General features: G+C 38.1%; 19 protein-coding genes across 19 annotated transcripts in view; 7 read left to right on the plus strand and 12 right to left on the minus strand.

Moving 5' to 3' along the window:
- Positions 1-7,954: 7,954 nt before the first annotated feature.
- Positions 7,955-12,159, minus strand: GCK72_020862 (uncharacterized protein; the record flags this gene model as incomplete). Its single annotated transcript, XM_003106420.2, has 8 exons — positions 7,955-8,133; positions 9,175-9,406; positions 9,560-9,641; positions 10,363-10,580; positions 10,625-10,751; positions 10,887-11,032; positions 11,634-11,833; positions 12,003-12,159. 8 exons carry the CDS (start codon positions 12,157-12,159, stop codon positions 7,955-7,957), a joined length of 1,341 nt encoding a protein of 446 aa, XP_003106468.2.
- A 2,803-nt stretch (positions 12,160-14,962) lies between these two features.
- Positions 14,963-18,529, minus strand: GCK72_020863 (uncharacterized protein; the record flags this gene model as incomplete). The annotated part of the gene is made up of 7 exons (XM_053733848.1): positions 14,963-15,042; positions 15,096-15,341; positions 15,389-15,624; positions 17,354-17,554; positions 17,795-17,930; positions 17,975-18,047; positions 18,449-18,529. The coding sequence occupies 7 exons, from the start codon at positions 18,527-18,529 to the stop codon at positions 14,963-14,965; spliced, it is 1,053 nt and encodes a 350-aa protein (XP_053582761.1).
- A 1,506-nt stretch (positions 18,530-20,035) lies between these two features.
- GCK72_020864 (uncharacterized protein) lies at positions 20,036-21,592 on the plus strand (the record flags this gene model as incomplete). Its single annotated transcript, XM_053733849.1, has 3 exons — positions 20,036-20,493; positions 20,969-21,210; positions 21,255-21,592. 3 exons carry the CDS (start codon positions 20,036-20,038, stop codon positions 21,590-21,592), a joined length of 1,038 nt encoding a protein of 345 aa, XP_053582762.1.
- Positions 21,593-22,094: 502 nt separating this feature from the next.
- Positions 22,095-24,069, plus strand: GCK72_020865 (uncharacterized protein; the record flags this gene model as incomplete). Its single annotated transcript, XM_053733850.1, has 6 exons — positions 22,095-22,152; positions 22,205-22,326; positions 22,832-22,935; positions 22,988-23,100; positions 23,150-23,702; positions 23,757-24,069. The coding sequence occupies 6 exons, from the start codon at positions 22,095-22,097 to the stop codon at positions 24,067-24,069; spliced, it is 1,263 nt and encodes a 420-aa protein (XP_053582763.1).
- An 803-nt stretch (positions 24,070-24,872) lies between these two features.
- Positions 24,873-26,877, plus strand: GCK72_020866 (uncharacterized protein; the record flags this gene model as incomplete). The annotated part of the gene is made up of 3 exons (XM_003106310.2): positions 24,873-25,327; positions 26,247-26,488; positions 26,543-26,877. 3 exons carry the CDS (start codon positions 24,873-24,875, stop codon positions 26,875-26,877), a joined length of 1,032 nt encoding a protein of 343 aa, XP_003106358.2.
- A 6,985-nt stretch (positions 26,878-33,862) lies between these two features.
- GCK72_020867 (uncharacterized protein) lies at positions 33,863-47,172 on the plus strand (the record flags this gene model as incomplete). The annotated part of the gene is made up of 7 exons (XM_053733851.1): positions 33,863-33,910; positions 34,388-34,479; positions 41,929-42,034; positions 42,971-43,210; positions 45,425-45,634; positions 46,623-46,717; positions 47,043-47,172. 7 exons carry the CDS (start codon positions 33,863-33,865, stop codon positions 47,170-47,172), a joined length of 921 nt encoding a protein of 306 aa, XP_053582764.1.
- Positions 47,173-47,415: 243 nt separating this feature from the next.
- On the minus strand, positions 47,416-48,587 carry GCK72_020868 (uncharacterized protein; the record flags this gene model as incomplete). The annotated part of the gene is made up of 5 exons (XM_053733852.1): positions 47,416-47,528; positions 47,576-47,753; positions 47,800-48,196; positions 48,353-48,431; positions 48,476-48,587. The coding sequence occupies 5 exons, from the start codon at positions 48,585-48,587 to the stop codon at positions 47,416-47,418; spliced, it is 879 nt and encodes a 292-aa protein (XP_053582765.1).
- A 1,083-nt stretch (positions 48,588-49,670) lies between these two features.
- GCK72_020869 (uncharacterized protein) lies at positions 49,671-51,842 on the plus strand (the record flags this gene model as incomplete). Its single annotated transcript, XM_053733853.1, has 8 exons — positions 49,671-49,960; positions 50,005-50,117; positions 50,294-50,473; positions 50,870-50,924; positions 50,970-51,079; positions 51,130-51,346; positions 51,392-51,519; positions 51,580-51,842. 8 exons carry the CDS (start codon positions 49,671-49,673, stop codon positions 51,840-51,842), a joined length of 1,356 nt encoding a protein of 451 aa, XP_053582766.1.
- An 8,300-nt stretch (positions 51,843-60,142) lies between these two features.
- Positions 60,143-63,965, minus strand: GCK72_020870 (uncharacterized protein; the record flags this gene model as incomplete). Its single annotated transcript, XM_053733854.1, has 9 exons — positions 60,143-60,381; positions 60,427-60,554; positions 60,600-60,816; positions 60,866-60,972; positions 61,019-61,080; positions 61,124-61,263; positions 61,948-62,262; positions 63,518-63,630; positions 63,676-63,965. The coding sequence occupies 9 exons, from the start codon at positions 63,963-63,965 to the stop codon at positions 60,143-60,145; spliced, it is 1,611 nt and encodes a 536-aa protein (XP_053582767.1).
- Positions 63,966-64,832: 867 nt separating this feature from the next.
- Positions 64,833-66,612, minus strand: GCK72_020871 (uncharacterized protein; the record flags this gene model as incomplete). Its single annotated transcript, XM_053733855.1, has 7 exons — positions 64,833-64,909; positions 64,956-65,015; positions 65,058-65,328; positions 66,003-66,099; positions 66,164-66,270; positions 66,314-66,437; positions 66,488-66,612. The coding sequence occupies 7 exons, from the start codon at positions 66,610-66,612 to the stop codon at positions 64,833-64,835; spliced, it is 861 nt and encodes a 286-aa protein (XP_053582768.1).
- A 328-nt stretch (positions 66,613-66,940) lies between these two features.
- On the minus strand, positions 66,941-67,544 carry GCK72_020872 (uncharacterized protein; the record flags this gene model as incomplete). Its single annotated transcript, XM_053733856.1, has 3 exons — positions 66,941-67,198; positions 67,316-67,399; positions 67,449-67,544. The coding sequence occupies 3 exons, from the start codon at positions 67,542-67,544 to the stop codon at positions 66,941-66,943; spliced, it is 438 nt and encodes a 145-aa protein (XP_053582769.1).
- A 3,280-nt stretch (positions 67,545-70,824) lies between these two features.
- Positions 70,825-79,113, plus strand: GCK72_020873 (uncharacterized protein; the record flags this gene model as incomplete). Its single annotated transcript, XM_003106364.2, has 15 exons — positions 70,825-71,114; positions 71,162-71,274; positions 71,326-71,637; positions 73,758-73,906; positions 73,952-74,120; positions 74,168-74,384; positions 74,430-74,557; positions 74,604-74,842; positions 75,758-76,059; positions 76,576-76,688; positions 76,739-77,059; positions 77,558-77,721; positions 77,766-77,934; positions 77,983-78,208; positions 78,786-79,113. The coding sequence occupies 15 exons, from the start codon at positions 70,825-70,827 to the stop codon at positions 79,111-79,113; spliced, it is 3,240 nt and encodes a 1,079-aa protein (XP_003106412.2).
- Positions 79,114-79,401: 288 nt separating this feature from the next.
- On the plus strand, positions 79,402-81,841 carry GCK72_020874 (uncharacterized protein; the record flags this gene model as incomplete). Its single annotated transcript, XM_003106479.2, has 7 exons — positions 79,402-79,515; positions 79,720-79,805; positions 79,994-80,127; positions 80,308-80,468; positions 80,518-80,728; positions 81,328-81,642; positions 81,693-81,841. The coding sequence occupies 7 exons, from the start codon at positions 79,402-79,404 to the stop codon at positions 81,839-81,841; spliced, it is 1,170 nt and encodes a 389-aa protein (XP_003106527.2).
- A 5,278-nt stretch (positions 81,842-87,119) lies between these two features.
- Positions 87,120-87,404, minus strand: GCK72_020875 (uncharacterized protein; the record flags this gene model as incomplete). The annotated part of the gene is made up of 1 exon (XM_053733857.1): positions 87,120-87,404. The coding sequence occupies one exon, from the start codon at positions 87,402-87,404 to the stop codon at positions 87,120-87,122; it is 285 nt and encodes a 94-aa protein (XP_053582770.1).
- Positions 87,405-124,117: 36,713 nt separating this feature from the next.
- GCK72_020876 (uncharacterized protein) lies at positions 124,118-129,440 on the minus strand (the record flags this gene model as incomplete). The annotated part of the gene is made up of 3 exons (XM_053733858.1): positions 124,118-124,357; positions 129,032-129,388; positions 129,432-129,440. 3 exons carry the CDS (start codon positions 129,438-129,440, stop codon positions 124,118-124,120), a joined length of 606 nt encoding a protein of 201 aa, XP_053582771.1.
- Positions 129,441-134,290: 4,850 nt separating this feature from the next.
- On the minus strand, positions 134,291-136,956 carry GCK72_020877 (uncharacterized protein; the record flags this gene model as incomplete). Its single annotated transcript, XM_003106395.2, has 2 exons — positions 134,291-136,843; positions 136,900-136,956. The coding sequence occupies 2 exons, from the start codon at positions 136,954-136,956 to the stop codon at positions 134,291-134,293; spliced, it is 2,610 nt and encodes an 869-aa protein (XP_003106443.2).
- A 1,532-nt stretch (positions 136,957-138,488) lies between these two features.
- On the minus strand, positions 138,489-141,023 carry GCK72_020878 (uncharacterized protein; the record flags this gene model as incomplete). The annotated part of the gene is made up of 2 exons (XM_003106502.2): positions 138,489-140,912; positions 140,967-141,023. The coding sequence occupies 2 exons, from the start codon at positions 141,021-141,023 to the stop codon at positions 138,489-138,491; spliced, it is 2,481 nt and encodes an 826-aa protein (XP_003106550.2).
- A 1,718-nt stretch (positions 141,024-142,741) lies between these two features.
- Positions 142,742-143,659, minus strand: GCK72_020879 (uncharacterized protein; the record flags this gene model as incomplete). The annotated part of the gene is made up of 1 exon (XM_053733859.1): positions 142,742-143,659. One exon carries the CDS (start codon positions 143,657-143,659, stop codon positions 142,742-142,744), a length of 918 nt encoding a protein of 305 aa, XP_053582772.1.
- A 43-nt stretch (positions 143,660-143,702) lies between these two features.
- Positions 143,703-144,179, minus strand: part of GCK72_020880 (uncharacterized protein) — a gene marked incomplete at both ends in the record, with an annotated part of 1,606 nt that continues 1,129 nt past the window's right edge. The window contains one exon of the mRNA XM_053733860.1: positions 143,703-144,179. This exon is cut by the window's right edge and continues 1,020 nt beyond it. Within this exon, the coding sequence (XP_053582773.1) occupies positions 143,703-144,179 (477 nt within the window).

Here is a 144,179-nt window from a genome sequence, read left to right on the forward strand (position 1 = left end):
AACGAAAACATAATCCAGCGGCCTGTGTGCCCCTCTCGTCAATACGACGAATCGAAGGGTTCACCGAAAAGTGTGGAAGGACATATTCCCATTGAAAAACAAAAGGCTTAGTGGTGAAGATTAGCGACCTAATAGAAGCTAATTTTGAATTTCAACCAGGGGATTCTAGGCCACGGTCATAACATACTTACAAGCCGGGCCCGCGCGTAACCAGCTTAAAACTGAGTTTTGTGAGCTGAAAAACATATCAAAATGTAAATCTCGGCGAGTTCTATGTCCGTGACCTACAACAGGCCGAATGGCTTATGGGGTTATTCACCTCTGGAAAAAACGTTTTTTCCCTCGATTCATTTACCGGAAAAAACAGTTTTTTCCGTTTTTCGCCGTTTTTTCCGGCAAATGAATCGAGGGAAAAAACGTTTTTTTCCATAGTTGTCAAGGCCCGGGCCGGCCCGAGCCGGGCCGGTAGAAAATTTTCAAGGCCCGGCCCGGCCCGGCTTCAAAAAATGACCCTTTTTTTCCAATTTTTTTTCGAAATTTTTTCAATTTTTCATCGGAAATGTGACCATTTTTGACTGTTTTTCAGAATTTCTTCTAATTCTGGCTGATAGTCGAAAATTTGACTTTTTCGCGAAAAAATTCAAAAAATTTGAAAAAATTTGAAAATTTGACTTTCGCGCCAATTTGCCCGGGCCTTCGGGCCGGGCCTTAAGCCCGGCCCGGCCCGGGCCGGGTCTTGATTTTGCCGACAAGGCCCGGCCCGGGCCTTGACAACTATGTTTTTTTCAGGAGGTGAATAACCCCATTAGTAGGAAAACTCAGTTTTAAGCGAGTTACGCGCCGGACCGTTTCGGCCCCGGTTAGCAAGTATGGGCCATAAGGTCCGAGATCAAATCCTATTAATAGAATTCCCGAGCATACTGACCACGATTACTTTCGGATCACGAGAGTGAAAAAGTTGTGGAAAAACCGCGAATCGGCAAAAATCAATGTGAAAACGAATCACATGAGATTTGACAAACACACACAGTGTTTTTTTTCTCTATTCTATTGCTCACCAAACGAACGCTGAGTAAATATTTGGTTCCGATTCGGGGGGACTCTGGGGGTTCGAAGGGAAGCTCAATGGAGGAAGGACAAAAAACAGAATGAGAATGTTTCTGTTTCAGTTTCAAAGCGAGAAATGTCTCATTTCGAAAAATGCGTCTAGTGCGCATGCAATGATGCCCGATTAATCGGGAAGAGGAGAAAGAGTGCGATTGCCTTCTCTCTCTCGCTCTCCGCGTGTGTGCAATTTTCGCCACTTTCTCTATTCCTCTCGAATTTATATTCACATCACCATTCCCCTTCTTCTGAATACTGCCAGCAGCAGCACAGCCGAGTCAGTGGTGGTGGTGGTAGACGACTGCTGGTGTGTATGTGTGCGCAATGCGTCGGTGCGGCATTAGAAATAGAGAATGCATTGAAGGACGACGACGAGGTGGTGGTGGAGTGGTGACTAGGCTTAGATTATAGACTGAAATTGTGACAGCTGGAAATGTGGAAATAAAGCTAGAATTCTCCTATATTATTTTCGTTTCGTGTTTTTGACGAAAGACTTTTCGACGAAAAGTACGAAAAACTTGTTATTGGGAGCCAAGAAAACCGGAACTAGAACTTTGAGTTCAGAGGCACAAAAACAGTTTTGGCGCCAAAGGCCGGCGCGTAATTCGGTTCAAACTCAATACTACGAGCTGAAAATAAACCAAAATGTAGATCTCGGCGAGTTTTATGTCTGTTACTTACTACGGGCTATTCGTTAATGTGCCGCGGACATAGAACTCGGCGAGATCTACAATTTTGTATATTTTTCAGCTCATAACAGTTGAGTTTGAAGCGAGTTATGTTTGCTGCTATATAGAGAGAAATCTAAAAAGAGACAAAACTAGATGAAAACCACAAACTCAAAGACAATAGCTATAAAACTGACTCACCGCGCTGCCGCAAAAAAAAAATATATATATATACACACCTTTATATACAACAAGACCTTTTGTGAGTCAGCGAAAAATGCAAAAAGCCATATAAGGCCCCCCACGGAACACCCGAAAGTGGGCGTGGCGCCGCGAAAGCGGTTCCAAACCTTGGCCACGCCCCTTTGGTGGGAAATTTGAAAAATTGTTGGCTTTTTGCTGGCGAAAGGAGAGAAAATAGGAGAAAACAAAGATCAGTTGGAGCGGAAGGATGTGTGAGAAAATGAGGTCGCTTGGCCTTTTCCGGTTGGAAAAAAAAGTAGAAAACAAGAAATTTAATTTAGCAGAGAGGCTAGAATTTCCAGATATATAAAAAAAAAAAGCAAAAATTACGAAATTCTGATCGGATAACTCACTTTGCACGGTGTGTCGAAAGAATGAATTCTGATTTTTCAGAGATCAGAAAGTGAGATGGGCGGCACGTTTTGCCACGTCAGTACGTGAAAAATCTAGAAAAACAACAAAAAAAGTTGCGGTCACGCGAAAACTTGTTTTTTTATTATTTTTTGGTGAAAAATCAGCGATTTTCAGCGGAAATTGATGATTTTCAACGAGAAAATGCTGAAAATTTGAGTTTTTCACAAAATTTTAAGCGAAAAAATCGAGAAAATTGCGAAAAATGGGCAAAAATTAGCTGTTTTCGTGAAAAAAACAGCGATCCGAAAGCCGCCCGTATTTTCAGCGCCCACTACGGTATTAAAGGCGCATAGTGAATTTTTGTCGACGGGTCTCGAAGCGAAAATTGAGAATTTTGAATTTTAACGGGATTTTTGGAGGAAAATTTATTTTTTTTTCCGTTTTTCCGATGAAAAAAGTGCAGAAAAAGATAAATAGAAAATTTTAATTATAAAAATCGCTTCGAAAAAATTAAAAAAATGTGCGGAAATCTAAAATTATTCTGAAATCAGCCAGAGCCTTGAAATAAAAGAGAGAGAGACTACGGTATTAAAGGCACATAGTGCATTTTTATAATTTCAGTCTCGCCACGAAATTGTGTTTTTCTTCAAAATTGCGATTTTTCGCTGAAAAACATAAAAAAAAGCGGAAATCTTCAATATTTTCAACCAAAAAATAATAACCACCACTACCACCACCAACATCCTGGTTTAAAATATCGCTGGTGTCGAAAGGGGGGAAGAGAAAAAAAAGATAGAAAAGTAGTGAGAGAGATATATTTTGTGTTTACATGTTGTCCACTGGGGTCCCATGAACTCGAGACAGTGGCAGCTGACTCCAGAGAGTCGTATCTGTCTGATCTTTTTCTGCGCGGGGCGCCACGGCGCCCCATGGGAACTGTGGAAGCAGGAAGAATTTTAAAAGGAGGGAGGCGAGTGGGGGAATTCGTCATTTTTAGTGACTGATAACAGTAATTATGATGTGATGACAAAGCCTAGGCATAATGTAGATCAAAAGTTATTTTGCAAACAAAATTTAAATCGAAATTCGAATTGAAATCTTCTCGATCAAATCCGCTCTCTGCGGCACCATCTCACCCATGAGAGACGCTAGACATCGCGCACAACAACGAGAGAGCATCACCATCAGAGAGACGCAGAGCTTCCGCGCCCCGAGAGAGAACACCGCGACGGGCGGCCCCCGGGAGGCGTGGCGTTGCGCAATGCGCACTCACCGCACATCTCTAACCGCTCTCTCATCAGCACGTGCTATCTCATCGCGGCGGGAAAGCGCATTGCGTCCTGGACGCATTGCTGATTGCTGTGCTGTCTGCGGCTGCGGCCGGGCTGATGATTGAGGGGAGGGGTATGGGAGGGGAGAGAAAGAAAATGCGCATCTTGGTGGGTGCAAGTGCGCTCTACCAGACATTTTGTAGGAAGGTGGCGATATAAGTTGAGTCACTGCTCAGTGGGAATGAGGTGAAAGTCGGAAAAGATTGTATTGCTAAAATGCTTACGTTGATCCTGAATATATTCCTTAATTTTTTTAACATTGAAATCCGTCGGAGATACACCAATTCTACTCCCCAGCCGATGCACCATATTGAGCACCTTGCATGTTGAGCCCTATCTCGGTCAGATTTTAACCTACCGAAAAATTGGATGTAGATTTGAAAAGCTCAGAATTTCAGCTTTCGAATGATATATACAAATCCTAGGTCAGGTCTGGGAAAATTTCAAAAAATTGAGCGAAAAAAATTTTCCAACAAATAAAATCTGAAAACTCACCGATTGTTGTTTTCACCAGGTTCTCTCTGCCACAAAAGCTTCCGCCCTCCCCGTCCCATTGACAAATTGCATTATGTCACGGAAGAAGATTGGGAAAAGGGGGAACAAGCCCAAAAAAAAGGGGTAAAAACAAAAAAAAAATGGGGAGAGTTTTCATGTTTTTATGCCGTTTTTAAAGACTTTTCATCTGAGGCTCCGCCCCTTTTGAGCTCATGCTCTTTTGCTCGGGGAGGAGAGACCGACGACGACTAAATGTGATTAGTCAGAGTGAGACACGAAATTTGATCAAATCAAGAAAGATGGAGAGAAGGGAGAAAAAATATTTGGGGAACTTGATATAGCGAGTGAAAAACGAAAATGGAGGAATTCAGAAAAATGAAAACGCGCTCTACTGGACTATCACGCTGCGAGTTTAGGCTTAGGCTTATATTTTTGACGCTGCGAGTTTAGGCTTAGGCTTACAATTTTAACACTGTGAGTTTAGGCTTAGACTAGCAAACTTAGCCCCAAGCCTATAACCTTAGGCTTAGGCGTCGGGCTCACCATCATTCGGTGAGCTCACTGTGACGCTACGAGATAGCGCAAGCTGCGAGCTTAGGCTTACAATCTCACTATGACGCTGTGAGCTCACTAGCAGTGAATTTAGTAGAATAGTACCTTTTTTGCCGACAATTTTCCATTTTTATAACCAAAAACTATTCTCCGAACCCCTTTGACGTCAATCCCCCATTCGATGCACCTGACACAGTCCGTATGCAAATTCGCCCCATTCCGAATTTCCCCATACATATCACAAACAGGTGTCAGAAGAGGACTATGCGCAGTGCGTCGAGTGCGCATTGTCGACGACGTCAGATGACGGATTATTATCGAGAAGAGAGGGGAGAGAGGCATTGCACACTTTTTTGTGTTAGCTCGTGCATATAAATATATGTAATTTCTTTTTTTTTTGTTTAGAGCGGAAATAAAGGGGGAGACAGGTGAACAAACCAAGAGAAGTGGTGGCCGGGACAATACAAGACTCGTGGCCTAGAATCCGACTATACGGGATTCCAGGACATCACACCCTAGACCCTAGACCCTAGACCCTAGACCCTAGACCCTAGATCCAGATTTTGCAATTCTCATGAATTTTAAAATAACTTCCCCCTTCCCCCCCCCCTTTTGAAGCCTTTCCCATTTTTTAAAGTTGAAAACTACTAACTAAGCCATCTCCAATTTTTTCACGAAACTAAATTAGTTTTCTACTCGCAACAAGCACACACACACACCCAACAAAAGGAGCCAATAGAAAAAAAATTGTATGTTGCTTTTCTGTTTTAGGTATCCATAAACAGAAGGAAAAAGAGCAAAAAAGCAATTACCGCCTTGCTCCCCAGAAGAAGTGTTTTCGAGTTTTTTTTTGAAAAAAAAATGTTGGAGTGGAAAAATAGAAAAGGTACCGGGTCTAGGGTCTAGGGTCTCGGCCGCAAGTCTTGTCTCACCGATTCGTACAGCCCGAGGGAAGGCTCGTACAAAAAAGTGGTTAACTACAAAAATGAAGCTCTAGGTTTGATCTACACATCCTACTAAAAAATTTCAGTTTATTCTAGGGCACCAGCTGAAAATGTGTGTTAACAACTTGGCAGAGGTCAAACTGGATTCGTACTTTGAAGTTAGGAATATTTGTCTAAAGTTACCGGAAATAGTATTAAATTTCAGAATAACCTGAGTGACCTCAGTAGGTCAAAATTTGGAAAAGTGGCTAGCGCGCTTCAGCGTTAACCTGTCTAAATGTCATTATGGTGCATCGACTTATGTGACCTACAAAAATTCTGAAAACAGATTCAGAATCCTCGCAATTTTTATTCATCCAACAACTCATATTTGTGGAAAAATCAAAAAAAAATTGGAATTGGAATTTTTTCCATTTTTTTCGTTCAATAAAAAAAATTTCCATAGCTAACCAAGGATTTGTTATATATCAATCGAAAGCTAAAATTCTGAGCTTTCAGAAGATTTTTTCTAGATCTCAGCTAGGAGTTGCTATATATCCTTAGAAAGCTGAAATTTTGAGCTTTCAGAATTTGTATTCAAATTTTTTGTAGGTCAAAATCTGACCGAGATAATAATATAGATGCATCGTTTGGGGACTAGAATTGATGTATCTCTCTCTCGGAATTTAATGGATAAAAATTTTGAAAACAGATTCAAAATTACCGTAATCTGAGCTTCCAGATGGCACAAAAAAGTAGTGAATGTGCCACGGTAATGACTTTTTTGGTAATTTTTGCGTTTTTGGCACTTGCAGAATTTTAACGACTATCCATCCGGCCCGTAGTAAGTAACAGACATAAAACTCGCCGAGATCTACATTTTGGTATATTTTTCAGCTCACAATATTGAAATTTGAGTGAGTTACGCACCGGCCAGATTGGCTATCAAAACTTTTTTTTGACATTTTTTCAATTTTTCATGAAAAATGTGAACGTTTTTGATGATTCAAATCTGTATCCACTTTTTTGTAGGTCAAAATCTGACCGAGATGCAAGGGGCTCTATATGGTGCATCGGTTGGGGACTAGAATTGGTGTATCTCCGTCGAATTTTAACGTAGAAAAAATTTGAAATCTGATTCAGAATCATCACATTTTTAGTTTCCTAACCACGAGAAATATATTTTCTTGTGACTCAAAACAAAAAAATTTCAGATTCAAACTTGAAAGTACACTCGAAACCCAAATTTGACCCTCTTCACCACCATGTCAACCCTCAAAACGTCATCAATATTTACTCTTTCATTTCCCATTTCCCCTTTTTCAAAAAATGTGTTCTTTCCGGCCATTTTTATTGTTGGGGCGGGCTGGGGGAGGGTGGTTTCGTTGAAATGTTGTTGTACAATTGTTTGACAGGGGGCGACAAACAGAAATGAGTCAAAAAAGGGGAGAACATATATAATATTTAATACATGTCATTTCATACAGGTGGGAGAAAAATTGGAAATGTGAGAAGTGGGGGGGGGGGGGGGGGGGGGGGGGGGAGTGGCCTAGAAAACTAAAAAGGGTCATGGCCTAGAAATCCAAAACTATCGGAAATAACCTAGAATTCTTTTGGAGCTCCATGGCCTAGAATCTCATAAGGTCGGATTCTAGGCCATCCGACACTATCACATCTTAGGCCATGGCATCTCGGTCATGACCTAGAAAACCCAAATAGCGGTTTCTAGGCCATAAAATTCAGATTATGAGATAGTTCGTCGATGACCTAGAATCCCGTTGGAAGTGAGAAATTTTTTTTGAAACTGGAAATTTTCAAATTACTATATCTCGGTCGGATTTTGACTTACAAACATTTTAAAAGCAGATTTAAAATTATCACATTTTCAGTTTTCTAGCCATATCAATTAGTCTTTAAAAATCGAAGATTTCGGATTCTAGGCCACGGCTCAAAACTCCAAAACTAGTGATTGTTATCCATTTAACCCAAAAACGTATGCATGGCCTAGTTTCCCAAGTTAGTCCGTGATCCAAAAATCTTTCGGGTGAGTACTTGGCCTAGAAACACAAAATTATCTGTGGTGGTGGCCAAGAAATATTTCAGAAATATTTCTAGGCCACCACAGGAATGGAATAAAATTCACTGGCACTTTATTGAGTCAAAATTCCTTATTTTCAAAAAAATAAATATTCACAATTTTTCAGAAAAAGTTCTATCCAACTACACATAAATAAATTAAATATATATATCTCCTTCAAAACCAACCAAAAACAAAATAAATAATTCAAAACGGAACGCGTCGGAAAACAGTGTTCGTCTTGTCCTTTATATCCATGATGTACTTATTCTTAAGCAATCGAAATGTCACCAGAAGACACAACACAACGAGGAAGACGTTCAAAGTGCACATGATCCACGTCCACATTTTGTAAGAGTGCAGGATGTGATGGAGTTTTTCAACTTCTGGAAATAAATTATTTGAATGCTGAAGACGTGGGGATTCTGAATCTGTTTTTAGATTTTTAGTAGGTCAAAAGTTGACAGAGATATGACACGTTGAAAATGAATCAAAAAAAATTTCAAAAAACTTTTTTTTCAAGTTTTTTCAAAGTTTTTCAAAACCAAACTTTGTAATATTATACACCATTAAAAAACTGAAAACATAAGTATTCTGAATATTTTTTCAAATTTCTTGTAGATCAAATTTCAACCGCAATACAGCGGTTTTAGTGTTATGGTGCATCTGCGCAAAATTGAAACCCTTGTATCTCAGCCAGTTTTTGACATTCAAGAAATTTGAAAATAGATTCGGAATCCTTATAATTTCAGCTTTTATATCATGCCACGTTTATTTACAAACTTCATTTTTGAATTTTTGAAAATGCTTCTATAGAAAAGCACTCTCGATTATTAGTTTTAAAAAAGTCCTGTGTGTATGTCTGTGTGTTTGTCAGTCCAGATGTCCTGACTAAATTTGTTTTCAAAAAGTTTTAAATTCTAATATTCAAGTTATAGTTTTTTTTTTCAAAATTTAAAAATTCTGAAAAAAAAACTAAAATTTACTAATTTTCTCAAAAAAAATTATAATCTTTTCATATTTATATTTTTGTTGTCCTGTTGGTCTGTATGTTTGGATGTCCATTATTTATTTATTTTTTATCACCGCAAATTATTTGTCATTGGGCAGTGACAGTATACCTGGCTCTCCAAAAAAATGTTTTTTTTTCCAATTTTTCAGTTTCAGCGTTATGCTACGGCATCCATAACACTTCAGACTTTCTTAACTTTATAATGATTTTGTAGATCAAACCCAGATTTACATTTTTCTAGTTGACAACTTTTTTGTAAGAGCACTCCCTGAAAAGTTGTAGCCCGGCGAAACTTTTCAGCATTTTTTTGTGTGTCCTCACTTCGACGCGCTGTATCTCCCTAAGGAGTGTCCGTACAAAAAAGTAGTCAACTACAAAAATGAAGCTCGAGGTTTGATCTTCAACTTTAACATACCGTAATCCCTATTCACCACCACAGGCTCCGCCTCCACTTCGACTCGACTCGAGTTCTCACTCCAACTATTATTCATCGTCATTCCATTTCTCCGTCTCGTTCCCGGCACCTCCACTGTCAAATTCTCGCGTTTCACTTTCATTAACTCATGAATTCGAAGCAATCTCTGCTCGATCGTCATCTCCTCGGGCAGCTGTCTCCTGTGTTGTTTCCTCTTTTTGCATTTCGGCGGCTGAAAAAGAAAAATGAGGCGAGTAGAAGGTGTCACACCACCTCATTTCGTATTCAGAGGAGATGGCGTGAAATGAAAAATGGGTGAGAAAAGACGAAGAATGGGGGTTTTTTCGTTTGTTGAAAAGAAAACCCAAAACGAAACGACACTCACCACACTATTTCGACATGAGGGATCGACGGCCGAGCACACGGAAATCATGCATTTGAAATGCACGTGGTTTGAGTTGGCAAATCTGGAAAATTTGGAAGGGGATTGAGGGATCAGGAAAGCGGAAGTTGATAGTGAGCTCGCAGCGTAAAACTCGCAACGGCAAAATCGGATTCCGCTAGTGAACTCGCTCCGCTAATCCCGCAGCGTTTAATTTGTCAAGTGAACTCAGAAGCCTGAAATCGCAAGTAAATGTGATAGAATACCCGCTAGTGAGCTCGCTACAAGACAATTGTCAGACGATAATAAGCTCGCAGCGCTAACCTCGCAACGTAACAGAGAGCTCGTAACATTGTAGTGATGTGGCTAAGTAAAACTAGCAGCGCTGACTACGCAGGTTGCCAGTGAGTCCCGCTCGCAGCGTTAAAATTGTCAAGTGAACTCAGAAGTCAGAACTCGTGAGCTAGTGAGAAAACTAGTGAGCTCGCACCGTGATAATGAGCTCACAACGCAAAACTCGCAAGCATCTAGCAAGCTCGCAGCGCTGAAATTGTATCACGCTCGTGAACTCGTAGTGCTGATTACGCAGCTTGTCCCGCTCGCAGCGATAAACTCACAACGTAAAACTCGAAAACATCTAATAAGTGTGCAGTGTGCCTAGTGAGCTTAAAATTTGGTAATGAGCTCGTATATCTCGATCAAAACATCAAAATTTTGAACATCTACATTCTCAAGCAGCCCGTGAGCTCGCAGCGCAAAGCACGGAGATCGGTAGTGAGCTCGCAGCGTAATCTTGCAAAACTCACCTAAACGCCTTGCTCGGCGTATATATCACTCCATTCTCAATATCATATTCGGGTGTGGGAATAATCTCCTCATCCAACGAGCACCCATCATCATCAATTATCGAATAAGTCCTGTTCTTTTCATCGTGAACCACACACGAGTACACTTTGAAGATATACCCCGGCGCGTCCTCCCTATTCTGATAGTGAGGCGCCGCGCATTTCCACCTATGGTAGATCTGAAAATGGGTTACTGTAGGTGAGGTGACAAGGGTTACTGTACCACTTCTCCAACATGAGCGGAGGCTGTCCGTGGACCGCCTACTCTGTCATGATGCAGAGAGTATTTGCATTTCGGTCCGACTTTGGTTTGAACGGTGGATGATGTCAGTGTAGTGGTTTTTGGGCTGCTGGAATAATATATATATATTTTTTTGCAGAAAACTGAATAATTGTCACGCAAACATATATCCCATTGCGTGTCTATTGATACATTTCGAAAAAAACCAAAAAAAAAGAAAAATAAATAATTGCAGACTACTCACATTATATCATATGCCGCCTTCACCTCCATCGTTTTCAAGTTCAACGAGCAAGTGACGTCATAGATTTTGTCGAATTCGGTGGGTTCTGAGGGGTTGTGCGAGACGATGAGTCGGATGGAGTAGGTGACCGAGGAGGACGGCACGCCCTGGAATCAGAAGTTTTGAAAAGAAAAAGCCTTCAAAAGGTCGTAACTCTCTAGGGACGGCTTGTACAAAAAAGTGGTCAACTACAAAAATGGAGATCTAGGATTGATCTACAAAATCATTATGAATTTGAGAAACTTAAAATGATAGGGATGCCGTAGTCCAGCGTCGAAACTGAAAATTGGAAAAAAATTGTTAATAAATTTTTATTTGGAGGAGCCAAAAACAACGGACATCCGGACATACAGACAGACAGACAGACAAACTGAACAATCATTTTCGTCGTTCTGAAGCAGGGCTTCCTGTTATTCAAAATTTCTGAGTTGCGAATTTTTTTTTGGAAAAATTTTTCAAAGTTTTCCAGAAATGAGTTAGAATTTGTTATATATCATTAGAAAGCTGAAATTCTGAGCTTTCAAAATCTGTATTCAAATTTTTGTAGGTCAAATTTTGACCGAGATGCAAAGGGGGGCTCAATATGGTGCATTGGTTATGGACTAGAATTGATGTATCTCGGTCGGATTTTGACTTACAAAAATTCTAAAAACAGATTTAAAACTACCGTAATCTGAGCTTCCAGATGATACAAAAAAGTCAACCAACCTTATAAACCCTCCTGACGCCACACGGTCCATCAATTCTCGTCACGAATTGTGGCTCCAATTCCAGTGAGAACCTCCGTAAGCAAGCGGGATGATTCGAGTGATCCGCTGCGAACATCCGAATGTCCGCGAAATTTTCATTCAGCGATAACCCGATTTGATCGGAGTCGCAGATTACGGTAGGTGTGAAGTTACCGGATGCTGAAACAGAAATAATATATTAGCACGGTACACTTCTTATAACCTCGCTCTACCGAAACTGAAGAAAATTGTGTACGAAATTGAGAGAAGGGCATTTCGGTGGAGCGAAGTTGTAAGAACTGTGGCGAGCAAATAAAGAAATTTTTAAGGAAATTTCCGGCTACCCTACCTCTGATCTCAAAACTCTCCTTAATCCTCTGCGGGGACCTTCTCAACTCATAAAATTTTGCTCCGTTCAAAGAGTTTTGTGTCATGTGAACAATTCCAGCAGAAGTGGCGAGTTTATTGAAAATGAATAGGCAGAAAGCGATGGTTTCGATATACATTATGACGGTGTCTGGAAGCTGAGTGTTGCAAAATATGAAAATTGTGAAAAAAGTGTGAAGTGACGACTACGGCATTTTCAAGTGGGCGGAAGAAAATGAAACGGTCACTTGAAAAAGTGATTGTGGATAGATTAAGAGACTGACGGAATGGAAAAGAATAATAATTGGATGGGATCAATAAAAAAGGACAAAAAGATGAGGATTGGTCACTGATCAGAGGGGATGCAGGCGGAAGTGTCTGGCAGAAACTTTTTTTTTTGCAATTTTGTGACGAATCAAAAGGGAAAATGTGTGAATCTAATTAGAAGAGGACTGAAAAAACTTAGAAAAAGGACGGGGAAGAATTTCCCGTGGCCTAGAAACACAACAACAAAAAGTTAGGCCACATCAGTGACCATTTTAAAATTTTGACCATTTTCCGGTGGGATATTTGCGGAATTTTTAAGGAACTATTATAGATTATCATCAACGGCTCGAAATCAGCTGAAATCGGTTTTTCTGAAATTGTTGGAATTCGGTCAAAGATGTGACTGAAATTGCTCAAAATTGACTAGAAATTACCTTATTTTGCAGAACATCTTTAAACACCTGAAAACAATCCGAAATTAAGTTTTTAATTCGCTGAAATCGGTCGAGATTAGGCTAAAATCGGTTAAAAATAGTCTAGCATGGCTGAAAATTGGTTGAAATAGCCCTACCCTAATTGGCTGAAAATTTGCGGGATTTGACTAGAATTGGTCAGAATTGACCCAGAAATAATAAAGAAAATGGCCAACTTTGAGAGTGTGCCATAGTAATTCTGAATGTCACACCATGAACATTTTTAATGAATCTTATAGATTGAACGTAGAGCTCTTTTTTTGTAGTTGACAACTTTTTTGTATGAGCACTCCCTAGAGAGTTATGGTCATTTTAAGACGACAGCTCAAAAATCGCACTAATTTGCACTGAAATTGGTCGATTTGAGGAAAAAATTACTTTGTCGATATGTAACTTGCTAGGGAGTGTCCGTACGAACAAGTTGTCAACTATAAAAATGAAGTTCTACCCTTGATCTGTATGATCCATTAAAAGTTGTCTTGGTGTGACAATCAGAATTACTATGACACACTCTCAAAGTTGGTCATTTTCCACTGAAAACAGCCAAAGTTGATACCTTTTTGTCCGGTACTGTAGTTCAACAAACTAATAACCGTAAACCAAAAAGTGTCAACGTCCGAAAATCCAAGGAATGAAAGCAAAACGTCTCCTCAACAAACACTGTGTGTGTTGTAGTACAAAGTAATAGAATTCCTCAATTTCATCCCGAAAGAAGACCAGTAATAGTGCTAACCCAGTTCACACACAAACATAGATTTGTAACGGAATGAAGAAAAAGGAACATAGAGGGGAAAAAAGGAAAAAAGTAGAAGAAAATGAATGAAAGTAGCGGAACAGAGGGCGGGGGGGATGGAAATGAACTATGTAATTAGTTGAGGGAAGGTGACCTCTTTGCATAAAATGTCTGAGTGGAATTTAGGATATTACGAGATGACAGAGAGAAGTAACATGAAGGGGGAAATTGGAATTGAGGAGAGTCTGTCGGCGTGTCTTGGAGTCCAGATGTCTATGCGAAGGGCCGCCCCAAAATTCCGTCTTCGAAAAGTATCAACTTTTTTTCCAATTGTTTCAATTCTAATCATAGTCGAGAATTTTGAATTTTCGCAAAAATGGTTCCGCGACATTTCTCAACTCACGTATGTTTCGCAACTACGACACTTCGCGATTGCGACATTTCGCCACTAGCCATTTCGCAACTGCGACGTTTCGCACCTACAACATTTCGCAACCACGACGTTTCGCAACTACACCGCATTTAGCCGAAAACATCTACACAATTTTTCAAAAAATTCAAAAAAATTTGAAAATTTGAAGTTTTGGCGCGAACTTTTGAATTTCGAATTGTCGATTTTAGTCTGTCTGAATAAAGTCCTTCTGTTCAAATGTCTATTTATCAGAATTTTTTGATATCTGTTTGTGATGTCTTATAATTAGCTTTAGAGTGGCTCAATTTTTGAAATTTCATGTGTAAATGTCTGGATGCATGTCTGTTGGAATGCATATATTTCCAGTTTCCAGATTAAATTCTCTATTTTTTGAGCCAAAAACGTTTGGACAGAAAAAAAAGAAGTTTGAACAGAAAATGACTTTTTGATACAGATAAACCAATATCGGAAAAGCAATAAACAATATTTCGGTCGAAGTATTGCACGAAATAGCTGAAAATAAAAATTTTCTGAAAATCGGTTTATCTGTATCAAAAAGTTATTTTCTGACCAATATTCTTGTTTTTTGACTCATGAGATAGAGAATTTAATTTTCTACAATTCTGATGGATCTGAAAACCTGAAAATACTGCATTTTTTGTGCAAAAAGTAAACAAATTGAATTAAACATTAAAAACATCGGCTTCACATTTCTTGTAGTTCTTTTTCGCAGTGTGAGGGACCGTGGAATAGAAAATTGAACAAAAATATAATACAATTAGATTTAAAAAAACAACTTCAAAGTTCACAAACGTTTCCACAAGTATCCCAGACACAACGTCTTCTCATATATATTTTTTTCATCTCCAGAATTTCGGGAAGAGAACAAACAATTCTCACACGACGAACACATAGCAATTATGTATGTAGAATAGACATTCACTGGTTTAGTTTTCACATTTATAAATAAGAAAAAAAAGTGTCAAATGTAGTTCAAGTGGTTTTTTTTACTGTTGGGGAGGGAAATTGGAATAGTTTTATTTTAGTTAGTAATGGATTCATGACAATTTGGGCATTCCCGAGATGCAATTCGCTTCGAGACCACACTCGTTGACTCCACGGAGGACACGGAAGGTGCCTGGAACTTATGGAAACAGAAGTATGGTACCGGTATGGTATTATGGTATTCACCATTCTCTCCCCACTCCTTGCCCCATGAGTTAGCCAGCAACCAATACGGAACACCTTCAAACATTCCCCATCCAAGTATCCTCACTGATAAGTGTCCCTGCTTATTTCCAGCCAAATGAACATAAATTCCAGTGGTGTACTGTAAAAAGTCGTCGTAAATTTCCATAGTAGCCTCGACGGGTCCGTTCAACATCACATCACTCTGAATCTCGATTTGACGATTGGGAAGTTGATCTACCGACACGCCTGCAATTTAAACTAGGTTACAGTATCCCAAATGTAATTACCCTCACCGTAATGCCGATCCTTATCCAGATCTACCGGGTACCCCGGTTTACACTTTTTCTCACAAGTTGGGGTAGGCAGGGTTGTGTTGGTGCATGGTGGGTAGGTCACGTTTCCGATAGTCTTCCCGCATGGAGCAATGGAATACGGTTTGCATCCGAATTGAGATTCATAGGATCCACCGGTTGGCAGGCCGTGTTTCTGCCAGTATTGCCAAGCTTTGAACGGGTTTCCACCGGCGCATCTGGAATGTCGGCTCTGTTTTAGAATCGGGTGCCGGCCATCAAAAATCGGGTGCCCAAAAAAATCGGGGGCCGGTCAAAAAAATCGGGTGCCCAAAAAATCGGGTGCCCAAAAATCGGGTGCCCAAAATATCGGGTGCCTAAAAATCGGGTGCCCAAAACATCGGGTGCCTAAAAATCGGGTGCCCAACGTTTTTATCAAAGGTACTCTACTTTTTTGTTTTTTTTTTGGTATTTTTTGTGTGTTTTTCATCGTTAATGTTTTTATATTGGAAATTATCATTGTAATTATTCATCTTTGCATTTATTGTCCTGTAGTGAAATGCGTTGATAAGATTGCATTCTCGAGAAAACCTTTGTTATGCCCAGAAGCTTTGGTTTTCTCCAACATGTTGTAGATGAAGCGTCGTCTTATCACTAAAACTGAAAGACAGAAGGAGAAAATTGCAGGCAAATAGGGAGAGTCAGACATTTTATGGCGAACGGTGTATCGTCATCGCACTGTGAACCACAAGTATAATTTTGTAGACCCGAACGATCCCACAGTGCACTCACAATCGATCGAAGCTACATGGAACGCGCTTAAATCGGAACTGAAAAAAGATAAGGAACACCTGAGCAGCGTCTTGAAGGGCACATGTACAACTACATGTGAAGAAGATTTTTTGGAAAAAGAAAACTTCTAGTAGTGGTCAAACTGGCCGTAGTGGTCGAGGCGGACGTGGTAGAGATGTCGCGGATGTCGGGCAAGCCAGACGAGGCTGACGAGGAGGGCGTAAGAAATCCGCTGAAACTTCAGATCGCCCAAACAGCCATTTGGAGGACAACGGAGTTTCGGGACAACTTGGAGAACAAGCAAAGCAGGACATCGATGTTCGCGGTCGTGGTGCTCGAGGGGGTGGACGCGGACGAGGTGCACAAAACAAGGCTCGTCTGGGCAGTCACACTAGAGTACACGCCACTGGCCAGGGATTGCAAGGAGAGGCTAACCGTGAGAGCAAGAAGAGACGTGGTGGTCGATCAAGAAGCGGCGAAAAGAGACGTAAAAGTGGTTAGCCGAAAGGAAAGAATTCACAAGGAGAGAGAAAAAAACTAAATCATTTTTAACGTGTTTACTTCTCTTTTCGTTCTCCAGCAATAAACCATTATCAGTTCGAATAGGTGGTAAAAGCCATAAAATGTCCGACTCTCCCTATATGCCTGCAATTTTCTCCTTCTGTCTTTCAGCTTTAGTGATAAGACGACGCTTCATCTACAACATGTTGGAGAAAACCAAAGCTTCTGGGCATAACAAAGGTTTTCTCGAGAATGCAATCTTATCAACGCATTTCACTACAGGACAATAAATACAAAGATGAATAATTACAATGATAATTTCCAATATAAAAACATTAACGATGAAAAACACACAAAAAATACCAAAAAAAAAACAAAAAAGTAGAGTACCTTTGATAAAAACGTTGGGCACCCGATTTTTAGGCACCCGATTTTTTGGGCACCCGATTTTTAGGCACCCGATATTTTGGGCACCCGATTTTTGGGCACCCGATTTTTTGGGCACCCGATTTTTGGGCACCCGATTTTTTGGGCACCCGATTTTTTTGACCGGCCCCCGGTTTTTTTTGGGCACCCGATTTTTGATGGCCGGCACCCGATTCTAAAACAGAGACAGTATCCCAAATGTAATTACCCTCACCGTAATGCCGATCCTTATCCAGATCTACCGGGTACCCCGGTTTACACTTTTTCTCACAAGTTGGGGTAGGCAGGGTTGTGTTGGTGCATGGTGGGTAGGTCACGTTTCCGATAGTCTTCCCGCATGGAGCAATGGAATACGGTTTGCATCCGAATTGAGATTCATAGGATCCACCGGTTGGCAGGCCGTGTTTCTGCCAGTATTGCCAAGCTTTGAACGGGTTTCCACCGGCGCATCTGGAATGTCTAGGGTCTAGGGTCTAGGGTCTAGGGTCTAGGGTCTAGGGTCTAGGGTCTAGGGTCTAGGGTCTAGGGTCTAGGGTCTAGGGTCTAGGGTCTAGGGTCTAGGGTCTAGGGTCTAGGGTCTAGGGTCTAGGGTCTAGGGTCTAGGGTCTAGGGTCTAGGGTCACTGATAAAACAACAATTTTTGTTTTTGATGGCCTTGAAACAATTCTAGGCCACTCCACTCTCACTCACCCCTCTCCACACGATAACACTCCTGTGCAGCAGCTCAATAATTCTTGAGCAGAGAGGATTGTATCTATCATCCCGCCAGAATTAATGCATAACCGATCGGACATTGATTCGGCGGCAGCAAACGCCCAACTGGATTCTGAATGAATTTTGAAGAAAAATTTCTGCTTTTTCATGACTTACTGCACTCTGAAATGTCATTGATCAATGGAATTGAGGAACATTCTGGCCACCTCTCTCTCGCGTCGTGAGAGGTCTGAATTTTCTGGTGAAAAACTTGGTCCCAAGTCGTTGAACCCAATAATTTCAGGGTCTGTCACCAGAGTGCTCAGCATAGAGCTCCTAGAGACTTTGGGAATCCCGGCGGTCCAGAAAGAGTTCTTGGGAATTAATTCTGAAAATAATAGTAAACTGAGGAATGAAACCAAGTACTGAAAAACTCTTACCATTATTGCATGTTGTAAAAAAGACCAAAGAAATCAATAATTTCCGCATTTTTAGAGAAATGAGCGGTGGTGGTTTGTTGGTTTCTTATCAGAGTACTTTTGAAAATTTGCATCATTAGACGAGCAATGAGGTTGGAAGGTTGAGAGACAAAATGTAAAATTGAGCTTGATACGGAACACCTTCAAACATTCCCCATCCAAGTATTCTCACTGACAAATGACCCTGCTTATTTCCAGCCAAATGAACATAAATTCCAGTGGTGTACTGTAAAAAGTCGTCGAAAACTTCCATAGTAGCCTTGACAGGTCCTGGATCTCGATTTGACAGGTTGATCTACCGTGACACCTGTAGCCTATGCTATGCTCCAAACGCACTTAGCTATAGCTACCGTAATGCCGATCCTTAAAATGCGTTCATTCCGCTTCCCGACAATTCCCAAATATAAATCAAAGAGTTTTGATTTTTGATTCCACTCTCTCTTTTCCCGAAAACTTTCCCGATAAGCAACCAATTTTTATTGACTCCTATCATTTGATTTATGCTGATTCTGCACTTTTAACTATTGCGTCACATGACAATCGACCTTGATAAGAAAATGCAACTAAGTATGGAAGCGTTGTAAGTCTCTAATAGTGTTGGTGGGCCAATAGTCAGAGCTCAAACGGGGAAGACTAAGCCTAAGTATGGTATGCAAGCTCAATCGAAGGCCTAACAGTTTTGAAGAAGTAGTGAGTGTTTGAAATTTCAAAATAGTGAAAATTAACGATCTTTGAAGACATTTGGTGAGTAGGAAAGTCGACAGGACCGCGCGATAATATTTAAATAGGGAACGGCACAGAATGAAAATACATATTCTTGACTATTTTCCTAAAAATAAGTGTCCTGTTAGAGATCTGACCTTTTATCTTACATGCCCTTTTTGTATACTGAAAAAAAGCATTCAAATCAAAATTTCTCTCGTAAATGGGGGGTACCCCCCTAATTTTTTTGCAGAACAATAATGTACATCTTTTGCACTTTTTACCCTTAACAGGAAAAAAATGAATAATCCCGTTAAATTTTTTTAGAGCTGTTTGAAATTTTCGAAAATTCGAGTTGGTGTCAGTTTTTTTAAAAATTTGACACTCAAAAAAAACTTTTTTTTACAAATTCAATTTTTATTCTTGAAGCCCTTGAAATTTGCTATTTTTATGATATAATCCTTTCTTTTCAATATTACATCTAGCCAGTGAAAAAATTGATTTAGAAAATTTTTCGAAAAAAAACTTTTTTTTTGAAAAATCTTAATTTTTCAAAAACCAGGTCACGTCACAGGAAAACCCGTTATATCTTATATATCCTTCGCAAAACTCATCAAATGAGCAAAAAAAATCGGTACTTTAGGGGGGGGGCAATCAAAGTACATTCCATGTAAGGTAATAAGCCTAAGCCTGAGAGATTTAGAGATTAAGCCTAAGACCTCAAGGCTCAAGTCTAACCTTGCTAGCCTAAGCCTAAACTTGCAAGTCTAAAAGCATAAGCCTAATGTGATAAGCCTAAGCCCACAAGACTCGGCCACAGTTGCTAAGCCTAAAATCTAAAACTAAAAGCAGAACTCCACTGCCAGATCACGACGAACTCGAATTCCAGCACCAATGATCTATTCCGAGCGACCCTTCTTTTTACGTCACAACCGATCCTTTACATAAATCAAATTTTAATTCCGGCACACTGATAACAACTCCCCCCGATAAGCACCTTCCCTTTCACTACTTAAACCCTATCAAAGCGGGAAATTAGGTCAGATTCGTCTTCTAAATGTGGAAGCTCTCCGCCCTCCTCCTCGTGGCCTCTGCCTCCGCCGTCGTCCTTCCAGGACACCGTGAGGCACCGGAACTCACCGGACAAGCTCTTATCGACTATGTGAACACTGCTCAGAAATTGTGGACCGCCGGACATCAAGTGATCCCAAAGGAGAAGATTACCAAGAAGTTGATGGATGTGAAGTACTTGGTTCCCCACAAGGATGAAGACATCGTTGCCACTGAAGTCGCCGACGCCATTCCAGACTCTTTCGATGCTAGAGACAAGTGGTCAAGCTGTGTATCGATCAATAACATCAGAGATCAATCGGATTGTGGATCATGCTGGGCGTTCGCTGCCGCCGAGGCGATCTCCGACAGAACTTGCATCGCATCGAATGGAGCTGTCAACACTTTGTTGTCTTCTCAAGATCTTTTGTCTTGCTGTGTCGGAATTTTGAGCTGTGGAAATGGGTGAGTTGGGGTCGCGGTATCTGAGATTCCACTCTTTTTGGTGGTGGTAATGTAGCGCCAGAGTGTTTAGTTTTGGTTTCAAACTTTTTTAATAGCCTCAGAACGTCAGGCCAAGTCTAATTCGTAAGCCTAAGATTGTAATCCTCAGACTGAGATCGTTGGCTTAAGCCTAAGGCCGTATGCCTAAACCGAAAAACGGTAAGACTGAAATCGTAAGCCTAAGCCGTAAAAACCGACAGGCAGTATGCTTGATGTGATGAGTCTGAAACCGTAAGCCTAAGATCGTTAGCCTGAACATGAAGCCGTAAGTTTAAGACTAAGGCCGTAAAACGGATGCCGTGAGTTTAAAACCGTAAGCCGATTAGCCAATGCCTCGGATCCTAAGCCTGAGTCTGAAATCTCTAGCCTAAGTTAAAAATCTTTAGCCTAAGCTTAAAATCGTAAGTCTAACCAGACAAATCCTTTAATTTTCCAGTTGTGAAGGAGGTTACCCAATCCAAGCCTGGAAATGGTGGGTCAAACACGGTCTCGTCACCGGCGGATCCTACGAATCTCAGTTCGGATGCAAGCCATACTCGATCGCCCCATGCGGACAGACTGTCAACGGTGTCACCTGGCCAAAGTGCCCAGAAGACACTGAGCCAACTCCAAAGTGTGTCGAGGCATGCACATCAAACAACACCTACCCAACAGGATATCTTCAGGATAAACATTTCGGTTAGTCTATTTGGTTTTGGGCAATCTGACACACACATTTTCAGGAGCCACCGCTTATGCCGTCGGAAAGAAGGTCGAGCAAATCCAAACCGAAATTCTTGCTCACGGACCAATTGAAGTCGCTTTCACCGTCTATGAAGATTTCTACCAATACACTACCGGAGTCTACGTGCATACCGCCGGAAAGTCTCTCGGAGGTCATGCAGTCAAGATTCTCGGATGGGGAGTCGACAACGGAACCCCATATTGGCTCGTTGCCAACTCCTGGAACGTCAACTGGGGAGAGAAGGGATATTTCCGTATCATCAGAGGACTCAACGAGTGTGGAATCGAGCATTCAGCTGTCGCTGGACTTCCAGACTTGGATCGTCATAATGCTTAGGTTTTGTGCTTGTCTGTTATTGATTGATTTTTTAAAATCTGATCTTCAGGGATGTGTATATTATTTATATGTACCGAATAAAGAATGTTTCTTGTAAGTTCGCTCTATGGAGAATCAGAGTTGGCAGGATTTGATATACCTAAGTTCGCGTTCTTGAGCATGGCGCATCGGATATGGGTTCGGTGCACCATGTGACGAGTTTTTTTTTGAATTTTTGACAGTTTTCGGGGTTTTAGACAGTTTTTCGCGGATTGAGCCTCAAGACCACTGCCTTCAAAATACAAAACAAATTTTAGTTTTATTGAAATCAATGACATCACCCACTTTACCATAACATAATGACTCATTTTTTTAAACCTAAACATTTCTGAACTCACAGACCGTTTTTTGTGACGTAGAATCGAGTTCTTATCAACAAAATTAGTTCACAATATTCGTGAATATAAACGCTTTTGAATTATTTCAACATTTGTATTATTGTTCAATCAGAAAAAAAAAACAAATGATTCTTTTATTATTAATATCTTGCTTTACTACTGTAATCATAGCAGATGTTCCAGGTTAGAGTGAAAATTGTTGAATTGTTTAATTGCTTATAACAACTTATTTTAGAATGTACCAACGGTGTGAGGACATTTGACCCTCCGCAGAATAGGAGTGTTCTTCTTTGGTATCCGACTAATTTCACCAATACGACACCGATTTTTCCAGCGAATTATGAATGTGAATATCAGGTTAGTGAGCTTATCAGTAAATGGCAATAGAGCGCGATTGCATACACATAAATAAAATTGAGTGATGATAACAACGACTAAAACCATACTTTCAAGCAGGGCCTAACTCGCTATATTGTGAGCTGAAAAATATACCAAAATGTAGATCTCGGCGAGTTCTATATCTGTGACCTACTACAGGCCGGATGGCTAGTCGCTAATATGACGCGGCTATAATTAAGGCTCTCGTACGGTCGCCCGCAGCATGCGGCTTTCAGGACCGGCGAGGTCGCCGATTAACCAAATGGGCTGAATTTTTGCACATCGATTAGGCGAATCAGAGTTAATCTTACTACTCCTTTAAATTTCGAATTTTAAATACAAAATTGACAAATCGTGCATATGTTTTCATCGACATCGCGGATGCTTCTCGATGGGTCAAAACTCGGTTGACTGAAGGATTTTTTGAGATTCAAGATCTACGGACTCGATATTACCAGGGACCAATCGAATAAACTATTTTCAGATCACCGTACCCCAAGGATGGTTTGTGCGAATAACACTGTCAGTATACTGTAAGAAAGACATTGAACCGGTTCTTATCACAGACCAGTTGCAGAGAACGGAACGGTAAGCTTATTCAGTTTTATGTGCTTTTTTTAATCTGGCAATATACTTTCAGAGTAACCAATGTCGATGAACAACGATATTACTTTATAGCTCCTGGTGGGAAAATCAAGTTAACCACTAACGATGAAAGAGTCCAATTTGGGTTTTCGTTGTATTGGCAGCAATGTTGGTTCAGTTTTTCTATTTTCAGTCTATCTGAAAAAAAACTTTTTAGACGCTGCCACCCAGCCTCTACAATTAAATGTCTCACTATCCGACACCCAGCCTATCGTTCTAGAAAGAAACGGGATGAAGCCAGCACTTGTGAAAGCTGACACAAAAGTCTCCGCCACTATTCTATCCCCAGTCTACAACTATTTAATCCAAAACCTTCGTACCCTTATATTCTTCGATGGTGACTCATGGAACTCAACGAGTCTCGGCACTGGCCTCCAACTTCTTCAAGGGAACACCCAATTCGTATCGAGCGGGAGCTCAATGACCGTACTCCCCCTCGAATCGTTTTACAACGACTATGGACAAATTGTACTTCAAGACTATGAGCATACTAAGGATATTGCGAGTTTTCAAGGATTGAAGTGTACTTTGTATTCGAGATGTGAAGATTTGAAATTGGATGCGTCGGGAGGTCCAGCCGCTTTTCAGTTGTATACACATGATATTCTTTCTGTGGCAAATGTTTTGACGGAGATTAAGGGTACAGGTAGTCTTGATGTGTATATCGGAGGTGTTACTATAAATAAGACGAATATGATTTCAAGTTATAGGTGAGTCATCAAGTTCATTTAGAGATCATCACAGATCATCGCGCCAATTTTCAGCGCTGAATCCCAAAACCTCCCGCAAGAATTCCTTGGAGCTTTCAAGACTTTGGTGCTCACCAATGGAACGGCTAAGCTCACAATGTCTGCATTCTCAAAAACATTCAAGGAAACTGTCACATTTCCACGAAAGGGATTCATAGCTTCCACGGAATACGGTAGTCTTAGCACTTGTCAAGACTCTCACTCAGTGGTGACGTCACTGATGATAGCAAAGTTTAGAATCAGTATACGGGATGTTGATTTGAGTGGATATGCGACATTGGATATAAATGGTTATAAGAACGAAACATTGGTTTTTGCTAGATCGTAAGTTTTTTCGCTGTAAATAAAAACTTACACTGACACAGATTTTTTGAGTGGCCGGAATTTGAGTTATTTGGCTTCGAGACGTTTCTAAACCAGTAATTTTAAAACCGGACGTTTTGAAACTATGACACACCAAATGGTTTTAAAACGTCCGGTTTCCAAATGTCTGGTGTCAAAACCTCCCCTAGTTATTTTGTCAGTGTAAAACTAACTTGTTTTTATGTGAATCGGAAAAAATATGCTTTCGAAACGTCAAGGTTTCAAAATGTCTCGGTTTCAGAACTTCCTGGAACCAAAATTCAAAAATCGCAGGAAAATTCCAAAAAACAATGCTTTCAAGTGCAAATTTACGGGATTTTTTTGCAGTTTTACATTTAGGGGTTGAAAATTTTGGTCACTGTAACTGGCAAAAATTTTTACACTGACCAAAGTTTTTGACATTTGACATCTTTTTTCAGCTACTACCATTCTCATATCCCCATTGAGCAGGAAGGGTTCTATGGTGACACGCTGGATGTGAAATATACCACTTATGAATCCCCTAACAATGGATTTTTTCTGGATTTTCAAATGGAAAACGGTGCTTTCAATTCATTATTTTTGCATGTTCTGTGTCTTGTTTTGATATTTGAATTTTTCTTGTAACAATATGTACATAAAAGCGGAAATGAAATGACTAGCACCCGGGGGCGGCACAATAGGTACTATGCATTTTCCCTAACTCATCATACCACTGATAACACCTGCAAACCAATAAAAGTGAGTCAAGCTCTTTTCCCTCATCAGTTTACTTCATTCTCCAAAATAATGTGGAAACTCGTCACACTACTATTCCTCACTCTCCTTTCTACAGTAACCCCAACCGATGTTCTTCAACAACGCCTTCAAACTGAGCTACTAATCAATCAGGTAAATTCTGCTCAGCAATTGTGGACCGCTGGACACCAAGATGCTCCGAAAGAGCGGATTCTGAAATACCTGATGAAAGCAGAGCATGTGAAACCTCATCGAGAGGAGGATGTTGTTCAAGTCGACGTCGCCGATGCTATCCCAGATCACTATGATGTCAGAGACCACTTTTCTCAATGCATCTCCGTGAACAACATTCGAGACCAATCGCACTGCGGATCGTGTTGGGCTGTCGCTGCCGCTGAAGCAATTTCCGACAGAACTTGTATAGCATCGAATGGAGTTGTCAACACTCTGTTGTCCGCTGAAGACATTCTCACGTGTTGTATCGGAGAGTATTATTGTGGTGATGGGTGAGTTGGTGATAAGATAAGAGAGGAAATGGCGAAGGGGGAAGAAGTTCAATAGATCGGAATTTGATTCCGGAACTGATTCGGGACAGTTGGAGCCACGTCGCCAATTAGGCTTATTATCAAATTGTTAGAAGTTCCGTTCGTGAGGTGGTTTTGCCTAATCACATTACCCTACGGCTTATATCGTCAACCTTAGCCTCAGACAATAATCGTTAAGCCTAAGGTTCAGTCAAAAGCTGTTCACCTAAGTATTTCGTTATATTAAGATGATGGATATCGTGCGGTTTAGCCTAAACTCGTTAGTTTAAGCACATTAGCCTAAGCTTGAAATCGTTGCTCTACTCATAAGGTCACCTGCTTAAACCTAAAAGTGTCAGGCTAAGACTTTCACCTCAAGTTGAAGGTTGTGAACCTAAGCCAAGTAATGTTCCAAAAATCAATCAAGCTCGTAAGGTTCAGCAAACTCCGTTAGCCGATGTCTGAGATTCCATACCGGATCCTGAGATAGTCTGTCTCAGACTGTTAGCCCGGCGTCGTCTAGATCCCTGAATCTTGAGTTGAAGCTGATATTGTTGGCCTAAACTTAAAATCTTTAGCCTTAGATTCAGATTTTTAGGCTAAACCTAAAGTCAGGGGGGGGGGGGTCAGCCTCAGCGTTGGAATTTGAGAGAAAGCTTAAGAAAGTTAACCTAAATTTATCCATAGCCTAAAATCTTTAGCCTATGCCTAAGATTGTTAGTCTAAACCCAGCCTAAGGCAAAAATCTTCATCCTCAGCTTCGGATTTTGAGCCTAAGCCTAAGATCTTTAGTCTGAGCCTCGGATCTTAAGCCTGAGTCTGAAATCTCTAGCCTAAGTTCAAAATCTTTAGCCTACGCTTAAAATCGTAAGTCTAACCTTACAATTCCGTCATTCTCCAGTTGCGAAGGAGGTTACCCAATCCAAGCCTGGAAGTACTGGGTCAAAAACGGACTCGTCACCGGAGGATCCTACGAATCTCAATTCGGATGCAAGCCATACTCCATCGCCCCATGCGGACAGACTGTCAACGGTGTCACCTGGCCAAAGTGCCCGAATAGTGACGCGGATACCCCTAAGTGTGTAGATCACTGCACCTCGAATAGCTCCTACCCGATTCCATATGAGAAGGATAAGCATTATGGTGAGTATGGAGCGGTTGTATTCAGAATTTAGATCTCAAGTGTATAATTTCCAGGAGCCACTGCTTATGCAGTCAGTCGTAAAGTCGATCAAATCCAATCGGAGATCCTTAAAAACGGCCCGGTCGAGGTGGGATTCACGGTGTATGCTGACTTTTATCAATACAAATCGGGAGTCTACGTTCATGTCGCTGGACCAGAACTCGGTGGCCATGCAGTCAAGTTGCTTGGATGGGGAGTGGATAATGGGACTCCGTATTGGCTCGCTGCGAATTCATGGAACACGAATTGGGGGGAGAATGGGTATTTCAGAATTCTGCGAGGAGTGAATGAGTGTGGAATCGAGTCGCAAGTGGTGGCAGGGATGCCCGATTTGGAGAGACATAATTGATGTGAATTTTTGTATTTCAGGAATAAATATTTTGAGCATTTTTTTAAAATAGTTTTGTGCTGGGGGTGTATATACAAAGGAACGGCTATAAAAAGTTCTCGTGGGTCCGGTTTCAAAACGTCTTGGTTTCGAAATGTCCCGATTTTCAAATTTTTTTGTTCTTCAAATTTTTTAGTTCAAATTTCCGAGTTTTTTGAGATTACAGTCTGCCGGAATATCTGTTTATCCGGATGTCGTTTTGTCCAGATTCATATTTATCCCAACATCGGTCTGTCCAGACATCTGTCTGCTAGGTACATGTCTGTCCTGATGTCTGTCTGTCCGCAGGACGGGGTGGAATGGCTTTTTTGTTCATTTTTGGGTTTTTTGGCATATTTTTTCCCGGCGGGACATTACCAATTAGCCGTCCGGCCCGTAGTTGATCACAGATATATAACTCGTCGAGATCTATATTTTGTTATATTTTTCAACTCATAAAACTCAGTTTGAAGCGAGTTACGTCCCAGTCAAGTAGGAAGTTTTTATGTGGAGACATTTTGAAACATCATCAAAATTTATTAAGTATTTTTTTTTCGAAATCTTATTTTTTGGAATCCCAATCTGATTCTCTTGAAAAAATCGGGTTAAAACTGGCGGCAGCCACAGAAACTCGAAAATCTGAGGTTTAAAGATTTCCGGGTTGTTGCTCACGGTAAAATTGCTTCTGATGAAAAAAAATTGAAAAAAAAATTGACCTATAAAAGTGCACTCTTATAGCTCAACTTCGTCCCCCTCAATCGAATAACCCCTCCCCGGATAACAATTTGATCTTCTATCCCTTTCTCCTCAATCTTTCAACTTTTCCCCCCGCTTCCATCCAGCTGTCATGCGTACGCAATTGTATGTCGAAGCACTTGTTAGTGTACTTACCAGATTTCTTGTGTTAGCTCACTCTCTTGTATAAGCTTGCCTTAACCGAAATGTAATTTATTTGTTGTTTACCAAGAAAAGTTGGCTGGTTTGCTAATGGTAAATGTGCTCCACCGGAATCCCCGGTCATCTGCTGCTTCTGCTGGCGCTGCTAAAGAGGGGGATGGTACACCATATGTATACTGAAATCCGATACTCACCGGATATCTCCTCTCACCGCGCATGACAGATGAGGCGATTTATATATTTTTGTGAATGAATGACTAATACGTCACAATACACTTTTTTGCAAAACCGCCCGCTTCAAACTGACTAGGGAAGGCCCTCGACTCGGTCTGGAGTTACGGGACGCTTTAACGCGCAAAAATCGCAAAAAAATTTCAAAACATTTTTCGCGTGTCAGAAAGGCAATAATTCGTCATTTTTCCGAACTTTGACCTTGTTTTTCTTGAATACCAGGCCTCGGGGGCAAGAACTGAATATATATTTGGAATCAGCGTTTTCTCAGCTTTCAAATAATATAGGTCACGACCCATAACTCCAGACCGAGTCCATGACCTCCCCTAGTGAGTTTTATAGCCTAAAAAATATACCAAATATAGATCTTGGTGAGTTCTATAGCTGTGATATGCTACGGGCGGGATGGCTAGTTGTTAATGTACCGCGGGCAGGGCTAGAATAGATTTTAATGATTTTTGCGTTTTTGGAACGTTTTCTCGGTCGGGGTTTACCCTAAAGCATGGAAATTTGTTTTGTTTCTCCATCAAATTTCCCATGTATAAATGCATAGGCTCTGAAAAACTCCACATGAAGCATCTGCGCTCCAGTAAATTTAGCGCGAAATTCAAAAAATTTATCCAAAAAACAAATTCTTTATTTATGTATTCAATTTTTCGTACGAAGTTAATCGAAAGTAGCAAGAAAAATAGAAAAAAGTGATCTGTATTCGAAATCCATGTTAAAAACACGCGATTTGGCTGAGTGGCGACTCAATTGACAACCTGCCAAACTGTGTGCAAATGCGCTACACTAGACTTCCGGTTTTACCGGAAAATTTTTGAATTTGTACTAAATATGACCCTTTGAAATGTTTTTGCAAGCAATGCATAGTATATAACTCGAAATTTTAGAAAACACTCAAAAATTCTCGAAATAGGTAAATTAACGACTAGCCACCCCGCCCGTAGTAGATCACAGATATAGAACTCGCCGAGATCTTCATTTTGATATAATTTTCAGCCCATAACATTGAGTTTCCAGCGAGTTACGTGTCGGCCCGATCTACTTTAGCTAATTCATATTCTCTTGTCAATCAATCGTGTACATTTTCCACTTCCGGTTGTCTTATAAAGCTGGCTAATTGCGTAGGTTATCCAAAAATGCACTGTGACAATAACTTCCATCGTGTACTCCTCGTGGTCAAGTTAGCTTTTTTTATTTGTCGAAGTTATTCTTAGGCCCCGGACCAGACCCCGGACCCCCCATCCCCTCCTTCCTTTCAATTATTCATAATTCAAGTTAAGCATGATGCCAAAACATGACCTCTTTTCTGAAACAACTTGTCTACATCATCCATCATAATTTCCCCTTTTTCAGATAAAATAACAATTTTTGAATAGATCTCTGTTTTGTCTCGGTGAGATAGAGCGTGACTGCCACGTCATACTTTTCCCCGGGGGGAATAAGGGAACCTCGGGTGACTAATTAATTAGATTTTACGGGTGTTGAGGTTTTAGCATTCGTTCGGTAGTAGTTGTCACATTGAATTTCTAGTAGCATTGACTCCAGGACGTTTCAAAACCAAGAGACATTTCGAAACCGGAGTTTTAAACTAGTCTCGTTTTTGGTCTTGTTGTGTTTCGTTTTTTATATAAATTTTTATATGACCGGAAGGCTGAAGACGTGAGAATTCTGAATCTGTATTCAAAACTTTTGTAGCTCATAAACCGGCCGAAATACGATGACGTGTAACTCGGCTGGTTTTCAACCTTCGGAAAGTTTGAAAACAGATTCAGAATCTTCACGTCTTCAGCTTTTTGGTGGCACCAGTCTGGTAAGAATCTGATATCAGTAGAAAGCGGAAGACGTGAGAATTCTGAATCTGTATTCAGAGTTTTTCTAGGATGAGTTTGAGCAAAGTTACAACGGTTTTCTTGATTTCATGTCTCGTTTTTAATCTTGACTCTTGGAAAAAACCCAAATTCCTTAATGCCAAATTTACCCGAACTCTCACCTCGCCTCTTCACCCCAATAAGTTTGCCAATGAGTGTACAAATAAACAAATCGGAGCGAGTGAAGAAAGTGTTCAGTTTTTTGATCTACTCCTCCCACTTTTTCTTTCCCGCCGATATATTTGCCCACCCTCTTACTGTTTACTCCCCGAGCATTTTTCTGCTCATTGAGAAGCTCAAAGTATGCCACAGCGCTAGGCGACCTTTTCACCCCACTCGATTTTTTGGGTTTTTTTCTCAAAAATTTGGAAGTTTCGGGGAGGAAATTTTGAAAAACCGTGAAAATTGGTTATTTGGACCTGGCATATTCCAAAACGAGTGAAAAATAAATAAAATTATCTAGTTTATAAAAATTTCGGTTTCAAAACGTCCTGGTTTCAAACCGTCCTGAGACTGAGGTGTCGGTTTTTAAGTTTTTGGGTTCTCTAACGTCTCAATTTCACGATTCACGGTTTTGAAATGTCCCAGATTTGATCTTTTTCAAAATTGACAACCCCATAATCTTGCCCTACCATTTCTCTAATTTTCAGCCAATAATCTTTGTTTTCTTCTCCAAATTTTTCTTGGAAAACCGACTCAACTTGTCTTTTTCTTTCCTGGTATCCCTATTTTTCTCCACCAGTCCCCCTCCAAATCTCCAAAAAGGAACTTGTCGGCAGATAATAAATCAAAAAGTATATATATATATATATATATTTTTTTTTGGTGTGTGTTTTGGTTTTTTCAAGGTTTTTGAGATTTTCTGCGTGGTGTCTGGAGGCGGAGTTCCTTCCGATTCTTGGAAATAGGATACATTTTTCCGATGGTTACATTTTTTTACAAGATGTTTCAGGAGTTACGTGACTTTTTACTAAATATCAGTAGAGGTGGGTGTTAAGCTGAAGAAGTGAGGATTCAGAATCCGGTTTCAGATTTTGCGAGAGTTTGAGACATTGTAGTTCGGCCGGGTAACGTCCTATCAAATCGCTGAAAACAGATTATGAATCCTCAGGTTTTTAGCTTTCCGACGGACACTATTTCCAAAATTGGGAATTTTTTTGTAATTCTAGAATATTGGCTCTGGGATGTTTCGTAACCGACACATTTCAAAACCATGATGTTTCGAAACATCTGATTTCGAAATGCCTCGGTTTCGAAACGTCTGGTTTCAAAACATCCCTGAGCCGTTTGGTCACTGTAAAACAAACTTTGGTCAGTGTAAAAATTGTGTCAGTGTATATATATTAGTTGTACACTGACAAAACAGATTTGGGACGTATTGAAACCAGACGATCAAAATTCGAGACATTTCATAACCGTGACGGTTCAAAACCGGACGTTGCGAAACCATAACATTTAATCAGTTTTCGGGATTGGATAGCCCAAAACACCTCGTTTTTCAGTATATCTTTTGTTGTTCAGTACCGAAATCATGGTTTTGACACGTCCGGGTTTGAAATGTGGCTGATTTCAAAACTACCCCGGAGCCAAAACTTTACTCTTGTGTACTCCCACGTGGTAACTGATATGATATTCAACTTTTCCTTCTGAATTATTTAGTTTTTCAAAAAAAAAGGTCCCACATGATAAATGTTTGATCTATTAACACCTTCAACACCCTGCTCTCACATATCAAAAGTCAAGTTGTGTCTCCATACTTTTCTCTCCGTGTCATCTCCAGTCAAAACATTTAGTGGGACACCATAAATCATGTCACTTAGTGTGAGAAGGAACGCGTTAGAAAAGTGATCATTTTTTTGAGAAATGTGGCCTTTAATGAGTTGTAGTTTACACCCTCCGAAAAAATTGAGGAAAAATGAGGTGAGTGGATGGCCTAGGTAACACAAAACTTGAAAAAAAAACTAGTTTCCCAACATGTTTTAATCAATTTTTCCCTCTGAAAACTCACAATTACGGGAACAAGAAAATTTTGAAAGACTAGTTTTAGAAGGATATGAGTTTCTAGGCCAGAGAATTTTTTTGAAAAATTTTGAATTTTTCCGCAGATGGCCTAGAAAACGCCGAAAAGGAGTCGATCTTTCCTCTGAAGGTGTGCTGGTGGACTAGTTTTTTTTGTTTATTTTGGTTTTCTAGGCCACCAACACAAATTTTGAAGGTGCGGTTCGGCCGGTCCGAAGGCCCGGCTTAAAAAATAAACCAATTTTTTTCTAATTTTTTTTGACTTTTTTCAATTTTTCTTCGAAAATATGACTATTTTTGATGATTTTTCAGAATTTATTCGAATTTTGAATACTAGTTGAATATTAGACTTATTCGCAAATAAATTCGAAAAAAAATTTTGAAGTTTGAATTGTGAATTTTGCCGTCAATCGTTTTGACCCGGTTTGCAAAAAAAAAAGTCAAATTTTTGAAATTTTTTGAAATTTCTAACTCCAATGTTTCGACTTTTCAAGATCAAAGACATAACCTCCCATTTGTGGTTTGCCGCCTGCCTCCAAAAGTAGATCAAAATGAAACATCTATTTTTTCCGTACCCCCATTGAACTTCCCCTTTAGAACTCCCCCATTGAATTCTTCCAATGTATGTGTCTACTGGAAATATGTGTATCTCAAAGAACAAATGACCAGATTGACGTCAAGAGGGGGACTCTTTTAATAGTATAGACGGGCGGACACATAAACATCTCCCCCCACTTTTATTATTCTTCCCCCTCCCCCTCCCCTCTCATCGCTCCCCGAAAAAAAACATTTTGTTTGCATTCCAAATTGAGAAGGCTCCAGCCGGCCCCAGTAGTTTTTTTTTTTTTGAAAAATTGCAGTCTAGTGCGACAGATCTTCTGAAGCGTGGAATTCCAGGCGACAAGAAAATAAAAAATTAGGAGAGCGCGAGATGTCTGAAATATATATCTGTTAGCTGTTCAATGAGCTGACCTTATTTTGTTTTTGAGAAGTGGCTCGATGAGCATTTTTTTTGCGATAATTGATGAAAGAGATGTTTGGAGTTTTGAAAACTTGGGGAGATGATCTTCTAAAGTTGGAAAATCAGAAAATTTGAGAAAAAACTTATTTTTGTCCGCTCCTTCGGACCTTGCCGGGGCAAGCCGAGTTTTGACAACTATGTAGTGAGTGAGCCTGTGGTCTCACACCTATGGCCTTAAGCCTAAGGCCGTAGCCTGAGATCGTTAGCCTAAGCCTAAGGTCGTAAACCTAAAATAGTCGAACATTCTATTTTTTTGCAAATTATTTTTTGATTCAAAAATAAACTCGAATTTTCAAATTTTGTATTGAGACAGGGCCGGCTTGTTGCAAGTCTGCCTGAGACTAAATTCGTAAGGATTCTCCCGCAAGCCTAAGCCTAAGGCGGTAAGCTTAAGGCCGTAAGCATAAGCCTAAAATGATAAGTCTAGGATCATAAGCCTAAAGACCGTGAGTCTGAAATCGTAAGCCTAAGCCTAAGGCTCTCATAAATCAACCAGGAACTTCAATTTTTGAATATCGAAACAACATCCTGTGTCCCCCCCCCCTTCCATCCAGGAAAACATTTTCCGCATTCCATTTTTTTCTGGAATTCCTCCTCTCCTCCAACATTTTTCTCATTTTTTTGCTCTCAAAACTTTCCCCTCTTCTCTTCCACCATAATGACACATTACTAATCTTTTCTTTGCTTTACCACACCCCACTCGGCAGCACAGGCACTGTACACAAGGAATATTGCTCTTGCTCTTTTACCCCCCCCCCCCCCTCACTCCATGCGGTACAAGTTTGCTCGCGGAGCACAGATTATTCCTTGCGGTTTCCGGAGTGTGCCGCTTAACTTTTTTCTTGGAATTTTTCTTTTTTTTGAAAAAAAGTTTGTTATAATTTTTGATTTTCAGTCAAACAACCCCCCTCAAAACTTCCCCAGCATGGCCGATTGGAGTTATGTTAATCGTGAGAAGCAGATTCACGAGAAGGTGAGTAGAGCCTGTTTGCTGATAACGTTCTGAAAAAAGTTGAATTCAGCCAAAAAAATTTTCGAGAACATTTTTTCGATTTTTTTGGCTAACCAATTCTTTTATTGGACTAACATTGCCACGTATCAACAGTTACCTAGAATTGCGCTACAGTAACCCTAGATCCAGAATCCAAGAATCTGTCTACAGTAACCACCATCTAGGGTACCCAACTGATCTCGAATCCAGGATCCATGTACAGTAACCTAGATCCAGGATCCAAAACTTCTGATAAAAAATTCTGAAAAATTTGCAAAATCTGTGACTTTTGAGTGGTGACTCCTACCAAAAAATTTTCAACTACAAAAATGTAGATCTAGTTTTGATCTACACAACCAATACAAATTTGACCCTGTGGGCCCACAAGGAGCAGTGTAAAATTGCCTTGTAAAGTACCAATTTCTACATTTTTTTTTGAAAACTAAAAAAATTTTCCAGGTCTTCGACACACTCTCCCGTCCACTATCCCGTGCCTCCAAAGCTAAATCCGATGGTAACCAGTCGTCAAAAGAATCGCCGTCTCAGTCACCGTTAGTTTTTTTTTTTTGCAAAAAAAAATTTGGAAAAAAAAGTCTTGTTGTCCGGGGTGAGCATGTTACTCGACGTGGCTCAAAATGTTTTTTTTTCAGTTTTTTGACATTTTTCCAGTCTTCTGGCGCACCTTCGGCGCGTTTAAGACCATTTTGCTCATATTTGTCAAGGCGCGGGCAATTGGCGACAGAAATCAATATTCAAAAATTTTCGATTTTTTTCGAATTTTTTTGCGAACAAGTCAAAAATGTGAACATTTTTGAAGAAAAAAATGTTAATTTTTTTTTCATTTTTGAAGCCAGGCCGTTGGGAGAGTCAGCGTCTGGCGCACCTTCGGCGCGTTTTAGATTTTTAAATCCCCACAGCTCTTACCAACAAAGAAATTAAAAAATAAAATTTGAACGCGGAAAGAAAATTTTTTGGTAAAAGCTGGACCAAACCAAAAACAGGAAAAAGGGGAAACAAAAATGAAAAAGAGAAACGAAATGTCATTAGTAGCCCCCCTCCTCTCCTCCTATTGTTATACATACCACTGTTCCCTCCAAAAGAAAAAATGACTCACTTTTTTTAGTGACTTCTCGATTTCATTTTTTTTTACAAGAAAGACACTTTTTGATCTGGTCCCTCATATTTTATATTTTTCATCTTTACTTGTTACAGAGGAATCAAAAAAAAGGTCTGTTGATCACTGAAGTTTGGGAGTCCAAATGGCTTAGCTTAGCAGTAATACCCCTGGACCCCCTGTCTTAGATGGGAAAAAAGACAAGAATAGCAAAAAAATGGATGACATGGATTATGAAGTGAGAAAGTGCGCTCTGGTGAGAACCTGAAAATCTTAGGAAAGCTGCACGCAGGTAGTGAGCTCGCAGTGAGATAATAAACTCGCAGCGTCACAGGTAGTAAGCTCGCAGCGTGAAACTTAACTTCTCAGTGATTACCCAGCATGCTTGTGAACTCGCAGCGTCACAGTAAGGTCGTCGAGTCTCCGTGAACTCGCAGCGTCATAGCCAACTTGCCATTGAACTCACCGACGTTGCAGCGTCTTAGTAAGCTTATCGAGCAGCCGTGAGCTCGCAGCGTCATATAAAACTCGCAGCGTCATAGTCAACTTGTCACTGAACTCGCAGAGATCGCAGCCTGATATCAAACTCGCAGCGTCATATCTTAAGTTCATTGTGTCGGCGTGAGCTCGCAGCGTCATATCCAACTTGCCACTGAACTCGCAGTAGGCGCTACGTCTCGCCATGAGCTCGCAGCGTAATATAAAACTCGCAGCGGGTATTAGTGAGCTCGCCGTAGCGAGCTGTCACAATCTTAAGTCTAAACGACAGTAACCAATCCCACGATCCCATTTTTACCATTTCCCAAAACCCACCCCTTCCAGACTCAGAAATGTCCCTCTAAAAGCAAGAAATAATCTCATTTCCAATTTCTCTTTCTTGCTGCTCATTTCCGTGTTTTGAAGGTGTCGACATGTTACTCACCCAGCAGAAAAGTTTTTTCTCCTATTTTTTCAAAAGCAAAAATAATAATAATGGGAACAAAGTGGCTAATGAGACATGGGGGATCAGAGATCTGTGGAGGAAGGTAATTAGTTGACGTTTGTAAACTTTTTTTTCGAAAAATTGGGAACCGATTACCTGGCAAAGACAAAAGGTCTCGGCGGGTACAAACCACACAAAGTTCCAGAGAAATTCCTGAGAATAATTGTGCATTGGAGCGCACTTCCATTCACACATGCATAGACACATCACAATCATCTTAAGCGTCCCCCTCGGAAACTTTTATGTATTTAGATAAAAAATATGGAAAATTTTGTTCCCAGAAGTGTTTTTTTCGAGGAACCAAATCTAGACTCATCTTGTTTTTTTTTCTGTGAAAAGTTGTTGTTTCTGTGAAAAGTTTTGGAAAATTAGATGTGTTCTTTGAAAAATTAATTTGGCCGTTTTAAAACTAGTAAACCAATTAAAAAGGGAATATTAGAAAATATGTTTCAAATAGTGTAGAAATACTCAAAAACTCTGATTTTGCTCAAATGTTTCAGTGCTCGCCGAACATTGTTATTTTTGGGTTTCTAGGCCATCAGCCCGGGTAATTGGCGCCAAAATTCAGAATTCAAAATTTTTCGAGTTTTTAGAATTTTTTTTTTGTAAAAAGAATTTTTGACTAACATTCAGAATTAGAAGATATTCTGAAAAATTATCAAAAATGTTCACATTTTCTATGAAAAATTGCAAAAAATGTTTTTAAAAAGTTTTGAAAAAATTGGTCTTTTTTGAAGTCGTGGCCTAGAAACACAAAAACAAACAGTTCGGCCACTGCAGTGACCAATTTTGAGCATTTTCAAGCTGAAAATTCCTATTTTTTAAAAAGATTTTGAGTCCCAGAAACCTAGAAACCCAGATTCCCGAAATGCGTCAAATGCACGCCAGCGGTTTGGAAAAAAAGGGAAAAACTCTCAGAAAATGAGTAAAATTTGTTCAAAATTTTAAAAACTTGGCGAAAATCGATTAAAATAGGTCGAAATCGGTCAGAAATCGAGTTTTATTGAAAAACGCGTCAAAGGCACACCAGGGATTCTCAATCTCAATAATGACCAATTTTGAGCGTTTTCCAAGCTGAAAATTCACTTTTCAAAGGGTTTTTGAGTATTATCATAGAAAAAATTTTCATATTTTTCTACACATTTTTAGAAAAAGAAATCGTTGAATTCCCAAAATCCCTCTTTAAATTCAATTGTTACCGCAATTTTTTTTCCTACAGTGTCGATATGCTTTGAGCTCAAAAAATCCGTTCTAAAAATAAATCTTCCCAAAATCCACTGGGTCCAAAAAACACAAAATAATTTCCCCCCCTAAAAGTCCAAAAATCTTTTTTCCTATTTTTTGTTTTAACCTTTGTCTATTCAGTATTCCCCTTTTCATTCAAGTGTTTTTAGCTTTTTAGCTCCTCCTTTCTTCTTTTTCCAAAGTTTTTTTGACACATTCACACCTATTGTGTCTTGTCGGGGAGCAGCTCTTCTTATTGTCTCCTCTTCGGAACCTTTTTTTCCTTCTGAGACATCTCCTAGACACATTTCAAGGAACTTGTTCCTCCTTTTGTTACCTTATTTTGCTGGAAAATTCTTCTTTTCTTCTGAAAAATCTGAAAAAAAATTTCTAGAAAAAGAAGAATCCTACTGTATGTTTCTTTCTACTTCAAAACTTGAAAAGAATAATAATAACAAGAAGATGCGTCTCTGGTCAACCGACATGTCTACGACGTCTTGGTAAGTTCCAGGAAACTTTTTTTTGAATTTTTTGAAGAAGACCCCTCTAATTTTCTATACCTATACAAACTCCTTTCGTCACAAGTCTTATATGTCGTGAGACTTGTGCGTCACAATCAAAAAAAATTGTTGTCTGAGTATTATGTGTCTACTCATTTTAATCAGATACGAAAAAAATTTCGAAAAAAAATTTTTTTTTCGACAAATCAGATGTCAAAATTAAAATCAGAACGCGTCTTGTTTTGGTTTCAGATTTTTCGAAATTAGATTTTGGAAATCAGATTACTCTGGAATTGGTAAGGGGGACTAGTTGGAGGTTTCTAGTCCCCGAAAATTTTCACCTGGAAATTTTTGCCGTTGAGCGCACTTCCTCTTTTTTTCCTTCTGGAATTTCCATTTGACAACTTTTTAGACTATGAGGTATGCGCCTTTAAAGAAGAAGACCTTGAAAAAAGTGAAAGAAAGAGAGGGCACAGAGAAACGAGAGTGTCTGACTTCTCTGCGTCTCCACCCCTACTCTAGGACAGTGACTTCAACGACCTGTAACTTTCCAAGTTGGACTCGTACAAAAAAGTGGTCACCTGCAAAAATGAAGGCCTAAACCTGCTTAATATGGTTATCAAGTTTCAAAATTATAGGATAAGATAAGGTTGAATTACACGCGGTCAAACTTTTGTTATTTTTCGAAAAAAAAAACACAATTTTTTGCTCGAATATTTTTTTTTGCTTAAATTTTAGTTTCAGGTGCATTTTATTTTATCCAATATATAAAAATAAATAACCCATTCATATATATATATATATCAATGCCCTCCATGTACTCGATCTCTGACGCACTTCCTCTTTTGCTTTTTCCCTCCTAAATCCAATTTCTCTCTCCCGCATTCATTTCTTTTTTGCAACACCACACATATTTTTTTGAATATATACATATCACATTCAATTTGATTCCATTTATACTTTACTCCATTCCCACATAGATCAAAAACTGGAGCACAAATTTTTTTTTTGGTGTATTGAGTCCTGATTGGGATGAAGATTTCTGGGAATTGAGGAGTCAAAGTATGGAATTTTTATTAGAGATTTATGAGAAGCACTTCCGGATTATATTATCTGAATTTTTGGACTTTATGAGAAGAGGGAAGTTGGATCAGAGGTCGAAAAATTATTCCGGTGCAATTTTAAACGAAAAATTTTAGTGCGTTTGCACCCCTGTTAAGGTCCTGAATTTTGATTTTTACGCTCTGTTAAAATCTTTAAAAAACACAAAAAACTTGAAATCTTAAAAATCTAAAAACAATTTTTTTTCGAAATATTGAACATTTCTTTGACCGCGTGTAATTCAGTCATATCTTCCCAATCCTACAACCTTAAAACTTGGTAACTATATTGAGCAGGCCTCGAACTTCATTTTTGTAGTTGACCACTTTTTTGTACGAGTCTACCCTGGAAAGTTACGGGTCCTTGAAGGCACAGTCCTACAGAAGGGGGAGGAGTCTCGTTTCTCGGCGCCCTCTCTCTCACTCTCTTCTCACTTCAAGAATCTGTAACTGTCCTTAAAGGCGCATTCCCCAAAATTTAATCTGTGACAAAGTTTTCAACTGAAAATTCCAGAAGAAAACAATTTGTGAACTCTAAAGCCAAAAATAAACACAAAATATGTATATTGTTCCAAAAACGTTGTCGTCTCGTGTCAAAAGTGCATCTCGTCATTTCCCGCCCGATTCGTATTCTTTTCTTCCGCCGTAAACACTACAAAGGTAGTCGTAGGTTTTGGTTTCTCAGTAGTCACCGCGAGCCGAACTCTCATTATTTATGTTTTGTTTTTTGTTTTTCGGACGGCCCCGAATTTTTTTTCATTAAGCTTCGGTATGTATACATAGGAATGCTCATTATAGGGGTTCCCAAATTAATTTTGGCATCGTGTTAGGTGGTGTTTGTGTTTTGGAGGTGGGCATAGGGGGGATCAGGAGGGTAAGGGGATTATGGGAGAGCTAGGGGAACTCACTAGGGCGCTGCGAGCTTTTTTATACGCTGCAAGCTTTTTTCGTTATAAGATCAATTCCAGGCTGCGAGTTCTCTATCAGCATGTGAGCTATCTACATGTTTAAACGATCCCTTATGCGTTGGGAGTTCTTTGGTACGCTGCGAATTTTATTTTTACGCTGCGAGTTTTATTTTTACGCTGCTAGTTCTATTTTACGCTGCGAGTTAAATTTTTTTGCTGTGAGCTCAAGGCCACGTTACCATATCTCTAGATCAGATCAATTTCAAATTTTACTCACCGCTGACGTACTTCTACGTCACAACTCCCCGATGATAAATTTCGAACTTTTTTCTCACCTAATCCATCAATTTTCATTCATAATTTACTCACTCAGACAGTGCACTTTTATCTCCTCAGGGAAGATTAATGCTTGCCGGTTTTTGATCCATCCAACACAAAATTTTGGAGACTTTTTAGTGCTCTATTGGTGCTCTTCGGAGCAGAAAATTGTGGGGGCCATCAGTTTTCCGTTTCGAGCAAATAATTTATCTCTACTCACAGCTAACAGAATAAAAAAGATGGATGGAAGTGCAAAGTTTGGCTATGAATTATAAATCGAGTCGACATTTTCATTTTCCACTGATAATTTTTGGTCGAAGGGAAGGGAAAACGCTTATTTTCACGTCGAAAATATATTTTCTCAAATTTCCGGAATTTCAAAAATGATGTGAGAAGGATAAGTGGAGATCAAAATTGTCACGGAGTTTTCTTTTTCGGGAATAGGAAATGAGGAGAATTTCGGAACTTGGAGTTAGAGGGAGAGCTGACGTAGAATGGAAGTGGACGTACATATACTACTTCTGGATTTGAAATTCTGATCTGTCAGAATTTTAGGGTACAAGAAAAGAACAGAAGTCAAGTTGGTCAGAATTCGAAAAAAAAGTGTAACTTTTTAGAAAAGCTTATATTACGAGGTATGCGCCTTTAAGGATATGTACCTTGAAGTTAGTGTGAGAGAGAGCGCGCGCAGAGAAACGAGAGTGTCTGACTTCTCTGCCTCTCCTCCCCTTCTGTAGGACTGTGACTTCAAGGACCCGTAACTTCCCTGGGTGGGCTCGTACAAAAAAGTGGTCAACTACAAAAATGAAGGCCTAAACCTGTTTAATATAGTTACCAAGTTTTAAGATTGTAGGAAAAGTAGTGGCTCCATGACAAGTGATCAAGCTTTTGTTATTTTTCGAAAAAATAATTTTTGCTCAAGTACTTTTTTAGCTTAAAATTGTATAAGATATTGGCTCTACTGATTTAATATAAATTTGTGATGTTTACACAAAAATCGACTTTGCATAACATTTTTGAAATTTAGCAACTTTTCAAAATTTCGAAAATTAAAAAATTAAAAATTTATGAGCTTAAAATTGTGTTTCAGGCCTTTACCTTGGTAGTGACTTTTTTTGGGCTAAGACCGTGACCTATGTCCAAAACTAGAGAATGGCCTAGCTTCAAATCTATGTTCAATTTTGGGCTTAGTCCATATTCTGACATCATAAATTTTTGAACATTTCGGAAAAAAATTTGCGACATTGAAATTTCTCGGTTTCAGATCGTTCTAGAACCCGATTTCCCAGAACGTGGGAAATTCCCATTTTTCAAAAAACATCCAGACCCCTTTTTGTACTCGTTCTGACACCTTCCCGTGTCTTGTTTTGTCTCAAAACGTACTTCTTTTCCTTTTTTTGTTTTGTTCCATGTTTGGTATACCTTATTATTATTATCCGGCACGGGCCCCCTTCATGGACGGCCAAAAAAAGATATCCGATACTTTGCCTATCCATTTACCTATCTTGTTTTGATGGTTTTGTGAAAGAAAGAAATTCCAGCAACACATTTTTTTGACCTTCCAGAATTTTTTTTTTCCAAAAAATTTCCAAAATTGAATCAACTATGCGTCATATAATAGTTCATATCTTCTTCTTCTATCCCTTCCCTCTCCCCTCCCTTTGACCAAGGGGGCGTGGCTCCTCAGGCTCCGCCCATTTTCGAGAAGTTAAAGAGAGGGGACATCAGTAGAGAAGGCAGCGGTGGCGGCCGCCTCGGACACAATGTCTAGAAATTTTTTGGCTAGAAATTCAAAAATTATATTTTTGAAATAATCATTTATAATAATAATAATAATAATAATTGTGATTTCAGTTTCAACATGTTCTCCGGCGGAAGAAAAGTGAAATGGAATCATTTTGGCAAGAAGTATGCGTTGAGATTTTCGGATTACGAGATGGAATACGCGGATTTGTACGATGTGAGTTATCGGAGGGCTTAGTGGGTGGTATTCCAGATTTTTTTAAACGGCGGATTGAAAATTTAGAGTGGGTGGCCTAGAATCCGACACGTGCGGTCTTAGGCTTAGGCCGAACCGAGGCCTTACGGTCTTAGGCTTATGTTCGTCACATTGTCCAGACTACATACCTTTACGTCAGATTCTAAGTTCCATGCTCCCATGAAAAACGGTGAAAAAAAAACTGAAAAGTTGTTCCCACGCACCCAACTTTTTATTTCTTATTTTTCCGGGTTTTCTTATTTACCAATTATTTTCCACCTGACTCTGTGAGAGTCCCACGATACCTGAAAACTAGAAAAGTTTTTGACCTAGAGTCGCTACTCAGCGAATTCAAAGTGTTCCCTTAAAGTTCCTCCGTCCATCAAATCAAGTTGAAACCCATGACATTACTCTACTCTGACCCCTTTTTATGGGTGTGGTGTCGGGTTTCTTGATGTTCTATTTTGAGAGAGGAAAAGTTGCCAAAAACTTTTTATCTGATGATGTAGGGGGACGATGAGGATTAGGGTTTCTAATAACAGATTAGAATGTTCTGGAAGGCATTGTTTTTGTGGGACACATTGAATAAGGTTAAGCCTTAGGGCATAAGCCTAAGGGATCTGCTGATCCGAAGTCTGAAAAAGGGTTAAGCCTAAGCCTAAGAATTCAATAAGCCTTAGTGATGGATTGAGCCCAAATCGACTATACTGGTTAAACCTAAGCCTAAGCGCCTCAGCCCAAATGGCACAGGCTGAAGATTGCAGTCCGGTCAAATCTAAGCCTAAAAACTTGGTAAGCCTAAGGGATCGGAGCCTAAGGGATCGGAAAAACTTGTTAAGCCTAAGCCTAAGGAACTGGTTAACCCTAAGCTCCTCAGCCCTCAGCCCCTGCCTTCTGACACAATTCATATTTTTCCAGGTTCTCCTCAAAAAAGTGCACGAGGTCCGCGCCGACTTCGAAGGCGACCTCGCGTTCATAGACCAATACGGTCGTCAAGTCATCGTCTCCTCCGACAAAGACGTTCGTGAGGCACTTCAACAGACCAAGAACAAGCTGAAACTGCACACAACACTCCGCGACGGACACGTCATCGCGGCAGCTGATATGGCCGAGGCGGCGGCACGTGGAAGACCTGCCAGATCGCAGTCGGTGCCACCGGTGGGTTCAAAGAATCTTTTTTTTTCTTGGGAGGGAGACCAATTAGTTCCAGTGTTAATTGCTTTTCTTTATTTTTTTGTTGGGAAGTCCAGGACCTTGTCATTTGCACGCGGTCTAGCTGGCTGGAAGTGAAGGAAAATATTTCAAAATTTTTTGTGACACATTCCTTGTAGAGTTTCACCTGTCTACAATTTCACAATGGAAGTGAGTCAACACGTCACACACCACTTGTTGACAACTTCCTCCCCCCAGGGGATAATGAATATTCGAAAGGGATGGAGATGAACACTTTGTAATTAGCATAATGTGCTAGTGAAGGAAGGGAAATTGGATATTTTTTGGGTACACAGGTACCACCCTCACAGACTAGAAAATATATTTTTGAAAATCCTAGGCCACCCTCACTTGAGGTTTTTCGAGAAACCTAATACCCTTTTATCCACCTTCACCTATTCAAGTTTTTTAAAGGGTAGGGTCAAGTAGATCGAAAAATTAAGTGGAAGAGGGAGGGAGGGTATCAAGTGAGCTTAAGGGAGCCCTGAAGCCTAAGCCTATGACTGCTTAAGTTTTTTAAAAAAAATTGTTAAGTCTAAAAAATTGGCTGTGCCTGTAATTTGAAAATGTCTTGAGGCAAACAAGCAAAAATTATTAAAATTCACATTTTCAAACTTTTGTACTGAAAGCCAAGCCGGGTCGACCGGGCTGTGAAAAATCTCAAATCGGCCTAATCCGAAATCTGAAAACCCCCTAAAGCCCTAGCCTAAAACATTAGCTGCTTATAAGCCTAAGGCACCGAAAGTAACTTTTTGATCCCTTCTCAATTTTCGAAATAGGCCTTTACTTGTAAGCCTAAGCCTATACTTCTAAGCTTTAGCCTAAACTTGTAAGCCTAAGCCTAAGACACCAAATTTTTGACCCCCTTGCCCCTAAAATCCAATCAAAAAGAGGCCCCCACTTCCTCCACTCTGGCCCAGAAAACTTTTTGATTTCTCTTCTTCTCTTTCTTCTTGACAGCCGCTTCCCTTTACAAATCAGATGTTTCATCTCTCAAAGGCCTCCCGAAAAAGGAGAAATGCAAATCTTTATGTGTGTGTGTAAACATAAATATAACATTTTCTTTTTTCTTTGGGCTCAAGGAGCACGACGGACGGAAAAAGAGTATGTCATTTATCACGCCAGCCGGGAAGGGGGAGGGGGGTGTTGAAACATTCGAACCAGGAAGCCTTGATGGATTTTCCTTCTTTGGTTTTTATGAAAAATGTATTCGAGTGGAAAGAAGCGTATTTTTTTTGTGAACGTATGGGAGAAGACAATAGGAGGTGGCTGACGCACTTTCAAAGATGCGTTGGGGGTGTTGAGAGGGGTACAAAGAACTGAGAAAATAATAAACAAGTAAACAAATGAGTCGCCGGATGACGTTGGCTTCTTTTTTCTAGGCATTCGGATCGGCGAAGTACAAAAATGGGAGTGAGCTTATAACTTGATAGTGAGCTCGCAGCGTGAACTCGCGTTTTGGTAGTGAGCTTGTAAGAGCTCGCAGCGTCACAGTGAGCTCGAAACCGTAAGCCTAAAGTCGTAAGCCTAAAGCCATAATCCTAAACCAAAGGCCGTCAGCTTGAGATCAAATGCCTAAGCCTAAACGTTGTTAGCCTGAGATCGTAAGCCTAAGCCTGAAGCCGTAATACTAAGACTAAAAGCCGTAAAACTGAGATCGTAAGCCTAAGCCTGAGATCGTAAGCCTAAGCATAAATGCGTTAGCCTGAGATCGTAGGCCTAAGCCTAAACAGACCTTGAACGCCAGAGCGTGATTGTAAGCCTAAGAATTTTATCTACAACCCGAGCTTGGAAGCCTAAGCCTAAGATCGCAAGCCAGTCTTGCCAATCACAATCTTCCTTTTGGAATTGCATTTCCCTAAAAGTACAAAAAACAAGAAATAAAAGTTCAACAAGTTCCCCTCCCCACCACCCATCACACTAATTGCATTTCCTCCTTCTCATCCCATTTTATTCGCATTTTATTTCTTACTGACGTCAAATTCAGGCGCCTCACACAGTTTTGTCTCTGAATTTTTTGAATGGGTTCTATGAATACTGAACAGGAACTGACTATGATAAGGGGAATGGGGGACTCATAAGATGACCTCCATGACTTTTTGAGTGGGAGCAAGAGTCAAACTAAAGGGTTCAAATGCTAAAAATGGATGTTTTTTCCAGGAACGCTCCTACAACACGTATCCACAACGGTCGCCGTCGTCGATGGACTCCGCACCGGAGACGTATCGCCATCATCCACATCAGATGACACGTGCCATGTCTCCACCGCCGATGTCTGTCACCACTGGCACCACACATTCTCCACCGCTACGTCAGATTGGGGAAACTGTCAAGACGACGTACAGTCACAGCGGAAGTTATGGGGGATTGGTGAGTTATTGAGAAATTCTGGCTTAGGCTTACGAGCTCAGGCTTCAGATCACCACTTTAGGTTTAGGCTAACCACCTTAGCCTTACGTTTTTGTTTTTACGCTTAAATTTTCGGTCTTATACTCAAATTTTTTGTCTTAGGCTTGAGTTTTCGTTCTTAGGCTTAAGTTTTTGTTTAAAATTCCTCGATTTACATAGCTGTATCATTTTCCGAGCTCATTTTATGATCTACCATTCTATTCTCCGTTCCAGCTGACTTGCAACGAGACTCGAGACCCTCCAGAAAAAATCCACTTAACAATTCTGACGCCTTCTAATTTTCTTTTTGTTATGTCCCCACAAAATTTGATCAAGCATGGAGAATGAGCAATTGTTTTTTTTCCGGCTGAAAATAAGATAATAGAAAAATAATCATACTTGTCAACCGGGCCGAGCCGGGCCGACGGTTTTTCTTAAATAACTTTTTTCAAAAAAATCGCACAAGGTTGGTTGATAGCTCAAAAGATAGGTATTTTTAATTGTCATCCATGAACTATAAATTCAATTTCCCAAAAAAGTTACCCGAGCTACAATCTCTCTCGGCCCGGTTCGGCCCGGTATTGGCTTGCCTGTTTATTTTAGGAAATTGATTTTATATTTCATGGATGACAATTAAAAATACCTATTTTTGAGCTATCAACCAACTTGGTACGATTTTTTTGAAAAAAGTTATTTAAGAAAAACCGTCGGCCCGGCTCGGCCCGGTTGACAAGTATGAAAATAATCAAGTGGCGGGACCGGATCGTTAAGTGTTTTCCTACTTTTCTAAAACTTCCGGAATTTTTATAAATGTTTATACGGAGATAGGATTAGGGCGCTACGCCCAACATACATAGGAGGCCACCCATACATTATTTATAGCCGGAGACGCATGATTTTGCACTTTTGCGTAAGCGCGCGGATGCTAAATGATGCACGGATTCACAACATCAACATTTTATTTTTTCAGTACCCAGGAGGATACAAGGGATATCCACCATATGGCGGCGGCTACTCGAATAGCATTCTCTACGGAATGCCACCACACAATGGAATGCTTTGGAGGTAGGAGTGATGATACCCCGGATTACTGTCAAAAAAAATTAAAACTCCGACAAGAACTGTCTTGTGAGGGGCCGTTTCTAGTCTTTTGTATCTATATGTTTTCTTTTTCGTCACAATAAATAAATAAATTAATTTTCCAAAAAATTTCGCGGGCCGAAACGCAAGTGCGGCAGGGTATCGTGGGCGGAGCTCAAACTGCAAGAAATTTGTTTTTGCAGTTTAAGCTACGCCTACGATCCCTCTGCCGCACTGGTCACAAAAAATTTAAAAATTCAAACTTTATTTATTTCACTGTAGTAACTGTAATTACGCATTTTCTCTTCAGATTCCTCGCCAACCCATTCCCATTCGGCCACGCCCAATCGTCTCGCTCATTCATCGGACCCAACAAATACCACCACTTTGGAGGGTACAATCACATGTACTCGTCTGGATTCGGAGGACCAGTCTGGTAGATTTTACATCCCAGAGTCATATCTCAACAATTTTCAGTTATTTCTTTTGTATAATGTATATATTTTGTGTTTCCCCAAAAAAAAGTTAAAGAAAAAAAAACAATTACTCATATTAGTTGGCTAAAACAACATGATGCTTCTCTTGTGATTTTTTGTGTGTTCAAATATTTTTTCGCACTTTAATAAAAGAATGATAAAGTTTTGAAGGTTGGATACTAACTACAGACTCGAGATTAACAGTTTTCAAGAAACAACCCCTATAGTAGCCATCTGTATCTGCCCACTTGTTTGAGCCGCTCCAATGTCCTTTCCTCTGAAGACAACCATCGATTTTCGCAGTAATACATTCAACATCTCTGAAATCTCCATATCAAATTAATTGCTAATTACTCGGGAATCTTACTTCTTGCAACCACTCTATACTCCGTAACTATTATCATAACAATTATAGAATCCATTGCAGGATAGAAATTAAAGGCGCATATCGTAGCGCCAGCGGGAAAACTGAGTTCAAGTTGAAAATACGGTAGATAGACTACGAGAATCAAAGGGAAGAATAGGAATATAGTGGGCGTGGTTATCTGAAAACACGCTTTCCAGAACATTAAATTACCTAAAATGACCTACCTGAAAGACCAGAGTTCTAAACAATTGCCGATGATGGCGTTTCAATGCAGCCGACAAACAGGAAATTTGCTTTTCCATCTTCGAATTCATATTCCACCCGCAATACATCATTGCTCCATATTGAAATCCCATAGCTCCAGACAACAAAAAGGAATTGAAAACACTAATCCCCCTGATTGAACCATCGTTTGGATCGTAAACTAAGAAAGTCATTATTGGGATTTCTTTGCTTGTGACACCATAGCGGATGAGCATTTCTTCATGGAAATATTTCTCAGTAGTGTCATCGATTTTGAGGAGGAAATAGTCCGCGAGAAACCATACGGCTCCGAAAAAGAAACAGTATGCAACCCAGATGAAGGATTTCCAGCCTTTGAATAAGGTTAGATAGGAGAGGCTGAAAATAAGTTTTTCAGTTGCATGATACATAGTCTGGTTGGGAAGTGTCTCTGATACAAATAAGCATGGTTTTGAAACGTTCCAGTACTGACAAAAAATTAACTGCCTCTTTGATAAAAGCCCCTGAGAATCGCGAAATATCATTAGAGCGTACCTAAACAATGCCCAATATCGATATATAAACTGTATTGCTAATAAGGATAATGTTACTGAATAAACAGCTGCATAAAAAGCTGAAAATATTGATTTTTAATGTTGTATTTTATTGTCAACTTACGCAAAATCATCTCTAAAACTTCGTTGCTGAATCCATATGGATGTGACAATGAGAAATAAACAAGTCCATTATTATAAAGATGAAGATTCGGGTAAAAACCGCTTCCAAACATACCAAAGTGACACCAACACACATGAAAATTACCATAAGATATTTATAGGTTCCGAAGATTTTTCGAACTCCGAAAAGTGTCAGGGATATCAAAATGATTCCAAAAAACGAGCTGGCAAGAAATGCAAATTTCCCAAAATTTTGAGTAAGAGAAACCAGGTAAAGGTAGTTGGTGGGCATATTGTGTGAATGGTTATGAGGTGCTAGGTCTTTTATCATGAAATTAGTATCTTTTTTAATTTCCGGCCCACTCGGAAAAATAATCAGTAGACATGGTACAACAAGTACTAATTGTACTAACATAATAGTACTAACAAGTACCAACAAGTATAATAAGAATAACAATATGAGCCACCTCTTTACAACTTTTTTTCCTAAGAATTATCATTTTTGAGAGTTTCCTGATTTTTTGATACCCAATTTTCTCATCAAAATGAGATTCGTGCGTAAACAAAGCGTGTAACAGCTCTTAGTCACTAAAAATTAACGGTCTTGCTTGCCTGATAAGAAGGGTACTGTGATAACAGTTTGTTAAAGTGACAAATTCTCACAGTAACCTGAAAAATAGGCTCCGCCTTCAAAGTAGTGTAGTCCAAAGTCTCAAAAAAGTTAAAATGACACGGATTCTTACACAACGACTGAATTAAAAACGCCTGGTGCCAAAATCTCAATTTCCGATCGTTTGGTTTCAAACGTCCCGGAGCCGATTTGTCAGTGTAAAACAAACTTACACTGACCAAAATTTGAAAAGTTTCTATGAGATGGTGCCAGGTGGCTGAGTTTTCGAACATCCTGGAGGCAAATTCGCTGGCACATCGTCATTTAATAGCGTGGAACTTCAAGAAGTTTGCTCCGTCCATTCAGACCATCCTAATAAAATTTCCCCATAATTTCCAAACTTCCTCATTGAGTCAACACCAGGGTATGCACAACCAAACCAATAAAAGTTGCACACATTTCCTGCTTACGGTTTGCACACCCATGACGGCATTTTAAGCGTTATCTTTCTGTTGGAAAGGAAATTTCAAAAAGTGAATATAAAAGAGACAGGAAAATAGGTTATCATGATAGTGAGCAGCTCATTATGCTCCGCCAACTCTTAATTTCATCGTATCTTCTATTCCTGTCAGTTGCTTCCCAAGGCTACAACTGTTCAGGGAAAACAGTGGTGAATCCTCCAAAGGACCTCAGTGAGCCGTACTATTTCCCGAATGATTGGAATGAATCGATGCCTTCAGCCAAATATAATCAATCTCAAGACTGTAACTGGCGCTTAATCGTACCTAACGGGATGTATGCGACAGCCATATTTTATAGACACACGAACAGAACTGGAAGCTTTACTTTTGTTTACCCGAATGATAACATGGCTTTGTAAGATCGTGGTGTTTTGAAAAACTTTGAAAAACTGAATTCAGAATCCATGACGACGAGTTCATCCCATTTATCTCGACTTCTCCATACTTTGAATTGTACATGTCTGTCAAAAAAGATCCTGGAGCATTCTCATTCAAAGTCACTTGGTCGAATTGTGAGTTGTTCCTATTTCAAATAGCTAATCACATCTTGCAGACCCCAACACCTGCCAAAGAAATATCACATTGGATAACTCGACCCCTGCCCCTTCAATTCCTGACACCTGTTTCACCACCTACACTGCTCCAAATAATGTGGCACTCATTGGTTTCAACACTAAAGAAGATTCAGATGTCCAACTTCGTCATTCCGCAGTTTTTGAAGGCGACTCTTATAATGGATCATATTTAGGAAACTTGTTGGACATGCGGAATCGGCAAATAGTTTCCAACAGTAGCCAATTGACAGTCTACACGTTTGGATTGAGTGAGATCTATGATTATGTGCTGTATATGGGAGTCGATGCAAAAGGTTAGCTTGTCCAGAAACTTCTGTAGCAAATTTTGATTCCAAATCTGCGTTAGGCGTTTTCAGAGTCCCAATGTGAAAAGCGTTGTAGTCGTTTTTGTGAACCCATAGTACTAAATGTGGCTAATTAGTACTGGATCTCACAAAACCGTGAATAACTTTTTTCACAGAGGAACTCTGATTAGGTCCGTAGGACAAGGACATAATCTTTACTTTTAGCCGTCGGAAACGCTCGGATCCGAGGAACTTATTGCCGAACAGATAACTTTAATTGTGAGATAGATGTCATATCACATTCTGCGGTTACCATATCGAAAGGCGCTGATTATTTACAAGCACCTAGATGGTATTCAGATGTGAGACGATATGCTGAGATAGAGTGAAACTGAACTATTACAGAATGGCACCCTAAGGATTTACGAAGAAAAATTGATAACCTTCTGACGACGGTGAAGTGAGTTCGCTAAACACATAAAGGTTTTTTACAGAGAGATTTCAGCGAATCCGATTACAATTACAAGTTCCCTATGGTTGTCAAAAATAATGTGAAGTTCTATATTATCGATCGAGATGCCCGTGCTATAATCCCTCTGAACAGTGGAGACCGTTGTAAAACATTAAAACTTACCAATCGTAAATTTGAATCGTAATGCTTTCAGTGAGCTATTACACTGTTGCTCCTGGTCGCATTGTGAATATTCATTCATTCTATTATCGACAATTAAGCAGTCAACAATACACAAATGAAACTTACACCACCAACAGTAAAGATGTAAAAGTGTATTTCAACTTGAATGTGAAAAGTTTTGATGTGATCGGGCCCACGTATTTGGATATCAGCGTTTTTCGAGATGACCAAGAGGTCTTCCAACAGAGGTTTGATTTTTGCAAGAGTTAAAAATATAATTTGGGAGATTCTAGATACAAAGAAACCAACCGTCCACCTACTACCACTCTCCGCGTTCTTGGAGATAAGATTACTGTAACTTATGACACCTTAGGGTACAATACCACAGGTTTTGAAATCAACATGTTCTGCACGGAAAATGGTTAGTTTTATTTTGGTTCTTTTTTTAATAACGGAAAAGGATACACTTTGAATTTTTCAGACCAAACAACGACCACTAGAAGCACTACTTCTACTTCAACTACAGCAATTGTCACTACTACAACCATCCCGACTACAACTCAGTCCACTACGCCGACGACTACGCCGACGACTACAACGACTAGAAGAAGAATTATAACCACGACTAGAAGAACAATTCCAACTACAACTAGCACAACAATGAAAACTACAACTAGACGTATTGTAGCAACTACAAAGTTCTCTGTTATTCACAAGTGTTCTCATATAACGTGTTCTCTGTAAGACTCGAGCAACGCATGCCCTAGGCTTAGATTTTTATATGATCGTGTACTATGAGTGTTGTGCAACACATATGCACAATATTGGGTCGCAGCTCCGGGTTACTGTAGTACGGTAGGTGCTCATAGGTCAAAAAATGAACTTTTTGAAAATTGATCGGGAGAAGCTGAAATTTTTACCATATATTGAATACAAATATAGTATTCATTTTACAAAGTTTCAAAATTTTTGAAATATTTTTAACCGAGTTATGGCCAAAAAACCCACTTTTTTGACCATTTTTTTGAGAAAATCTAAAATTTGGATACTTAATCAAAATTTCCGTATTCCAAAATTATTATTTTAACATTTGTTATTATTTTTCCTATCGATCAAAAAAAAAATCATCAAAAACAACCTCTTGTGAGGGGTTGAAACTTAATCTAGAAAAAAACAAAAAAAATTTTTTTTTGGGAATTTTGAAATTTTATTTCAGAAATTAATACTTCGTGTAATTTCTAACATTTTTTGTATTAACACTTAGTATTCTACTCTTTGTCATCACATAGAAAACTTGAATTTAATGCAAAACTGTGATCCCGCGGTATGCGATTTCCAGGTGTCGCGTAGGAGCGGCCAATTTAAATTTTTTTTCGGATCGGGTGGGGTTATTTTTTTTTCGGAATGGTAGGATTATTTCAATGTGTTTATTTAGACACAGACTCAAGCGAACATTTAACAAATCATTTTATTTTTTTATTACGTAACTTTCTTGTTCAATGAGAGGTCAGAATATATTCAATTATATGGGACATTTTACTTTTACAAAAGTTAAAAATCGAAAATTTCATCTTTTTCTTTTTCAATTTCTTCAATAAGATGATAGAAGTCCTGATTTTCTTCACTGATTTCATCATAAATTTCTTCTGAGTCGTCGAATTCTTTCTGATTGAGCTCTTCCAAAACTAGATCCACTAATTCTTCTGTCGTTTCTCTCCGAGGGCGTGTTTTTGATTCCTCTCCAGTAGAAGTTGTTTTCGGCTTGCGAGTAGCAGACGCTCTGTTCTGAGGAGTACGAATAGAAGGTGGAACTGTAGGAGGAACTTGAGTTCCAGTGCTTTGGTTGCCCTCCGATGTTTTCTTTTCTTTTTTCTTCTTTTCATCTAGTTCTCTTGACTTCCGTCCAAATGTTTGATAAAGATTCGAAATTTGCTTGTAATTGAGCCAAGTGTCCGGTGCAAATTGCAATGTCCCATCTTTTTTTTGTTCGCGGAGTTCTTTTGCAATAAGCTTGGGATAAATCTTCAGTTTCTTCTTGGAAGAGTCTTCAAACTTTTTCATAACAAACTGAACCACATCCTTGTTATATTTCTTGTAAACTTTCTTGCTAGGAATGGCCCATCCTTTCTGATTAGAAAATGGTAGAACTCCAGCGGGAAGTGTTGTCAGCGCATCTTTCAAAGTATTCGGAGTTGAGTGTTCTCTCAGACCTTCAATATTTTCAGCAAATCGTTCCATAGCAAAGTCTAATAATGTCTCTTTCTCTGGAACTAACTGGTGTTTACCTAGTGCCAGATGGCGCTCTAGATTTCCATATTTTGTAAACACGGCAGTACACCCTTCCTCTGGGCACTCAAAAACTGCTGACTCCATTGGTTTGGGAGTATGTTCTCCTTGATCAACATCAAAGTCATTGAAAGGAATAATCTCATCAGCAGCGGTTTGGACTTCAATATCTTCTTCAGAACATTTTTTCGAACATTTTGATGATTTCCAAAAGGTTTCATGGTCCGATATCCCGTATCCTCCAGATGTTTCAATTGTCATTGTTCCTTTCACGGCAACAAATTTCCTGCTGTCATGTTTAGTTCCTTCTCCAATTAGTCCAAATTTTCTTGAAATCATCTCGGAGTTACTATTGTTGAATCGAAAATCATACATGTTCTGAATTCCTTTGATCTCAATGTTCTCATTTTTCACTGTTGAAAAGTCGATTGAGCACAAATACGACGACATTGCTTTAGGAAATCGGCCCTCGGTTAGAGCCAAAAACAATTGATCTGGAGTCTCTGCATTCTTCCCCGAACCCAGCCACGTTCTCAGTTTTGTTTTGTATTCAGCCGCGGCTCTATCCGCAGCGCCTGCAAAACATAACACTGTCGCATTGTCATTCTCATTAAGTTATTCTACCTTTCCCCCCTTGAGCCTCGCTGAATGTGAAGCTGAGTATCTCAACTCCCACTTTCTTTGAAATCGCAGGAAGAGAAGTGAGTGTTCGTGTCGAATGATAACAACCTTCAGAAAAATGTTTATCAGACATTGTTTTCGGCAACTCACCGGCGTTATCACTCCTTAAATGAACACGAAGTATACCGACATGCTTGAGCTCTTGCAACACATGTTTGAGGATGAGTAGCACCGTTGTTGAATCCTGTAGAAAAATCACGGGAGTGACTACACATTCGAATAGTCTTACTTGAATTTCATGCTTTGTTATGTGAACAAAGTTGTGCTGCCGCAAATTCCCGTCCTTGTCAATGTTAAGAGCATTAGTTACATGAACACTTATTCCACTTTTTCCAAAGTAATCAGATTGAGGTTCAACAGCTTGTTTTGGTATAACTTTTTGGGACCAATCTAGTGTTAAAAATGCATCGGTGCTCTGCAGGCTATCAATGATTTGCTGACGTATGTGGTTGGCGTGCTTATTTCTGACCTAAATACAAGAACAATATTTAAACTTTCTTTCTTCCACATACCTGATGTTTTTTCAGCTCAATAACATTTTTCTCAGCTGTCTTAACATCATCCAGAAAAACTGTCAGTTCAGTTTCAGATTTTACGTTTTTTTCATCTGATGACCACAAAGTTTTCAATTTTGCTGAGTTGAGTAAGGTTGACACAGTATTAATCAAGTCATCAAATACATCTCGTATTGCTTGACATCGTTCACACATATCTTTGTCATGGTCATGCGAATTTTTTCCATCGAGACAGATTGAAGCGTGGTTTTTCACAATAGGATCGGAGAGAGCAAACTTTATGCAGTGATCTGATATCTGGAATTAATCTTCTTAGCTTAAAATGTAGTTTTTTTACCTTTGACTCGAATTTCAAATGGAGTTTGAAGTCCGTTTGCAAGTATACTTTCGAATCGTGAAGACGTTTATGGAAATCTTTTACGGTTGGTCCGTCTATGTATCCAGCCACTTTCATTTTTTCCAAAATCTCTGACAGGTTTTCGAAAGACTGAAAATGAAATTTAATGATTCTACTTTTAAATTGTTCTTACGTCTAGAGCATCACTTATAAAATAGTCCACGCACTCCAATGCTTCCCTTGTTGTTGCCTTACATTTTTCCAATATCTTGAACAAAGTGCTCCGACTCATCAACTGATCTTTCTCGCCCTTTTCCGTCTTCATTTTGATATACATTTCGACAATCTATTTAGTAAACGTTTTGAGTATTTGAATGTTCTCTCACCTCTATAGCCCTGACATTGCGAAGCGAATTAGAAATATCCAGTTTAGTGCCATCAGACTTGGTGAGGGTTCTTCGCCCATATGGTAAGTCAGATCGAACCAGTGGGCTGTAAAACACTAGTCAGGATCAGATAGATTTTTAAAATTTACCTGGTGATAAAATCAATAAAAGAAACAACGTCTTCTTTCACAAACTTTTGTCGCAATGGAGACGTATACGGAGTTCTGTTGAGAAGAAAACTGTACCTACGCGATTTTGTGTATTCATAGCGTGTTAACTCTGGAAAATACTTCAAGACGGTCGAATAGGGCAGCGTTGAAGTGACCAAGGAAAGAATGCTTCTTTTTTCCTTTCGTGTTGTCAACTTGGAATGCTCCAGAACAATACTCGCCATCAATTCCTCGAATAGTTTGGATCTGACTGTCGTCCACTGGTTGCCTTCCAGGTCAAGAAAAAATGTTTTCAATTCTTTAGAGTTCCCAGGAGCCAATAGTTCTAATGCTTCCGATACAAGTTTATTCATTGCAGATGCCTTTCTCATCTTTGATCTTCGAGTCAGTTGAGAAAACGGTTTTCGGCTAACGACTCTTTCAATGCCCAACGATTTTGCCCATTCGAAAAACTTTGTATCACATACACCGTCGTTGTGTTCTGGATTTTCAGCTGGGGAATGAGAACTTGTGTCATCAGTCTCATCAACGTCCATGACTTGATCACTGGTACATGATTCGGAATCGGTGCTGTATTTTGAAACAGCAGATCGCAAACGTTTAGAAACCGGCGCATCCATTGAAACAGAACTTTCGAACAAATTTATGCATTGCGCTACTGACACAAAGTCTTTATGAAATTTGCAGAGAGCTGAAAACAAATTCATGAACAATAATTGATAAATATTATAACTCACGTGTTCCAATATGTACATGAGAATGATGGTCGTGCAAAAGTCTTTGAGCTTCATCACGAGTCAGAACATCGGAGCTAACTTTAGGAATAGTTTGAGTCGAATGAGGACTAACATCGGAAGGCATCCCACACTTCAATTGAACTTTTTCCGAAACGTACTCTTTTCGAATATGTTTGGTGCTGGATGACCACTCAGTAACTAGCTCTTTCAAGTGTTGATCGCAGACCATTCGATTACCAACTTCTTTATTGACGTCGGGGTTGTTGTAATCATGATACTCCGCAGCTCCCCGAGCAGCCAATAGATCCATCTCATTTTGGGCGCCGAACATTTTTCCTTTGTAAGTGTCCAGAAGAGAAGACCATCTGAATAAAATATGCGGATATAAGAAATGTAGTAAAAAAAACTTACTTTACTAAATTTCCTCCACAGTTTGTGGAAACTTTTGTATACGAGTTCCTATCTTTCTTTTCCAATTCAGACTTTCTTACTTTCGAAAAATAACAGCTAGTCGATTTAGATTCATTTGGGACATTAATCGATGAGGAAGGTTGGGAAACACCGGGTGTTGTAGAAACTGGTTGATTCAATTTCTCTTCAGGGTTTTCTGTTTTCATTTTTTTCGATGGAACACCCTCATCCGGAGGTAAACTAGAAACCAATCCAAGAGAAAAGAGCAACAAGAAAAAATTCATGACGCAGTCCAGAATAAAATGTGTACACTTTTTCCGCGGTTGTATACTGCAAGGCGTTGAGGCTTCCTTGTATCGCGTGACCAGAGGAAAACGAGAAAAACAAAATAAAAGCTCCTCTCTTCTTCCGTTCTTCCCTTTTCCCCATGGGACTCCGAGTGTAGCGAGAATGGGCAGAAACCACCGCTTGAAATTGAAAGGAAGGAAAACCAATAAAAGATTGAGCAAAAAATCGAAAAGAATAAGAATTCGCAATAAATATAAAAGAAAATGTTCTTAACCACAACGCCATTAAAAAAATGAAATGATTTTTAGAAACTGAATGATTTGTTAAATGTTCGCTTGAGTCTGTGTCTAAATAAACACATTGAAATAATCCTACCATTCCGAAAAAAAAATAACCCCACCCGATCCGAAAAAAAATTTAAATTGGCCGCTCCTACGCGACACCTGGAAATCGCATACCGCGGGATCACAGTTTTGCATTAAATTCAAGTTTTCTATGTGATGACAAAGAGTAGAATACTAAGTGTTAATACAAAAAATGTTAGAAATTACACGAAGTATTAATTTCTAAAATAAAATTTCAAAATTCCCAAAAAAAAATTTTTTTTGTTTTTTTCTAGATTAAGTTTCAACCCCTCACAAGAGGTTGTTTTTGATGATTTTTTTTTTGATCGATAGGAAAAATAATAACAAATGTTAACATAATAATTTTGGAATACGGAAATTTTGATTAAGTATCCAAATTTTGGATTTTCTCAAAAAAATGGTCAAAAAAGTGGGTTTTTTGGCCATAACTCGGTTAAAAATATTTCAAAAATTTTGAAACTTTGTAAAATGAATACTATATTTGTATTCAATATATGGTAAAAATTTCAGCTTCTCCCGATCAATTTTCAAAAAGTTCATTTTTTGACCTATGAGCACCTACCGTACTACAGTAACCCGGAGCTGCGACCCAATATTGTGCATATGTGTTGCACATGTCCTCATATACGTTCTTTGAAAGTTTCAGAACTGTAGCTAACTTACACGCCCTAGGCCCCTTCCTACAGTGGCCATACTCGAGTCTTACAGAGAACACGTTATATATTTCTGATAGTGTTGATAGCGATGTTATGGTAGAGTGACTAAGTTTTTCTTGCATACTTTGTTTTTGTGACTTCTAATGAAACTTGTATATTTTATTCGATGAATAGCGCAGACAAAATCACATACAGTCCCGCTCAAAAGTTTATTTTTGTTTTTTTAACAACTTATTTGAAATAGGTCCGATCGAGCTGAAACTTTGGGAAAGCATTTATTGTAGAGTTTTCGATATATTAACAAATGATCCGTGTTGAAAATCATGTTCCAAAAAGTTTTGCTCAATTTTTGAAAATCTCGAAAATGCGAAAAAATGACATATTTTTTTCAATGAGCAGTGTATCAAAAACAGGTAGTAGAAACAGTGTTTATGATAATTTTCTGTTAGATTCAGTTAATTTCCTTAATTGTTGAGTACTGGTCCGCAATCCTAGATATGCTTTCCATGTATCCCATACCGGCAAAGTTTTCTGGTTGAGACATTAGGAGTTTTGAAGTTCAAATAACTGAAAATTACTACTACGAAACTATTTGAAAAATGATGAAGAACAATTTAATAATTGCCCAATGGATCCCATTTTTTTACTGCAGTTTTTGTCTACAGTGCGAAAACATTAAAAAACGTGAGTGAATACATTTTTGATTGTTGGTGATCTGTTGCAGAGTTGAGCGGAATTCCGCCTTCCGCCTTCCACTTTCCGCCGAAAAATTTTCCTATTTCCGCTTTCCACCCTCCGCCTTCCGCTGTTTCAGGGTGCTCCACCGGCGGTAAAATCGAAGAAAAACCGGTTTTTTTCAACCGGTGAAAATCGTTTCCTCAATCGGTTCATTTCAACCGGTTTTTCAAAAACAAAAACCGATTGGAAACCGAACAAAAATCGGAAGAAATCGATTTTCTTCGATTTTGTTTTGAAAAAAAATCGGACGGTTTCGGTTTTCATCGAGAACAGTGCAAAATATGATAGAAACGTGACGAACTACTGTAGAACTTGAACTTTAAGAAAAAAACCGATGAAAATCGGCAAAAATCGGTAAAAATCGAAGAATAATCGGTGTTTTAATCGGTTTCTAAACCGATGAAAACCGAAACCGAACGATTTTTTTTCAAAACACAATCGAAGAAAATCGATTTTTTCCGATTTTTCACTGGAGAAAAAACGATTTATTTTTCTAAAAACCGACGAATGTTTCAACCGATTTTCTTACCAATAACCGATTTTAATCGGTTTTGAAGTATCGGTGGAGCACCCTGCGCTGTTTAAAGAGAGCTTGAAAAATTTGATCTCCTATTCTAATTTACTGATAGTTTTGAGGTTTTTTGCAGCAAAGCTATCAGTGTTTACCGAAAAAACAAAATTTAACACAAATTTAACCTTTTTAGTGTTTTTACTACAAAATAAGGCCAAAATCGTATTTTTGAAAGCGACATTGTATTCCCCCTTCGGCCTTTTGGCATTTTTTTCATTCCGCTTTCCGCCTTCCGCTTTCCACCCAAAAAATGTTCATTCCGCTTTCCGCCTTCCGCCTTCCTCCATTTCAAAAACCGCATTCCGCTCAACTCTGATCTGTTGATGTTTTTTTCTGACGTAGAAAATTTTTTAAAAAACCAGCTAGTCATTATTTCTAGAGAAAAAATAAATTGTAAATTTTTGTGTTTTTTGAAAAACCAGTCGGTTCACGTCACCTTACGGCGACTAAACCTCCTTCTCAACACCACCCTTCTGGGTGTCACAGTGGATCGTAATTAATCCGGAAACGGACGACACGTTTGGAATTCTCTATTTTTTCTGAAACCGATAAAATCAAAAAATCTTTCACGTCGTCTTTATCACTTAAAGCAAATTAACGAGCAATAAAACTGATGTGCCTGAACTTTTGATCAGTGTCCCCGTGACACACTTCTTATCAACAAATATTTGTTTCAAAGACCACGGAGCACACAGGATGCAAAAATGTTGCATTCTCGGCTCATAATGTGTCTTTTAAATAATTAACTGATTGAAATTAACTAAAAACACAGTTTTTTTTTAATACAATGCAAACCAAACTTTTTTAACAACTGGCGTAATTTTGTCTGCGCTAATCATAGAATAAAAGATACCAGTTTCATTAAAATACTACAAAAAAGTATGCAAGGAAAACGTAGTCACTCTACCATAACATCACTAAGAACAATAGCAGAAAAATTGAAGAACACTTGTTAGTAGCAGAGAACTTTGTAGTTGTAGTTTTCATTGTTGTGCTAGTTGTAGTTGGAATTGCTTTGGGAGTGGTGGTTGTAGTTGGTTTAGTCGTCGGCGTAGTGGACTGAGTTGTAGTCGGGACGGTTGTAGTCGTGACAACTGTTGTAGTTGAAGTAGAAGTAGTGCTTGTAGTGGTCGTTGTTTGGTCTGGAAAACTTGGTACTTGAAAAAAAAAGAACACCAGCAACCAACCATCTTCCGTGCAGAACATGTTGATTTCAAAACCTGTAGTATTGTACCCTAACGTGTCATAAGTTACAGTAATCTTATCTCCAAGAACGCGGAGAGTGGTAGTAGGTGGACGGTTGGTTTCTTTGTATCTAGAATCTCCCAAATTATATTTTTAACTCTTGCAAAAATCAAACCTCTGTTGGAAGACCTCTTGGTCATCTCGAAAAACGCTGATATCCAAATACGTGGGCCCGATCACATCGAAACTCTTCACATCCAAGTTGAAATACACTTTTACATCTGTACTGGTGGTGGTGTAAGTTTCATTTGTGTATTGTTGACTGCTTAATTGTCGATAATAGAATGAATGAATATTCACAATGCGACCAGGAGCAACTTTGTAATAGCTCACTGAAAGCATTACGATTCAATTTTACAATGGGTATGTTGAATATTTTACAAGGCGGTTCGTTGGTGAGAGGAATGTTAACGCTGCCGTTTTGAAAAGTGTAGAACTTCACATTGTTTTTGACAGCCATAGGAAATTTGTAATTGTAATCGGATTGGCTGAAATCTTGCTACAAAAAACAAAAAATGTGTTTAGCCAACTCACTTCACCGTCGTCAAAAGGTTATCTTCGCTCAGTTTTCCTTCGTAAATTTTTAGAGTGCCCTTCTGTAATAATTCAGTTTCACTCTATCTCAACATATCGTCTCACATCTGAATACCATCTGGGTATTATTAAATAATCGGCGTCTTCCGATACGGTAGCTACAGTATATCCAGTTCTAACAGGTATTTCACATCCATCACCAGGTCGGCAGCGAGTTCCAGTGATGGTTTGACCGTCTCCGACAGCTACAAGTAGAGATTATGGCCTTACTATCAGTTCATAAAATGGTGGTTCGAGTGGATTCAAAAACTATCAGAAAGCACATTTTACGCTGGTTCAGAGTATATGTTTTGTTTTCGCAGAGTTTCTCTGTGAAAAAAAGTTATTCACAGTTTTGTGAGACCCAGTACATTTTCAGAATAATTTCTACTATAATGTTTTATTTATCAATTTTTGTTTAGTGCGTATTTATAGGAATGTGAACGAAACTCTGGCGAAAATTCGAGTGTTGGCCAAGCTTACTAGGGAAGGCCTCCGAGTGACCGTGGAGTTATTGAATGTGACTTATATCATTGGAAAGCTGAGAAAAAGCTGATTCCAAATATATAATCAGTTTTTGCCTTCGAGGCCTGGTATTCGAGAAAAACAAGGTCAAAGTTCGGAAAAATGACAAAATATTGCCTTTTTAACACGCAAAACTTGCAAAAATTCCAAAACAATTTTTCGCGTGTCAGAAAGGCAAGAATTCACTGTTTTTCCGAACTTCGACCTCGTTTTTCTCGAATACCAGACCTCGAGGGCAAAAACTGATTATATATTTGGAATCAGCTTTTTCTCAGCTTTCCAATGATATAGGCCACATGCTACAACTCCACGGTCACTCGGAGGCCTTCCCTAGTAAGCTCCTTGTAATTTCTAGTGGTGCTAACCTTTTGCATCGACTCCCATATACAGCACATAATCATAGATCTCACTCAATCCAAACGTGTAGACTGTCAATTGAGTACTGTTGGAAACTATTTGCCCCCCTCGCATATCCCACAAGTTTCCTAAATATGATCCATTATAAGAGTCGCCTTCGAAAACAGCCGATTGTCGAAGTTGGTCATCTGAATCTTCTTTAGTGCTGAAACCAATGAGTGCCACATTATTCGGAGCGGTGTAGGTGGTGAAACAGGTGTCAGGAATTAAAGGGACTGGAGTAGACGCGTCCAATGTGATGTTTCTTTGGCAGGCGTTGGGGTCTGCAAGATATAAGACGGTTGGAATTTCAAAATTTTTTGCTAGCTAGTTGAAAAATGGTTTTCTGTGAGTAATCTGTACTGAAAATACAGCATTTCCCTGAATTTGAACGATTTTGCAATAAACTGGCAATTGCTAGAAAAAGTTGCACGTGAAGCACAGAGTTTTCCCACTTTGATCTGTTCACGTCATTTTCTGTTCTTTTTTTCATAGTTCGTTCAAAAGTACAGAATCGGTATCAATACCGATTCTGTACCAAGAAATTCCTCCAGATTTGGTATTCATACCTATTCTGTACTCTGCATAAAAGATCACGTGAAAAAAGTTTTCTCCAAGTTTATTCGAAAGTACAGAAACGGTATCGATACCGATTTTGTACCAAACAACAGCATTGTAAGTTCTGTATAAAAGGTCACGTGAAAAATTGAAAATCCACAATTTCAAAGTGTCAAATTTTATTTATGATTATTTTCGCTTACGTGGATTCAAATTTGATGTTCATCAAGTGGATAAACTCACCAAAATGACAATTTTTGAGGAAAAGTTACCTAGATTCTGTAATTAGGTTTTGATCAACTTACTTTACCTTCTCTTACTTAAAAAGAAAACACATTTTCAAACCTTTTTATGCAAATTTCATTAAAACGGACGTTTTTAATGTTGTTGAATAAGAAAAGGTGAAGTTGATCAAAACCTAATTACAGAATCTAGGTAACTTTTCCTCAAAAATTGTCATTTTGGCCAGTTTATCCACTAGTTGAACATCAAATTTGAATCCACGTAAGCGAAAATAATCATAAATAAAATTTGACACTTTGAAATTGTGGATTTTCAATTTTTCACGTGACCTTTTATACAGAACTTACAATGGTACAGAATTGGTATCGATACCGATTCTGTACTTTCGAATAAACTTGGAGAAAAAACTTTTTTCACGTGATCTTTTATGCAGAGTACAGAATAGGTATGAATACCAAATCTGGAGGAGTTTCTTGGTACAGAACCGGTATCCATACCGATTCTGTACTTTCGAATAAACTTTGAAAAAAGAACAGAAAATGACGTGAACAGACAAAAGTGAAGCAGATTTGTGCTTACATGATATTTTTCACACATATTTCAACGGAATCAAAGCTGAGAAATGAATATGTGCTAGTACAGAGTTTCTCAATTTTTAATAAAATATAATCGCTAGCAAAAAATTTTGAAATTTTGACCGTCTTATATGATAAGCCTTTTGAAATAGGAACAACTCACAATTCGACCAAGTGACTTTGAATGAGAATGCTCCAGGATCATTGTCGACAGACATCAGCAATTCAAAGTATGGAAAAGTCGAGATATATGGGAAGAAGTCGTCGTCATATATCCTGAAATCCAGTTTCGTAAAGGTTTTCAAAATAAGAAGATCTTACCAAGTCCCACGCTCATTCGAGTACGCAAACATAAAGCCTCCAGTTCCTTTCGCGTCTAAATAAAATATGGCTGTCGCATACATCCCGTTGGGTACGATTATGTGCCATTTACATTTTTGAGATTGGTTATATTTGGCCGGAGGCATCGATTCATTCCAGTCATTTGGGAAATAGTAGGGCTCACTGAGGTCCTTTGGAGGATTTACTACTGTTTTCCCTGAACAGTTGTAGCCTTGAGAAGCAACTGACAGGAGTAGAAGACACGATAAAATTAAGAGTTGGCGGAGCATAATGAGCTGCTCACTATCATGATAATGCATTTTCCTGTCTCTTTTATATTCACTTGTTGAAATTTCCTTTCCAACAAGTAAATAACGCCTATTAAGTCGTCATGGGTGTGCAAACCGTGAGAGCATAGGTGATAAACATGAAATGTGTGCAACTTTTATTGGTTTGATTGTGCATACCCTGGTGTTGACTCAATGAGGAAGTTTGGAAATTATGGTTGAATTTTATAAGGATGATATGATTGGACGGGCCAAACTTGCTGAACTTGCCAACTATTATTTAATATCGCCGCCTCCACTTTGTCCTATAGGAAGTTGCATAATTTTCTAACTGTGGACGCCTTATTAGGATGTCAGTTATCCAGTAAAAGAGGACCTTTCATGATCGTTCGTGTATCAGAATATCATTGTATGCCCAGTACCTTTATTCTAGATGAATAAGAAAAAAATTTTTTTTTAGCTGTCCGCCCTCCTTCAAACTTTTTTGAGACTTTGGACTACTACGACTACTTTGAAGGCGGAGCCTATTTTTCCGGTTACTGTGAAAATTTGTCACTTTTTTAAGTTGTTATCACAGTATCCTTCTTATCAGGCCAGCGCAGAAAAACTATTAATTTTAAGTGACTAAGAGCTTTTATACGCTTTGTTTACGCTTGAATCTCGTTTTGATAAGAAAATTGGGGATCAAAAAATCAGGAAACTCTTAAAAATGATAATTTTTTAGGAAAAAAACTTGGGCAGAGGTTGTTTATATTATGATTCTTATTAAGTGTTTAACTAACATGGAATGAAAAAAATATTCCGATTATTTTTGATAAATGAAATTTTAAATCGGAACCAGTTTATTGAAAGTTTTAAATATTAAAGCAATCACAAATGAGTTTTTTCTCCAGGTCCCAAGTCTACAACAGTCCATGTTAGTATTTGACAGAGATGAGTTAGTTTTCCTGAATGATTCGGTCGATATGTTTCTTTTTTACTAAGCGTACTTACTATCAATGATTCCAAGAAATTTGGTATGATTAACTATAAACTTGACCACAAAGTAGACTACTGAAAAAATACCTGATTTTTCTTCGCACTGGTCAGACTCACCAACGCCTCCCAAAAACATAGAAAACCCAATGATGAATGAAATGGGGTCTTGTTGAATTGGAATAACCAACAGGGCAATCATTATGATTATATTCAAAACTGGCCAGAATATACTGTATTTCACTGGATCTGCTGCAACTGGCATCTTTTTCCATTTGATTATTACAAGTACTGCCAGAGGGAAGATTGTAGTTAGTATACTGACTATATTCAAATAATCTACGAGTTGGTCAACGTCTCCCAGGAATGCAAATATGATGGAGGTGAATGTCTGAAAACGTTTTAGGGTCTCCGTCGTAGGCAATGCTGTCAGAAATCGCGGCCGACCGCGGCTTTCTAGAGTTTCAACTGAAAACATGAATTGATATACTTTTGAATTTTTAGTACCAATCCGACAACCAGAGTTCGACCCCCCCCCCCCCCCCTGGTGCCGAATCTTTTTTGGGCCGACAGCGGCTATTTGAGATTTTCAAGAAAAAGGCGCGGTCGACCGCGGCCGGCCGTACGGCGTAGTTCACATTGATTCAATTTCAAACCAACGACTTCGAGAGGGTGTTACGGTAGCACTGATTGTCCCACAAAGTAAATTATGTATAAACCATATAGAAAAGGTAGAGCTTCATTTTTGTAGTTGACAACTTTTTAGTACGGGAACTCCCAAGCAAGTTATGGTCATTTAAATTCGACAGCTATCGAATCGCACTATTTTGCACTGAAATTGGTCGATTTGAGGAAGAAATTATTTTGTCGTTATGTAACTTGCTAGGAATTGCTCATACAAAAAAGTTGTCAATTACAAAAATAGAGCTCTACTTTTGATCTGTACGATCCACTAAAAATGTACTAGATGGGACAATCAGAATTACCATGACACACTCTCAAAATTGGACATTTTCCACTGAAAAATGCAAAAGTTCAAAGCTTTTTGTCCGGTACTGTACATACATGAAAAAAGACAGAAACCCTCGGACTGTCATTGTCAACATGTATCAAACTGAAGCAAGTGGGCATCATTTTCCGTCGTGAACCGGCAACCATGTACCTGAGAATTGGGTCAAAAATTTGAAGACTAGTTTTCGTGATCTGGGTTTTTAGTCCTCACTAACCTGCTCCAACCGAAAATATCTCCGTTTAATGTTCCAATCAGCAGAAATCCAACCACGGCGGGAACAGCAAATGCGGCATCATTCCCAACGGTTCTTTGGATGAATGTCTGAAATATCAGACTTTCATTTTCTATGAAATATGAAACCTACTGTAGCCACTGCATCAGAATCGATAACCTCCTGTGGTGTCAAAATGGCAAAATAGGAAGCATTGACTAGAACATAAATCACTGCAGAAATAACAAGACCACCAAGACAGGCTCGTGGCAAGGTTCTGAAAAAAGAAAAATCTGTCTCTTTTCCAGATAATCCCTCTTCACTCACTTTCTGAAATTCTCAATCTGAATCTCCTCTGATCCATAATTCAGCGTCGTAAATCCTCCGAAAGCCCAATTTCCTTGGTAAATTGCCAGAACAATCGCTCCAGGCTTCCAATCAGACCCTTTCATTATCTGCGAACTACTGTAATGTGACGTCGCCCCGCGGAAGATAATAAAAAAGAAACCGATTCCGATGATGATCAAAGTTGCAAAAATCTTGGAGCACATTGATATAATTTGGACTCTTGAGGCGAATTTGTTCAGTGAAAACATGTTCATCAGCGTGAGAAATACTGTGAAGAAAGAGGAAAATAATTATTAAAAACGAATGGAAACGAAATGACATATTAGCTCGGCACAGTTCTTACAACTGCGCTCCGCCGAAATTAGCTTGAAAGCGAGGTTGTAAGAAGTGCTCCGTGGTAATAGTTTTGGAAGGAGAAGTCTTGTGCAAGCTTTATAACTCACACAGTAATCCGAAACCGAAAAGTTTCGACGAATTGTCAGCGTCAGCATCCGAAAAACAGATAATTGGATCAAGCGCTTGGACGAGATATTCTCCAAATGTCAGGTATAAAACTGCAGCGGATGAAGAGCTCTCAATGAGCAAGGAGAGCCAGAGAAGAGAGAATGCAATAGGTGTCCATCCCATGTAACTAATGTAAGCGAGATCGGCGCCAGATTCGGGGATACTGGTGCCAAGTTCGATGAAGTTCTGGAAAGAGCTTTTTCTGTTTGAAAGGCTGATGGGTTGATTACAAGTTGAAAGACATCCGGACATCCAAATCACCAGAAATACGTTAAAATACCGGAGCTAAAAGTTTACACTCACAATTGCTGTTATCATGTTTAGTAACGCACAAAAGACCCATATGATAAGTGACAAACCGACTGAGCCAGCATGTTCCACAATACCCTGAAAACATGCCTTAGAGGTATAGCCTAGGAATCTTTCTAGGCTATACCTTGGGTGCTATGAAAATTCCACTTCCAATAATCGAGCCAACAATGTACGACGTTGCACCGATCAACCCGATCTTGTTATCCTCCTTTTTGACCATCTGAAATTAACTTTTCAGGGGGACGTGAACACATCTATACTAAAGAGAATTTCAGAAGTATTCTTCGTCTAATTCGATTGGATTCGGTTCAAAAAAAAAACAAAGACGTCATGTCTTTTTCACAGTGTCGTTTGCCAGGGGTTTGACAATAGACCGGTACTTACCTCGATTGGCCGATGCACTAAATTGTTACACCTGGATCTGTAAGGCTCAGTGGTAGCAAAATCACGGATTTATTGGAGTAAGGAGAACGGGGAAAAGACAGGAGGGAAAATTCAGGAATTACGTTCCGGGGAATTAACAACAATTGCTGCCACAGTAAATGTTGCACACTAATACAGTTGCACACTAATACACAAGTAAGGGTTTCTTTTTATACTGCGTCCCGCTTCACGTCATATGTCTCAGTGTCTCGATGCAGCATGATTCTTCGTCCGGTTTGGGTGTGGTCTCGCCTATCCAATTGATGATAGTGTCCGGCGGGCGAGAGATAAGAGAAGGTAATAGTCGTCGGGCGTGAAATATGATTTATTGATTCGTCGTCGGGAGCCAGAGGTTTTCATTCAATATCCAATAGTTGCGTCTTCCTGGCGCAATACTCCGCTTTCCAGTCCATATTGACTTCCTTCGACGTTTTATGAAAAATAATTGTTTCAAGAAAATTAGTCACAGAAACACAGATTTAGACACAGATTTCGGTTTGTTACTTATCATTTTGGTCTTCTGTGCGTTACTAAACATGATAACAGCAATTGTGATTGTAAACTTTTATTCCTGTATTTAAGCATTATGGTGTCTGTCAGATGATCTGGATGTCCGGATGTCTCTCAACTTGTAATCAACCCTCCAACCTTTCTAAGAGAAAATGCTACCCAACTTATTTCCCACAGGTTACTTTTTGAAACATGGTGAATTTGTAATGGAAGAGGGGTTTCCTATGATTATTTCGGGAGTTTCTTAATTCTTCATAGTGCTGACTGGCCGTCGTGAGCATCTCTGGTCGGGTAGGAGCGGCTAAATGAGAGCTCCGCCCCCCTCTCTAGTCAGAACAACGTAGCATTAGTACCGGCTGTATCATGTCTGGTAGACATTGTCTACTGATTATTTTTTCCGAGTGGGCCGGAAATTGAAAACGAATGAATTAATGATAAAAAGAACAAGACCTCGCACCTCATAATCATTCACACCATATGCCCACCAACTACCTTTACCTGGTTTCTCTGGCTCAAAATGTTGGGAAATTCGCATTTCTTGCCAGCTCGTTTTTCGGAATCATTCTGATATTCTTGACACTTTTTGGAGTTCGAAAAATCTTTGGAACCTATAAATATCTTATGGTAATTTTCACGAGTCTTGGTGTCACGTTGGCATGTTTGGAAGCAGTTTTCCATCCAAATCTTCATTTTTATAATAATGGATTTGTTTTTTTCTCATTGTCCTATCCACATGGATTCAGCAAACAGATATTAGAGATGATCTTACGTAAGTTGACAATGAAATACAATACTAAAAATCGATATTTTCAGCGTTTTATGCATTTGTTTATTCAGTAACAATATCCTTATTAGCAATACAGTTTATATATCGGTATTGGGCATTGTTCAGGTGCGCTCTAATAATAATCTTGAAGAATTTAAAATGAAAAAGCGTTTTTCGTAGAATGTTTTCCCAACCAGACTATGTATAATGCAACTGACAAACTTATTTTCAGCCTCTCCTATCTAACCTTATTCCAAGGCTGGAAATCCATCATCTGGGTTGCATACTGTTTCTTTTTTGGAGCCTTGTGGTGGCTCGGTGACGTTTTCCTCCTCAAAACCGATGGCACAACTGAAAAATATTTCCATGAAGAAATGCTCAACCGCTATAGTGTCACAAGCAAAGAAATCCCAATAATGACTTTCTTAGTTTACGATCCAAATGATGGCTCAATCAGGTGGAGTAGTGTCATCTATTCCATTGTGATATCTGGAATTATGGGGTTCCAATATGGAGCAATGATGTACTGTGGTTGGAATATGCACGCGAAGATGGAGAAGAAAATTGCAAGTTTGTCGGCTGCATTGAAACGCCATCATCGTCAATTGTTTAAAACTCTGGTCTTTCAGGTAGGTCATTTTATATTATGTTATGTTGCATTTTTGTTATGTTGCTATTATGTTGCATTTTTTGGACAGCATGGTTTCAGATAACCACGCCCACAATTATTCTGTTCTCCCCTCTGATTCTCGTAGTTTATCTTCCATACTTCCAACTTGAACTCAGTTTTCCCGCCGGCGCTACGGTATGCGCCTTTAATTTCTATCCTGCAATGGATTCTATCATTGTTATGATAATAGTTACGGAGTATAGAGTGGTGGCCAGAAGTAAGATTACAGAATAATTAACAATGATTTTCAAATGGAGATTTCAGAGATGTGGAATGTATTACTGCGAAAATCGATGGGTGTGTTCAGAGGAAAGGACAGTGGAGCGTCTCAAACAACTGGGGAGATACAGCTGGCTACTATAAGGGCTGTTTCTTGAAAATCGTCAATCTCGAGTCTCGTTCTGGTGTAATTAGTATACAACGTTCCTTCTCTTTCTTTCCCACCCCCATGTATTAAGCACGTCTTTCGTGTAACTCTTACAACTAATTCATTTTCATGTTCCAGTGGTTAAACACATCGGTTTAATAAATAAATAAGTAAAAAATTTTCAGGTTCAGGGAAATTCTCCCTAAATATTGTGGCTGTGAATCCAGTCTAGATGTATTATACATCAAGAATTTTTTTTAATTATTTCAAAAAATGTTGTGATCAATATATTGCGCTCTACCGAAATAGAGAAAACTTGCGCTTCATTTGTGAGTACGTGACTTATTCTGCTCTCCTTATCACTAAAAGCATAATCGAGCAATAAAAATTTGCGTGCCTGAACTTTTGGTCAGTGTCGCCGTGACACACTTCTTATCAACACTGTCAGACGCGGTGTTTGTTCCTTGATCATCAATATTTTCTGGCCAGGAAACGCAATATATATATAAATTTTTGTTACTTGTCGTTTCGATTCGATACATAAATGGCTATTTTAGATGTGTCTAACCAATTACTCAATTCTGTAACACCTTAATTGCTCTTACCTGATGTCACTTGAAATTCTGCTAAATAAAAGCACACCCACCCCCCTTATCACTCACTTTGCACTGCTTCGTTTTATTGCATTTTCATGTCGGTGAAAAAATTTTCGAAAAAAAAAGTATATATATTGAACTGAAAACCCATCCCAAAGTGAGTTCAGCATGTTGCTTCGATTCCTTTTCATTTCATCATCTCTTCTATTTCTATCCGTATATTCCGAAGGCTACACTTGCGCTGACTACCTTGTCAACCCTCCACTAGACATCACCAAGCCCTATTACTTCCCAAATGACTGGAATGAGTCAATGCCACCTGCCAAATACAATCCGTCTCAAAATTGTAATTGGCAGATCAATGTTCTAGAAGATATGTATGCAACTGTTACATTCTATAAGAATTCCAATAAAGCTGGAAGCTTTGATGTTTATTACCCAGATAAAGTGACTGTTGCGTGAGTTGAAATTCAAGTAAAAACTTAATTTTGAAAAAGTAATTCAGAATCCATGATGATGACATTAACCCTTACATTTTCACTTATCAACAATTTCGAGTGAACATGTTTGTTCAAAATCAGCCGGGGGCGTTTTCATTCAAAGTTGTTTGGTCCAATTGTAAGTTTTTTGAAATATAGTTCTAATTTCAAATGATTAAAAATGTTTCAGACCCCAACGCCTGCAGTAAAACTATTCCATTAAATGACTCTCCCGTCCCAAACGTTCCCGATACATGTTTCACAACCTACACCGCTCCTAACAACGTGATGCTAGTAGGTTTCCCTACTAAAGAAGATTCAGATGATGCTCTTCGACAATCCGCAGTTTTTGACGGTGGAGATTATAGAGGAGAGTATTTAGGCAACTTGTACGACTTGTTGAATACGCAAATTGTGTCAAAAAGTAATCAGTTGACAGTATACACGTTTGGGCTGAGTGAGAAGTACAACTATACGCTGTATATGGGTGTTGATACGAAAGGTAAGTGGTGATGCAGATGCGCTCTATTGCACCGTGAATTTGGAATACGCTCCTTATCGTTTTGCTTATGATTGAGTCGCTACTCAGCTTACTTTGCAGCCAGTGGCCTTTTTGACAAATACAACGAGATTTTATACTTGAGAATTACAGATTTATTCTTATCCAAGAATAAACAGTAAAAGTACGAGAGAAGAATAATAAATCAGCACAGAAAACAAACAAAAACGGGGAAATTACCTTAGAAAAGTAAAAACTAAAAAAAACTGTTACTCTTGCATGGAGATGGGCTTAGCCACGTGGCGGGATAGCGGAGCGTCGTTGCGAGTGTGTGCGTGTAATGGGGTGTTGGATTCGGCGAGAATGCCCACCGGCAACTTCCCCCTCCTCCTAGATACCGGACCCCTGACCGGTGACAGCAAACGGCACACTACACTCGGCTTACATTCAACTCACTAGTCCTCATCCACCGACATCACTCACCCTACTCCTTAACATAGCATACTACCAAAAGATAAGAAATTTGTCCTAGTGACCTCAAAAAAGAAAGAAACTACTTGTCCTAGTGACCTCAGAAAAGAAAGAAAACTACTTGTCCTAGTGACTTCAAGATCTCATTAAAAACCGGTACTACTCAAACAATCATAATAAATAATTTAAAAATTTACACCATTATTCGGCTCGTTTGCCTCGACTGCTACTGTCTTCATTTGACCCACAACTGCCATTTTTCTCTTCGACGCATCTCTTAGGGACAACCCTGGCTTCTCCAACATTTCTCCGCTTTCTTCTCATCTGTCCTCACTCCTCTTTCATCGATGATGTGTCCCAGATATTCAACCGACTTCTGAGCAATCTTACACTTCGACGCTTTCAGTTTCAGCCCACACTCCCTTATCCTCTTCAACACCTTCACCAAGTCTTTCGCATGCTCTTGTTCACTATTACTAGCAATCAATATATCATCGATATACACAAAGACAGACTTTCCAATAAGATCTCCCAAAACTTGCTCCATCGCCGCCTGAAAAATCGCCGGACTCGTCGCCAACCCGAACGGCATCACTTCGAACTGATACTGTTCGTTCAGCACTGCGAACGCTGTCTTTTCCTTTGACCCTTCCTCCATCGGTATTTGCCAGTACCCAGCCATCAGATCCAAAGTGGTGAACCACTTGTTTTCCCCCAACGCTTGCAACGTCATCTCAATATGTGGTAATGGGTGCGCATTCAGCTTTATCACTCCATTCAACTTCCGATAATCCACACACATTCTAATACTTCCATCCTTCTTCTTCACCAACACGACCGGACTCGCCCATGGTGACTGACACTTTCTTATCACTCCCCGCCTTTCCATATCCGTCAACATTTCCTTTACTTTCCCATGAAGCGCCAACGGTACTGGTCTACATTTTTGCCTTATTGGTACACTTTTCTCTAACTCAATCTCACATTGCGCCATTCGCGTCTGTGTCAACTTCCCCGGTTCGGCCCCCAAATTATCCGGTGGTTACGGATTCAGTGGCCTTTTTGACAAATACAACGAGATTTTATACTTGAGAATTACAGATTTATTCTTATCCAAGAATAAACAGTAAAAGTACGAGAGAAGAATAATAAATCAGCACAGAAAACAAACAAAAACGGGGAAATTACCTTAGAAAAGTAAAAACTAAAAAAAACTGTTACTCTTGCGTGGAGATGGGCTTAGCCACGTGGCGGGATAGCGGAGCGTCGTTGCGAGTGTGTGCGTGTACCGTAAGAATGGGGTGTTGGATTCGGCGAGAATGCCCACCGGCAACTTAACTTTTTTGTTCGAGATCACTTGTCGGTATGAAAACTTGAGTCGCTGCGCAGCTAAATGGTGTATACGACATCTGACAGTTCCTTTGTTCTTATACCGGACATGTTGGTCTGAAAACATGTTGAACACGACTTCCATACGCTACGTATCTAGTTGCTACGCAGCAAATTTCAATCTGACTGTCTTGTCACTAACCTCTTTCTCGATTTTGAACTGACAGTAGGTCACTTCCATACCCTCTGTATCCGCAAACTACCATTCGAGTCGCTACGCAGCAGATTCTAGTTTGACTGAACTACCACTACCCTCTTTCCAGCTATTGGAGATGTCCAACGATTTCGTGGGCTCCGATGCAAACCCAGTGTTTCTCCATGCCTCATTTATCTCCCATCCAGTGCTATCTCTGCAGTCGCTACCGTATCTGATGACGTGGATTATCTTGCAGCATTTGATAAATTTCCTTATGTAAGTCATTTATCAAAGTTGTATTGAAAATCAAAATAATTGCAGGAAGGTACGTTGAAAATCTACGAGGGCAAAATGGTCGAGGATAATCTTCTGACTACCGTCAACCGAACTGATTACCCGTACAAGTTTCCAATGGCAGTTAAGAATAATGTGAAAATTTACTACCTGGATCAAGGAACCGTCCAAATTCCCCTTAGTACACAAACTAGATGTAAACATTATTATCAGTGAAACTTTTTATTACTGTTATAGTTTCAGCGTATTGGACAACTGTATTTCCTAATCGCATCGTCAACATCCACTCCTTCTACTATCGTGAATTGAGTCCATATCAGTATACATTCGAAACGTTTACCACTAGTAGAAAAGATATAAAAATGCATTTTAACTTGAATGTCAAGAGGTTTGATGTGAATGGACCGACGAAGTTGGATATTCAAGTTCTGCAAGATGGATATGTGGTGTTCTCGCAGAGGTATGAAATCAAGACTCAGACTCCCTCGTAATTTTTAACTTCCAGATACACCGGAGTTAACCCTCCACCTACTGACACCCTTCGACTCTTTGGAGACGCAATTGCTTTCATCTACGATACCGATGGTTACAGTACCAAAGGATTTGAAATTGAAATGATTTGTAAAGATAGCGGTAAGAATTCTGCTTCACTCTTTATCTATCTGTTTTTTAATTTCAGGCCTAACCACAACAACAACAAGCTATCCTACTGTACCAACACGAAAAACCAATCCTACATTGCGTACCGTAGCTACTACAGTAACCACCAAGAACCCCACAAGTTCTTCAATATCTCCGATTCCTACCACCACAACGACAACCACAACTTCTACAACTACAACAACGACTACATCAACTACAACTGTTCCAACGACCACCAAATTTTCAAATGGTGCTCAGTTGTCTTATTTTGTTCTGGTCATATTCTTACGGTTAATATTCTAATCTTAAAAGAATTCATTTTCACGTGTCAGTAGTTTCAATCAGCATATTAGCAACAGGTGTTAAAAATTGCGCTGTGCCGAAATCGAGAAAACTTGCGCTTCATTTGTGAGTACGTGACTTATTCTGCTCTCCTTATCACTAAAATCACATAATCGAGCAATAAAAAGTTGCGTGCCTAAACTTTTGGTCAGTGTGACATCTACCGTATCTACTACAGTAACCACAAAAACTACATATATTGTACCTACTACTACAGTAACCACAACGAGCTCAAAACATTTCAGCCAACTTGACGCCTCTGTAGAATTATGAAAAACGGTCATACTATGCGTACCATGCGTACCATTAGTCCCGTACCATATTATATGACATACGATTTTTAAAATAGTTCCGATTTGTACCAGTTCTGTCTGTAACATTTTTCCCTTCCAAATTTTATGTTTCCATCTTCAAACAGTCAACGTGATTTTCCTCACTATCATAAACTAGACCCTTCTTCTTATCACCATGAAATTCGTCATCTTGATACCCAGAACTTTTGGTCGTTTTCTCCCTGAGAACTGCTCACTCGACGTCAAATTTCATGTACATGACGATTAGCAGCAGATTATTGATAAGAAGACCCGGGTTGAGTCTGAGTCATGGACTATTTTGTATTCTTTTAGCCGGATCGTTAGGCCCTTTAAGATCCTTCCAAGATGCATGCCTAGGGCTTTAAGGTCTGCAGGACAGGCCTAACCTGAAACTTTTTTTGTCGCTAAAATGTGACAAGCGATAAGTCTGTGCAGAGCAATGCTGAGCAAACTACAAAAATCAACCACGCTTCTTAATTCTTATCAGAGAAGCAGCAGACTATAAATATCGAGACTCCACCATAATATATTTTAGTGCAATATGTTGCTCCAACTTCTCTTTCTTTCTTTATCACCATTCCTATTTCAATTTGTCGCTTCTCAAGGCTATACCTGCTCTGAAAATACCGTAGTCACCCCTCCACTTGACATCACCAAGCCCTATTACTACCCAAATGACTGGAATGAGTCAATGCCACCTGCCAAATACAATCCATCTCAAAACTGTAACTGGAAGATCAATATACTAGAGGGGATGTACGCCACAGTCACGTTTTATAAAAATTCAAATTACACTGGAAGCTTCACTGCTTGGTACTCTAACAATAATGTTGTGGGGTAAGTTGGTACAAAGGGAGTTTTCTTTCAAAATGGTTTTTATCATAGCTTTTTTAGTTTTGATTTAAAAAAAAACCGGAAAAATATTCATACCATTAGAAAGCCCGCGTTTTTCTCTATCGATTGTATAAAACACTTTTCCGATTATGCTGAAAACTATTTCACAATTTTCATTTTTGACATTCCTGTTATTTTCTATAACTGGTCGATAGCTGTCAGTTCTTTGACCTGTATCTCAGTCAATTTTGATCGAATTAGTGAGATTTTTATACCATTAATTTTTTATACCATCCATAATTTTTTCTATTTATATTGACTAATTTCAAAAAAGTTATCTACAAAAATATACTTTTAATGATCATTTCATCATTTTTGCGATTTGGTCCAAAGAGTGTTTTCTTTCAAAATGATTTTTATTATAACTTTATCAGTTTTAAACGTACCGACAAGATTTTTATACCATTAGAAAGCCCGTGTTTTTCTCTATCGATATAGTTTAACAAAAAATTTATTCAGACTCTCTGACAATGATCACAACCCATATATCTTCACTTCCAAGCAGTTCCAAGTAAGCATGCAGGTTCAGGAAGAGCCGGGAGAGTTCTCATTTCAAGTTATCTGGACGAATTGTGAGTTTCACTGTCTTTTTTTTTTTTTTGAAAAATCCCTGAAATTTCAGACCCCCTTAACTCCTGTCACACGTACATCCAGCTCGACTCCTCCAGTCCATGGCCAATCACACCCGCCGACTGTTTCACCACATTCAGTGCTCCGAATCGTGTTATGCTTGTTGGTTTCAACACTATACACGAATCAGAAGAGGTTCTTCTGAGGCAGTCAGCAGTTTTTGAGGGTCGTTCGAGTGATGGAGTGTATTTGGGCAATTTATGGGATTTGTTGGTTAGGCAGATTGTTTCGAATAGCAATGAGTTGACGGTCTACACGTTTGGGTTGAATGAGCAGATCAATTATGTGTTGTATATGGGTATTGATGCGAAAGGTGAGTGGTGATAGAGATGTGCTCTATCGCACCCTGGAACTGAAATATATTCGCTTTGTATCAGCAATGCAGTCGATCGATAGTGAAAATTACGGGCTTTCTAATGGTATAAAAATCTTGCCAATCCGATCAAAACTGATAAAGTTATGATGCAAACTATTTTGACAGGAAACTCCATTTGGACCAAATCTTAAACATGATAAATTGATTATTAAAAGTTTATTTTTGTAGATAATTTTTCGAAATTTGTCTGTATCGATAGACGATAGATATATCCGTAAACTATGTCGTGTATCCACAAACTTGGTTATGATTCGCTACGCAGCAAGCGCGCCTGTACTTTGGGTCATCAGTCAGCCGAAAGGTGGGCGGTGCGGCTTGTTTGACTAGCTTAGCGTCTGACTCCGTATCCACCCAGTCGCTACACAGTCAGTGTGCACTTGATACCGAGTTTTCGAATTTCAAAATTTCTCAATGTTGGTTATCTATATGTTTCAGCCATCCAAGACGTCCAACTATTCCGTGGCCTAACTTGCGGAGACAACGAGAATACCCCATGTCTCCTGTACCTCCCATCCAACGCTATATCTGCAGTGGCTACTGTATCTGCATTGGGTACTGATACCGTGGATTACCTCCTACCATTTGATAATTTTCCATTTGTGAGTAATACTCCTTGTGGTTTGAAAAATATAAGAGATTTCAGGATGGCACTATGAAAATTTACGAAGGAAGAATGACCGACGAGAATTTGTTGGCTACGGTGAACCAAACGGATTACAAGTATAAGTTTCCTATGGCAGTGAAGAATAGCTTGAAAATTTACTACCTGGATAAGGGATCCGTGCAAATTCCTATCCTGAGCTATGGTTACTGTAAGAGTAATAATTCTTATATTTTAAACTCACAATTATTTTTTTCAGCAGAAGCAAAATATGACATTGTGTTCCCCGGTCGATTCATCAACATCCATTCCTTCAATTACCGTCAATTAAATGAGGATCAGTACACATATGAGGGCTTTGGGACGAATAGTAGTGCGGTGAAAATGTATTTCAATTTGAATGTGAAATATTTCGATGCGAGTGGTCCGACGACGTATTTGCAAGTCGAGGTTATACAAGATGGATATTGGGTTTTCAAGGAGAGGTACTGTAGTCTTGGATGGCTGAAACATACGGGCTCAACATAACTAACATTGAGAAAACGCGCCCTGACGCACTACCCTCGAAATTCGAATACTCCGTATCAAGTGCTCAAGGGCATCGAAATTGGTTTTTTGCAATTTGACTGTTGTGTAGCGACTGTATGGATACGGAGTCAGATACTGAGCTAGTCGAACAGGGTCACCTTTCGTATCTACACTGGTGAATGGGCCAAAATGCAAAAACCGTCAAAATTTTCTTCTACGTGATTGCTGCGACTCATAGCATAGTTTGTGGATACGTGGCTTATGGAAACGCTTATGACTCGATGGAATTTTTTCAATTTATTGACTTCGTAGCGACTTATAGTTTATGGAAACAATTAGATACTCGTCTCATATGATCGCACTCAAGCTTACAATCTTAGGTTTTGGCATACGATCTCACTATTAGAGCGTGGCCTAGGATCTTCGGCCTTTACATTTTTTGTTTTTACTTTTGTTTGGATTTTAAGTTTAGCTGTGACAACTTTGATCCCAGACTTCCTGAATTTAGTTCAATTTACCACGCCACATTTCCAGATACAACGCTACCTATCTTCCCCCAAACACTCTCACACTGTTCGGAGACACCATTGTGGTAACATATGAAAATAATGGATATAGAACCAAAGGGTTCGAGGTTGACATGCTCTGCTCTGAATCAACGCCGAAGACAACGACAGCTGCTCCAACGGTTCCAAGTGTTCACACTAGATCGGCTCCAGATTCCGATTCTACAGTAACCGTGGTCACGTCGACTCCAACAACATCTACGACATCTAGACCTATACCTACTACCACTAAAATTACTGCTATCCCTCAAATTTCTTACATGTTGATGATCACTTTGATGTGGTTAACATTGTGAAATAAAATAATTTGTATTTTCAATGACTCAACGAATCCGGTACCCCATCCAGTCATCGGTATACCGTTGAACTTTTTTTCAGAAAATAAATTTCCAGCACAGCACGTCAGTTGAATTACTAACCAAATAAAAGTGATCTCATTGATTATTCATTTTGATTTCTTGGCGTTTTTCAACAATTATTTGTACTCTTGGTCTCTTTCTCTTCCTTATCATTCGCAGGGCGTCGTTTCATAAAAAGACAGTCTGGCTGCAAATTTTCTCACTATCAATCCGTGTGTTTTAAAGATGAATCCAGCAATTTTATTGTTATTTCTATATGGTTTAGTTCGGGCGGACCCTCAAGCTATCTTTTTGAATAAGTACAATGCGGATATAGCAGCGAGTAGTGTTGCGGTGGAGGTGAGTTTTATTGGTTTTGATTCTGTAAGAGAGACATTTCGCAACAGGAGACATTGAAACCTGTCTATACATACTTGTGACAGACCGGGGCCGGCCCGACTCCAAGGAAAATGTGATATTTTTCGATATTTTTGAAATATTTTGAACTTTTCGGTAAAAAGTCAAATTTTTGACTATGATTCAGTATCAAGAATTGAGTTTTAGGCTGGTGGAATGTTGTATCTAGCATCAAATGATGACGTGGCAAGTCTGAAAATGATCACAATCACGAATGGAGGACTCAGTCTTACGTAAGTGGGCCTGTACGGCTGAAAAAAAATTCGGACGAAAATTCTTGGTTTTCATACAGTTTTCAGTTTTTTTTTCAAATGTTTGGTATTTTCTGTCAAAAACCCTGGAAAAAAAGTTTTTCGATTTTTTTGGCACATAGTTTTTTCGCATAGCCCTGATGGTTATACCTAAAATTATCAAATTTCAGACTGAACCAACTCCTCAACCAGAACGGTCTGAAACTTGCCTCCAACCAACTAACCATTAAGTCTACTATCCCTTCTGCATCTTCTGCGACCCTATCTGGATTCTTGTATGCTACGACCGCAGCTCAAGCTAATGGTATAACAATGAACATATTCAGTTCCTACAACTGCGCTCCATCGAAATCCCCTTGATAAATGTCTCTTTTTTTCTGAGTCTCTCAATTTATCACGCAATTTTTTTGGTTTCGGTAGAGCGCAGTTGTAAGACGCGTGTCGTGCTAATTGTGACTTTTCCAAAAATATTATTTTTTTCCAGACAACACGTTCTCGGTGACCGTGGTAAATGGTGGTCAACAGTTTAACAGAGCAGGTGGTCAGACGACTACAGTAATCCTCAACGTCGAGTTCAAGCAGAATTTCCCACCGTTCGATGCGCCTAAACGGACGACTTATGTGACAGGAATCAATCAGTTTGGAGTGAGTCATCTAATTTTTTTGTTTGAAATTCTCTTTTTTTCTTTTGCAGAGCACTTCATTAAATTTCCATCACGGTTTACCCGCAGCCGATTATCAAACCTTAAAGAGCAACCAGTTTTTTGAGAACCCCCAATATTTCGATAACGCTGGTGGACAGGAGAAGATTTTGTTCAAGTCGGTGGAGCCAATGCAAGTGAATCTTCCCTACTGGTATATCACAGCTGACGGACCATACAGTATGACATTGGATGGCACTTATAGTAAGCTCGGGGGTCATGGACTCAGTTATGAGTTATGAGGCGTAACCTGTATCATTGGAAAGCTGGGAAAACGCTGATTCTAAATATATATTCAGTTTTGGCTATCGAGGCTTGGTATTTGAGAAAAACACGGTCAATGTACGGAATAGTGGAGAATTTTTACTCTTTTAGGCCTAAGGCTTAAGGACTAAAATTTTTTTCTTTTTTCCAAAAAATTTCGATGAAAAAATTAGACTTTTGAGCCGAAGGGTGCTCCAAAACTCATATTTTGTGTCTGTCTGTCTGTTGGTGCGTCCGAATGCCCGAATGTCCAGAAATCCCAAAATTTGGTTGTGTTTCGAGAAAGTTACAAGCAAGACAAATTATTACGTTTCTGACACGCGAACTTTTTTTTTAGATTTTTTTGTTGCATTTTGGTAAAGTCAATTATTTTCTATTTTTCCGATCATGACCTTGTTTTTCTCGAATACTAAACCTCGAGGGTAAAAACTGAATATATATTTGGAATCTGCGTGATTTCAGCTTTTCAACGATATAGGTCACGTCCTAAATCTCCAACCTGACTCCGTGTACGTGCGCTCTAATGATAAAGTTTCCAGGAAACGTCGTCCACAACACCACATCTGTGAACACCACTGGAGTCTTTGTGCTGACTGATGTCTGGCTGCCCCACTATGTGAATTTCGTTACGGATCCCACTAGAAAAGGGAACACGTTCACATTAGTCACTACTGAATTGAAAAGAGAAGCTCAAGTCGTGTTCACAAATGATGAATCAACATTCCCTGCTACATATGCTCCTGGAAATAACTTGATACACGCTTTTATCGGATCCAATTTTAAGTCTGAACGTCTTGTGGTCAACGGTACCGATATCTACCCGGGAACCATGTATTTACAGTATTATGTGTGGAGTGAGTTAAGCATTACTGTAGTTTCAGAGCTAATCATTTTGATGTTTCAGCGGGTGACTTGCTACCAACTACTACAGTTCCAACTACCGTGAGAACATCAAGTCGTCCGATTACCTCAACGACTGTCGCCACCTCAACAAAATCATGTAATAAGTTGAAAGTATTCTTATCCCTGCTGGTTCTTGTCTGTGTAATTTAATTTGAAAAATTTTGAAAATTATTATAATTTTATTCATAATAAGATTCTCTCCACTTCAACAGACCATTCGTCAATTTTAATTTTTGTTTTCTTGTCGTCTCTTTCAAATAAGTATACTCGACACTCTGGGTCTTCAGAGTCTTCTCCTCGAATAAAGTTTTCCAGATGGCTTTCAAAATTATCAAGTTGTTCCAGTGACCAATCATTATCATTCCAGTAGACACGGCCTTGTCGGAGATTTTTGGATATCAGGGCTTCCTGAAATGAGGCATAACTTTTTTTGGGGATCACTTAGGACATTTCATAATCAGAATTTTTTCAAAACTAGCACACCAAAAGTTTCATTTTTTAAAGTGAGAAGTTTTGAAATGTCTCGGTTCCAAATATGGATCAAATTTCAGACAAATGATTTTCAAGTAGCCCTCGTACGAATACGGGGTGGTCGGGTTTCTTATAAAATACGACAACAAAACACGCTTTCTTACAATAAAATACTTTTTATTGCGAGAATACAGAATTAAACGACAATTGCACACGATAAAATCAATAAAAACCAGCGATAAACGCAGAAACTAACTGAAACTAGCCAAACGGGCTCAAGAATAATTTATCATCCACGTGGACTACACGCCCACGTAAATCGGCGCGCTGAGGTTACGGTGGACGAGCGGAACATGAGCGGAGTGTCGTTGCGTATTTGATGTGATGTCTCGAAGAATAAGGGGTTATGGGGGTACCTTGCCACTTGCAACTTCCCCCCCTTTACAGAAACCGGGCCCCGACCGGTTGGAGAGCAATCACCAATACGACTTACATTCTTCACCGCGTGTTTCTCACCGCCCAGCCTAAACTCAGTTAACCCACCCTAACAAACAAACATTAATAAACAACTCTTTAAGAGACGTACAAATTCTACTCTAATTTAACACCATATTAGTAAAACCAAACAAAACACAATTAGCTATTCTGCTGACCGATCACTGATGACTCGGTCGGCTTCTTTTCGATGGTGGCTCCTTCTCCAGATCCTTCTTCAGCATCTCGACGATCCCACCACTCGGCATCACGGCTTCTAGGAAGTCCGCCAACTCCCTTGCAGTCTTGAAACGTTCCGGCGCTGTCGTTATCATTGGCATTTGCTTTGCGCCCACACTTTTCATCGGTTCAATCCATATGGCATTTGCGGAAGTCATGAGCGTCCTCTTCCATGTTTCAGTCACCAATGGAACCTCGGCAAAAGTACAATCCATTCGAAATGGACAGACAACCACTTCCTTGACTTCTCTTGCGAGTTTATCGATGACGTCTCCGGTTCTCTTATTTTTCTCTTCGTCCATGGTCAAAGCCAACAGGAACACCGCCGTTTGGACTTGTTCGAAATCATATTTGTCGACCCATCCGTCTGCATTCGCCTCTCTCATTTCCAGAAGTCCCTTGCCTTTGATGCCCATTCTCGGTCCAATGAGTATCTCAGGTTCGCGGATAACCGTCTTCTTTGGCTTCAATCTCTCCTCCACTTCTTTCTTGACTTCTTCAGCAGCAGCCTTCCACTCCTTTTCTTGAATCGTACCATTCATGATTGCTTTCGCAACCATCGAACATTCCTTCGCGAACATCTTGAGTGCCTCCACCTTTTCCGGCTCCCCCACCTCCTTTCGCACCATAACCGAATGCATCATCATATGACCATCAGCACCACGTATCTGCTTGTTACGCATGACCAATAAATTGGCCGCTTCCTCTAGTGTCCGGCAACTCTGCTCATCCAGCTTCACATGGCACGGACCAAATTTGCAGTCGCATCCTTTGATCACGAAGTTCCTGAAAGAATTCATGTTTTCAACACTGATTTCTATGTTTCTTATTTCATGAACCCCGCTCTCCCCACTCTCTCGAACACCTCGTTTCCCTCTTCTTGTTTTAGCCTTCACACTCATTTCTGGCACCTCAATCGGCACTTTCCTGACATGTTCCCATGGCACCCAGATCTTCTCTTTCCCTCCTACAATTGGAATAACCTCCGCTGAATTTTCTGTTGTTTTCAACACCCGATACATCCCTTGCCACTCATTTCGCAGCTTTGCATTCTTTGTCCCTATCTTTTCCGATGGACTCTTTATAAGCACCCTGTCTCCCACTACTGGATATCTGATTTTATGCACTCCGTGCTTCTTATCGAAATATCGTTTCGCGTCCTCTTGTTCCCTCTTTATGTGCGCTCTGGCCTCTTCCTGCGCACTGTTCATCTGCTCCGCATGTCTGAACTTGTACTCTTCCGTGTCAACCTGATAGCGTCCCACCACTTCCTCCGCATCTGCCTTCATCGGAATTCTCGCATCCCTTCCGTACATCAAGTAATGTGGACTTTCCCCCGTTGCGTCATGACGACATGAATTATATGCAAAAACAGCATATGGCAGCTTCTCGTCCCACTCCGCTGGAATCACCGTAATCTTTTTCAAGACCGTCTGAATTGTTCTGTTGAACCTTTCCACTGCCCCATTCATCCTTGAGTTGTATCCTTTTGTCCTTATGAGCTTAATATTCGACATTTTTGCGACTTTTTCGAAAGTTGCATTCGCGAACTCCAGTCCCTGATCCGTCAATATAGCCTTCGGGACCCTTCCTTCTTTCAGCAACCAATTCTCAACAAAAGCCTTTGCCACTGTCTCAGCCGACTTGTCCGGAATCGCGCACACTCCCGCGTATCTACTGAACAGATCGACTATGGTCAATACATATCGATTCCCGTGAGCGCTCCTTCCCAAATCCAACAAATCAAGCGCCACAATTTCCAGCGGTTCACTCGTTTCTATTGCTGTCAATGGTGCTGTCAATATCTGTTTAGCATTACTGCATAGACATTGTTGACATTCCTTGGACCATTTCCCAATCCACGCCCTCATTCGCGGCCACCAAACCCTCTTTTCCAGCATTGCTCCGACTTTCTCCGGACTCCAGTGTCCTCCGAATATTCCCCCGTGCGCCTCTTGGAACACTTCCTTACGCTTCTCCTCTGGAACCACTTTCAGTGTCGCCCCATACTTAGTCACCAACATCAACTCGTCCCCAACCATCATAAACTCGCTGAGATCTCTTTTTCCTTCTCCTGGAACTTCTACCATCCCGTCTTGTTGCCCCTTCTCCAATTTTCTGATGATCCCCCTCCATTTCTCGTCCTTCTCCAACGTCTCTTTCCAACTGCGTTTAGCCGTCTCTTCTTTCTCCACCACCGACACCTCATTCACCACCCGTACCACTTCCATCCTAGCTTGCTCATGTACTTCTTTCATCTCTTCAAATTCTTGTGCCCCTCCTCTTGACAGTGCGTCTGCTACCGGATTAGCTTTTCCTTTCAGGTAAACAATATTTAACGCAAAGTCCTGCATCTCCATTGACCATCTTAGCAATCTATCCGCCAACTTCTTTCCTTTGAACAGACTTGTCAATGGTTGGTGGTCCGTGAATACCGTAGTCGGACACCCGAAAATGAAGTGTTTGAATCTTCTTGTGGCAAATAATACTGCCAACGCTTCCTTATCACTAACGTGATAGTTCTTCTCAGCTGGAGTCAACGCCTTAGACGCAAATGCAATAGGGTGCACCTTCCCGTCCAATCCCACCTGAGCTAGTACTGCTCCGATTCCATACCCCGACGCATCTGTAAAAATACAGAACGGTCTCTCGAAACTTCTTGCCGCCTCAATATCTGGCTGTGCCAACACCGGCGCACTTGTCATCCTCCTTTTCAACTCCTCAAATGCTTCCTGTTGTTCTGCCGTCCATCTCCATGCAACTTTTGGTGAAGTCAGCGGTGTCAACGGCGCCGCAATCGATGAGAAATTCATCACGAAGTTTCTGTAGTATGTGCAAAGCCCGAGAAAAGAATGCAGCTCCACCCGATCTTTTGGGATTGGAAAATTCTCCACTTTTTCCACCTTCTTCCCATCCGTTCTCACTCCTAACTCATCAATAACATGCCCCAAGTATTCCACCGACTTCTGCGCTATCTTGCACTTCTGGGCTTTCAGCTTCAACCCACAATCTCTTATCCTTCTCAGCACTTTAGCCAGATCCGCAGCATGTTCCAGAGATGTTGGGAAGTGAAAATTTTCTTATCCGGAAGTCGGAAGTCGGAAGTTGGAAGTGATTTTTCTTATCAGGAAGTCGGAAGTCGGAAGTCGGAAGTAAAATTTCTTATCCGGAAGTCGGAAGTCGGAAGTCGGAAGTAAAAAACACCCGGAAGTCGGAAGTCGGAAGTCGGAAGTCGCTATTAGATTTTTTCGCAAAGATTCAAAAACTTCTAGAAAATGTTCATAAAATTCGCGAAAATCAGTGGAAAATTAGTTTTTGGCTGAAGAAAAGCCTATTTTCTGTCCTTTTAGACCATTTTTCCATGTATTTCTGCGACATTTACTTTTCCGAAATTTCACCGTTATGTAATGACAGAAGTCGGAAGTAAAATTCCTTATCCGGAAGTCGGAAGTAGGAAGTCGGAAGTGAAATTTCTTATCCGGAAGTCGGAAGTCGGAAGTTGGAAGTGAAAAAAAACCCGGAAGTCGGAAGTCGGAAGTCGGAAGTCGGAATTCCCAACAACGCGGTGCTGGTGAGATCAACTTTCAGAATATTGTCTATAGGAAGGCGGCTATGAAATATGTCCGATGCGTAGTCTTGGTTAGATTTAATTGAAAAACGGCACAAAAAGTAAAAAATAAGGAAGAATAGAAACAACAAAAAAAGTTTGAAAAAGCGGGGGTCGAACCTGCATAGCGTGCTTCATAGACAGACGCGCTCACCACTCGACCACGGATCGCTGGCCCAGAGGCATGTTCAGGTGCCGTGATATTTGGGGCGAAACATAGCTAAATTTGGGTTGAAAATTGAGTAAATCACATGTATTAAATTTGGATTTTCAGACCAGAATATCTGGATTCTGGAGGGTCGTCAGCAGTTTTTGAAAACTGATTTCCCATCAGAATTCGATTGTCTTTCGATTCTGCTAGGTCTCGTTTCTGAACTCCAAAGTCAGTCCTGACCATTCCCTAGTGAGTAAAATTGCTTAATTACATATTCACCTTTTGATAAAATTTTAAATAAATTTTTTATTTTTTTTATTAGACAAGATAAAAATTATGTCCCTTACCGTGGCCTAAAATAGCGAAATAATTTATTTTACTACTACAAAACATAGATATTTGATTAGGACCATAATTGTTTGAGTTTCTTTTTAAATTGCTTAATTTTAACTTAAAAATAAAATCATAAATGAATTTCTAACTTACACATCCTTCCACGTGACAAAATCCACAATCCGCCCGATTATCTCAACCGGCAAATCCATCAAATAACGGATACTCCTCACTGCATTTTCCTCATCCACCAAACCGAAATTCCCATTTGAAAACCTCGTAAACCAATAGTCAAACTCTCGATAACCCTTTGTATCTTCTCCCATCACCTCGCAAAAACTGAGATAAGAATCGAATTCCGATTTTCCCCGAAGAAATTCATATAGAATACTGGAGCGTTGGAATTCTGGATCGGCACGGGGAGCGGTGGTCATCGCTGAAGTTGTTTGTAAAAAAAAGGAAAAAAGTGACAAAAAAAGTGACTAGACAAGAAAGTGTGGTTTTTGATACTCCCTTTCACTATCTTCGTGTCTTCAGAAAAATCGGATCTCTTTTTTTTCCGACCTTGTAGTAAAGAGGTGTGCCCGATATTGACAACAAAAACTTTGAGTACACAGGTTCAAAACAGAGGCAGAATATATTTCTCGAATAAAGTTTTCGGGCATTGTAAGAATTATTCAAATTTGAGCCCCGCTTCCTAAACAACATTCTTCACCCCTGAAACTCCATCGCCATGAACGTGTACTGCGTACGTTTTGGATGCAGGGTCTAAAAATTGAATAGGGAATGAGATCCGTTGCAAATTTCTCATCTCTTGACGTAGAGACTACCCAAGAATCCATTATTTTCGGCACACACTGCACATTCTTATTAAATGCCATAAGAATAGGATAGGACTAGCTGAAATCAATGAGATCGATCACCACATCCGATGACATCATCATTTCATTAAGTTTTTCAGCATCATTAGCATTCGGAGGCTACGCAGTTTTCAAACGAAAATTTTTCCCGCTTTTTCACCTGCCTTTATCAAGTGCCTCCGCATTTCTGATACTTCCTCTGACACAATGTGGAACACGATCATTCCATTCGCCCGAACAAAAACGTCAACTATTTACGAGCATTACCTCGCTACAGGTCTTCAAACTTACGGTACTATCATGTTTTTCATCAACAATTTTCTATTCATCTGTTTAATTTTGTACAAAATACGGAAAGAGTCGGATGAAAATGATCAACATTTTCACAAACCAATATTCAACCAATTATTTTATAACTCTGCTTTCATGCTGGTTGCAACTGACTTCAGTTTCCTGTTTCTTTGTTTTGGGAAACTAGTCGATAAGTATGTTAGTATTGGAATGCTTTGTTTTGTTATTGAAATGTTTTCGATGTTCTTTGGAAGTGCCCTATTTGCTATTATCGGAATGTTCTCATTTTTGGCGGCAATTCAAAGAATAACTATTTTTTACTTGCCAAAGTACAAGTTCTTAGTCACAGGGTGAAACTACCACTTTGAAAACTAATATCTTTCATTTTCAGAATATTGTTGAAATGTGAAATCTTCTTGGTGTACGTTTCAGTTATTCATTATATCTTAGTTGCTTGTGAGCTTAAATTTTGAACAACATAATTTCAGACAGACATTTTTCAGTATTTTGCTATTATACAAGAATAAAAGGGGATCATTGTTCATATCGAGCTATGTACATTTATAGCACTATTGTCTTCATTATTTCTATAATCAGTGCTGCGGTATACATACACATTTATCGACTTTTTCGAAAATTGGAGAATATGGATGGAACTTATCTATTGTATCAGTTTGCCCCTATTCATTCTCTGTTAATGGTAAGGTTTTTTCTAGAAACAATTCCATTATTCTCAAGCTTTATCACTATGTAGAATCATTTCTAGATTCACAGTGTTGCACACTTAGTTGGCGTATTATTGGAAGATCAATTTGAAATGAACGTTGACAGATTCATTAAATTGCCATCCTTTTTTGTTTTTGTGCTGAACATTCCCGCAGTTGTGTCACTGTCTTATATTTTTTCTCAAAGGAGTTTCAGAAACATTTTTTCAAGAATTGCTTACCCGATATGGAGAGAGATCTCTTCATGATTGAAAATGTGAAATTAGAAACTCTTGTTAAGACATTTCCGAAAATGCGAAACATGTTTCACCTGCTAAATGTAATCATTTTCCATCCTGACATAATTTTTTTTATTTCCCTTTCTGAAGTTTTTTATACAAGAAAATTCGCATCAATCACTTCAGAAAACTGATTTATTTTCTTTATTCATTAAGATTTCATGAATGATAAAACATATAAACATATACAAATATGAGTGAGACAAATAAGAAAAAAACATGTACACAAACATGATGATTTGACCAGGCTGGACATACAAGTAATATAATGATGAGAGATCATTTGAATACATAATTAATAGACGGGGAAGAGAGTTGATGTTGCGCAACTGTTGCTAACTAGTTTTGCTCAAGGCCCGGTTGACAAAGATGTGTTTTCCTAGTTTTGTTTTTAGAGCTTTCCAGATGAATCATGGGTTCTGCTATTTGTAGAAAAGATTTAAAAATCCGAGAGAAATGAGAAATCCTTTATTCCTATTATTCTAAATTGATGGCCCCTATGGAGTATGTTATGTTGCATTTACACTTCCCTATTGCCATTGCAGCTGGTTTTCAGAACTTAATTTTTAAAAAATCGGGTTCAACGCCTGGGACCAGGTGGATATAATATCCAACGCTTTTTGAAGTGCATTATTAGCGTTCATATTCGATATAGGCGCATATAGATTTGTTTCATCCGCAAACTGTTAGGATTGCGCTCTTTTAGAGAGCCGCAAGGATATTTCATTTATGTGCATACCAAATCTGATACAACTATGCATATAAGAACACATTATGATCAGTTTTATCTCGGTTGCACTGTGAAATTTCCCCTCTCTTGACGACAACAATCCATCATTTTCAACATCACCGCCTGCACACTCTTATCAAATATCATGAGAATATAAGGATATCATGAGAATATAAGGATATCATGAGAATATAAGGATATCATGAGAATATAAGGATATCATGAGAATATAAGGATTGCATTAAGTTTTTCAGCATCATTACCATTTGGAGGCTACGCTGTTTCCAAACAAAACTTCTTCCACTTTTTTCACCTGTCTTTTATCCAGTTCCTCCGCATTTCTGGTATTTGTACCGACACAATGTGGAGCTTGATGCTTATTGCCTACCGCATTCAAAATGAATCAAGTGAACTCGAATATTACCTCACTAGAGGCCTTCAAACTTACGGTACTATCATGTTTCTCATCAACAATTTTCTATTTATCTGTCTGATATTGTACAAATTCCGGAAAAAATCAAATAAAAATGATCAACATTTTCACAAACCAATATTCAATCAATTATTTTATAACTCTGCTGTCTTTCTGGTTGTAACTGACGTCAGTTTCCTGTTTCTTTATTACGGGAAACCGGGTTTTAGTACTGTACTGTTATGTTTGATTATGGAAGTTTTTTTGATGTATTTGGGAAGTATTATGTTTGCTATTATTGGAATGTTCTCATTTTTAGCGGCAATACAGAGAATAACTATTTTCTACTTGCCAAAATACAAATTCTTAGTCACAGGGTCAGGTGACCATTCTGAAAACTAATAGCTTTCATTTTCAGAATATGGTTGAAATGTCAAATCTTCCTGGTGTATGTATCAGTTATTCATTATAGCTTAGTCACTTGTGAGCTTAAATTTTGAACAAAATAATTTCAGACAAACTTTTTTTCAGTATTGTGTCCTTTTACAAAATCAAAGGAATGTTCACATCCAACTTTGTACTTTTATAGCATCATGATATTTATTATTTCTATAATTAGTGCTGCGGTATACATTCACATTTATCGACTTTTTAGAAAATTGGAAAATATGGACAGCGGAACTTACTTATTGTATCAGTTTATCCCTATTCATTCTCTGTTAATGGTAAGGGTTTTTTTTCTGGAAAAACGTCATTTTTCTCAAGTTTTATCACTATTGAGTCATTTTCAGTTTCACAGTGTTGTACACTTAGTTGGCGTTTTATTAGAGGATCGTTTTGAAAAAAAGGACATTGACATATTTATCAAATTGCCATATTATTTCATTTTTGTGCTAAATATTCCTGCAGTTGTGTCATTGTCGTATATTGTATCTCAGAGGAGCTTCAGAAACAAGTTCTGGAAAATTGCTTATCCAATATGGAGAGAGATCTCTTCGTGAACAAACGTGAAATTCGAAACTCTTGGTATGACATTTCTCATGAAACTGGGAAAATCGGATAAAAATGAGGAAGAAATTTTTCAAGAAAATTTGTTTGTTTTTGTGAGAAATTAATAAAAGACCATACATAATTAACAGATGGTGAAGGTGAGAGTTGATGTGATCCAACTATTGCCTACTTTAGGCGCGGTTCACAAAGAAGTGTTTTTGTAGCTTTGTTTTGGAAGTCTTCCAGATGAATCGTGGACTTGCACGGGGTTTGTTATTTGTAGATAATGTGAAGAAATTGCAGAGCTTTGAATCTAGTATACCAAATGCATCTTGCTTACAAGTTTTTCGTCTTTTCCCAATTTTCGGTCGTGTAGCGAATGAAGCCCGTATAGGTGGTTGCATTATTCTACTGTTTTATAGGCTGGTTTATTTACGACTATCTGTTTCCTTTTTCCCTGCTGTATAGTTTTTGTGTGAATGAGTTCTGGGTGAACTTGAGAAGTCTAATTTGATGGAAATGAGAAATCCTCTATCCCTTCTATTTTTTTTAATTAAATGCCATGAGAATGTAAGGGAGGGATAGGGATAGCTGAAATCAATGAGACCGATGACTATGCAACTGCGCTCTAGTGCTCTCCACACCCGATGACATCATCACTACATCGGTTTTTCTTCATCGTTAACATTCGGAGGCTACGGAGTTTCCAAACGAAATTTTCCCACCTTTTCCACCTGGCTATTATCCAGTTTCTCCGCATTTCTGATATTTCTTCCAACCATGTTCACGCTGGTGATTGTAGGCATCCGCGCTCGAAAAAATTCAACTATTTACGAGCATTACCTCAATACTGGTCTTCAAGCTTACGGTACTATCATGTTTTTTTTGACAATTTTCTATTCATTTGTCTGATTTTAATCAAATTCCGAAAAAAATGGTCAACATTTTTCACAAGCCAATATTCAATAAATTATTTTACTTCCTAGTTTTTTGTTTCGGGAATGATTCAGACAATGTTCAATTGAAGATTGAAATAACTTGTTTGGCTATTGAACTGCGTTTGATACAATTGGGAAGTATTCTGTATGCTATTATCGGATCTATGTTCACATCAGACTACATTTTCAGCATCATATTTTTTATTGTTATTGCTTTCTTCAATATTTTTTAATTAGTTAAAAAAATAAATAATTTTGTCAAGTGTCTGGCACTTCTTGTTGTTTTTGACTGTGGGATCATCGATTTACGGTTTAGTATGAGCGTAGAAGACGATTTGCGTTTCATAATTAACCGTATTCATCGAAGAGAAATCTGTAATATAATTCACGGTCTGCTACCGGAAGGTGTTAAATTCGCATCTAATTTGTTCGAAATGGTCTCTTAGCGGAAAACATGATTTGCAGTTCTTTTCAGATCTGCAAAGCTCGAAAACACAGCATTTGATCTTTTCAACTAAAAAACAGGATGGAAAATGTTTACGTTAAGAGCAGGTGAAAACACGTTTCGCATTTTCATCGGAAATTTCTTACCAAGAGTTTCAAATTTCACATTTATTCATGAAGAGATTTCTCTCCATATCGGTATAGCAATTATCCAAAACAAGTTTCTAAAATTCCTCTGAGAAACAATGTAAGACAATGACACAACTCCAGGAATGTTAAACACAAAAATAAAATAAGATGGCAATATAATAGTGTTTTCAACATTCATTTGAAAATAATCCTTTAACAATACGCCAACTAAATGAGCAACACTGTGAATCTAAAAATGATTCTACATATAGTGATAAAACTTGAAAAATAAATAAAATCTTTTTCAAATCCTTACCATTAACAGAGAATGAATAGGAGTAAACTGATACAATAAATAAGTTCCATCCATATTTTCCAATTTTTTGAAAAGCCGATAAATGTGAATGTATACCGCAGCACTGAAGATAGAAATAATGCAATTAATGATGCTATAAATGTACAAAGCTTGATGTGAACATCGAGCATCTGTTTTATAAAAAGTACACGAAACTGAAAAAAAGATAGTTGGAAATTAATTGGATCAAAATTCAAGCTCACCAATAGTATAGCTATAATGGATAACTGATGCATACGCCAGGAAGATTTCATATTTCAACAATATTCTAAAAATGAAAGATATCGGTTTTCAAAATGGTCACCTGACCCTGTGACTAAGAATTTGTACTTTGGCAAGTAGAAAATAGTTATTCTCTGTATTGCCGCCAAAAATGAGAACATTCCAATAATAGCAAACAGAATACTTCCCAATAACACCAAAAGCGCTTCAATAGGAAAAAAAAACAATGTAATACCCGCTCGAATACTCCCATCGTCTGGAAGTTTTCCAAAAATAGCAATCAGGAAACAGATGTCAGTTGCCACCAGCCAGACAGCAGAGTTATAAAATAATTGATTGAATATTGGCTTGTGAAAATGTTGATCATTAACATCAGACTCTTTCCTCCTGGATTTGTATAAAATAAGGCAGATGAATAGAAAATTGTTGATTAGAAACATAATACCCCCGTAAGCCTGAAGGCCTGTAGCGAGGAAAAGCTTGTAAGTACTTGAATCATTATAATGGCGGACGCTTAGAATCGCGTTGGTGAACATGGTCGGAAAAAATATCAGAAATGCGGAGATACCGGATAATAGACAGGTGAAAAAAGGAATACAATTTTGTTTTAAAACTGTGTAGCCTCCAGATGCAGTGATGATGTCATCGGGTGTGGAGATCATTAGAGCGCGGTAGCAATGAGCGTTGACACCATTTTCAAAATACCATCAAAGTTTGCTTTTATGATTCACATTCCTAGAGCTGTGTCACAATTCCGTTATTCTCAAGTTTTATCCCTATCGAGTCATTTTCAGTTACACAGTGTTTCTCATTTAGTTGGATTATTGTTAGAGGATTATTTTCAAATGGACGTTTTCTAACTGTCAATATGGGTTCCGTTCGAGCATGAGTACGGAAGCTCAACTTCTGTCCTACCAAGCAGATATTTTAACTAATTATATTTGCAAAAAAACCACCCATAGTGTCTATATTGACTTCAAAAAAGCATTTGATAAAGTTTCTCTATCTAAACTAAAAATTAAGTTACGCTCCTACGGGATTCATGACGATTTCTTCAACTGGTTGTGTGCTTTCTTAACAAATCGTACACAGCGGGTGTGTATTAACAATGTTTTCTCATCTGACCGTTCTGTTCTATCTGGAGTACCGCAAGGCTCAGTTCTTCGACCTCTCCTTTTTCTCCTTTTTATTAACGACATTGGTGACGCTTTCGAATCAAACTACTTACTCTATGCTGATGACTTAAAGCTGTTTTCTACTAACGCCGACTGCATCAAAAAAGATCTTGTTAGACTAAGTGTATGGTGTGATAACTGGCAAATGGGTGTTGCGCCTGAAAAATGTGAAGTAATATCGTTTAATCATTCTAAAAAACACTCTAACTCAGCTTCATTGAATTTTTCCATTAATGACGCAATTATTCCCCAAACAAAAATTATTCGAGACTTGGGTATCATTTTCAATTCTGATATTAACTTCTCAAACCACCTTGATGTCACACTTCGCAAAGCCCATCAAAGAGTCAACATATTTTTCAATGTTCTCCGTCATGCTGACTTCGAAATTTTCATCAAACGCTTTAAAATCTATGTTCGTCCCCTTTTGGAATATGGGTCTACTGTTTTCTCCCCCACATCTAAAGAACAAGTTAGGCTAATCGAGTCAGTCCAAAAAACTTTTATTTTTCGGGTTTTTCGTAAATTTAATATTCCTTACATAGTAAGTGTATGTTTCGGCTGTTCTTTTTTGTTGTTACCCCCCATGCTTATATATTCTCATTCTCACTTTAAATCACACTCTCTCTCTCTTTTCTTTTTCTTTTTCTTTTCTTTTCACTGCATAATTTTTACCAATTGTAGGGTAACCATCCTGTCCTGAAGATGGCCATGTGGCCGAAACGTCGACAATACTATTGAATAAATCAATAAATTCGTGCTCTAAGATTCACTCAAAAGCCGGGTCGGAAAAGAAGTTTATCTTCAACTACCCATTCATAATTCCTTACATATCTTATTTTGAATCCATTAAACATTGTGATTTTCTTTCCCTTGAACATAGACGCATTATTATTGATTTAGTTTTTATGTATAAGATTATTGTTAGTAAAGAAGTAAGAATTTATAACGACGTGCACATAAGTTTTCCTCGTTTTAGTAATAATTTACGCCGTCACTCTTATTATATCAAATCTAAATTATCAAACAGCACTAAGAACACTTGCCAATTTTTTACCAACAGGATTATCTCCTGTTGGAATAAACTCCCACCTCATATATTCCCCAGTTTTCCTAATTCCGATGTATTTCGATGTAATATTTCTTTTAATTTTGTGGAACCCTTTTTAATACTTAAACACTCTAACTTTTAAATTATAACTGTTTCTTTTTTTCTTATTTGTATAAGTGGTGAAAGTCCTTCAAATAAATAAATCAATCAATAAAGACGTTGACATCTTTATCAAAGAGTTATCCTTTTCTGCCTTTGTGTTTAACATTATTGGAGTTGTGTCATTGTCTCATATTCACCCAATATGGAGAGAGAGAGATCTCTTCTTAGCTCCTGAGTAAACACCCATTTTCACCTGCCTTTTATCCAGTGTCTCCGCATTTCTGATATTTCTTCCGACCATGTTCAGCATGGTGATTGTAGGCATCCACGCTCGAAACGATTCAACTATTTACGAGCATTACCTCAATACAGGTCTTCAAACTTACGGGACTATCATGTTTCTCATCAACAATTGTCTATTCATCTGTCTAATTTTCTACAAATCCCGGAAAAAATCTGATAAAAATGATCAACATTTTCACGAACCAATATTCAATCAATCATTCTATAACTCTGCTGTTTTCTTGGTTGCAACTGACTACTGCTTCCTGATTTCTTTTTTCGGGAAACCTTTAGAGGATGGAAGTATTGGAACGAGTATTACAGTGTTTTGTTTTCTTATTGAAGCGCTTTTGATGTACTTGGGAAGTATTCTTTATGCTATTATCGGAATGTTCTCATTTCTGGCGGCAATACAGAGAATAACTATTTTCTACTTGCCAAAGTATAAATTCTTAGTGACAGGGTCAGGTGACCACTTTGAAAATTAATATCTTTCATTTTCAGAAAATGGCTGAAATATGAAATCTTCCTGGTGTATGTATCAGTTGTCCATTATACCTATATTACATGTGAGCTTGTATTATGAACCAGTATATTTTAGACAAACTTTTCAGTCTCGTGTCCTTTTAAAAAATTAGAGGGGGATCAATGTTCTTATCAGACTATGTACATTTATAGCATCATTTTTTTTTTCTATCATTAGTGCTGCGGTATACATACACATTTATCGATTTTGTAGAAAATTGGAGAATATGGAGAGAGAAACTTATTTATTGTATCAGTTTACCCCTATTCATTTTCTGTTGATGGTAAGGATAATCCGAAAAACAATTCATTACTCTCAAGTTTTATCACTATCGAGTCATTTCCAGTTTCACAGTTTTGCTCTCTTAGTTGGATTAATATTAGAGCATTATGGTGAAGAGAACGATGAGCTCTTTATCAAAGACCCATTATACTTTGGTTTTGTGCTGAATATTCCTGGAGTTGTGTCACTGTCTTATATTGTTTCTCAGAGAAGTTTCAGAAACATGTTTTCAATTATTGGAGAGAGACCTCTTCATGAATAAATGTGCAATTCTAAACTCTTGGTTAGACATTTCCGATGAAAATGCGAAACATTTTTTGCTCACATGCGGTTTTATGATAATTTTAATTGGACCTAATGAAAGGTTTCTCATCTTTGTTAGCATACAGAGGCTACGCAGTTTCGAAAGAAAATTTCTTTTACATATCACCTACCTTTTGCGCAAAGTCACGATATTTTTTTAACTTTTGAATAAACAATGTTTCCCACCTGTCCGTTATCCAGTGTCTCCGCATTTCTGATATTTCTTTCGATCATGTTCACGCTGGTGATTGAAGGCATCCGCGTTCGAAACGATTCAACTATTTACGAGCATTACCTCGCTACAGGTCTTCTTACGGTACTATTATGTTTCTAATTAACAATTTTCTATTCATCTGTCTGATTTTATACAAATTCCGGAAAAGGCTTGATGTTAATGATCAACATTTTCACGAGCCAATATTCAATCAATTATTTTATAACTCTGCTGTTTGGCTGGTTGCAACTGACTCCAGTTTCCTGTTTCTTTGTTTCGGGAAACTTTATGACAATGGGAGACATCTATCAAATATTATGGAGTTTTGTATTTATACTGAAGCGCTTTTGGCGTACTTGGGAAGTATTCTGTATGCTATTATAGGAATGTTCTCATTTTTGGCGGCAATACAGAGAATAACTATTTTCTACTTGCCAAAGTACAAATTCTTAGTTACAGGGTCAGGTGACCACCTTAAAAAGTAATATCTATTCATTTTCAGAAAATGGTTAAAATGTGAAATCCAGCTAGTGTATTTATCAGTTATCCATTATAGCTATGTTGTCTGTGAGCTTGAATTTCTAACCAAATAATTTCAGAAAAACTTTTTCAGTCTCGTGTCTTTTTATAATACTAGAGGGGGGTCAATGTTCATATCAAACAATGTACATTTACAGCATCATGACTTTTATTATTTCAATCATTAGTGCTGCGGTATACATACACATTTATCGACTTTTTAAAAAAATTGGAGAATATGGACAGAGGAACTTATTTATTGTATCAGTTTACCCCCATCCATTCTCTGTTAATGGTAAGGTTTTTTCTTGTAAAAATTTCGTTATTTTCAAGTTTTATTCCTATCAAATCATTTTCAGTTACACAGTGTTGCTCATTTAGTTGGCGTATTATTAGAGGATTATTTTCAAGTAAACGCTAACATGGCTATCAAACTGCCATCCTACTTTGTTTTTGTGCTGAATATTCCTGGAGTTGTGTCATTGTCTTATATTGTTTCTCAGAGGAGTTTTAGAAACATGTTTTGGATAATTGCCTACCCGATATGGAGAGAGATATCTTCATGAAAAAGTTTAAAGTTCAAACTCTTGGCAAGACATTTCCGATGAGAAAAGAAACATGGATCCACCTGCTGAACGTACCCATTTTTCACTTTGATGTAAATTTTTTTTTTGATTAATCCAACAATGTTTATTTTACAGTTGTATGAGTATGAGATGTATGAATTATTGTTGATTATTATTATTATGTAGATGGTCTCCATGATACTAAATGATAAACAATTTTGTCGATACTATCTTTAACTTTCAAAAAAACAGAAGGCAGTTATTGTATTCATTAATAATTTTTTATTCGTTCAAATTTCTGGCACTTCTTGCTGTTGTTGGTTGTGGAGGAGTTGGTGGTTGAGAGGAAATCATTGATTCAGTGTGGGAGTAGTAGACGTCTTTGGTTTCATAATTATCCGTATACATCGGAAAGAAATCTGTAATATAATTCACGGTCTGCTGCCAGGAGGTGTTAAAGGCGCGCCTAATTTGTTCGGAATGGTCTCTAACTAACAACTAACATTAGAGACCATTCCGAACAAATTAGATGTGTCCTTAACACCTCCTGGCAGCAGACCGTGAATTATATTACAGATTTCTCTCCGATGAATACGGATAATCATGCAAAATATGATTTGCAGTTCTTTTCAGACCTGCAAAGCTCGAAAATACCGCATTTGATCTTTTCAACTACAAAACAGGATGGAAAATGTTTACGTTGAGAGCAGGTGAAAACATGTTTCGTATTGTCATCAAAAATGTTTTACCAAGATTTTCAAATTTTACATTTATTCATGAAGAGATCTCTCTCCAAATCGGTATAGCAATTATCCAAAACATTTTTCTGACACTTCTCTGAGAAACAATATAAGACAATGACACAACTCCAGGAATGTTAAACACAAAAACAAAGTAGGATGGCGCTTTGAGAAAAAACTCCATGTTCACTTGAAAATAATCCTCTAATAATAATCCAACTAAATGAGCAACACTGTGAAGCTGAAAGTGACTTGATAGGGAAAAACTTGAAAATATTGAAACTTTTTCCAGAAAAAACCTTACCATTAGCAGAGAATGAATAGGAGTAAACTGATACAATAAATATGTTTCATCCACATTCTCCATTTTTTAAAAAGTCGATAAATGTGTATGTATACCGCAGCACTAACGATAGAAATAATAAATATAATGATGCTATAAATGTACAAAGTTTGATGTGAACATTGATTTTCCTTTAATATTTTAAAAGTACACCAGACTGAAAAAAGTTTGTCTGAAATTAATCGGTTCAAAATTCAAGCTCACAAGTAGTATAGGTATAATGAATAACTGATACATACACCAAGTATATTTCATATTTCAACCATTTTCTAAAAATAAAAGATATATAGTTTCAAGATGGTCATCTGACCCTGTGACTAAGAATTTGTAGTTTGGGAAGTAGAAAATAGTTATTCTCTGTATTGCGGCCAAAAATGAGAACATTCCGATGATAGCGAACAGAATACTTCCCAATAACACCAAAAGCGATTCAATCAACATAAAACATGTTATAATATTCACTCGAATACTCCCATTGTCTGAAAGATCTCCGAAAAGAGAAATCAGGAAACATAAGTCAGTCACAACCAGCCAGATAGCAGAGTTATAAAATAATTGATTGAATATTGGTTTGTGAAAATGTTGATCATTAACATCAGACTCTTTCCTCCTGGATTTGTATAAAATTAAACAGATGAATAGAAAATTGTTGATTAGAAACATAATAGTACCGTAAGCCTGAAGGCCTGTAGCAAGATAATATTCCAGAACACTCGAATCATTTTGATAGCAGACGCTTAATATCACCGCGATGAACATGAGTCGGAAGAAATATGAGAAATGCGGAGATACCGGATAATAGGCAGGTGAAAATGGAGGGAAAATGATTGTTTCAAAACTGTGTAGCCTCCAGATCCAGTGATGATGTCATCGGGTGTGTAGAGGATTAGAGTGCTGTAGCGATGACAGTTGACACCACTATCAAAATACCATCATATTTTTCTTTTGTGCTGAATATTCCTGGAGTTGTGTCACTGTCCTACATTGTGTCTCACTATCAGAGGAGTTTTAAAAACATATTTTCGAGAATCGCTCACCCGATATGGAGGGAGAGATCTCTTCGTAAATAAATGGACCGGAATGAACAATTAAATGAACACAAAAAGTCTAGTACTCGAAATATTTTATTACGATGGATCCAAATGTGAATAGATGTGTAGACTGAAAGGTAAATAATTCAGTAAACTAGAATGAGAAGATTTACTATTTTGAATCAAGATGACAAGCCCAAGATGACAACGGATTCTATTCGTTAGCTCATTTGAGGTAGTGGCCTATTCCATCTGGTATTGTATTCCAGTTTTCGACCATCTTGATATCTTTTCAGCACACAGAAACAACAAGTCCTCTGCCAGTAGTAATCGGATTCAAGACTTTGCCAATGATTCTTCCAAATCTGTTTCTTTCTACGTTGGTCCACTCGATAGTAGCTTCGCAGATTGACGTACTATTATAATTTTCTCTCTTTCACCATTCATGAAATAGTAATGAATAAATCAAATAAATCAAATTCAATCAGCTTTCTGAAGTGATTGAAAGTTCATTACTCTGACCTCTGTGGAATTTAATATGAATGGAACCATCTCATACTTTGTAAATAAATTGTAATAATAAACATGTCAGGATTGAAAATGATTACATTAAGATCACGTGAAAACACGTTTCACATTTTCGTTGGAAATTTCTTACCAAGAGTTTCAAATTTTACATTTATTTATGATGAGATTTCTCTCCAAATCGGTATAGCAATTATCCAAAACACGTTTCTGAAATTCCTCTGAGAAACAATGTAAGACAGTGACACAACTCCAGGAATATTCAACACAAAAAAAAAGTAGGATGGCGCTTTGATAATAAGCTCAACGTTCATTTCAAAACGATCTTCTATTAATAATCCAACAAAATGAGCAACACTGTGAAACTGAAAGTTACTCGACTGTGATAAAACTTGAGAGTGATGAATTTTCCCAGAAAAACCTTACCATCAACAGAGAGTGTATAGGGGTGAACTGATACAATAAATAAGTTCCTCGGTCCATATTCTCCAATTTTCTAAAAAGTCGATAAATGTGTATGTATACCGCAGCACTAATTACAGAAATAGCAAATATAATGATGCTATAAATGTACAAAGCTTGATATGAACATTGACCGTTTAATTTTTTAAAAGGGCACACGACTGAAAAAAATTGTCTGAAATTAGTTAGTTCGAAATCCAAGCTCACTAGCAGCGTAGCTATAATGAATAACTGATAAATACACCAGGAAAATTTCACATTTCAACAATATTCTGAAAACGAAAGCTATTAGTTTTCAAAATAATAATCTCACCCTGTGACTAAGAATTTGTACTTTGGCAAGTAGAAAATAGTAATTCTCTGTATTGCCGCTAAAAATGAGAACATTCCGATAATAGCAAATAGAATACTTCCCAATGGCACCAAAAACGCTTCAATAACCACAAAAAACAATGTAATACTCGCTCGAATACTCCCATCGTCTGAAAGATTTCCTAAAAAAGAAATCAGGAAGCAGAAGTCAGTCACAACCAGCAGGACAGCAGAGTTATAAAATAATTGATTGAATATTGGCTTGTGAAAATGTTGATCATTCACATCAGACTCTTTCCTCCTGGATTTGTATAGAATTAGACAGATGAATAGAAAGTTATTAATTAAAAACATAATAGTACCGTAAGCCTGAAGGCCTGTAGCAAGGTAAAGCTCGTAAATACTTGTATCATTATGTTGGCGGACGCCTAAAATCGCCTTAATGAACATGGTCAGAAGAAATATCAGAAATGCGGAGACACCGGATAATAGGCAGGTGAAAATGGAGGGAAAATGTTTGTTTCAAAACTGTGTAGCCTAGTGCCCTATTTGCTATTATCGGAATGTTCTCATTTTTGGCGGCAATTCAAAGAATAACTATTTTTTACTTGCCAAAGTACAAATTCTTAGTCACAGGGTGAGAATACCATTTTGCAAACTAATATTTTTTATTTTCAGAATATTGTTGAAATGTCAAATCTTCCTGGTGTATGTATCAGTTATTCATTATAGCTTAGTTGCTTGTGAGCTTAAATTTTGAACAAAATAATTTCAGACAGACATTTTTTTCCAGTAGTTTGCTATTATACAAGAATAAAAGGGGATCATTGTTCATATCGAGCTATGTACATTTATAGCACTATTGTCTTCATTATTTCTATCATTAGTGCTGCGGTATACATACACATATATCGACTTTTTCGAAAATTGGAGAATATGGATGGAACTTATCTATTGTATCAGTTTGGCCCTATTCATTCTCTGTTAATGGTAAGGTTTTTTCTAGAAACAATTCCATTATTCTCAAGCTTTATCACTATCATTTCCAGATTCACAGTGTTGCACACTTAGTTGGCGTATTATTGGAAGATCAATTTGAAATGAACGTTGACAGATTCATTAAATTGCCATCCTTTTTTGTTTTTGTGCTGAACATTCCCGCAGTTGTGTCACTGTCTTATATTTTTTCTCACAGGAGTTTCAGAAACATTTTTTCGAGCATTGCTTACCCGATATGGAGAGAGATCTCTTCATGATTAAAAATGTGAAATTAGAAACTCTTGTTAAGACATTTCCGAAAACGCGAAACATGTTTCACCTGCTAAATGTAATCATTTTCCATCCTGACATAATTTTTTTTATTTCCCTTTCTGAAGTTTTTTATACAAGAAAATTCGCATAATGTTCAATGGGGCGCAGATTCAATCACTCCAGAAAACTGATTTATTTTCTTTATTCATTAAGATTTCATGAATGATGAAATAGATAAACACCAGCAGGAAATTCGCGGCTACGCCGCGATTTTCGCTGGACTTGGATGACTTGAAGTTTGTAAGTAGAAACTGCTGGAAAACTCCTTCTAAATCCAAAAAAGCTTTTGAGATGAATGAAATAATGCAATGTTCTTATAACTTTACTGTTCGTTTTGACTAATTGCACTGCTTTGTCGTTCAGCATAAGGTGCGGTACAAAAGATTTCTGACCTTTTCACTTTATGTATTGTTGATTCCGGCTCTAACACAAAACTTCAGTCAGTTGCTCGCCCGGCCGCTGTTTTTTTAGTTGTTGGAGGCAAAGCTGACCCGAGGCCGCGGCCTTCCTCGGTCGGCCGTATGACAGTTTTGAAAATTTGGCCGTCACACCTCAGAACTTCAAAAGAATTAATCTCGACATTCCGGGGTTCTCAGTGAAAACTTTGGATTCCCTCTACTTACTCGTTGTCAAAGCACCAAAACTAAAGCGTCTAGAAACATCTCTTTGACATGTTTGATGAAAGATGAAAAATCGAAAAGACGCTGCTGGAAACACAAAAGTGAGATGATTTTGAGACATCTATTCATGGACACTTCTACGAAAGGGTTGCCCTTCTAATCAGCTTTGTTGGTTGCTTCTCTATATTCTGTTTTTCGATTGAAGTCTTTTGGCTCTATTCCAGTTTAGATGTTCTTTAAAAAAAAGGGCAAAGAATGGTCCCAAAATTTTGGGTGACACGAATTTCAGAATTGAATGGTCCCTACCGCAAAGAATGGTCCTTCAAAATTGATACGAAAAACTTTTCACCGTTCTCGTAGGCTTATGTTTCTTAGAAATTGGTGAAAAAATTGACAAAACCGGTTATTAATCGTATTTGTCAATTTTTTCCCAATTTCTAAGAAACCTAAGCCTAAGAGTGAAAAGTTTTTCGTATCAATTTTGAGGGACCATTCTTTGCGGTAGGGACCATGTAATTCTTTGGGACCGTTCTTTTATTTTTTGGGACCGTTCTATGCGGTTGGGACCATTCTTTGCCAATTGAGGCAAAATTTTCGAAAGCCCGCCGAAATATAAAAGTTTTTCTGGGAGTTTCTGGAAGCTTCCAGAACGTTCGAACTATCGGCAAAACTCAGAAATTTGAATTCCCGCCGAAATTCAAAAGTTTTCTAGAAGTTTCTAGAAGATTCCAGAATATTTGAATTCCCGCCGAAATTCAAAAGTTTTCTAGAAGTTTCTAGAAGATTCCAGAATATTTGAATTCCCACCGAAATTCAAAAGTTTTCTAGAAGTTTCTAGAAGATTCCAGAATATTTGAATTCCCGCCGAAATTCAAAAGTTTTCTAGAAGTTTCTAGAAGATTCCAGAATATTTGAATTCCCGCCGAAATTCAAAAGTTTTCTAGAAGTTTCTAGAAGACTCCAGAATATTTGAATTCCCGCCGAAATTCAAAAGTTTTCTAGAAGTTTCTAGAAGATTCCAGAATATTTGAATTCCCGCCGAAATTCAAAAGTTTTCTAGAAGTTTCTAGAAGATTCCAGAATATTTGAATTCCCGCCGAAATTCAAAAGTTTTCTAGAAGTTTCTAGAAGATTCCAGAATATTTGAATTCCCGCCGAAATTCAAAAGTTTTCTAGAAGTTTCTAGAAGACTCCAGAATATTTGAATTCCCGCCGAAATTCAAAAGTTTTCTAGAAGTTTCTAGAAGATTCCAGAATATTTGAATTCCCGCCGAAATTCAAAAGTTTTCTAGAACACGGTGATTTTTTCGCTACATTTCCCGTTGACAATTTTTCGCCCCATGGTGCGCAGAAAAATGGGCGGGGCTAAGGATGTAACCCCGCGGCACAGAAAAATGAGGTTAATAAATTGCAGTGAAGTGCAGAGAAAGTTTAATGAAAAGTGTTCGTTTGGAAACAAAAACATGGTAGATAAGTCAAAAATTGCTCGAAAAACGTATTTATGTCATCAAACCAGAAAGTTTCAAGTGAAAAACATCTAAAATTTGACGTTTCAACTGTATTCATCCGTTTTTCGGAGAAGAGAAGCGTAAAAAGTGCAATCCAGTGATCAATCTCCCTCGTTTCTAACTTTTTCAATGCATCTAGGAGAAAATCTGATAAATGAAATGTTGTAAACTCCTATTTGAAACATTTACAATCACACAAGAGACACCGTACAAATCGGAAAGAATGTTGGATCGGGAAGAAGCAAATTGGGAAGTGACGAATCGCGAATAACACTTTTTCGCAAGTTCCAGTGTTTGAAAGGAACGAAAAGTTGATAATTTTTTGTGTAGTTTAGTTATTTAGCTTACAAATGGTGTGTTTTCATGTTATTGAACTGATTTTATGAAAATTTGCTTCGCGACGACGGTATATCGAGTGAAGTTCAAAGTTGTCATCAAAGACAGGTAAAAACACGAATAAAAGTGACAATAAATACACAATACACTTTTAAATAACAGTTTTTTTTTTCATTTCCGACACTCAAATTTAGAAAAAAACGTTATTCTCGACTCGTCACTTCCCGATTTGCTTCTTCCAGATCTTGTTTCTTGCCGATTGAAAATCTCCTTAATTCTCTATAAAACGACTGGAAATGCTCACCGTCGTTTGAAACATACTATGGTTCATTTCAATATCGCCGAATCCACTCTCTGGACGACTTACATGACTTCAAAGTTTCCATTTTTAGTACTGAAATCTCACTAAAATCTGAATAACTTTTTTCACAGAATCGTTCTGCAAAGTTCGAATAAAATTTTGAAATCAGTACAAAATTTCCATTCTTGTGATACATGTCTTGACCCATAACTCCATCTCGATTCGTGATATTTCCCTAATTAAATTAGAAGATGTGCTTCTTCGTGAGCTTTCTCAAATCTAGGCCATCGTCATTTTAAAAACTAGGCCATCAGGAATTTTTAATTTCAACAAACTCCCTCTTTCTATAAGAAAACGAATCGGAAACTATCCCAATTTTTTTCTACAAAAACTAGACCGAAAAAAAAAATTTTCATGAAAGCGTTTTTTTTAATTCATGGATTCAGTTTTTTTTAAAACCTCTTCAAAGTTTGTGGAAGAGAAAATAACACTGACGAAAGTCACTTCAACAAACTCCCTTTTTCTATATGAAGGAGACCTTAAAATGACAGGAAGTTTTTTCTACAGAAACTAGATCGAAAAAAATTAATCTCATGAGGCCGTTTTTTTTCAATTTCGATTTCTATTTTTTTATATAGCTGATTAAAAATTATGGCAGAGAAAATTACACTGCGTTGTCTGGCGGAGCGCACTTGCCTCACGGGGTCGTGGCCTAGCGAGAAGCAAAAATATGGAAGATAAACCCAAATTTAATGTAGCGAAAAAATCACCGTGTAGAAGTTTCTAGAAGATTCCAGAATATTTGAATTCCCGCCGAAATTCAAAAGTTTTCTAGAAGTTTCTAGAAGATTCCAGAATATTTGAATTCCCACCGAAATTCAAAAGTTTTCTAGAAGTTTCTAGAAGATTCCAGAATATTTGAATTCCCGCCGAAATTCAAAAGTTTTCTAGAAGTTTCTAGAAGATTCCAGAATATTTGAATTCCCGCCGAAATTCAAAAGTTTTCTAGAAGTTTCTAGAAGACTCCAGAATATTTGAATTCCCGCCGAAATTCAAAAGTTTTCTAGAAGTTTCTAGAAGACTCCAGAATATTTGAATTCCCGCCGAAATTCAAAAGTTTTCTAGAAGTTTCTAGAAGATTCCAGAATATTTGAATTCCCGCCGAAATTCAAAAGTTTTCTAGAAGTTTCTAGAAGATTCCAGAATATTTGAATTCCCACCGAAATTCAAAAGTTTTCTAGAAGTTTCTAGAAGATTCCAGAATATTTGAATTCCCGCCGAAATTCAAAAGTTTTCTAGAAGTTTCTAGAAGATTCCAGAATATTTGAATTCCCGCCGAAATTCAAAAGTTTTCTAGAAGTTTCTAGAAGACTCCAGAATATTTGAATTCCCGCCGAAATTCAAAAGTTTTCTAGAAGTTTCTAGAAGACTCCAGAATATTTGAATTCCCGCCGAAATTCAAAAGTTTTCTAGAAGTTTCTAGAAGATTCCAGAATATTTGAATTCCCGCCGAAATTCAAAAGTTTTCTAGAAGTTTCTAGAAGACTCCAGAATATTTGAATTATAAACTAAAACTTCTGAATCTTTCTGAAAGTTTCCAGATGTTACTGGAAGTTTCTAGAAGTTTCTGGAACATTCTAGAAACTTTTGGAAATTTATGGATGTTGCAGCCAATCTGGCTCAAATTTTTCGGAGTATTGTCTTAAGTTGCCAAGGGTGTCACGGCCAAAGTATTGGCCCCGTATATTCAGTTTGCACCTGCTTTCCCGATTTTTGGGTTACGGTAGATACAGTACCCCTTTAGGGGTATGGCAGTGGAAAATCTGCAAAGTGTCTTGATAGAAAGTACGGGACTATAGAGTTAACAAATTTATCAACGTATTAGAGCAGTGGGGATCTGAACCTTTCAAGATATTCAGGTTCGACTGTAAATGTTCAAAACTCTGTAACTACCGTAATCCTACAGTAACCGGCCCAATTTTTTTTGAGTGTCATGCTGAGGGGTCAAGAATGTTACCACCCTAGTCTGGTCTCCCCTCGTTCTGTTTGGAACCCTTTTTCATTTTTTGGGTTACGGTAGCTACAGTAATCCTACAGTAATCTGGTACCTGGGGTCCAAAAAATTGAAGCGCTCGGAGGTTCATGGGTATACCCCCAAACATCTTTTGAAACGGTTCAGAGAGAAAAAAGTTATTCAGGGAGAAGCGTCGGACGGACACACACACAGAACTATTCCATTAGTAGGAAGAAGATATACAAATATGAGTGAGACAAATTTTAAAAAAAAACATGTACACGAACAGGATGATTTGACCAGGCTGGATATACAAGTAATATAATGATGAGAGATCATTTGAATACATAATTAATAGACGGGGAAGAGAGTTGATGTTGCCCAACTGTTGCTAACCAGTTTTGCTCAAGGCCCGGTTGACAAAGATGTGTTTTCCTAGTTTTGTTTTTAGAGCCTTCCAGATGAATCATGGGTTCTGCTATTTGTAGAAAAGATTTAAAAATCCGAGAGAAATGAGAAATCCTTTATTCCTATTATTCTAAATTGATGGCCCCTATGGAGTATGTTATGTTGCATTTACACTTCCCTATTGCCATTAAAGCTGGTTTTCAGAACTTAATTTTTAAAAAATCGGGTTCGACGCCTGGGACCAGGTGGATATAATATCCAACGCTTTTTGGAGTGCTCCGCATTTCTGATATTTCCTCTGACACAATGTGGAAGTTGGTGCTTATTGCCTTCCGCCTTCGAAATGATTCAAGTGTTCTCGAATATAGCAGTTCGCCTACCTGATGCCCACTTGATGTAAAAACCCTTGCCAGAAACTCCCTGAGTATAAGGAAGGAATAGCTGAAATCAATAATATCGCTACGCAGTTTTGAAAGGAAATGTTTTCTACATATCACGTAGCTTTTGCTCGAAGTCACAATATTTCAAAACTGCTTCCCCTTTTACAGGTTTATTATACAAAAAAAGGTACACAAAAATGGTGATTTGACCAGGTTAGATATACAGCTAATATAACGATAAGGGACCTTTAGAATACATTATTAAAAAACGGGAAAAAGTGAGAGTTGATGTGACTCAACTCTTGCTAACCAGTTTTGCTCAAGACCCGGTTCAAAAAAGATGTGTTTTCAAAGTTTTGTTTTTGGAGCCTTCGGGTTTTGCTATTTGTAAATAAGCTGATAAAATCAGAGAGCTTGAAATCTATTTTACCAAGTAACATCTTTCTTATAAGCTTTTCGTATTTTCAAGTCTTTGGTCGTGTAGCGAATGGAGCCCGTATAAGGGGTTGCGTTGCTCTGCTGTTTTATAGTCTGGGTCATTTTCGACTATCTATTTCCTTTTTTCCTGTTGTATACTTGGTGTGAATGAGTTCTGGATGGATTCTATTGATCTTATGTCTGTTTTTTCATGGTTGTGATAATTGATGTACCATATTCAAGAACTGGTCTGACGAAAGAAGCGACATTCAACGTGTCTTTTTGCTGTTGTACTGATGAAATATTTGCGTGCTTCATCGTCGTTAGCATTCGGAGGCAAAGCAGTTTTGAAAGGACATGTTTTTTACATGTCACATCTCTTTCGCGCGAAGTAACAATATTCCCTAGCTCCTGAATAAACCCTCTTTTCCACCTGTCCATTTTCCAGTGTCTCCGCATTTCTGATATTTCTTCCGACCATGTTCACCCTGATGATTTTAGCCGTCCGGAATCGTAATGATTCTAGTGATCTCCAATATTATCTTACTACTGGCGTTCAAACTTACGGTACCATCATGTTTCTCATCAACAATATTTTATTCATCTGTCTGATATTATACAAATTCCGAAAAAAGCTTGATGTAAATGATCAAAATTTTCACGAGCCAATATTCAATCAATTATTTTATAACTCTGCTATCTGGCTGGTTGTGACTAACTTCTGTTTCCTGATTACTTTTCTCGGCGAAATTTCAGACGATGGTGGTTTTCAGACGAATATTACAATGTTTTTTTTAATTATTGAAATATATTTGATGCTATTGGGAAGTATTCTATTTGCTATTATCGGAATGTTCTCATTTCTGGCGGCAATACAGAGAATAATTATTTTTTACTTGCCAAAGTACAAATTCTTAGTCACAGGGTGAGAATATCATTTTGAAAACTGATATCCTTCATTTTCAGATTATTGTTGAAATATGAAATCTGCCTGGTGTATGTATCAGTTATCCATTATAGCTATGCTGCTAGTGAGCTTGGATTTCGAACTAACTAATTTCAGACAAACTTTTTTCAGTATTCTGTTCAGTTTATACAACAGATGCTCGATGTTCACATCGAACTTTGTACCTTTATAACATCATTATTTTAATTATTTCTATAATTAGTGCTGCGGTATACATACACATTTATCGACTTTTTAAAAAATTGGAGAATATGGACAGAGGAACTTATTTATTGTATCAGTTTACTCCTATTCATTCCCTGTTGATGGTAAGGTTTTTCTAGAAACAATTGTGTTATTCTCAATTTTTATCACTTAGGTTCACAGTGTTGCTCATTTAGTTGGAGTATTATTAGATGATTATTTTCATATGGACGTTGACAGCACTATTAAATTTATATTATATTTTGCTTTTGTGTTTAACATTCCTGCAGTTGTGTCATTCTCTTATATTGTTTCTCAGAGGAATTTTAGAAACATGTTTTGGATAATTGCCTACCCGATATGGAGAGAGATCTCTTCATGAATAATTGTGAAATCTAAAACTCATGGTAAGACATTTCACTTAAGACAAAAAAGAAACATGCTTCCACCTGCTCAACGTACCCATTTTCACCAATTATTTTAAATTTAATTAATCCAAGAATAAAGATTTTACAGTGCACGGTCTCCCACACTGCCAAAAAGAACTGCAAGAAACGTGAAGCCGATTTTTTCACGTTTTAATTCAACTCTTTTATTTTTTGCACTGAAAATGCAGTATTTTTTAGGTTTGCAGACGTCGCAATGGATGAAAAACGGTTCCCGTCCATCAGAATTGTGGAAAATAAAATTCTCTATCTTATGAGCCAAAGAACGTGAATATTGGTGAGAAACTGACTTTTTTGATACAGAAAAACCGGGTTTCAGAGAAATGAGTATAACTTTTTTGAAAGAAAACATTTTCTGAATAAATTTGCACATATTGTACTTGAGGATGCTCTGAAACTGTTATGATTTTTAGAACAAGAAATGTTGGTTGAAATGGCTGAAAATCTCATTATTCTGAAAACCGGTTTTTCTGTATCAAAAAAGTCAGTTTCTCACCAATATTCACGTTATTTGGCTCATAAGATAGAGAATTTAATTTTCCACAATTCTGATGGACGGGACCCGTTTTTCATCCATTGCGACGTCTACAAACCTAAAAAATACTGCATTTTCAGTGTAAAAAAATAAAAGAATTGAATTAAAACGTGAAAAAATCGGCTTCACGTTTCTTGTAGTTCTTTTTGGCAGTGTGGGAGACCGTGCAGTGAATGATTACGAAATGTATTATTTATTATTAATTATTATTAGATGATCTCAATCTTATTAAATAAAAAAATGTTTTGCCGATACTCATATATTGTACTTTTAAAAACAGAAGGCAGTTATTGTATTCATCTATAAATTTCAATTCGTTTAAAAATAAACATTTTATCAAATCTCTGGCACTTCTTGTTGTTTTTGGCTGTGGAGGAGTTGGTGGTTCAGAGAAAAACATCGATTCAGTGTGGGAGTAGCAGACGTCTTTGGTTTCATAATTATCCGTGTTCATCCGAGAGAAATCTGGAATATAATTCACGGTCTGCTACCGGAGGGTGTTAAAGGCGCATCTAATTTGTTCGGAATGGTCTCGACGCGAAAAACATGATTTGCAGTTCTTTTCACACCTGCAAAACTCGAAAATACGGCATTTGGCCTATTTCAACTACGAAACACGATGGAAAATGGTTACGTTGAGAGCAGGTGAAAACATGTTTTGCATTTTCATTGGAAAATTCTTACCAAGAGTTTCAAATCACCTTTATTCATGAAGAGATTTCTCTCCAAATCGGAATAGCAATTATCCAAAACATGTTTCTGAAATTCCTTTGAGAAACAATATACGACAATGACACAACTCCAGGAATATTAAACACAAAAACAAAGTAGGATGGCGCTTTGATAATGAGCTCATTGTTTATTTGAAAATAATCCTCTAATAACAATCCAACTAAATGAGCAACACTGTGAAGCTGAAAGTGTCTCGTTAGTGATAAAAAAACGAAAATAATGAAATTTTTCAAAAAAACTTTACCATTAACAGAGAATGAATAGGAGTAAACTGATACAATAAATAAGTTCCATCCATATTCTCCAATTTTCGAAAAAGTCGATAAATGTGTATGTATACCGCAGCACTAATTATAGAAATAATGAAGACAATAATGCTATAAATGTACATAATTTTATGAGAACATTTTCCCATAGTTTTTAATACATTACAGAACACTGAAAAAGTTTGTCTGAGATTAGTTAATTTAAAATTCAAGCTCACAAGTAGTATAGGTATAATGAATAACTGATGAATACACCAGACAAATTTCATATTTCAACAATACTCTGAAAATGAAAGATGTTGATGTTCAAAATGGTGATTTTCACCCTGTGACTAAGAATTTGTACTTTGGCAAGTAGAAAATAACTATTCTCTGTATTGCCGCCAAAAATGAGAACATTCCGATAATAGCATAAAGAATACTTCCCAAAGATATCAAAAACGTTTCAATCAACATAAACCAAATTGTAATATTTGATCGAATACTCCCATCGTCTGTAAGATCTCCGAAAAGAGAAATCAGGAAACAGATGTCAGTTGCAACCAGCCAGATAGCAGAGTTATAAAATAATTGACTGAATATTGGCTTGTGAAAATTTTGATCATTAACATCAGACTCTTTCCGGAATTTGTATAAAATTAGACAGATAAATAGAAAATTGTTGATAAGAAACATGATAGTACCGTAATATTGAATGCCTGTAGCAGGATAATATTCGAGAAGACTTGAATCATTTGAAGAACGGACGCCTAAAATCGCCGAAATGAACATTGTGTCGGAGAAAATGTTAGAAATGTGGAGACACTGAAAAATGGGCAGGTGGAAACAGAGAGCTATGAAATATTGTGACTTCGAGCAAAAGCTACGTGATATGTAGAAAACATTTCCTTTCAAAACTGCATAGCGATATTATTGATTTCAGCTATTCCTATCGAGGGGTATCCGGGAACAAACAATTGAATTAATAAACGCAAAATGTACACAAAATATTTTATTGCGATGGATCCAATGCAAAAATGTGAACAGGTGTGTAGACTGAAAGGTAAATGATTCAGTAAACTAAGATGAGAAGAAATAGTACTTTGAAGCAAGAAAAAGCACCACTTAAAAGGTAGTGGCCTATTCCATCTCTTATTATACTCTTGTTTTCGAGCAGCTTGACATCTTTTCAGGGAACAGAATCAACTAAACTTTTGCCAGTAGTAGTTGAAGAATATCTGTTTTCCTTTAGTAATTGGGTTCAAGATCTTTACAACGATTCTTCCAAATTTGTTTTCATTCTACATTTGTCCACTCGATAGTAGCTTCGCAATTTGGCGTACACAAATGATTGATATGCCTGTAACAGGATTATTAGTGCAGAACTAAGACAAGCAACTTACGCTGTCTTAGAGTGTTTCAAGGACCCATCAATCGTGAAGGCAGCTTTGACTTCCTTATTTTCAGTTCCCTCAAATCTTCCAAAGTAGCAAGTGGCCCAATTAAATTTTGCTTCTTGATCTTCACTCATTGTGCCCAGCTCTACATATCCGATGTATTCGCTGATGATGTCTCTTTTTGCAAATTTCTTTTTGACGTAAACACCAATGTTATTGTTGAAATTTAAAAGTATAGAGTTTAATCTAATCAAATAACAAGCTCGATGAGACATTTTGCAAGAGAAGGTTGTCAGTTTTTTTTAAATCTTTGGAGTCAAAAACAGAACTTCGAAAACACTTTTTGTGAGCCGCCTCTTGAACAAAACAACAGTTGGACCACATTAACTCTGACCTCCCCCCTATCTTAATTGCATTCTTGCAAATTTATAGCCCAGTTTCCAAAAAGGTACCTAATTTTACCAATTTTTTTGAAATTTTTTGAAATTTCATTAAAAAATTCAAATTTTTGATGCATAATTAGCTTTTGACTGAATTCTGAAGTATATTCGAAAATTCGACGTATTTGGAAAAAAATCAAGAAAATTCAAATTTTTGTTCAAAATTTAGTTCAAATTTTTTCAACCGGGCTTTGGGCCCGGCCCGTTGCAAGTATGCTTAATTGTGTATTCTAATGGTCTCTTATCGTTATATTACTTTTATATCAAGCCTGGTAAAATCACAATTCTTGTGTACGTGTTGTTTTCCTTTTTTGCCTAAATTTTTTTTCATTTGTATATTTTTCTCTCTTTCATTATTCATGAAATCTTAATGAAAAAATAAAATAAATCAAATTTAATCAGCTTTCTGGAGTGATTGAAAGTGCATTCCGCTGAACTTTTTGAGGGATTTCCTGCATAATAAACTTTAGAAAGGGTAAAACTCATACTTGTCAACCGGGCCAAAACGGGCCGACACGGATATTATGAGCTGAAAAATATACCAAAATGTAGATCTCGACGAGTTCTATATCTGTGACCTACTACGGGCCGGATGGCTATTCGTTAATGTGTCACGGGCCGGGAAAAAGTGCCAAAAAACGCGAAAATGGCCAAAAAAGCCATTCTAGCCAGCCCGCGGCACATTAACGAATAGACATCAGGCCCGTAGTAGGTCACGGACATAGAACTCGTCGAGATCTACATATATTCATTTTGACGCGAGTTACGAGCCGGCCCGTGTCGGCCCGTTTCGGCTCGGTTGACAAGTATGGTAAAACTGAAGTATTTTATTCAATCTTACAAAAAACAGACAATCTTCTTTTTTAAAATTTTCATCGAGCTTGTTATTTGATTAGAGTAAACTCAATAGTTTCCAATTTCAACGTTTTTTTTACTCATTTTTCATTTCTTCGTTCAAAATTATCATAGTCGGGAATCCGGTTTTTTGGAAAATAGAAAAGTTATTTTAATATGAATGAAACCATCTCATAAAGTCATACAATTGTGAAATTATTATCAATCAAATGAAAAAAATTATGTCAGGATAGAAAATGGTTACGTTGAAAGCAGGCTTATTCATGAAGAGATCTCTCTCCAAATAGGTATAGCAATTAACCAGAACATGTTTCTAAAATTCCTCTGAGAAACAATATAAGACAATGAGACAACTCCAGGAATGTTGAACAAAAAAACAAAATAGGATGGCAATGTAATAGTGGTTTCAACGTTTATTTGAAAATAATCGTTTAATAATAAGCCAACTAAATGAGCAACACTGTGAAACTGGAAATCACTTGATAGGGATAAAACTTGAAAATAATGAAATTGTTTCCAGAAAAAAACCTTACCATTAACAGAGAGTGGATAGGAGCAAACTGATACAATAAATAAGTTCCATCCATATTCTCCAATTTTCGAAAAAGTCGATAAATGTGTATGTATACCGCAGCACTAATTATAGAAATAATTAGAATTATGATGTTATAAATGTACAATGTTTGATGTGAGCATCGAGCTTGTGTTTTATAACCAGTACAAAAGACTGTAAAAAGTTTGTCTGAAATTGATCGGTTTAAAATTCAATCTCACAAGTAGTATAGGTATAATGAATAACTGATACATACACCAGACAGATTTCGTATTTTAACAATACTCTGAAAATAAAAGATGTTGATTTTCAAAATGGTAATTTTCACCCTGTGACTAAGAGCTTGTACTTTGGCAAGTAAAAAATAGTAATTCTCTGTATTGCCGCCAAAAATGAGAACATTCCGATAATAGCAAATAGAATACTTCCCCAGATCACCAAAAGCGCTTCAATAATCACAAAAAACACTGTAATACTCCTTCGAATACTCCCATCGTCTAGAAGTTTCCCGAAAAAAGTGAGGAGGAAACATATGTCAGTCACAACCAGCCAGATAGCAGAGTTATAGAATAATTGATTGAATATTGGTTCGTGAAAATGTTGATCATTAACATCAGACTCTTTCCTCCTGGATTTGTATAAAATTAGACAAAAGAATAGAAAATTGTTGATGATAAACATGGTAGTACCGTAAGCCTGAAGGCCTGTAGCGAGGAAAAGCTCGTAAATACTTGTATCATTATGATAGCGGGCGCCTAAAATCGCTCTGGTAAACATGATCGGAAGAAATATCAGAAATGCGGAGATAGATACCGGATAATAGGCAGGTGAAAATGAAGATAGAAATTTCGTTTCAAAACTATGTAGTCTCCTGATGCAGTGATGATGTCATCGAGTGTGAAGAGCATTAGAGCGCGGTAGCAATGAACGTTGACACCACTATCAAAATACCATCATATTTTGCTGCTAGATTCAAGAACATTCAAATCTTTTTGATGGCGGACGTATAATATCATCAGGTTCAACATGGTGCCGGAGAAAATGTTAGAAATGCGGAGACACTGGATAACGGACAGGTGGAAAACGGGCTGATCATCAGCTCTGAAATAATGTTTCTTCTTGCGAAACCTATGTGATGTTTATTGCTACCGCGCTCTAATGCTCTCCACACCCGATGAAATCATCACTGCATCAGGTTTTTCTTCATCGTTAGCATTCGGACGCTGCGCAGTTTTGAAACGAATTTTTTCTCCTTTTTCACCTGCCTAAATTGCGGAAAAGAAAATCGAGTAATTTTCTATTACGCATTTCTGATATTTCTTCCGATCGTGTTTACCAGAGCGATTTTAGGCGCCCGCTATCATAATAAAGGAAATGTTTTCTACATATCAAATCGCTTTTGCGCAAAGTCGCAAAACTCCGCAGCTCCTGAATAAAGCCTCTTTTCCACCTGTCCGTTATCCAGTGTCTCCGCATTTCTGATATTTCTTCCGACAATGTTCACCTTGGTGATTGCAGGCTTCCGCGTTCGAAAAAATTCAACTATTTACGAGCATTACCTCGCTACAGGTCTTCAAACGTACGGTACTATCATGTTTCTCATCAACAATTTTCTATTCTTCTGTCTAATTTTATACAAATTCCGGAAAAAAACAGATGAAAATGATCAAAATTTTCACGAACCAATATTCAATCAATTATTTTATACCTCTGCTTTCTTGCTGGCTGTAACTGACTTCAGTTTCTTGTTTCTTTGTTTCGGGAAACTTACAGACGATGGGAGGTATACAACGGGTATTACAATGTTTTGTTTGATTATTGAAATATATTTGATGTACTTGGGAAGTATTCTATTTGCTATTATCGGAATGTTCTCATTTTTGGCGGCAATACAGAGAATAACCATTTTCTACTTGCCAAAGTACAAATTCTTAGTCACAGGGTCAGGTGACCATTTTGAAAACTAATATCTTTCATTTTCAGAATATTGTTGAAATATGAAATCTGCCTGGTGTATGCATCAGTTATCCATTATAGCTATGCTGCTTGTGAGCTTGAATTTCTATCCAGATAATTTCAGACAAACTTTTTCAGTCGTGTGTCCTTTTAACAAATTAAAGGGGGATCACTGTTCTTATCACACTATGTACATTTATAACATAATTGTTTTTACTATTTCTACAATTAGTGCTGCGATATACATACAGATTTATCGACTTTTCAGAAAATTGGAGAGTAGGGACAGAGGAACATATTTATTGTATCAGTTTACTCCTATCCACTCTCTGTTATTGGTAAGATTGTTTCTGGAAAACTTTCCATTATTTTAAAGTTGTATCACTATCGAGTCATTTTCAGCTTCACAGTATTGCTCATTTAGTCGAAGTATTATTAGAGGATTATTTTCAAATGGACGATGAAACTATCAAAGTGACATCCTACTTTGTTTTTGTGTTGAATATTCCTGGAGTTGTCTCATTATCTTATATCGTTTCTCAGAGAAACTTTAGAAACATGTTTCGGATAATTGCTTTACCGATTTGGAGAGAAATCTCTTCGTGAATAATTGTGCAATTTTAAACAAAAAAATGGTCACCATGAAACTAAATAAAAAAAGATTTTGCCGATACTCATATATTTTACTTTTTTTTAAACAGAAAGCAGTTATTGTATTCATCTAAAATTTTAATTCGTTTAAAAATACAATTTTTATCAAATTTCTGGCACTTCTTGTTGTTGTTGGCTGTGGAAGAAGTTGGAGATTGAGAGAAAATTATCGATTCAGTGTAAGAGTGGTAGACGTCTTTGGTTTCATAATTATCCGTATTCATCGGAGAGAAATCTGGAATATAATTCACGGTCTGCTGCCGGAGGGTGTTAAAGGCGCATCTAATTGGTTCGGAATGGTCTCGAAGCGGAAAATATGATTTGCAGTTCTTTTCACACCTGCAAAGCTCGAAAATACGGCATTTGGTCTATTTCAACTACGAAACAGGATAGAAAATGATTACGTTAAGAGCAGGTGGAAACATGTTTCGCATTTTCATTGAAAATTTTTTACCAAGAGTTTCAAAATTTACATTTATTCATGAAGAGATTTCTCTCCAAATCGGTATAGCAATTATCCAAAACATGTTTCTGAAATTCCTTTGAGAAACAATATACGACAATGACACAATTCCAGGAATGTTAAACACAAAAACAAAGTAGGATGGCGCTTTGATAATGAGCTCATCGTTTATTTGAAAATAATCCTCTAATAACAATCCAACTAAATGAGCAACACTGTGAAGCTGAAAGTGTCTCGATAGTGATAAAAAAACGAAAATAATGAAATTTTTCAAAAAAAACCTTACCATTAACAGAGAATGAATAGGAGTAAACTGATACAATAAATAAGTTCCATCCATATTCTCCAATTTTCGAAAAAGTCGATAAATGTGTATGTATACCGCAGCACTAATTATAGAAATAATGAAGACAATAATGCTATAAATGTACATAATTTTATGAGAACATTTTCCCATAGTTTTTAATACATTACAGAATACTGAAAAAGTTTGTCTGAGATTAGTTAATTTAAAATCCAAGCTCACTAGCAGCATAGCTATAATGAATAACTGATACATACACCAGGCAAATTTCATATTTCAACAATATTCTGAAAATGAAAGGTATTAGTTTTCAAAATGGTCGCCTGACCCTGTGACTAAGAATTTGTACTTTGGCAAGTAGAAAATAGTTATTCTCTGTATTGCCGCCAAAAATGAGAACATTCCGATAATAGCATAAAGAATACTTCCCAAAGATATCAAAAGCGCTTCAATCAACACAAACCAAATTGTAATATTCGATCGAATACTCCCATCGTCTGTAAGATCTCCGAAAAGAGAAATCAGGAAACAGATGTCAGTTGCAACCAGCCAGATAGCAGAGTTATAAAATAATTGACTGAATATTGGCTTGTGAAAATTTTGATCATTAACATCAGACTCTTTCCGGAATTTGTATAAAATTAGACAGATAAATAGAAAATTGTTGATAAGAAACATGATAGTACCGTAATATTGAATGCCTGTAGCAGGATAATATTCGAGAAGATTTGAATCATTTGAAGAACGGACGCCTAAAATCGCCGAAATGAACATTGTGTCGGAGAAAATGTTAGAAATGTGGAGACACTGAAAAATGAACAGGTGCAAACAGGGGTTACGAGCTATGAAATATTGTGACTTCGAGCAAAAGCTACGTGATATGTAGAAAACATTTCCTTTCAAAACTGCATAGCGATATTATTGATTTCAGCTATTCCTATCGAGGGGTATCCGGGAACAAACAATTGAATTAATGAACGCAAAATGTATACGAAATATTTTATTGCGATGGATCCAATGCAAAAATGTGAACAGGTGTGTAGACTGAAAGGTAAATGATTCAGTAAACTAAGATGAGAAGAAATAGTACTTTGAAGCAAGAAAAAGCACCACTTAAAACGTAGTGGCCTATTCCATCTCCTATTACACTCCTGCTTTCCAGCATCTTGACATCTTTTCATTCCACAGAAACAACGAAACTTTTGCCAGTAGCAATCGGGTTCAAGACCTTGACAAAAATTCTTCTACGTTGGTCCACTCGATAGTAGCTTTGCAATTTGGCGTACACAAATGATTGATATACCTGTAACGAAATTATAAGTGCAAAACTAAGACAAGAAACTTACGCTGTCTTAGAGTGTTTCAAGGGCCCATCAATCGTGAAGGCAGCTTTTACTTCCTTATTTTCAGTGTCCTCAAACGATCCAAAGTAGCAAGTGGGACCTCAATGGTCCTAGCCCCAACATGGCGGATGGTGTCGTTGACATCTCACAAAATCTCCGTCACGCCACTGGAGGCTAGGGGAAAGAACAATAATTCTCAAAAAATCAGAAACCGAAGGGGACGACTAGTCATTCTGTTAGGCAGTCTATGGGGAGAATGAGGACTGTCCTTGTCTTACGTTGAATACAAACGCAAGCAGCGACGCGCGTTCGTTGCGAAACCCATATTTACACTGTCCGTGATAGCGATGCGATACAAACATGTAAATTATGAAAAATTTGATTTCTGTGGCATTGTTAAACTTCCAGCCTCTTTAACCCGAGATCCCCAAGAATCCATCATTTTAGACATCGTCGCCAGTACATTCTTATCCAATGCCATAAAGGAGAGATAGAGATAGCTGAAACCAATGAGACCGCAGATTCAGCAACAGCGCTCTAGTGTTCGCCACACCCGATGACATCATCACTGCATCAGGTGTTTCATCGTCGTTAGCGTTCGGAGGCAACGCAGTTTTGAAAGGAAACGTTTTTGATATATCACATCGCTTTTGCACGAAGTCGCAATATTCCATAGCTCCTGAATAAACCCTCTTTCCCACCTGTCCGTTATCCAGTGTCTCCGCATTTCTACCATTTTCTCCGGCACCATGTTCACCCTGATGATTTTATACGTCCGCCATCAAAAAGATTTGAATGTTCTTGAATCTAGCTTCGCTACAGGCCTTCAGGCTTACGGTACTATCATGTTTCTCATCAACAATTTTCTATTCATCTGTCTTATTTTATACAAATTACGGAAAAAACTTGATGTTAATGATCAAAATTTTCACGAGCCAATATTCAATCAATTATTTTATAACTCTGCTATCTGGCTGGTTGCAACTGACTTCTGTTTCCTGGTTACTTTTTTCGGCGAAATTTCAGACGCTGAAAGTTTTAAAACAAGTATTACATCAATTTGTTTTGTTATTGAAATATATTTGATGTACTTGGGAAGTATTCTATTTGCTATTATCGGAATGTTCTCATTTTTGGCGGCAATACAGAGAATAACTATTTTTTACTTGCCAAAGTACAAATTCTTAGTCACGGGGTGAGAATACCATTTTGAAAATCAACATCTTTCATTTTCAGAATATTGTTGAAATATGAAATCTGCCTGGTGTATGTATCAGTTATCCATTATAACTACGCTGCTTGTGAGCTTGAATTTTAAACCAAATAATTACTGACAAACTTTTTTCAGTCTTTTGTACAGTTGATAAAACAGGTGCTCGATGTTCACATCGAACTTTGTACACTTATAACATCATTATTTTAATTATTTCTTTAATTAGTGCTGCGGTATACATACACATTTATCGACTTTTTAAAAAATTGGAGAATATGGATGGAACTTATTTATTGTATCAGTTTACTCCTATCCACTCTCTGTTGATGGTAAGGTTTTTCTAGAAACAATTGTGTTATTCTCAATTTTTATCACTTAGGTTCACAGTGTTGCTCATTTAGTTGGAGTATTATTAGATGATTATTTTCAAATAGACGTTGACAGCACTATTCAATTTATATTATATATTGCTTTTGTGTTTAACATTCCTGCAGTTGTGTCATTGTCTTACATTGTTTCTCAGAGGAATTTTAGAAGCATTTTTTCAAGAATTGCTTACCCGATGTGGAGAGAGATCTCTTCGTGAACAAATGTGAAATTTGAAACTACGAATTTTCCACCTACGCATCATTTTTTATCGGATTAATCAAATAATAATAAAATGGATAAACGGGAAATTTTAAACTCATGGTAAGACATCTCGGATGAAAATGTGAAACTTGTTTTCACCTGCTCTCAACGTACCCGTTTTCCGCCTTGACATAAAATTTATTAATACGTTATATTGAAAATTTGTAATATTACAATTGTATGAGTATGAGATGGTCTCTCCCATATTAAAAAATGGAGACGTTTTGTGGAGACACTCGAGGAGACATTTTGTATGAGAAATTTATGAGTTTTTTTTGTAAGATTGAATTAAAGATTTTGGTTTTACTCGTTCTCAAGTTTATTATGCAGGAAAGAATCCTGTAAAGTTCAGTGGAATGTGCAGCGGAATCCCCCAAGAATCCAAAATGTTTGCCATCGTCGTCTGCACATTTTTATCAAATGCCATAAGGGAGAGATAGAGATAGCTGAAATCAATTAGATCGATGACTATGCAACCGTGCTCTAACACTCACCACATCCGATGACATCATCACTGCAATAGGGTTTTCATCAACGTTACCATTCGGAGGCAACGCAATTTTAAAAGGAAATGTTTTTCACATATCACATCGCTTTTGCGCAAAGTCACAATATTCCATAGCTCCTGAATAAACCTTCTTTTCCACCTGTCCGTTATCCAGTGTCTCCGCATTTCTAACATTTTATCCGGCAACATGTTCATCGGGTTGATTGTAGGCATCCGCTATCATAATGATTCGAGTGTTCTGGAATATTATCTTGCCACAAGCCTTCAAACTTACGGTACCATAATGTTTCTCATCAACAATTTTCTATTCATCTGTCTAATTCTATATAAATTCCGGAAAAAATCAGATGTTAGTGATCAAAATTTTCACGAGCCAATACTCAATCAATTATTTTATAACTCTGCTTTCTGGCTGGTTGCAACTGACATCTGACATCTGATCACTTTTCTCGGCGAAATTTCAGACGCTGAAAGTTTTAAAACGATTATTACAATGTTTTGCTTGATTATTGAAATGTATTTGATGCAATTGGGAAGTATTCTATTCGCTGTTATCGGAATCTTCTCATTTTTGGCGGCAATACAGAGAATAACTATTTTCTACTTCCCAAAGTACAAATTCTTAGTCACAGGGTCAGGTGACCATTTTGAAAACTAATATCTTTCATTTTCAGAATATTGTTGAAATATGAAATCTGCCTGGTGTATGTATCAGTTATTCATTATAGCTACGCTGCTAGTGAGCTTGAAATTTGAACCTTTTTTGGGTAATTTTGAATTTCACATATATTTATTTGAACGAGTAAAACCAAAATCTTTAATTCAAATAAATATATGTGAAATTCAAAATTACCCATTTTCCATCCTGCCATATTTTTTAAAAATTTTTTAAACACCATTTGTTGACGCCAATATCCAAATCCGTGAATAAATTTGAAATTTGAAACTCTTGGTAAAATATTTTCGATGACAATACGAAACATGTTTTCTCCTGCTCAACGTACCCATTTTGCCCCCTGTCATTACTTTTTTATGCAAAGGTTGTATTGTAAAATTTCCCCTCTCTTGAACCCGAGATCCCTTAAGAATTCATCATCTTCGACATCATCGCCTGAACATTCTTATCAAATGTCATGAGAATGTAAGGGAGGGATAGGGATAGCTGAAACCGATAAGATCGCTACGCAGTTATGAAAAGAAATGTCGTAACAATAATAGCCCCAGTTATATTGCCACAACTGGTACAATCTAACTCGTAGATTATTTCCACGTAATTAATAAAATATACAACGGTGAACTTAATGACACTCTCAAAGGTGAATTACTTAGCCTACTAAACACGTGAAACGGACTCAATACTCTTATCAAGATGACATTTGCCACGTTTCAATGTCAACATAAGCTACCAATCAGTATCGGAAGTTCATCGTCTACACATTGCCTATTGGATCCTCTTCTCAACTGCTCACAGCGACAAGTCATCTGCTATCGCCAACATCAAGGATACAAAGGACCACCCATCGTCGTCAATGCATGAAGAGATTCCTCCAACTATGGTGTTTCTCCTATTGAGATTACTCTAATAAACCATTTGTATAATTCTGTGTTGGTTAACTTTCTAAGTTCACACTCTCTCACTCATTGCGGTCGGTTCGGGGTTCACCTGCCCAATAACCGTCGCAACAAGAAATGTTTTCCACATATCATATAGCTTTTGCGCAAAGTCACAATATTCCACAACTGCTGAATAAACCCTCTTTTCCACCTGTCCATTATTCCGTGTCTCCGCATTTCTAACACTTTCTCCGGCAACATGTTCATCGGGTTGATTGTAGGCATCCGCTATCATAATGATTCGAGTGTTCTGGAATATTATCTTGCTACAAGCCTTCAAACTTACGGTACCATAATGTTTCTCATCAACAATTTTCTATTCATCTGTCTGATATTATACAAATTACGGAAAAAATCAGATGAAAATTATCAAAATTTTCACGAGCCAATATTCAATCAATTATTTTATAACTCTGCTTTCTGGCTGGTTGCAACTGACTTATGTTTCCTGATTGCTATTTTTGGGAACGTTTCAGACGATATGAGTTCTCAAACGATTATTACAATCCTTTGTTTAATTATTGAAACGTTTTTGATGTATTTGGGAAGTATTCTGTTTGCTATTATTGGAATTTTCTCATTTTTAGCGGCAATACAGAGAATGACTATTTTCTATTTGCCAAAATACAAGTTCTTAGTCACAGGGTCAGGTGATCATTTTGAAAACTAACATATTTCTTTTTCAGAAAATGGTTGAAATATGAAATATACTTGGTGTATATATCAGTTATTCATTATACCTATACTACTTGTGAGCTTGATTTTTGAATCAAGTGATTTCAAACAAATATTTTTTTCAGATTTCTGTATTGTTTATAAAACAGAGGCTCGATGTTCACATCGAACTTTGTACATTTATAGCATCATGATATTTATTATTTCTATCATTAGTGCTGCGGTATACATACACATTTATCGACTTTTTAGAAAATTGGAGAGCATGGACAGAGGAACTTATTTATTGTATCAGTTTACCCCTATACACTCTCTGTTATTGGTAAGGTTTTTCTAGAAACAGTTCCATTGTTCTTAAGCTTTACCACTATCGAGTCATTTCCAGTTTCATAGTGTTGCTCATTTGGTTGGAGTATTATTAGATGATTATTTTCATATGGACGTTGACAGCACTATTCAATTTATATTATATCTTGCTTTTGTGTTTAACATTCCTGCAGTTGTGTCATTGTCTTATATAGTTTCTCAGAGAAATTTCAGAAACATTTTTTTGAGAATTGCTTACCCGATATGGAGAGAAATCTCATCGTGAATAAATGTGAAATTTGAAACTCTTGGTAAGACATTTTCGAAAATGCGAAACATGTTTTCACCTGACATTATTTAATTTGTTCAATCCGAGAACAATAGTTTTCAATTGTATGAATATGAGATGGTCTCCCTCATATTAAGTATTACTTTACTATATTCTGACAACCGAATCCCAACTATGATAATTGTGAACAAGGAAATGAAAAACGAGAAAAATAAACTTCGAACTTTAAAGATATAGAGTTTACTCTAATCATATAACAAGCTCGAGGAGACACTTTCGCAAGATAATCATTATGTCCTTTGGTGGCAGAAGAAGGCAAGTAAAAAACCATTTATTTACATGGTGAGAATAAACACCTTATTGTGAAAGTTTTCCACATCTTTTATAGGCAGATCTTTTTGCCACGTGTGACCTCGGGGTTAAGCGATCACTCGGCTAGGTCATGCTAGTTCACGCCACAACAAGAATGTTATGTGTTTTTTGTAAGATTGAATAAAATACAAAAGCTTATCCACATGAAAAGTTTGAGAGCTCATAACTTGGCTCGCAGACACATTTAGCAGGGTGAGACTGCGGAAATGGACTCCTCGTGGTCGAAAATACCTATGTCCGAACTCATAGGTCGTTTGAAAGTGGCGTCTCCAAAGACTTCCCTTGTTAGAAAGGGTGAGACTGAAGTATTTTATTCAATCTTACAAAAAACACATAACATTCTTGTTGTGGCGTGAACTAGCATGACCTAGCCGAGTGATCGCTTAACCCCGAGGTCACACGTGGCAAGAAGATCTGCCTATAAAAGATGTGGAAAACTTTCACAATTAGTTGTCACCAAATTTATAGGTCTTTTGAAAGTGGCGTCTTCAAAGACTTCCCTTGTAAGGTTCAAAAGAAAAATCGCAAAAAGTTCAATAAGATCGTTGATTATACAAACGCACTTTAATGCTCATCACATCTTACAGGTTTTCATCATTGTTTTCATTTTGATGTTAGAAGATTGTAAAATAATTTCTTCTACAATTTTTTCTATACATATAACATAGGTTTTACGCAAAGTCACACTATTTCATAGCTGTTGATCAACCCCTGTTTCCACCTGTCTGTTATCCGGTGTCTGCGCATTTCTAACATTTTCTCCGACAACATGTTCATCACGGTGATTTTGGGTGCCCGCTATCATAATGATTCGAGTGATCTCCAATATTATCTCGCCACTGGCGTTCAAACTTACGGTACTATCATGTTTCTCATTAATCATTTTTTATTCATCTGTCTGATTTTATACAAAATACGGAAAGAGTCTGATGAAAATGATCAAAATTTTCACAAGCCAATATTCAATCAATTATTTTATAACTCTGCTGTCTTTCTGGTTGTGGCTGACTTCTGTTTTCTGGTTACTTTTTTCGGGAAAATTTCAGACGATGGGGATTTTCAAACGATTATCACAATGTGGTGTGTGATTATAGAAATATTTATGTTGGACTTGGGAAGTATTCGCTATTATCGGAATGTTTTCATTTTTAGCGGCAATACAGAGAATTACTATTTTCTACTTGCCAAAGTACAAAAGCTTAGTCACAGGGTCAGGTGACCATTTTGAAAACTAATATCTTTCATTTTCAGAATATTTTTGAAATGTGAAATCTGCCTGGTGTATGCATCAGTTATCCATTATAGCTATGCTGCTTGTGAGCTTTCATTTCTATCCAGATAATTTCAGACAAACTTTTTTTTCAGTCTTTTGTACTTTTTTTAAAAGAGAGGCTCGATGTTCACCTCAAACTTTGTACATTTATAACATAATTATTTTTACTATTTCTATCATTAGTGCTGCGGTATACATACACATTTATCGACTTTTTAGAAAATTGGAGAGCATGGACAGAGGAACTTATTTATTGTATCAATTTACCCCTATTCATTCTTTGTTAATGGTGAGATTTTTCTAGAAAAATTGCATTATTTCCAAGTTTTATCAGTATCGAACCATTTTCAGTTTCACAGCATTGCACACTTAGTTTGCGTATTATTAGAAGATTATTTTCAAATGAACGATGACAGCACTGTTAAATTTATATCATATTTTGTTTTTGTGCTCAATATTCCTGGAGTTGTGTCATTGTCTTATATAGTTTCTCAGAGGAATTTTAGGAACATTTTCTCAAGAATTGCTTATCCGATATGGAGAGAAATCTCCTCGTGATCAAATGTAAAATTAGAAACACTTGGTAAGACATTTCCAATGAAAAAACATGTTTTCACCTGCTCTCGATGTACCGATTTTCTACCTTGACTTAAATTATTTTTTATTTGATTAATCAAAGATTGATAATATTAAAATTGCATGACTATGAGATGGTATCCATTATTGGAATTGAAAAATATAGAGTTTACTCTAACAAGAACGAGTAGACATTTTGTAAGACCGAATAAAATACTTCAATTTTACCCTTTCTAAAGTTTATTATGCACCAAAAAATTTAAAAAAGTTCAAAATAATGTACTTTCAAACACAGGTAAATTACAAAAAATTTGATCTCCGTTGCATTGTAAAACTTCCCGAATGTTGAACCCGAGGGCCCCAAGAGTCCATCATTTTCGACATCGTGGTCTGCACATTTTTATCAAATGCCATGAGAATATAAGGGAGGGATAGGGATAGCTGAAACCAATGAGATGACTATGCAACCACACTCTAGTGCTCACCACATCTGATACGAACATCACTGCATTGTATTGAAACTCTCCAGAAAGTGTGACAAAAATACTTATAATTATCGGCCAAAGTAGAACCACAAAAAATAGAAATGAGTTCATAAAAGCAATAGTTGTCAGATTTTTCATCATTGTTTTCACTTGGAGACTTGAAGTTTGGTAGGGAAATCGTTTTTGGAGCAAGTACAGTGTTGAAATGCTTAGAACAAATATTATCGCAAAAAATATTAAGCTTTTGGTCATAAGAATGAAGTTTCCAAGGATTACTTTATCCTGAAAACGAGAACGTTGAATGGGATGAGAGCGCAGAGAAGTCAGACACTCTAGCTTCTCTGCGCTCTCCTTCTTTCTCCCTCTAGAAGGTCAGAATGAACCTTTTGTATAAATTTGACCATGCTGTCTTGAGGATTTCAAAACTGCGAGAAAAATCTGCCAACTGCTTGCGTGGATCAAGTTATGAGTGTAACTTTCCAATAGTAATAGTTTGACGACTCATAACTTGATCCAAGTGAGCACTTGGCTAAATTTTTCTTGCAGTTTTGAAATTCTCAGGGTCGAAAGTGGTTATGGTTAAGTTTATACAACAAGTTTAATTTGACTCGTCATGAACATCCCAGCGTATTTCTTGAAATTTAACTAGGGACGGTCATGGAGTCCGCTTGAAGTTATGGGATGTGACCGTGTATATCATTGGAAAGCTGAGGATAAAAACGCTGATTCCGAATATATACTCAGTTTTGTTCTCGAGGTCTGGTTATAGATAAAGAAGGTCAAAGTGTGGAAAAATAGACTGAAAATTCACGGATAAAATCAACATTTTTCGCGTGTCAGAAAGATAATAATTTGTCATTTTTCCTAACTTTTATCCAAACTGATTCCATGACCTTCCCTAGTAAGGTAGAGTGACGTCATTTCAAAGAATAATAAAATTAAACTTACCGCAGTTAGTCTATTAATCACAAACACGCCTGCTTCTCTATCATAATAATCTACTGCATACAATCCCAGAAACACATTTGGCATCGTCAAAATCCCACTAGTCACCGCCAGTCCTAAATACACGTGACCATAATACATGCTCCAAAACCTGTTGCTCGAAGTAGATTTCGAGGACCAAAATCGATGAGCAGCCATTATGATAACACTTAATGATTGTGCACTGTGATAATAGTTCACAAAAAATCGATAGACGCGGAAGACAAAATAGGCGTTGTCATGGACCCATATCATGAAGGGGATTGTGGTCTCGATGTGGTAGAGTCTAGAGATCCACGTGTTAAGGTAGCATAAAATGTTCTGAAAATGGAGGATACAGCTTAAACAAAAAATGTCAACTCACTATAGTCATATCGCACTGTAGAACTCGATAAAATGAGTACTTGAATTCCGGTTTTCCCAAAAAGAAGAGAAAAAATATGACCAGACAGAAGGATGGTACACCATAACACACCCAGATGCCAGCTACGATCATTTTGAGAAAAAGAAATCAGGTGAGTGAAAATATTGATATGAGAAATGGGAGGAAAATCTCAAGTCTGATGACAGGTTTTAAAAGTCGTAAAATATTTGTGTGAAAACTTTTACCCCACTATAATTATAGGATGGAAAGGTGGCACTGGAAAGGAGACAGAAAATTCGAGCTCTGTTCATCAACTTCCTTCTTATTTCTTCTTCCGCGACAGTGAATGTGTGAAAAAAAAACGCATTATAGTATAAAAGTCATTTCCAGTGGAGTGTGAAACAATTGTTTCGGCGAACTGAACAACGTATTTCTGTTTAACTTTTTTCAAAGTTTATTATGCAGGAAAAATCCCAAACAGTTTAGAAACATTGATACAAATTTTAAAAATTATGAAATATTTGATCTCCGTTGCATTGTAAAAATCCCCGAAACTTGAACCCGATACCCCCAAGAATCCATCATTTTAGACATCGTCGCTTGCACATTCTTATCAAATGCCATGAGAATATAAGGGAGGGATAGGGATAGCTGAAATCAATAAGATTGATGACTATGCAATCGCGCTCCAATGCTCACCACATCTGATAAAAATATAATCGCATTGTATTGAAACTCTCCAGAAAGTGTGACAAAAATGCTGATAATTATCGGCCAGAGTAGAACCACAAAAAATACAAATGAGTTCATAAAAGCAATAGTTGTCAGATTTTTCATCATTGTTCTCACTTGGATACTTGAAGTTTGATAGGGAAATCGCTTTTGGAGCAAGTACAGTGTGGAAATGCTTAGAACAAAGATGATAGTGAAAAATATTAAGCTTTTGATCAAAAGGACGTAGATTCCAAGAGTTAATTTATCCTGAAAACGTGAAGACTGAATTTGTGATGGGAGGAGGGTGCAGAGAAGTCAGACACTCTAGCCTCTCTGCGCTCTCTCTCTCTCTCTCTCTCTCTCTCTCTCTCTCTAACAAGGAAAGTTTATCGAGTTTCACTTTTTGTATAAATTTGACCATAACTACTTTCGACCCTGAGAATTCTAAAACTGCAAGAAAAATCTGTCAAATGCTATTTTCGCGTATACCAGCTTTTTAATTGTAAAAGTTAGACGGCATATAATTTGGTCCACGTAAGCATTTGGAAAAATTTTCTTGCAGTTTTGAAATCCTCAGGGTCGAAAGTGGGTATGGTTAAGTTTATAGAAAAAATTTCAGCTCGATGAACCTTCCTATATTATTGGAAAGCTGAGGAAACACTGATTCCAAATAATATATACCAGCCGGTTCTACACCACCCTTCTGGAAGTTACAGCGCCTGCGGCGCTTCTCAAATAGTTCAAATTATCGAGGTCTCAGAATTTTCTCCTACTGGTGGATCGTATAACTTCTTCCCTCGTTGATAGTTTTTGTTAGCAAAGATATGCACGGAAATCATCTTTTCAGTCTGATTTGATCCAAAAAGTTCTGCTTATTAAACTTTTTGATTGTTCGGAGGCGGTGCCAACTCTCTTCTCGGAAAAAATATAATGCAGTAGTGACCATACTTCTAATAACTGTGGCCGTTTTCAGTATAAAATGTCCAACTTTGAGAGGGTGTCACAGTATAAAAACAGAGTTTTTCCCACGCATTTTTCAAGACAGTTTGAAGAACAGAAGTCATTTGCAGAATGAAAAGTTCTATAATTATTTTCCCCGTGAACTTCTTTTTCCCTATTTCGGAACCAAAAGCCACTGAATGGCTTGAAAACCACCTAGTGGCCTAGTCGAGACCTATTCTAACTTAAAAAAATAGACGGGCATTATGCGGGGGATATTTCTGATCTTTTTGTCCAAGTTCAAAAAAAATCGGTTCAGTAGGGAGGGCGGTAGGATCGGCGACACACAAACAAACATACAGCCGTTTGCGTTTGTTAATAGTAAAGATACCAGTCGGTTCACGTCGCCTAACGGCGACTGAACCTCCTTCTCAACACCACCCTTCTAAGTGTTAAAGCGCCTGCGGCGCTTCTCACATGGTTCAAACAGTCGGGGTATCAGAATTCTCTTTTTCTTCTGGTCCAATAACTTTTCTTCAGTTGTTAGTAGTCTTTATTAGCTGAGCAACCCGTTCCAGAGAGAACAATTAAAGGAGGACTGAAGTCATATTTTTTGTTTCAGATTCTGAAAAATCGAGAAATTAAAATAAATAATTTTGTCCGAGAGGACTACACGGGGGCAAAAATTCGCGTGGGAAAACTCTTCCATCTAGGCTCTTTTTGAGCCGGGAAAATGTGAATTTAGGACGTTTAGAGCGATTTTTAGCACATGCTCCAATGATGAAAGTTGTTCAGAATTTTCTGAAGTATCAGAATCTGAAATAAAAAAAATATGACTTCAGTCCTCCTTTAAAACACCCCTACATTTCTGATTAGATTTCGACAAATTACTTCAGAAGAACAGGAACTTGGTAACTATATTTTCCCCTTATCAAAAGGCAGGTGATCCTCTAAATATTAAGTTTTTTTTACTTTTGACTGATCGGCGGCGATGCCGCCTCCCTCCTCAGAAGGCAAACTAAGGCGATATTTAGACAAATCCTTATTCTAGAATTCACCATCAATTCTTGAAAAGTGTTAGTTCATTTTCTATACTCCTAATTGCTTATTTAATGGTTCAGACATCCGGGTCCTAGAATTAATTTTACTAAATACAGTAAATGTGTTGTTTGCCTGTCTGAGAAACCCTTCACCAAAAGAGAATTTCCTATTCACACCTTCAAAACTTGCGTTTAAAGTATTCTTTTGAAGTTTTTGACTTATCGGCGGCGATGCCGTCTCCTTCCCCCAAATTCGACTAAAACTATTTTACATATTTTTAAGTTTAAGTTGAAAAGTTAAAGAAGCCCCTTATTCAGTCTATTTTGATTTCCATCCTTCTCATTCGTACCTGACAGTACTTCACAAAAAAATCTTAACGTTCTTTAAAAAAAATACTTTTTGAGTTTTTAAACGATCGGTGGAAATGCTGTATGACTTCCCCATGAAGCTTCGGACAAAAGGCTTATTGTTAACTACTATCAAGTTTCTGACTCGGTGTTTGTAGGATTGTAATTTTTTAAACACCGTCAAAGTTGGAACTCAATCATTTATTATGACAGATTTTTTTTCCTTTTGTTCTACAAAATCTCGGCTATAACAAAATATTTACAACTTTCATATACTGGCTATGTCCTTATCAAAACAAAAATCCCAAAAAACATTTCCGACCTGGCGGTAACGAACTCACCACCCCACGCGTGAGAGTCATCTGCGTAGACCACTACACCAAACACGCGCAGCCGAGGCGCTTTCGAGAATGCAGAGAAGAAAGAACCGAGCCAGTATGACATTGATTTTTTTGAACTTTTTTGCAATTTCCTATCTATCTATCTAGTTTTTATAAAAATCGGTCCACTACGGAGGGAGTTATGACGTGCAACACATAAACGGACACACGGAATCTGTTGAATATTATTAGTAAAGATATACTTTTTGCCTTTGAGGCCAGGTATTCGAAAAAAGCTAGGCCAAAGTTCGAAAAAGCAGTGGATTACAACATTAAAACGCCCGGAAATTTCACAAAAAAAGGAATATTTCTCTAACTTTGACCTTGTTTTTCTTGAACGCCAATACATATTTGAAATCAGCGTTTTCTCGGCTTTCCAAATATATAGGTCACGACCCATAACTCTCACTATCAGAGGCCTTCCCTAGTAAGGCAGAGTAACGTAATATTAAAATATAACAAAACTAGACTTACCGCAGTTAGTTTATTAATCACAAATACGCCTGCTTCTCTATCATAATAATCTGGTGTATACAATCCTAGAAACACATTTGGTAGCGTCAAAAGCAAACTAGTCACCGCCAGTCCGAAATATACGTGACCATAATAGACATTCCAAAACCTGTTGCCCGAAGTAGATTTCGAGGACCAAAACCGATGAGCAGCCATTATGATAACACTTAAAGATTGTGCGCTGTGATAATAATTCACTAAAAATCGATAGACGCGGAAAACAAAATAGGCGTTGTCATGTACCCATATCATAAAGGGGATTGTGGTCTCGATGTGATAGAGTCGAGAGATCCACGTGTTGAGGTAGCAGAGAATGTTCTGGAATATATCATACAAAATTACGGCTCAAACAAAAAATGTGACTCACTATAGTCATATCGCACTGGAGAACTCGATAAAAAGAGTATTTGAATTCCGGTTTCCCCAAAAAGAAGAGAAAAAAGATGACCAGACAAAATGAAGGTACACCATAACAGACCCAGATTCCAGCAATATTCATTTTGAGAGAAATAAGAAATCAAGTGAGAGAAAAATTGGAAATGAAAAATGGGGGCAAAATCACTCTAACTCGACTCTAATGGCAGGTTTCAATGGGAGTAAAATAATTGTAGGGAAACGTTTAAAACCTCTTTATTTGAAAACTTTTTGAAACTCGCGTGGCTGCTGCAGACGCAGAAAAATGGTGCTCGGATTTCATAGAAGCGTTGTTATAATAACCCATTAATTTCTTCTTTCTTCGAAAATTCTAGTTTGGTGTTATATATGTTGTACTCTTGATTTTTTTTAGTTCTAAACCCACTTTTGGGCTCGTCCAGATTTCTAGAATTTGAACTCTAAAAGATGGCCCAATAATCTTCTTTACAGTGAAATCTTTTCAAATAAAAACAAACTTTATTAACTTAACAATTAAATTAACAACCAATTATTAGACCAACACTGGAAACTCCTCCTCATCTAGAAGTCCAGAATTGCAAGTTGGACAAGTCATCTTCACTTTCAGCCAATCTTGAATACATCCGTTGTGATATCTCCTCTTGCAACACCCACATTTTGTCGTCTCATCCTCCAAGTCCATGTTGTTAAGACAGATCACACACTCGGTGTCTTCTAGCTCATCAGAAACCTTTTCTGACAATGATAGGAGTTGTTGACAGATCACGGGCGGTCTCGACTTCATAATATTCTCATAAATGCTTCGAAATCCTTGAGAGAATACAGGAAACTCCGGGAGCTCTGGGATTTCTTCGGCTGCGTTGAATTGATTGCATTGAATCATGGCAAGTCGATCTTCCACACCGTCCATATATTCTGTAGCCTCCTTGGTGAATCTTCTCATTTCCATTCCTGCCATTTGTTTGGTTTCCTCATTTCTGGTGTTCATGATGAGCCGGTTCACTACTTCAGTGCATTTGGTGACAGGACTTTCAGTGTGAAGAATTCCTTTGATAGCCAGAAGGCTGGATTTGACGTCTTCAATCTTTTCAGCTTCCTCATTAAATGCAGTTTGACTGTCTTCTTTCTCCTCAACTCTCCGGAGATCTTCAATCACTGCCGATTGCTCCTTCAACTTCTCTTCCTGCTCCTTGATGACGTCATCCTTCTCTTCCAAAAGTCTCTCTAACATCCGAATTCTCTCATCCTTATCCATCACTTTCTGTTTGATTTCCTCGTTTTCCAATTGATTTCTGATAAGATCCTTCCTCAGTTGCTTCACTTCAATCTTCGAAAGTCTTAACTTCTCATTGGCTTCTCGCGTGAACTTTCCTGCTCGTTCGCATTTTGGACACGCATTCGATTCTTTCGGTTTGACTTCTTCAGATGGGGTGGGTTGTTTCATCTTCTTTGATTTCTTCTTTTTCTGGGATGGCTTTTCTATAGTATCAGCAGTTTCCTCCGGTGTTTCAGCATTCAATTCTTCTGGTTCTGGCTTGGTCTCTTCTGATGATAGAGGGTTCGTTTTATTCGCCAGCGGCTCTTCTTCTGTGATCGGAGCAGATTCATCCACCAGTGTTTTCCCATCACACAACTCGCATCCCACGATACTCAACCTGTCACATGCTCCTTGCTTATGCATAAATTTCAATAGCATCGGAACTTTTCTGACGAGACTATTGACCTGACACTGCATCATCGTTAGATGCAAATGACTAGTTGACGATTCCTTGTCTGTAGTCACCTTGAAATAGATGGGCGCTGCATACTCGAGAATTCCTTCAAAGCACTTCTCCAGTTCAAAGAATTGAAGAGTTTCTTTTAAATGTTTCACGGGGAATCCAGTCTTTTTTAAAGTTTTCATTTGTTTTTGGCTCGATCGCTTCAAATGGGTTTTATAGATATTCTCCCATAAATCCTTGATCGTCTTGCCATCCTTCAAATCGATATAGTATACTCCTCTGGTCTGATCGAAATAAGATTCAATTGATTTGAAAAACTTCTTGATATGAATCCAGTCCTTATCTTCAATTGTCTGGAACACCTTCTTCGCAACGATCATATCCATCAGAACATCACGCAGAGCATCCACTGCAAGGGTACAGTACCCTCCATCGCATGTCGGAATAGGTGTCTGTGCAAAAATCAATCGAAAGTCTTCCATTTTCACAAATTCCAAATTTTTCATAACATCTTTATCGACTTTCTGTACAACTTCTCTGAAATTGAATGCTGATAGCTTTGGCATTTCATTTACTTCCTTCTCGAATCCAGACACATCTATATTATGATCCTTGAGCGTTTTGAGCAACTCGTGAGCCATCACAAAATGATTTTTGTCAATCGAGAAGAGTCGGACGACTGGTTTCGTGAGGGGTACTGAGTTGAATGGTGGCAAGTGAATGGACTCTTTTCTAAGATAAACCTCAATCGCCTCCAAAATAAATCCAATCCAAGTAACGATTTGTGATAGTTCCACGGAATACTTCTCGGTTGGGTAACTCTCGATTATTTCTTCAAAAAGTTCCGAAATGGTATCTCTAATTTCAACAGGTAAGAAATCCAGCATATTTTTCTTGAGGTCGTCGTAAACAATCTCATAATCTTCGGATAATTCGAGAACTTCCATCAATTTTTTCAAAACCCGCTCGCCGTCCCTAGCAATTTGTTGGATATCCGGTTTCACGATCATCTCATGATGACTCCCGAAATCCATTCGTTGCAAACATTCCTGTAGAGCCCACTCGATCTCATACCTCTGCCATTGTTTCAGCGGGCAAATATCCTTAGAACCGAAGAACCGATACAAATCCTTTTTGTAAATATACACTGTATTCTTCAAGCTTGCGTAATCGTAAGGACACGGTGATACCACTGGGTCCATGTCAAAATGTTGAGGGGCTCCCGGGAAACACATGTAGCTACCGATATCCTTATTCAGCTGTTCGGCTGACTTGACTATTCCGAGTTGGCCGTATTTCATAAGAGATTCGATGTTTTCCACGCTTTTTTTATTCTCGTCAAACTTCCATGTTGGCGGAATCAGCTGAAATATGTAAAATCGATGAAAAATTGTCGTCTTTTTTTACTTCTGACTCCTACCTCTTTCGGAATAAAAGCACGGAGAACTTTTTCAAAGTCGTTGGCAGATGAGGACATTTCTGAAAGATTGGGTTTGTAAGGGAGAAACTGGAAAAAGGATGAGTAGAACGATGAGATGAGTAGTGTGAAAGAAGGAATGACAGTGCAGTCCAAATGACCCTACATAGGTCTCTTTGGGTCATAAAGCATGATAGGGCTCCTGAGAAGAACGTTTGGCTATAGTTGAATTGCGCGGGAAAAAGGAAGCGAGATGTGAGACAGGAAAAGGAAGAATGGAAAAGGAAGAATGACTATGCATATGACTGGACTGACTAGTGAGAATGACGCAGCTAATAACGCAAGGTAATAAAAAAAGGTCTGCGTTCTTGCTCCTGGGAAAAAACGCTCAATACTTATTGGGACGTTTTGAAATGTTTGACAAACGGGTTAGCCTCTTGTCTGCTACTTTATATGTATAATACACTGCGCGACATAAATATAGACAATTGCAAACTCCAAAATGTTAAAACATCGTATCTCTGTCTCTTTCTTTTTGGGAAAAATCGAAAAAATGTGAAAAACGGCCTATTTCGATTGGACTTAAATACAGGCCACTCACAAAAAGTTGTAAAAATGAGAAAAATCACAAGCTAAAAACATTAAATTTGGAACCTTCGTACAAAATTGAGCAAGAAACGAGGGGAATATGTGAGGCAGGAAAAAAGGATGAAAGACTGTGCATATGTCTCGACTGACTGTGAGAATGACCTTATAACGGAAGATAATAAAGCATTTCTGTGTCCTTGCTCCTGGGAAAATCGCTCAATACTTTATGGGTCTTTGCGGTGTTTCGAAACTGTTGGGAAAGAAAACGGGTTCACCTTTCGTGTGATGGTTTGAAAATGATAATACTTGAACCTTATTGATGAAAAGTTTGTTCCATCCACATGTCCTCATATCCAAAAATCTGGGCAACCCGGGCTTTTTCGACCATTTTTTTCCGTTTAGCCCGGTCGGCGCATATTAAAAAATGATCATCCGGTCCGGAGTAGGTCGGTGACATAGAACTTGCCGAGAGCTTCATTTTGGTATATTTTTCAGCTAAAAATATCGAATTTGAAAGGAGTTACGCGCTGGACGGTTTTTTGGTCTCAAATGCAAAAATTGAAATCTTGTTGAAATTATCAATTTTGTAGATAAAAGAAAATCGCATTCAAGTCTTAAAACACAACATAGTTTCGGTTACGGTAGGCAAAGGCAGAGTACCATATTCGTGACTCAGTGAGACATGTGACGCGACCGCAACGCCTATTCAAAACCCGCCAAAAACAAATTGGCATTTCCGGTTACCCTGTCTTGAAACATCTTGCCTGCATACACCATCTGTCACAATCATTTCTGAGGAGATGAGAAGACGAATAGTCATATTCACTGTCATCTCAAATAAATACCGAGCATTTTTACCAGGAGCACGCGGTTGTTATTTTATGACCTATGAGTTACAACTACAAAAGACTGACCAATGATTTTTTAACAGTGAAAACTTCTCAAATAAAAAAAAACAATTTTATTAGCATTATTAACTCAACAATTAAAACAACAATCAATTATCAAACCAACACTGGAAACTCCTGTTCGTCCAAAAGTCCTGAATTGCAAGTTGGACAAGTCATCTTCACTTTCAGCCAATCTTGAATGCATCCATTGTGATATCTCCTCTTGCAACACCCACATTTTGTAGTCTCATCCTCCAGGTCCATGTTGTTAAGACAGATCACACACTCGGTGTCTTCTAACTCATCTGAAACCTTTTCTGATGGTGATAGGAGTTGTTGGCAGATCACGGGCGGTCTCGACTTCATAATATTCTCATAAATGCTTCGAAATCCTTGAGAGAATACAGGAAACTCCGGGAGCTCTGGGATTTCTTCGGCTGCGTCAAATTGATTGCATTGGATCATGGCAAGTCGATCATCCACAGCTTCCATATATTCCGTAGCCTCCTTGGTGAATCTTCTCATCTCCATTTCTGCCATTTGTTTGGTTTTCTTATTTTTGGTGTTCATGATGAGCCGGTTCACGATATCAGTGCATTTGGTAACCGGACTGTCTGTGCGAAGAACTCCCTTGATAGCCAGAAGGTTGGATTTGACGTCTTCAATCTTTGCAGTCTCTTCATCGATTACAGTTTGACTGTCTTCTTTCTCCTGAACTCTCCGGAGATCTTCAATTATTGCCGCTTGCTCTTTGATGACGTCATCCTTCTCTTCCAGAAGTCTCTCCAACATCCGAATTCTCTCATCCTTATCCATCACTTTCTGTTTGATCTCCTCGTTTTCCAATTGGTTTCTGATAAGATCCTTCTTCAATTGCTTCACTTCAATCTTCGAAAGTCTCAACTTCTCATTGGCTTCTCGAGTGAATTTTCCAGCTCGTTCGCATTTCGGACACGCATTCGATTGTTTTGGTTTGGCTTCTTCCGGTGGGGTCGGTTGTTTTGACTTCTTCGATTTCTTCTTTTTCTGGGATGGCTTCTCTTCAGTATCAGCAGTTTGCTCCGGTGCTTCAGCACTCGATTCTTCGGTTTCTGACTTAGTATCTTCTGATGATAGGGCCTCTTCTTCAATTTCTGATCCTAGTGGTTCTACAATTTCCTCCACCAGTGCTTTCCCATCACACAACTCACATCCCACAATACTCAACCTGTCACATGCTCCTTGCTTATGAATGAATTTCAGCAGCATCGGAACTTTTCTGACGAGACTATTGATTTGACAATGCAACACCGCTAGATGCAAGTGACTAGACTGTGATCCAGTCATTTTTGAAGTCTTCTTCAGTTTTGGGCTCGGTGAGGATTGCTTCAAATGGGTGTTGTAGATGTTCTCCCATAGCTCCTTGATCGTCTTGGCATCCTTCAAATCGATAAAGTAAACTCCTCTGGTCTGATCGAAGTAAGATTCAATTGACTTGAAAAACTTCTTGATATGAATCCAATCCTTTTCTTCAATTGCCTGGAACACCCTCTTCGCAAGGATCATTTCCATAAGAATATCACGGAGAGCATCCACTGCAAGGATACAGTAGCCGCCATCGTAAGTCGGGATAGGCGTCTGTTTGAACATCAAGTGAGAATCTGTTTCCATTTTCACAAATTCCAGATTCTTCATAACATCCTTATCGACCTTCTCTACAACTTCTCTGAAAGTGAATGTTGACAGTTTCGGCATTCCATTTACTTCCTTCTCGAATCCGGATACATCTATATTACAATTCTTGAGTGTTTTGAGCAACTCGTGAGCCATCACAAAACGATTTTTGTCAATCGAGAAGAGTCGGATGACTGGTTTCGTCAGGGGTACTGAGTTGAGTGGTGGCAAGTGGATGGATTCGTTTCTAACAAAATCCTCGACTGCTTCCATAACCAATGCAACTCCAGCAAGGATTCTAGAGAGCTCCGCAGAATATTTCTTCACTGGATACTGCTCAACAATATCCTCCATACAACCCAAAATGAAATCACTCATGACAGTTTTTACTGGCATTTTATCCGAGAATGTCTCATAGAACGTTGCCTTTTGAGAAGTGTTGAGTGTTTTGATAACAGAGTCCTGTTGATCCAAAGCCTTGTTAATTTCCTCAATAATTTTCTCCATATCCGGATTCACTATCATCTCGTGGTGGTCTCCAAACTGCATCTTCGTCCAACACTCGTTCAGAATCCAATCAGCCGCACTCCTTTGCCATCCCGCCTCCGGGAAAATTTCATCGTAATCAAACATTAAGCACAAATCGCTTTTGTGAATATATTCTTTCTTTTTCAAACTCAGGTATTCCATTGGAGTTGGAGCAATTCGTTCAAATGGGTCCATCTTGAAATACTCTACATTTTTTGGGAAACACATGTAGTCGCCGATTTGTATTTCAAGTTGCTCAGCGTGCTCGAACATATTGAGTTGACCTCCTTTCAACAGAGATTGGATGTTTTTCACGCGTGTTTTATTCTCGTCAAACTTCCATGTTGGCGGAATGAGCTGAAATATGTAAAATCGATGAAAAATATGATTTTTTTGACTTCTGACTCCTACCTCTTTCGGAATAAAATCACGGAGTACTTTTTCAAAGTCGTTGGTAGATGAGGACATTTCTGAAAGATTGGGTTTGTAAGGGAGAAATGGGAAGAGTAGAACAATGAGATGAGACGTGTAAGAGAATGAATGAGTATGCAGTGCAAATGACTCGAATATGGTCTTCTTGGGTCATAAAGCATGATAGGGCTCCTGCGAAGAATGTTTGACTATAGATGATCTGGGCGGGAAAAAAGAAACGAGATATGAGACAGGAAAAGAAAGAATGACTGTATATGACTCGACGGACTAGTGAGAATGACCCAGCTCATTACACAAGGTAATAAAAAAACTCTGCGTCTTTGCTCCTGGGAAAAACGCTCAATACTTATTGGGACGTTTCGAAATAGTTGAAAGCGGGTTAACCTTACGTCTGATATTTTTGAAATGTTTAGACTTAAATCTTATCACGATGAGACCAAGACTACCAATGAGGCCGTGCTCTATTGGCAAGAATGGTAGATTTTTGGGGTCACGGTGAACAATAGAAATTATATAGCCAGTCTAGCATGCACATAAGTTCGAATATTCACCGTGACAAAAAAATTTACCGTTCTTGTCAATAGCGCCGATGGATTGGTATCCCTGGCCTCATCGTTTATACATAGGATTTTTAATTATTTTTGATAAAAATTTTGAAAAATTACGAAAAATTTTGAACAAAAAAATATTGACTGTGTATATCGACGGAGATTGTCCAGCTAACAGAGCATTTTTGCTTCTGGGAATAAAACTTGGCAATCGATGAACTGAGCGGGAAGAAAGGAACGGGACGAATATGATTGACAGGAGAAGGAAGAATGACTGTGCATATGACTCAATCGACTAGTGAGAATGACCCAGATAATAACGCAAGGTAATAAAAATCTATGCGTTCTTGCTCCTGGGAAAAACGCTCAATATTTATTGATTGAGACGTTTCGAAATAGTTGAAAAGCGGGTTAGCATTTTGTTTGCTACTTTGACAATTGTGAACTCCAAAATGTTGCATGCAAAACATTTTAACTTTGCCTTTTTAAAGGAAAAATGTGAGAAAGGGCATATCTCGATTGGACTTATATATAGAGCCCCTCACAAAAATGGAAAAATCATAAACTAAAAACATCACATTCGGAAACTTCGTACAAGATTTAGCTAGAAACGAGGGGAATATGTGAGACAGGAAAAAATGATGAATGACTCTGCAAATGACTTGACTGACTAGTGAGAATGGCCTAAGAACACAAGGTAATAAAAAAGCTCTGCGTTCTTGCTCCTGGGAAAAACGCTCAATATTTATTGAATGATATTGAAATGGTTACGAAAAACGAGTGAGCCTTCTGTCTGACGTTTAAAAAAGAATCCTATTGATGAAAAGTCTTTATACGAAAGTTCACATATCCAGACCGACCGGGGTTTAAAAAAAATCATTTTCCCTCTTCAGCCAGTAGTAGATCGATGACATAGAACTCATCGAGATCTACATTTTGATATATTTTTCACAAAACAATATTGAGTTTGAAAGGAGTTTTTTGGTCTTCACCAGAGCGCAGCTGTAATTTTCCCATGTTTCGAAAAACAGAAATCTTTTTGAAAAACAATCGATTTTGTTTAAAAAAAAATCGCATTCACGTCATGAAACACAAGTTCGTAAACCCACTTTTGGTCACAGCCTCAACTACAGTGAAAACTTCTCAAATTAAAAAAAACAACTTTATTGGCATTATTAACTGAACAATTGAAACAACGATCAATTATTAGTCCAACACTGGGAACTCCTCCTCATCCAAAAGTCCTGAATTGCAAGTTGGACAAGTCATCTTCACTTTCAGCCAATCTTGAATACATCCATTGTGATATCTCCTCTTGCAACACCCACATTTTGTAGTCTCATCCTCCAGGTTCATGTTGTTAAGACAGATTACACACTCGGTGTCTTCTAACTCATCTGAAGTCTTTTCTAACGATGATAGGAGTTGTTGGCAGATCATGGGCGGTCTCGACTTCATAATATTCTCATAAATGTTTCGAAATCCTTGAGAGAATACAGGAAACTCTGGGAGCTCTGGAATTTCTTCGGCTTTGTCGAATTGATTACATTGGATCATAGCAAGTCGGTCTTCAACACCTTCCATATATTCTGTTGCCTCCTTGGTGAATCTTCTCATCTCCATTCCTGCCGTTTGTTTGGTTTTCTTGTTTTTGGTCTTCATGATGAGTCGGTTCACAATTTCAGTGCATTTGGTAACAGGACTTTCAGTGCGAAGAATTCCTTTGATAGCCATAAGGTTGCATTTGATGTTTTCAATCTTTGCAGTCTCTTCATCAATTACAGTTTGAATGTCTTCTTTTTCTTCAACTCTCCGGAGATCTTCAATCACTGCCGATTGCTCTTTCAACATCTCCTCCTGCTCCTTGATCACGTCATCCTTCTCTTCCAGAAGTCTCTCCAACATCCGAATTCTCTCATCCTTATCCATCACTTTCTGTTTGATCTCCTCGTTTTCCAATTGGTTTCTGATAAGATCCTTCTTCAATTGCTTCACTTCAATCTTCGAAAGTCTCAACTTCTCATTGGCTTCTCGAGTGAATTTTCCAGCTCGTTCGCATTTCGGACACGCATTCGATTCTTTTGGATCTGGTTTGACTTCTTCAGATGGGGTGGGTTGTTTCATCTTCTTTGATTTCTTCTTTTTCTGGGATGGCTTCTCTGGAGTATCAGCGCTCAGCTGTTTCAGCTTTCAATTCTTCTGGTTCTGGCTTGGTGTCTTCTGATGACAGAGGGTTCGTTTTTTTCTGTAGCAACCCTTCTTCTGTGATCGGAGCCGATTCGTCCACCAGTGTTTTCCCATCACACAACTCACATCTCACAATACTCAATCTGTTACATGCTCCTTGCTTATGAATGAATTTCAGTAGCATCGGAATTACTCTGACGAGACTGTTGAATTGGCACTGCATCACCGCTTGATGCAAATGACTAGATGTTGATCCAGTCGTTTTTGAAGTCTTCTTCAGTTTTGGGCTCGATGAGAATTGCTTCAAATGAGTGCTGTAGATGTTCTCCCATGACTCCTTGATTGTCTTGACATCTTTCAAATCGATAAAGTATACTCCTCTGGTCTGATCGAAATGGGATTCAATTGACTTGAAAAACTGTTTGATATGAATCCACTCCTTATCTTCAATTGTCTG

The sequence above is a fragment of the Caenorhabditis remanei genome, chromosome V (assembly GCF_010183535.1).
Source record: "Caenorhabditis remanei strain PX506 chromosome V, whole genome shotgun sequence".
In the NCBI taxonomy this organism is placed as follows: Eukaryota; Metazoa; Nematoda; class Chromadorea; order Rhabditida; family Rhabditidae; genus Caenorhabditis; species Caenorhabditis remanei.